The 144179-nt window shown below is 39.8% G+C and overlaps 6 protein-coding genes and 1 long non-coding RNA gene across 12 annotated transcripts; 6 read left to right on the top strand and 1 right to left on the bottom strand.

The window, feature by feature from the left end:
* The first annotated feature begins 23829 nt into the window (after positions 1 to 23829).
* On the top strand, positions 23830 to 34956 carry pld3 (phospholipase D family, member 3). Of its 3 annotated transcripts, none has more exons than XM_041995529.1 (12): positions 23830 to 24011; positions 25527 to 25594; positions 27240 to 27290; positions 27815 to 27972; positions 28319 to 28499; positions 28809 to 28926; positions 30999 to 31126; positions 31381 to 31578; positions 31689 to 31828; positions 33206 to 33371; positions 33642 to 33741; positions 33923 to 34956. In XM_041995529.1, the coding sequence occupies exons 2-12, from the start codon at positions 25562 to 25564 to the stop codon at positions 34108 to 34110; spliced, it is 1461 nt and encodes a 486-aa protein (XP_041851463.1). In that variant the 5' UTR covers positions 23830 to 24011; positions 25527 to 25561; the 3' UTR covers positions 34111 to 34956. The 3 variants fall into 3 exon arrangements, with proteins under 3 accessions (XP_041851463.1, XP_041851462.1, XP_041851461.1); XM_041995528.1 differs by having other exon boundaries at positions 23830 to 24104; XM_041995527.1 differs by lacking the exon at positions 23830 to 24011 and adding an exon at positions 24996 to 25350.
* A 2821-nt stretch (positions 34957 to 37777) lies between these two features.
* Positions 37778 to 47110, top strand: LOC121645576. Of its 3 annotated transcripts, XR_006011452.1 has the most exons (5): positions 37778 to 38024; positions 38340 to 38412; positions 44920 to 45040; positions 45153 to 45287; positions 46909 to 47110. It is a non-coding gene; the product is annotated as an uncharacterized LOC121645576 (long non-coding RNA). The 3 variants fall into 3 exon arrangements; XR_006011451.1 differs by lacking the exon at positions 46909 to 47110 and having other exon boundaries at positions 45153 to 46399; XR_006011453.1 differs by lacking the exon at positions 46909 to 47110 and having other exon boundaries at positions 45150 to 46399.
* Positions 47111 to 58868: 11758 nt separating this feature from the next.
* Positions 58869 to 89729, top strand: prx (periaxin). The gene is made up of 9 exons (XM_041994825.1): positions 58869 to 58898; positions 70660 to 70715; positions 71601 to 71708; positions 72579 to 72704; positions 73991 to 74150; positions 74957 to 75150; positions 75831 to 76072; positions 76223 to 87531; positions 87725 to 89729. The coding sequence occupies exons 4-9, from the start codon at positions 72675 to 72677 to the stop codon at positions 88009 to 88011; spliced, it is 12222 nt and encodes a 4073-aa protein (XP_041850759.1). The 5' UTR covers positions 58869 to 58898; positions 70660 to 70715; positions 71601 to 71708; positions 72579 to 72674; the 3' UTR covers positions 88012 to 89729.
* A 5188-nt stretch (positions 89730 to 94917) lies between these two features.
* si:ch211-14c7.2 lies at positions 94918 to 105890 on the top strand. The gene is made up of 5 exons (XM_041995371.1): positions 94918 to 97426; positions 100965 to 101137; positions 103439 to 103560; positions 104297 to 104411; positions 104829 to 105890. Exons 1-5 carry the CDS (start codon positions 95131 to 95133, stop codon positions 104958 to 104960), a joined length of 2838 nt encoding a protein of 945 aa, XP_041851305.1. The 5' UTR covers positions 94918 to 95130; the 3' UTR covers positions 104961 to 105890.
* An 8878-nt stretch (positions 105891 to 114768) lies between these two features.
* Positions 114769 to 124796, top strand: kcnk6 (potassium channel, subfamily K, member 6). The gene is made up of 3 exons (XM_041995539.1): positions 114769 to 115341; positions 118800 to 119192; positions 124536 to 124796. The coding sequence occupies exons 1-3, from the start codon at positions 114822 to 114824 to the stop codon at positions 124775 to 124777; spliced, it is 1155 nt and encodes a 384-aa protein (XP_041851473.1). The 5' UTR covers positions 114769 to 114821; the 3' UTR covers positions 124778 to 124796.
* Positions 124797 to 127542: 2746 nt separating this feature from the next.
* Positions 127543 to 134025, bottom strand: sertad3 (SERTA domain containing 3). 2 transcript variants are annotated; one of them, XM_041995727.1, is made up of 2 exons: positions 133906 to 134025; positions 127543 to 130419 (listed from the first exon to the last, which is right to left on the bottom strand). In XM_041995727.1, the coding sequence occupies exon 2, from the start codon at positions 130417 to 130419 to the stop codon at positions 129394 to 129396; it is 1026 nt and encodes a 341-aa protein (XP_041851661.1). In that variant the 5' UTR covers positions 133906 to 134025; the 3' UTR covers positions 127543 to 129393. The 2 variants fall into 2 exon arrangements, with proteins under 2 accessions (XP_041851661.1, XP_041851660.1); XM_041995726.1 differs by lacking the exon at positions 133906 to 134025 and adding an exon at positions 133042 to 133343.
* Positions 134026 to 137706: 3681 nt separating this feature from the next.
* LOC121646260 (C-reactive protein-like) lies at positions 137707 to 139177 on the top strand. The gene is made up of 5 exons (XM_041995157.1): positions 137707 to 137856; positions 137970 to 138027; positions 138215 to 138317; positions 138436 to 138727; positions 138845 to 139177. The coding sequence occupies exons 2-5, from the start codon at positions 137970 to 137972 to the stop codon at positions 139133 to 139135; spliced, it is 744 nt and encodes a 247-aa protein (XP_041851091.1). The 5' UTR covers positions 137707 to 137856; the 3' UTR covers positions 139136 to 139177.
* Positions 139178 to 144179: the final 5002 nt, after the last annotated feature.

The raw sequence follows: 144179 nt of genomic DNA, 5'->3' as shown, positions 1-144179 counted from the left end.
GCATGGATGGAAAAGCTATGAGTAGCTTTCTTCCAAGTTTTGTATCCAGATGTTGCATCATCTGTGTCTGAGGTTTTAGGAGGGCTAAAAGAGTTGTGAATTTCAACTGGCAGGTCCTCTCTGGTCCTGCTGATATCTAAAGGAAATAATCAGAAAAAGAGGGAGGGAAAAGAAAAAAAAAAACACTAAATTACCTACAGTAGTTTTTGGTGTATCTGGATCATGTCTGTGATTAAGCACCTACATCCCCAAATTCAAGTTTTCTCTCCAAGATAATGCCATATTCAGGTTTTTAATACAGAATAACTTCTGTTGTTTATATGTCAAACAAAATGAACTCATTAATATAACAGATTAATCTCTTTGCATGAACAAATTAATTTCGACAGCCCTTTTTTTTATGCTGATAACGCTGCTACATATGTCTACGAACTACAGATAAACCCATTGGCCACTAGTGGTGCATCTTTTATTGGGTCAGACTGGAAAACTGAGCCATGCTTGAAATTATCACAAGAAATAAATGCCTCCAGCTCTGTCCTCAGCAGGGGGTGCCACAGGGGTGCTCCAAGCCTGCTGCCAGGCTGGCACTGGCCCAGGCTGGATTGCTCAGAGAGCGCCAATCTGGTTCGAAGCAGATTATTAATACTGCTCCACGGTCCTTAGTGAATAAACTAAACTAAACATAAAACTAACTGTACTTTCTTGATTTTAATCTTTGCTTGCACTTTTAAAATTCCAAACACCAAAGTGCTGCACAATTTTAAGCAAACGATAAAGAGTAAAATTTATTTTTAAAAAAAATTTAACATTCACGGTAAGAGATAAATAACAATAAGACTATTGCACACCTACAGAATAAAAATTACATACAAAACAATAAAGTCATATTTTAGAAAAAGCCAATAAAGTGGGTTTGATGAGAGATTTAAAAACAGTTAGCAAAGACATTTAGCGGTAACTCTGTCTGGTGCCACCACTGCAGAAGCCCGATCACCTCTAAACTAAGGCTTTGTCACTGGTACAACTAGAGTGAGCTGCTGAGCAGACCTAGATTCGGAATGTCTTCCTCAGTCCTTGCCTATGGTGTCCCACAAGGATCTGTTTTGAACCCTTTTGCTATTTCTTTTATATCTGCTCCCTCTTCAGCATATTTTAAACTCTTTTAATAAAGTTTCTTAATATTGCCACACTGATGATATTCAGTCATACATTTCTTTTAAACCTCATTTTAAGGATCAGGTGCTTGAACTGTTGGAAATTGGATGGTTGACCATTGTCTTCAGCTTAACGATGAAAAAACTTAAGTCCTTGTCTGTGCCCCTGATAGGTTTATGCCTAAGATAGTCTCTTGAAGCACTTGCCTCTTGATTCAGCAATTACTCTTGATGCTCATGTTAAATCACTGGTTTGCTCTTGTTTTTATAAGTTAAAAAATGTTGCCAAGCAGTCCCTTTGTATCTCGCCCTGAGATGGATCCTACATGCTTTTACTCAATCACGCCTAGATGTCACCCCGTTCTTAACTCAGCTGCCCTGCTTCCTCATCCACTGTGGAGTTCATTTCAAAACATATTGAGCTTTACATGGTCAAGCCTCAACTTATATCAGAGAACTTCTTTAGCCATACATCCCCAAAGGTCATGGGACCATGGTCTGCTGGTCATGCAGCAAACATGGCCATAAAGTAAAGGTCCATGGACAATTTTGTCTATCTTCTGCGTCCTTTACATACATCATTTTGTCCTCTTTTGGGGCCCTTGTGGGTGTGTAGGGGTGGTCTGTGCAGCGGTGCAGCTCAAATCCATCTTTAAAAACCTGCTTTTGCTTAACTTTTGTTTATATTTTTCTCTTTTTTTGCATCTCTTTGTGAAGCTCTTTGTGATTTCTATCTTGATAGGCATTACATAAATAAAATTTTACTTACCTACTTACTTACTTACCACGGAGTCCTTCGGGAAGAACTGCAGGAAAATAATAAATATATTCAAGAGACCCCATCAGGACACACCAGACTGCTTGAGCCTGTCTTTCTGCCACAGTTAAACACACTGCTAACAGGCAGACAGACTCAAGGTGGTGACTGACACTAAAGATCGTTCCCCATCTTTCAATGGTAAATGATATTTTTGCTTTACAGAAGCCAAAACCACCCACAGCTCTGAGTCTGGAGGCAGCGTGGGAGGAATGAGTGGGACATGTTGGAAGTCAGCTCGCTGCCCTGCCAGTGAGGTTTGCATGAGACAGAGCGAAATGAACTGTATCAATGGAGAAAGTGTACTGCTCCTGGTACAGGTGAGGTTCCAGAGCAGGGCAAACAGAACAGGTCCAGTTCAGTTCATTCCTCAGTAAAAACAGAAGGAGGGACCCAGAGGGTACAGTTAGTGCAACTACATCCTCAGCGTGTTTCCTTCAAAACATCCGCTCCATGAATTAGACATCTTATTTACCAAGTGCTCCCTCCTCCTCCTGCACCTCCATCGCACTCCCTCTACTCCTCCCCTTCTCCCCTGGCTGAACACCACTGCCCCACCCAGCTCCTACCTCTCCTCTGCAACCCCACCCAAAATATTTCTACTCATCCACCCAGAAAGAGGAAGGTTCATTAAAGAGTTTTGGTTACCAAAGTGGTTCTCTAGAAAACCGCCGTGACTCAAAGAGCCCCTCTGATGTCTGAACCTGGAAAATCAACAGATCAAAATAAACAACTGAAGGTTTTAGAAACTTATTTTTAGTCCATTTCAGTGGTTTTTGGAAGAGTCGGAGAACAGTTTGTAAATTCATTATTGATATTATTGGTACTATTTTTTATGTATACACTTATTTATTTGCTATGTGGCACAACAATCTCACTGGTTGTATCAATCATTAATCAATCAGTCAGAGTTTATTTATACAGCACTTTACAATTTCACAACTAAAACATGCTTTAAAGAAATATTGGGAAAAAAATGGAAAAAGAAAAAAAATGTCTGTTAGTCTCTCTCACATACAAACACACACACACACACACACACACACATTAGAAAAGACTAAATAGGATTATAAAAATCCGACTAAACATGAGAAAATAACATATAAAAAGCTTTCTGGGAGCAGACTTTCAGAGAGTTTAAATGCTTACTTTAAAGGGGCAGCACTGCTGGTGTATGAATGAGTATGAATGTTCGTGGTGGCTGTAGGCACATATTGGCTGCCATGTTTCCGTCAGGCAGCCCCAGTGCAGCTGAGGCCCCACATATAGCTACCATCACCGAGTATGAATGAGGACTGAATGAATAATGAATACAATGTAAAGCTCTATATAAATTTAACCCACTAATTAGCATCATTACAAACATACTTGTCTTAACAAAGCTTTAAGAAAACAAGGATTTTGATTAATGGTCATCAGACACATATGAGTCATTTTGGACTCTGAGCTAAATTTTAACATCTTTATTAAAGCAGAAACCAAATCAGCCGCACAAAGAATACATCTAGAATGAGGAGTCTGATGGACCAGCGTGATTCAGAAAAACCTCTTCGTGCATTTTATTTCAGTAGTCTTGACTACTGTAATTACTAAGACAACTGCAACTAATGCTGCTTTCCAGAATCCTGTTGCTCGTGTCCTCAGAAAGACCAAAGGAAGGAAACATATTACTCCGCTTCTCACATCTTTACACTGGCTCCCCGTCAGCCGCCTGAGCCACCGAGACTTCTAAGATCATCTGGGTGAAGTTTTGCTTTCCAGACTCACAATCATGGAACAACTGATACTGATTCACCTGACTTCATGTCCTCAGTTTAGGCCAACCTTTAGCAGACCAGTAGCTCTGTTGCCCTGAAATGAGTTTGTCAACTCCCATAACCCGTCAGCACAAGTTGTGACTCCATATAGTTGCGCCTGATCTCACAGAAATACTTAAAATGGACACATTAATGTGGCAGAGGCATAAAAGCTGTTTGCAGCATGATCTTTCAGCCAGATCAGCCTGTGAGATCCACTTTCCAAAGTCTGCATTTTGGTGATGGGAAGTTCAGCTCTTTTTAAAGATTCAGCTCTTTTGACTCGACTTAGAAGAAGAGTCAGCTCTGTTGGCTCCTAAAAGGCTTTTCATTTAGTTTCACTCAGAGCTTCTATTTTAGTCTAATTTCGCAATTATGACTGGTTTTTGTGAAGGTACTTGTTAATCATAAGAGCCTTATATTTGTGCATTTTTATTAGAAAATATCCAAAAGTCCAAAATCAGAATATTGACACTTTAAATTTGCTAATTTTTCAATTTTTTCTGATACACTTATTACTTAATTTAAATCTGGCTTCCAGCTCTCTCTGTGTACCTGGTCTGTACCACTGCACTCCCTGTCTTATAAGAGGCCCATCCCTCTTTACATAGTGGTATGATCCTAGTATTTCCTCGTGGGTAATTGACTGCATGGTATGCCCATCAAAATAAAGTCCTGCCCCTTCAAAAGTTTCATCTCTCTTAGGAAATGATTCTTCTCGTTCATTACAAAGAAAACCAACTAGTTCATGAATAAGACATCACTACTGAGCCTCAGAGCCACATCTTTTGCGTGTGACACATCACTACTGCGTCCATCATCTCTGGACTAGCTTTATTCTCAGGCTGAAGTACGTACTGTTTTAGAAATCCTTACAGAGGTGGTACACCTTGCATTTACATTTAGCATGTTTACAGGAAATTATATCCAAAAAAGTCACAGATTTATTATGATTTGCAGTAAGACAGTGGGATTGCAGTGTAATGAGCCTTTCATTCATGAATAAGGCCTCCTTTCTCACAAATAACTACCATTATATCAACATTCAGCTACACGTAAAATTACTCTGCACTTTCATGTTTTCAGTAACATTCTCACATTGCTCTGCACACAGACTCCTTTCTAAAGTTCACAGTGGATTGATTGGTTGAAATGTCTCTCATTATCTTTTCTTCTGTCCATACAACAAACAAGTCATCATCACTGAATCACTGCCTAAAATCATGTCCACCTCCCACACATGCCAGAGCACATGCTGCAATTAAAACTTGTTTAATTTTAGTGTCATCTGGCATTTTGGTCATACAAAGGTACCAGTGTTAGCTCGAGGCCTGACAGAGAAACAGAAAGGGAACATGTTGAGGTGAATGAATATAGTGAATTCAGCAGGTAGCGGAGGTGGAGAAAGGACTCAGCATCTGATGGAGAAACAGGGTAGAATTAAGAGTTTAATATTAGTTTTCTTAGTGCTCAGTGACAAGTAATACATTTTTATGGGTATGGTTTACTTAAGACGTTAGGTAAGGTAAGATCCTGAAAAATCCAAAGTTTTGTAGAAACTCTGACTCTTCAAAAATTGTCCCAACAGTCCACAGCTATTAGCTCTTCTAAGCAGCTGCCTATAGCACCCCAAGTAAAAAAGCTGAGTTGACAGCATTTCTAGTTTATTACTGGAAACAATGGTTTGCCTGAAAATGAATTAATCTTTAAATGGTCCAAAGATTGCTAGAAAGCTAAATAGTCTCATTTTAAAAGACTCTCAGGAAGGTTTAGCAGCAAGTGGTGTTGCACTGCTCTGCTGTTAATCATGAGAGGAAAACAGCTTTTTACATCCTCACCACAAATTCAGTCTCAGGAGCTGAAAACCTAAACAAGTCTGATGCATATCATTTCAAGAAGCAAGTCCTATGCACTAATAAAGAAAACCCTCCAGCTGTCAAACATGAGGTAGCAGTCGTCACACTTCTAACCAGGCTAAATTAAATATTAGCAACTGGAAGAAAATATCACTTTAAATATGTTCACATGCACAAAATTACATGAACCCTGAAAATGTCATTCCAGCGTGTGTTCACATCCATCATGTTTTAACAGAATAAATCATTTTGACTTGCGTAGAGTTCAGAAACGGTTCAATCTGATGTAAACAAACACCAACAAAACTCACCGATTTCAGTCTCCTCACTTAAAAATTCTAAAATCTTTTCAAATCTCAAGCTGTGTACTTGTATCATGTAACTTAATTAAACTTCAGTGAGTAAAACAAACATTGCAATACAAACCATAATAAGTGTGAGATTATGTTATGTTGACGTATAGCTGACATAACAGGCGTGTGCTGTAAATATACTTTCTACTCAAATTTCAGAATATATGTTTTTATTAGGGGTGGGACTCAATTAAAAAGAATAATCTAAACAATTAGAGGCTTTGAGAAGAGTGAACTATTCTTGCTTTGAAATCAGTCTCCATTCACACCAGAAAAAGATGCTAGACCTGCCGCTATCACTTTATTGCAATAGCAGGGCTGCCAACTTCATGATGTTCATCTTTGCCAATACTGATGCTACCATGTTAAAGTGATGCTAAAAGATTCAATCTATATGATTGTTATGCAATAAGCCATTTGCTAGGATTCATCAACAAGTCATGTTTTGTATTGTGCCTCTTGTCTTACTGTAAACTTATTCTATTCTATATTTTAGAAGATGCAGGCTGGTCAACTTTCTGATTCAACCATCCATCTATTTTCTATAGACCAGGGGTGCCCAGCTCCGGTCCTCAAGGGCCACAACCCTGCAGGTTTTTGATGTGTCCCTGATCCAAAACCACCTGACTCAAATTGATGAGTCATCATGCAAAGCCTAAAAGGCTGTTGGATCTATTTAAGTCAGGTGTATTGAAGCAGGAAACATTGGAAAATCTGCAGGACAGCGGCCCTCAGAGACCAACTTTGGGCACCCCTGCTATAGACCATTGTCACTAACTTTACACTGTTTGTTTACGGAGTGGCTAATATTTATTACTGCACATTTAGACAAAACAGGAAGCCTTAAGGCAGATTTATACTCGCGCAGGTCCTGTGTCACCGCCGTAGGCTCTGCGTAGCTCTACGCAGGCTCGATGCACACCTCTTCCAGACCTGACGTGCACCCCTGCTATGCAGACGGTTGCACAGAAGTATTCCCATGTGATTGGTCAATTTGGGATTACAAGTTTCCAGATTTCTGGATCTTCTCACTGAATTTGTGCAATAATTTTTTAAAAACAACACCCTGAGGATCAAGTTGATGAGAGGCTGATCAAATTGATAATCTGGTTTTTAGATTCACTCCACATATCAGACACTAGCCAAGCCCATATTCAGAGTATCCTAACACTACAAATATTCTGTCATTCCAAAATTTTACTCCAGTCAAATTTGTTTTCTGTTGCTGGTAGACCCATCATATCCGAGGTCAGGACTCTGAACATATGGCCTGCAGCCATATTTAAAGTCCTAACAGGCTGATAGTGGTCAGGACATTACTCATTGTAATTTACAGTTTCAGGATACTGTAAATTCTTATCATAAAATATGATGCAAGGACCTTCATATGTTTTTTCTAAGAAGTATTTAAGACACGGCCTAAACATCATTTAGCTTGTTACAGTCGGGGTTTATAATGGAAAATTTGAAGTTGGGGAGTTTTTTTCCCCCCATCTTTTTTAACAGTTTCCTATGTAAGATTTTTGTCACATTAGGCAAAAACATCACCTTACATTATTAGAAATGTCATTATGACAGAAACCTTTGGGTTACATGTCATTACAAGTTAAAGGCTGTGTGTTCTTGTAAAAAAACAAAACATATTCTTCCTCTCCGCTTCTACCTTTCCTCTGTAGTTCTGTCTTTCTGTTCATTGTTCCAGGTTCAGGTGCTGGTTAATGGTTAACCTTGGGCTCGGCTCTGGCGGGGAGTGAGGGGAGGAGGTGGCAGCCATGAAGAAATGGCGACATTTCACTACCATTATTCATCCGTGCTTTGTCTCACAGCACTGAGGAGTGTTTGCATTGGGATGGAGCGCAGGGCGGAGGGATGACGAGATGGTGGGATGAATGGGAAAGGGTGTGTAGAGAGGAGGTGGGTGGTTGATTGGGGGTTTGAGAGGTGAAGAAGTCATGGGGTTAAAGTGTGAGACACCTATGAGGAAAGGATAAGAAAGACAAAGGCTTCTGTGATTCAGCCTCACTATCTCTAACTTTTAATCCTCAGGACTTTTTTTTTCTTTTTACATCTTTTGTGATTTCTTTTTCCTGGATAGTTTTACTCCTAGTCTTTTTGTTGTCCCTAATACAGACACGCATATATATTTCTATATGGCCCACACACACGCATACACATGCTCCTCTCAGCTGTTTACATGGCGTGTTTGCACAATATGGTGGATGGGAGGAGGGAGAACAGCTAAGGAGGAGGTGGGGATGTTAAGCTCAGTCAGGGATACTCTTTAAACTGCCACAAAAGCCTCCTCAACTGCTCTCATTCCAGTTTCAGGATCACTATAGTCCTCTTCAATCATCAAAATACCCCTGATGAGCCATGAGCTGATATGTAAGGAGGACCTTTCATAAACATAACAAGTTAAACCTAAATGGTAAATGAAAATACTAAGTACTGACTATGTTTGAATGGGCAACAACCTTAATAATCTAAGAGAGTACATACGACATTAAGATGTACACAGCATGTTGAGCTAAACAGGACTGAGATCATACTCTGTATGTAATAGCTATTTGAATTAAGCCATGTGTAGTAGTTTTAGATACATTAAGCAGACATGCTTTGTTTTACTTTTCTCCCTGTCAGAATTTTTGCAGGTTTTTGATACGCTGACCACATGTAGGCTAAATGTAGGATAACAACATGTAAGCAACCTGAAAGCTAAGAACGTGTGTGCAACATATGAACTAATAAGATGCAAGCCAGGGGTGTCTAAGTCCTGTCCCTGAGGGCCACAATCCTGCAGGCTTTCAATGGCTGTGTCCCAAGTCAGGGTCTACGCACTTTGCAGCGCAGGTTGAGTCCTATGATATGCAAAACTTAGGAATTTCAGAGGTCTAAGTGATTGAAAAATTATTTAACAATAATAAATCATGTTAATTTAATAGTAAATGAATATAACAATAATAATAATAATAATAAGAAGAAGAAGAAGAAGAAGAAGAATACAGTATAATTGTACTAAAATTAATTCAATTTAATGTAATAATTATAATAATTATAAATTTGCATAATTACAACATTCTACAATAATATATTATATGAAAGTTTTATCATATAAATGTACAGACTACGTAGGACTCTAGCCTACATAGTCTGTGCACTCCAAAGTGCGAAGACCCTGAATTGGGACACAGCTACAATGTAGCCTAAACTAAATGTGAGCTAACAACATGTAAGCAACATGTGAGCTAAGAACATGCAAACAATATGTAAACTAAATGTAATCTTACAAAAGCAATAAGTTAAATGTAAGCTAACAACATAAAACTTTAGGCTAAAACCTTTGCAAACGAGGAAACAGAGGAATGATTGTTGCTATCTTAAATAATCTACAAAAGTTATTCTACTTTAATTATGTTTTAGCAAACACTATAAAATAATTTCTACACTGCTTCATTTGTAAACAAGTCATTTAACTACTACTTTATCACTTTTTTCTCAACCAAAGAAGGTCAGTGTTGCTAGGTATCATTTAATGTGCAGAGGCTGCTCAATATGTCTTCTTGCTCAAAGCATAATTACATCTTTGAGGTTTGAGTTGTTGCAGATGGAAAAAATTTCATTTTTTTGCATCTGTTCTGAGTACCTGATTATTTAGTTTTTCAACCAGAATTCTTCTCTGGTTCTCCAGACTAAAAGTACATAAGTAAGATAGCCTAAATATTACAATATATTTTATTTATATTTAGTCTTATTGCATCTTTTACGTTTTTGTCTATGGAATTATGTAACTTGAAACTCATTTAATGGACTGATGCTGAAAAACAGCTGCACCTGAACACGTCTGTATGTACCTGTATACAGTAGAGTATATTCTCAGTTGGATTGCACACACACGCACATACACACACACACAAATACACTGTGCATGCAGAACAATGGCTGGCTTTGAGAGAGCTGGGTTGTCAGGAGGAGATGGGCTGGATCTATTGTCTGCTCTGTTTACTCACAGACTCACCTGGCACTGAGCTAATAGCACCGGCTCTATCTGTCATTGCAGGAGACGAGGGTCTGAGCCCACACACAGTCGCAGAGTGGGTTGCACTTTCCAATATGTCTGCATTCAGAATTAAAACATACATAACCATAAATACTGCTTGATGACAAATAGATGTCTGAAGCTTCTGTCTCTAAAATGGGTGTGTTTATGAGTTGTGCATAGTTGCACCTATGTGTCCGGAGAGATTCTGAGTAAAAGAGGATTTGCGGAGGAGAAATAGGGGAAGGACAAAGGGGGTGGGGTTCTTTCAGGTTTTTACTACTGTGCAAACACATACACACCAGCCACAGTTGATGGGTTTTGATGGGATCAATGGGAAGCCTCAGAGTGACCCTGCCCTAGCCCCTCCCTTGTTTGATCGACAAGGCTGAGAGAAGATGAGCATGGCAGTGTGTATCGTCTTACACGGACGACACACATGCTGTGATAGACACTATAAACACTCATGTTTATATAATTGAAAATAAGAGAGTTTTTGCATTGTGATTATTTCTTACAAAAACTAACAAGCACATCCCCCCAATTTCCTCTTTCTGCTTTTCGTCCAGTTCCATACAGATCAGATTTGAAGATTCGCAGTCATGAGTATGAGTTTTTTCTTTTGATGTTCATGTGAACATTGCTGAGCCAAGCATTAAGCTCCCCTTTAAGTTTGTAATTTGCATAAATAACAGCAAATGGATTATTTGTGAGACCACATAGATTAGATTTAGACATGATTCAGAACTGCATGAGGCTTTTCACACAACATATTGTACATTGTCATTTATGTCTGAGTCTCCCGAGTTCAATCTTAGGTCTCAGCGCCTGGCCAGTCAAGAGTTGGCTCGACTTCGCCTGATAAGCTTTTTTTGTTGTTATTTTTCAGCTTGGGCCTTGGCTCTCTGCCAGCTGATAACAACGCGAGGCATACCTGCTGCATTAATGATTGGTAAACCCTGCCTGCTGCCCTCTCCTTGGTCTTTCATTTTAACATATTTTTTTTCATTCTGGCAATGAGCATACACACAAACCTGCTAAGTACAGATATGAGTTCTGATTTCTCCCTTATACCTTCTGCAAAAGAGCGCAAAGGAGCAAAAGTCATTACCTGTGAGCAAACATATTTCCTCTAAATGCAGCAAAACAATGCTGTGGAGAATATACTATGGCAAGAGTGTACAGTAGTACCAAGTTTAGTCATGCATGTCCTCATTAAGATCAAAAAGAGTTCAGTCGACAGTCCCAATGACAAGCAGTAATGGAGGGAGGGCCTTTATCCACAGCAGCATCTGTTCACAGCACATTGCACTTCACTGCACACTGAACTACCTTCAGCAGCAGTTGATGCATTTCAAGGCGCACAGTGGCGGCGGTTGAGATTTTCAGGTCTCAAACGAGTTCTGTCGAACTGTTGATCGTGTGTTTGAACAAGATGAAAAGAAATCACTCTCCTCCACATTCTCTGCATTCATGTTTTTGGTCTTGTCTTAAATTGAAAAGTGTTTTCTATTAAAAAAGGAAAATCTACATTCAAGCCATCATTCCCAAATACGTTTTCAGAGATTTTTGGCATCTTTCTTACACTAACCAAGATGTTGCTACAAGAAAGACATTAGCCATTACAACCAGAAACTGATCATGCTTGACTGGTAGCTTACCTGAAAGGGTTTTTTTTTTTTTTTTTTTTTTTAATCTAAAGCTTGAAGCATAAAAGCAAAGAGAGGTCTGACTTTAAAGTCTTTCTCTGCTTTTCCTGTTTGGCTGTTTCCCTTAGGGGTCACCACAGTCAATCATCAGCATCCATCTAATCCTGTCATCTGCATCTTCTTCTCTTATACCAACTAACTTTGTGCCCTCTTTCACTGCATCCATTGATCTCCTCTTTGGTCTTCTCTAGGCCTCCTGGCTGGTAGTTCCAAGCCAAGCATCTGTATTCCCATAAATTCCCTATCTCTCCTCTGTTCATGCCCAAACCACTGTGTAGTTACCTTTGAGTCCTTCTTGAACACAAAGGAAAAGTTTAGCTGTCCAGGATGGACAAGTATATGATCCTTTCTGTAAATAACTTCTCAAGATGCTACTGGAGTCAGGTGTTCTAGAAAAGCTCACCTACAGGGTAACAGCATAACACCTGTACTATTCTCTACTTACGTTAAATATTTTTAAAGAAATAATGGAATAATTTCATTTGAGACTAATTAATTAAACTAATTAATATGTCTTATAAATACAGAAAGTCTATCTGGGTTCCATGTGCTGAGAAAAAATGGGGATGATTTATTAATCTGAAAATAAAGCCTACAACTCTAAGAAGTAAAGAGTACTGCAAACCAACATTAAAACCCACTGTGAAGCATGGTGGGAGGAACATAATGTTTTGAGGCTAATTTGCAATCACTGAGGAAACACTGAATTGAAACCATGTCTAGAAACATATGGAGAAGGTCAGGGCAGCAATCCATGACCTGAAAGCAACAAGAGGTTGAATCAACAAGAAAATGATCAAAATCAGTCGAGAAACACTGTAAGTAAGTCACAAAGACCTGTTAGCTGATAACTTGGCATATCTCAGCATGGTGTCCAGTGTCCTTTAAACATTTATTGAAAATGGACAAGTCAAGGACTAAAGAAGTGGCAGGCCCAAAAAACTATCTGTCAATCACCAGAATGAGATAAATTCATCAGGGCTGTCAGATCCATCAGCCAATAAGAAAAATGATTGTTTCCTTACTAGAAATAAGGAAGATAAAATCAAAGTGGTTGTATAAAATAGTAAAAAGAATGGGCATGTTGCTTTATTTAGAATATTATCAGCAGTACAGAGCAGAACCTGAAACTGAGCACTGTGGGTCGGGCAGTAACCTCGGGGTTGTCTGGCCTGGATAAAAGGAAGTCCTGGTTAATGAGTAACCATAGCGATGTGGCCTGGCTACAGGTGGGTGGGTGGGGGCTGGCACACTGATAAGAGAGTGGGTGGGGGCAGTGAAAGAGAGACGACAGCTTTGTTGTCTACACTTTGATATATTCAGAGTAATATCTGTGTTAATTTTAGGGTTTATGCCATTGAACTAAAAGAAGGAATCATAAATGGAGAGAATCAGTAAAACAGGACCGCAGCTGTAGGTGGAGCAAAAAGACCTCTGAGATAGTCCAGGACATAGTAGGAAGATGTAAGATGCAGGCAAGTGTGGCATACAGTACCAGTTTTGCCTGGAAGAATTGGTTGGAATCATGCAGGAACATCTGTACACAGCTCCGGCTGAAAGTTAAGGGGTCAAGGGAAACACAAGAGGCTTGAAAAATGCCAGGGGCTGAAGGAGAAAGTTGAAAAGATGTGGAAGGCAACAGTGGTGCCAGTGGTCATCAAAATGGTAGAGTCCTCCAGATTTAAGGAATACCATGAGAGATCTCCATTCAAAAGTGTACGGTTCAGGGAACAGCTGAGAGACTAGGCAAAACCATTAAACTCCCAGCACTATATCAATATTAAACACACAAAATTGCTCGCTGTCACTCAGCTGTTGATGTTTTGGAGCATGCACTGGGCCAGCCCACCTTTTGACTCTGGCCTCCCTGTGGTCAGTTAGCGAGCACCTTATTAACATTAGTCAAAAGCTTGCATGAACTCTCACAAGACAAAGTTGTGGTATGCACAAAGGGTCAGAACAAGCTCTATGTTTAAATTTTTTTTTTTTTCAAAAACATATTAAAAGACACTTGGATGATAAAAAAGATCAGGTGATGACACCTTTAAATCCAACTTTACCAGAAATGTGGTAGTAGTCATCTCTGTACCGGAAGTAAAAATGCCATTTTCATGAGTAACAGCAGCAGTAGTGATGTTTTCCTTTGTGTGTGTGTGTGTGGTTTAAATAGTAACACTGAAAGCAGCAGCAGTTGTTGAGTTGTGTTTTATTGATCTCAAATTGGGAAATTCCTTCCTCTGCTAAATACTGTAAATGACGTCCTGCAGCAGATCGACCAATGGGAGCGCTGAGCCTGCTGCTGAAGCCTTACATTCAGACTTAAGAGCAGAAATGAGAGCGTAGTTATATGTGAACTGCACGGGTGCTCGTATTAAACTGCTCAGTTGGTTATTTGGATGAGTTGTGATACCTGAATGCTCCAGTAGAGACAGCTGGAATGTGAGGTTGATTTAAATTGATCTCTGTCAGGCAGACAAGTTAAGAGAGTACTGATAAGACCTCTGATACTGACCTAAAAAAGGTTGCCATGACAACCAGTGTCACCTTTAACCTGAGCACTTTAGCCTCATGTCCTCATTTTAGCGGAGATGGGGGGGTTGACATCAGAATTTATTCAGGCAGTCGAAGCATCAAGAGAATAGTTTGTCTGAAACTGATATTAGATATGCCAGGCTAATGATTGACAGAGGTGCACTCAACAAATGTACAGTCCACCATGTTCACATTGCAGAATTTCCCCTTAATTTAACGGTTTACTCATAAAGAAATAACATCTACGATGGAATGAGCTTAAATTTGTGCTGTTGGTTTAAAAAACATTTTAAAAGTCCTCTTCATCAGTCTTTTTTCCTTTGCTCATCCTTTACATGGAATAGAAGATTTTCATTAGAACCCTCACACCATTGCTGCATGTCATTTGAAACCTTCAGTAGTCAAATCTTGTTTGTCCAAACTGCCAAATATTCCCCCTCTTAAAGAGCTTGACTCCCAGAGTCTGTTTTTCTTTTGCCTTAGCTGAACAAAAGCACGCTTTAAACACAACAACTCAGAGGAAATCCTTCACATTCATGCTCAGGGTGTGAAGTTTGGGGATAAAAGCTTTAAGAGTCGGACTAATGAGGATATAAAGATATACCTCTGGATGCACCACCTCCCTCTTCTTCTTCTCCTCTCCCCTCCTCTTCCCGTACACAAACCTGGTTCGACCGGACCTGGGTAATCAGTTACCTGCTCTGTCTGACCTGTGCTACCCACGTAGCATGCTAGCACACAAACATATCAACAACCCCCAGAGGCCACTTAAAACACCAAGGCCACATCCACATTAAAGTCAGTTTAAGCTGCTTTTAAGATAATTCTGCCACAGTTTAAGAGTTTCAGTCGTTACAACTTTCTGATTTTTGTTTTAAGGCAACACCACCCCACCCCCCTTTTTTTGTAGAGATTTTTTGCTCATTTGTTTCTGTAACAGTCCTTTCAAAATGCTAGAAACCTGTACAATAGAAAGGATCTGTTAGTAAGAGTAAAAATGAGAACGTGATCCTGCAAGGATCTAACCATCAGACATCTTACTACATGGAAATGTTTTTTTTTGTTGTTGTTGTTGTTGTTTATTTGTTTGTTTGTTTTTTGTCAGTGTCACCTGTGATTGTGAAGCTCATTGGATGCAGTCCTTGTTATCTAGTCCCTTGCTGCAAATGTTCTCCTAAGCTGACTCTTCTCACATGCACTGATGCAGATGCAATCTTATAGCTGCAAATACTCTGGAGTGGTGACCATGAACAGCAAACAGGAAGTGGGACATGGCAAAAAACATGAGCTGGAACAGGTCAAAGATGAGGCATAAATCGCCTTCATCTGTTTTTGCACTAATATCAGAACAGCCTCTTTCGGGCATGTTGTTGGTATGGACTAGCATGTGGGAAGCAACATACCAGCCAGCAGAGAAGAGCATGGTTTTGTCAGTGCTCTTGTTCAGCTTATATCTTGCAGAGTATTTGCTGCTGCCCCTTCAGAATGCCTCTGGAAGTTGTCTGAGTACTGCAAGTTTATTCAATAAAAAAAACCTAACTTTTTATGCATTTGCAGGTTTCTAAAAACTAAAGAATGGAATGAGTAGCCTCATTTGTTCTTGATAAATAATGCCATCGAGGTTGCATGTTAAGCTTCCTTTTACATATAACATGCTGACTCGAGCAGGTGAGTTTCAGTGTGCAGATGAGAGTAAACAAAAATGTTTTATGTGAATGAATCTAGGTGTGATGCATTGCACAACCAAATACACGCACTGAAATGAACCCAAACAAAACAAAACACTAATATTTACAGGAATAAAGATTCTGATTCTCTTCCTTGTTTAAATCCCAATCTTAACTCCCACACACCCTATACCCCCCAGCTCCCTCCCCAGCCATTGAACTGGTCCTAAAATCAGCTGACAGTGACCAGTCCACACTGAAAAGTAGTTCAGAATGTCAAAAACTAGATCCAAGGAATAGTAGAACATCTCCCATTTTCATCATTTCAAGAGTGAACCTGCCCCCTACAGCTCACGGCTTGGTGTCTGCAGCTTGGATTGGCCTTCACCTGTGGCTGAACAGCCTGTTCTTCAGCCCTCCTCATCCTCCCCCTCCACACGCTCTGACCATTGTCACCCACATCTCCCCCACGCCTGGTCACTGGTCATGGAGTCCAGCTCAGCCAGACGTAGGTGGAGGGTGAACAGAATGAACTGGCTTCCTGTCAAAATCAATTTGTTGTCATGTTGTTTGCTCTCTAATTCCCCCTCTTGTACATGCTGTTATAGGATCTGAGCCTTAAGCAAACCAAACTCAAAAGAAAATGTCAGGATGAGGAATGAAAAGACTGAAACAAGAGTTTTACGGCCCATTAGGTTTAGAAGTTTGGATTTCCATCAGTGTATGCTGGAAAATTTCTTCGTCTGCAGATATAAGTTGGCAAATCTGTGGCTGTAGTTTTTAACTTGGTTATAAAACGTCATATTGAGAAGCTCCAGGAATGATTTATTGCAGTAATCTGCTCATCTAGAGCTACAGTAGGTGTGGTCTTAGTAGTATGTGCACACTTCCACTTCTATGTTTGTGAGGGCATTTTAAATTTTTTTGAATGAAGTGTTTATTAGAGGGTTTGGTTAGAGTTGAATTGAAGATGAGGTTTGGGTAAAACCTAAACAGGTGTCAAAGAGGTGCAGTGGGCACAAGCTGACTTTCCGCAGAGGCTGTTATCTGTTGCCTGAAGCTCCTTGTCAGACTGTCAGTTGGGTGGCGACTAGTTTATATGAGCGTGAGCAGTCGTTCCACTTCCTTTTCAACATCCTTTAACTGCACAGATGACTGACTTTCCTAAGATCCTGGAAGCTGTGTGTGCGTGTGGCAGAGAGGGACAGAAAACACACAAAGGAACAACAGATCAATAGTAAATGACTAATGGAGCACATTGCAGAGAAGGACTCCATGAGTCAGGATTGTACATCAGGTACCCTGTGGGTGTGAACCTGCGTTACTTAGGTTTTCCCATTTAAAGTGTTGTTTGGTCAGCAGCAGCGTTTCTGCAGCTGTCAGCCTGTCCTCACTCTGGGTTTTATGTCATTTGCAACATCGTACTGATCCTGTATGTTTTTCGCTTTGTTGGCTGTTAAATGCAGATTAAAAATCAAAAATAAAAATAAAAAAAGTTAAATGTGCAAAAAGTGCACAGTTCTGAATACCTTCTGTAATAAATTCAATCAAATTTTTGCTTTTTGTGTCATATATCCACCAGCAGGATGGTTTCCAAAAAACTGTTGAGCAAATTTAAAGAAATGTTTTAAATGCAGAAAATAAAGAAAGGATGCAACATAGGAGCATTTGCATTTGTTGGTGCTTTGATCGGTGACTCAACTGGGCCAGTTTTAATTATTCTGGTTCTTCTTTACAGGCAGAAACAGCTGATCATTCAGGTTGAACGTTTCCAAACAAAAGCAAAGTCCACCTGAAACGTCACAGTTTTCACTAAAACTCAGAACCAGAATTGAAACACAGCTAGAAATGTTTTATAGAGGAAAAATATTCATGTAAGCTGATGCTGTTTACTGAAATACAAGATGTAAATAAAATCAGAGAAAAGTCATATTAATTCAGTGATTTTGGACTTTTGAAAGTCTAAAGTTGAACATGACACTGAAGGCATCTGCTGGAGTGAAAAATACTCAGGGTTATAAACAGGAAATTAAATCTTTCTACCTCCAAAACTTAAAAAACTTCTGAGAGGCTACAGTGAAATTCATCGTAGAAGATGCAGTGACATTTATCCAAACAAGTGGTTAATTATAACCATCTGAATATCTTGATTATATTTGTGGCTTCAAATAACACAAAAGGCCTTTTCCATAAACGCTGGTTTGTATTTGACAGATCAACAAGAGGGACAACAACTTGCTGTGTCTTTCATTGTCATTTGTTTACATGATAAAAATACAAATACTATCATTTTCTATGTGACATTAAACTGAGGAAACATTCACAGTTCCCAGAAAACAGAATAAACGCGTCAGCTAACAACAACAAAAATTAACCTGTTAGAAATCAGTCACACTGGCTTTTATCCATCCTTAACAAACAAAATTTACATTTATTTAAATCAGGAACAGTTTCCTGAGAAAACATTTTTTTCCTGTGTTACTGTAGGGAAAACAAGTATTTGTACAGAAATCAAGTTGCAGTCTGGTCACTTCTAATAGAAACTCCCCATCACTGGTGCTTTGGGTTTAGTTTTTTGTTTTTTAATTTAATGAACAATTCAGGGTAAAAATGCTGGACATTTTCTATTTGATCAATGTTCACAATACGTAGGGGAATAAAAGCTTTACAGGAGATCGTGTGCCGTTGATCGTTGGCCTTGCTACTGGCAAGCTTTGTAAGTTTTAATACCTCATTTTTAATCATTTATCTATTTATTATATGACATAAAAATCTTTATTGGTTTTTAGTTTAATCTGATATGATTGTATTAGGAATGAGGAAGCCATCCAGTTTGGAAGAAAGTTTTATTTCTACTTTTATTTTCATTATAAAATTGAATCAACCCTCAGAATGACAAACAATGAGTTTTCAAAGCCAAAGCTAGAATGAAGAAGAAAAATTGTTAAGTTAAACCTATCTTTAATTAAATATATCAACAGTGTTGGTTTAATTGTGGTGACCTTTAGTAAAAAAGAAATAGGAGAAAAAAAGGAAGACAGAAAACTGGTGAGGAAGATAAACATCACCCGGTTAAGATTCTGTCTAAATGAAAAGCTACTATAAAAAGATGACAGCATCGCAGGCTGTTACCATCCTGCTTCGGTGATGTCAGAGTGTTTTTATGACCTGAGCAGCCATAAATAGCTGCTTCAGTCCTCACACAGAGTCCGTGTCCAATGTGGGAGGGGTAAATAAAAATAAAAACTGGAATGTTTGTTATTTGCTGAATTTGATATGTTTCCAGACTGGCAAAATTTTGGTTTATTCAGAAGGAGCTATAATGGGTTTTTCATACGGTTTTAGAAGTCAGAAGTTGTTCTCTTTGACAGGGAACACATGCAGAAGAACATTTGGAGTCAGACACAATGAGATGAACTCATGTCCATTAAGAGGCTGAACATATGGCAGAGTGAAGATACCGCGGAAGCTCCCACGTGATCACACATTCACCTTCCGTATACCTTCATGATGGGTAGCCTTTCTGTTGAGAAGTAGGGATATCAAACAACTGGAGAGTTAAAAAGTTACACGTTGGGGGAAAAAAATAAACAAAAATAAAGAAAAACAGGAAGTGTTGTTAGTAATAAAAGTAGGACAACAGTTAAACTAAGGCAGCTGCTCGATGACTCACCTGGATTGATGTGGTTGCAGGGATGCAAACAGGCCTACAATGAAAAAGCAACTTTCCACAAGGAAAAAAAAACCTTCAAAGAACACCAATGCTGGCAGACAGGAAGATGATCAGAAAAGATAATGAATAAAAGAGGCTATGATTAACTGTCAACAGACTCAGGAGTAAAGTGGCATCAAACAAGCTGGTACATGTTGCAAACTGACTAGTTTTACAGCATCTTGCTCACAAAGTAACCGATCACATACATCGCATACAGTTTGTGCCATCTAAACGGGTAAATCAGACTTAAATGGAAATTGTCCTTTAAAGTGTGTTGAGTTTATTATATGTTTATGAAAAATTATTTACATTTGAACTGAATGTGAAAAATGATTTTTTATTTTATGAAATGGCAACAACAAAAAAAGGATTAATGCTACTAACATGTTTAATTTAGCATGTTGTTCTGCTGCATTAGTCTTTGTCTTTACTTTTATTTATACATTGTTTAAAGAGAAAGTTAATATAGCTACCAGAGATATTAGAGGATAGAGGCAGCTGCAAATGAACCATCACTTGCTAGCCCTGTCTAGCTAGCCATGTTTTGCTAACCATTTCTTGCTAGCCATCTTTTGTTACCCATCTCTGCTGCGGAAGTAAAGGCCATCAGCCTTTTACTGCCTTGCTGTAAGTCTGCCTTTGTTGTTGTAAAATAATAAAACTGTCTAGGATTTTTTTAGATGGATTTCCATGGTTACATACAAGCACAGTTACACATAACACAGCAAAACAAACACTTACATGCTAAACAACAGCAGTTAAGCTTGAAAGCAGTTAAGTTAAAAACTCTGTAGAGATGAGGGAAATGGTATGTGTGTGTAATACGTTGTTGGAATTTCTCTAATATGGCTTTTTCTCTCTTATCAAACTGAAGGTTTCGCCTCCAACAAAAGGAGTGGTGTATCCACCACACCTTTTCATGAAACCACATTCCACTGTGTTTTAATGGGAATTCTTCATCACAATTTTCTTCTCACTGTGATACGAGTTGTTGGAGGAAATAAAATGCATCCTGTTTTCTCTTCTTTTATCATCAGCACTGTCTCCATTTCCAACCATCACTCTGGTTGCAGAATCTCAGTCTGTTCTTACCCTCTGGCGCCCCCTCCTGGAATGGTACCCAAATACAGTCTTACATGTGAGTTCTGAGATGATCATGACAAAATGATGTTTTTCTGCACAACTAATGTATTTGTAGATAAGAATTAATTGCATGGAGACAGCAATATTCTATATTTCATGTCTTCCTTTATTTTTACAAGCAAAACTGTATCTCTAACACAGAATTATAACGAAATGTCTTTATTTCTTTCTATTTGGCTTCAGAAATTGGTGATTTTACTTCAAACAGCCAAATACCCATTTGAGCTTCAGGAGAAAGAAACTACTCCAAACATACAAAATTGCTGATGTGTTGGGTAGTTTATCTATAACAGTCAGAAAAAAGATGGGTCGGTATGTGAAGTTTAAGAAGAAAATCAAAACTAAATCCATTGACTCATATGTTGACTTATATTTCTTCATTTTTCTAAAGACTCAAACCCAAACTTTTTTTTCTCATCAGCTTCATTTCATGTTTATATCTTTAGTTGGACCCCAGGCTTCCAACACACTGGGAAGAGGAAAATCTCTGGTAGATTATGAGGTTTTAAAAAGAAGTTATTCCAAACAGGTGACGTCCTCTTGGTGATTGTAATCAGAAATTGGGTCCAAAATCATCCATCAACAAAATGTTAATTTTTTGAGGAACAAAGACAAGCAGAATATGTGTAATTGCCCAATCAATGAGTAAGACAATCAATCTTAAAAAATCTTCAAAGAAAGATTGAAAGGGATTGCACATTTCTCCAGAATATTGTATATTTAAACCATTCAAGTAATCTGTAAGGATTTAATTGTATAATGGAGAATGTTGCAAGTATTTGAGATAGACGGAGATCACGGTGTCTATTTGGACATCGTGATCTCTGATCCCTCAGACGGACCTGCATCATCAACAGTCATCCATCAACAGCTGACAGAACTACATGGATTTTTGTGGGATACCTCAAGCTCTACAATACAGTCACATTCACAAATTTCACTTCAAACTTTACTGAGTAAAAAAGAAGCCACCTGTTAACCTGATCCAGAGATCCAGAGGCGGCGCTAACTCCTGTGGACTCTGAGGCATCTGGACTGGACCATCACACAGGGGAGACCTGAACTGTGGTCAGGTTAACTGGGGCGGCAGTGGCTCAGGCGGTAGAGCAGGTCGTCCAATGATCGGAAGGTCGGCGGTTCGATTCCCGCTCCCGCAGTCATCTGTCGTTGTGTCCTTGGGCAAGACACTTAACCCTCCTTGCCTCCAGTGTTGGGATTGCTGGTGTATGAATGTGTGGATGAATGTTCGGTGATGGTCGGAGAGGCCGTAGGCGCAGACTGGCAGCCACGTTTCCATCAGCTTGCCCCAGGGCAGCTGTGGCTACACAAGTAGCTTACCATCACCAGGTATGAGTGAGGAGTGGATGAATAATGGATTCACACAATGTAAAGCGCTTTGGGTGCCTTGAAAAGCGCTATATAAATCTAATCCATTATTATTATTATTATTATTATTAACCAGTATCCCAGGTTTTTGTCAGAAGAAATAAAGCAAAGAGCAAAAACAGCACCCAGACTGTTGTCAGCAAGCAGCAAGTCCAGGAGGCTGGTTGTGTAAAAGTATGGGGTCAGATCAGAGTCTGTGGTGGTATGGGTTCGGATCAGGGCTCTGTGGTGGTATGGGTTCGGATCAGGGCTCTGTGGTGGTATGGGTTCGGATCAGGGCTCTGTGGTGGTATGGGTTCGGATCAGGGTTCTGTGGTGGCATGGGTTCGGATCAGGGATCTGTGGTGGTATGGGTTCGGATCAGGGCTCTGTGGTGGTATGGGTTCGGATCAGGGATCTGTGGTGGTATGGGTTCGGATCAGGGCTCTGTGGTGGTATGGGTTCGGATCAGGGATCTGTGGTGGTATGGGTTCGGATCAGGGATCTGTGGTGGTATGGGTTCGGATCAGGGCTCTGTGGTGGTATGGGTTCGGATCAGGGATCTGTGGTGGTATGGGTTCTGATCAGGGTTCTATGTAAAGCTCATTTTCACATCTGTGATGGCAGAAACAAGTTCACAGAGATTTTACAGCAGCTTATGCTGGCTTCAGGACCACATCTTTCTCCTGGAAGTCCATGCATTTTTCAACACGTCAGTGCAAATCTACATTCTGCACATATTACAGCAGCATGGTGGAGGAAGAAGGGAGTACTGGTACTGGATTGGCCTGCTTGTAACTCTGACCTGTTCCTGTTCCCACCTGATAATGTTGGAGAATTTTTAACCACCGATAACAATCCCATGTTATTTCTTTTAAGACATGATTTCAAGCAAAATGGGATGAAATATAACCCTTAATCATTCACCTCTAGTTACCTTCAATGCTAGAAGATCTTATCACCTTAACATTAAATGCACTTGTAAACATTAAACCTAAAAGTTTATAATATGTCATATTTTTTTGCCATTTTTAAGTACTGGGAATTAAATGAGTACCACATTAAACCAATTAGTTAGACAAATCCAGCAGATGCACAGACACATTGATGCAACATCTGTACAAAGATTGATTTGAGGTTTTAAGAAAGTTCATACCATGACTTGCTGATGAGAAAAGAACTTGTGAACTGGATTTAGTAGGCAGATCAAGCTGTGCAAAGATACGATGTCTAGGCTTTTTCACTGGTTTGTTTGTTTTAATAAATACAAAATTGTGTGGTTTCTTCTCTACAAATGTGTTCTCTAACTTCACAGTGGTGTTAAATGTTGCTCTGTGTTTATTCTAATTGTCCTTATTCAGTGATGCTAAGATGAGTATATGGAGGAAAACAACAATAAACTGTTTTGTTGTTGTTGTTTTAGAAATGTTTGCTCGGTAGAGACTGAGACTAAGGCTGACTAAGTTAAAGTCTAGTCTCCAGCTCTCAGATGTCTGTTCCACACTGGGACAAATGTAGTCTGAACTCGTTTGTTGCTTATTAGGTGGACAGAGCACTACCATGTGTATCAGTCATCATCAGCGCCCTCTGGTGGTAAAACACAAGAACTACATAACTGTAGTTTCCTATGTTTACGTCAGTGCTGTGGCTCAACTCCGATTGGCTGCCTTTGCTGATCACATGACCATTTCCCACTCTGAAGCCAGTTCGTTACAGCAGCTCACTACCGTAGTGTTTGTTTGGTTTTATTATTTTATTTCCCCTCTGTTTTACATTGAAACTAAACTAAATATTATTCTGTGGGAAGAACAGACGTAGACGCAGTAATAGGAAGGATTTGAACTAACCTGTGTGGATTTTAACAGGTGGGTTAACATTTTTCTTAACTAGAAGTGACTTGTTTTTGTTGTTTTGCTCAGTCAGCGACTCTGCTCCCAAAACCCAAAGCCACCAACAAGGTAAGAAATTGATATTGCGGCACCTTTATTCACAAAGTAACCACGTATTAGCATCCTCCTTACTCGAGATAAATTGTTTTTATATTTAATGCCAACTTTAAACATTTTTAGTAGCCTGAATGATCTACATTGGACATTATGTGTCAATCCTGTAGTTGAGATAGAAAATGTTATTTATTTTGGCCCTCATATAATTAGTTTTTTACTTAATAAAGGCATTTGTCTTCCTGGGATCATGTGATTGGTTATTAGCATTTATAGACACATTTTAGTCAAATTACTTTGATGTCATGACTAAAACACGACACACTATGATGAAAAATACAGAACTGTTTTCTTTTTCTTTAATGAATGAATCTAAAATTACTGGGATGAATTTTTGCTGCTCTAGTGATTGATTGCTGGGGATTTTATGATTTATATGAATTTTCTATTCAAGATAATGATCAGTGTTGGTGTCTGAAAAATGTTCATACAACTGGTGATGATTTTCTGCACTTTTTGCTCATTTTGCAAACATTTTTCTTCACCAACTCCACAGTGTTCATGGGAGCGCTTCAATGGGAACACACGGTGGCCTACAGAGACTTCCCCTCAATCCTCCTTTTGATTCAAGCCCAAAAATGTCACAATTGAACAAAAACATGTTTGGATTCATTAGTCTTTCTCTGCATTTTAGTAAAAAGAAGAATAATAAAGTACATGGAGTTGTCATGTATATGCAGGTCTAACTGGGAGAATTCTTTTTCCTTCTTTAAATAAGCAAAAACTTCAGAGTTGTGCGCGTCTTCCAAACATTGCCGTGTGATCCTGAACCAAATTACTTTCATTATGTCCCAGCAGCAGTCACATGATTCTTTGATACATAAACACTCGTGACTTCCAGCTCAGAGGTGTTGCAGCTTTAGGCCACAAGTCCCGGTGTCAGCATTCAGGCCTCCATACTTCCTCTCCATAACTTCTCAAACTCACTTATTTTAAGGAAAGAAATCCAACAACATGCAACCAGAAGTCCTGTGATCTGATTGGTTTTTAGGTGTGGGGTTGTTGTGGTGGTTGTCAGTTCCTGTCCTGCATGCAGCTCACCAGCAGCTGCATGTCTTTGTGCTGGAGACGTGTTGTGCATCTCTTTGTCTTTATATTATATGAAAACACCTGGAAGCTTCTCTTTGTCATGTCTATAAAGGTTAAGCAGGGATGTGTGTGCAGAGAGACGGTTGTGATTCAGATGAGTGTTGTTTCAAAGGTTCGCAGCTATAAGTTGAACTCTTGAGTTTCTTCTGATCTGCAGATCTGGACGTTTTGAATAGACTGAATGAAAATATTCTTTTATCTTTGGATTTTCTTTTGGTGCAACTTTATTCATGAAGTGTTCAGTCCACAAACATGAAGAGTTGATGTAACGTTGTGTTTTCTTCTCAGAGAAACATCCGACAGGACGGAGGTCATTAAATGAGATGAAAATGAAAACAGATGTCACTTATAACCAGGTAGAGTTATTTTTCATTATTATTATTACTATTAGTAGTAGTAGTAGTAGTAGTAGTAGTAGTAGTAGTAGTAGTAGTATAATGATTATTATTTCCTAGGTAAATCAAGTCAGGTTTGAACAATTTCAAAACCTAATTTGTTTGGTTTGTTTTGGGTTATCAAGTAAAAATACCAGAGGTTTACAAGTTTACTCCTGTATCTGTAATAATAATCTGTATTAAACATTTTACTTCCTCATAGTGTTTGTTTGCTTCCATTGTTGGAAAATAAATCAGCCATGACGCTGGTCATCACTTTACACACGTCTTTATTTGAACCTTTTTTTGCACTAAATGATAAACCACCGACTGAAACTCAGAGTGTGTTTTATGTCTGTGTGTAAATCATTTCAGGAGGTTTATAATACAGACTAAGACCCCGCAAACAGGGTTTAAATCTTTCATTTCAGACTTGCCTACAGATCTTCTTCTGGACGTAGATGTGTTGCTCTGTACGCTTTGGTCCAGGCATCAGAATCACAACTATTCTGCGACTGTTTTATTCTGCTTATATATTTGCAAAAATGGCTGCTGGTCGAAATACTAAAGCACATAAAGCCTGTTTGAGCAAATTCGTAAAAGACATCACAGGAAACCAGGAGGAAATTTTAATACTGAATTATAAACTTAGCAGAAAAAGTAAGGAAATTGATACTTGGTAGAGTATTTCTTCTCTTTAATAATACCTGGAAAGCCTGATTAATCACCTTTACAGCCAGGTAGAACCTGACAGGATGGTGCTTCTGTGGAATTAGCATCATGTGGGTAGTGTTCCCTCCTAAAATATGCCAAAATCCCCGTCAATATTCTCCTGTTGGTGTTCACTCTGGTTCTTGGTGGATTGGATTATTACCCTCTGCCACAGTAAGAAGAAAAACACTAGACGTTTTGTTCATTTTTACACTTAATTTGTTTTATACCGTCATGGACCTCAGTTGTGTAGAAGATCCATAAACAGCCACATCAGCTTGGTACATCCTCCTCATGCTGGTCACCAGGCTGGTCACATGGAGTCCCCATTCATCCAACAGGAGTTGTTAAATGTCAACTATTTTGGTTGTGTTGGTCACTCTGGCACAAACGGCACACCCCAGCTGATCCCAGTTAGTTTGAGGTCTGGACTCACTGCTGGTCGATCCCTGCTCTCCACTCTTGATTGTGGAGATATGGGATCACTCCTGGCTCCAATGTGTCCGTCTATCGATCATACCAGTCATACATCTGTGCCCGACACACACCAACAGGAGAATATTGCAGGGGATTAGCCGTGTTGCTCATTCCACAGAAGCACGATCCTTACTAGTTTTACCTGGTTGTAAAGGTGAGTAATCAGGCTTTCCAGGCATGTATTATACTACACTGATTGCTATTATTAAAGGAGAGAAATAATCTACTAAACTCACGCATTAAAATCTACTTCTTGTTAGTTTTGTTCTTGTCTTGTTTCCTGAGGTCATTGTATTTCTGTGAAGTCATGGACCTTTAGTAAGAATTTATGCAACAACAGGAAATCACAGGATCTAACGAATAACACGAGGAAGTAATGTGACATGAAAGAATCCCCTCCCATCATTATTGTGTTGATGTGTTATTCTGGTGTGTTTAGCTGGTGGATGTGGAGTGGAGGAGGCAAGAATCCAGCAAGAAAGCACAAGTGGTAAGTTCCAGAGTTGTGTGTAAAACTGATTTTATAATAAATGTCTGATTTATTAGTTTTAGGAAACAGAAAAGAAGCTGAATGTTGCTCAAGTTTTATAAGATGGTAAAGTAAAACTTGCCACGTTCTCTAAAATTTGGCTCTTTATGGCACAAAAAGAAACGATTTTGTGTAATGAGGAAGTGAAACTGTCATCCTAAGGATAAATATACTGTATAGACATTAAACCTAAAAGTTTAGACATAAGCAGTTTAAATCCTGAAAATTTGTAGTGAAAAGGGCTTTAGAAAGAAAGACTGCAGCACAAATTCAATCCAGCTCATATTCTGCCTCCTGTATTAATAGAAGACAGCTGAATGATAGCTGAATGTCTCCAGCTTTATAAAATATACATAAAAAGAGCTTTTTGCCGTTAAATAAATGGCTGAATGAACATCATCCGAGGGTGTAGAATCCATAGTTTTTCCAGGAGTTGTAGGACAGAGTAGATCCATTTCTGGGTTTAATCATCCCATTTCTGCCAGTACGCCAGGTGTTTGATCGTTCTGGCCTCCATGGCCTGCATGCTCATGGCTGCCATGGCCCTCTACAGCCTCCTGACCCCGGTGGCCTCCCCGTCTGGTCCTGCTCCGATCATCTGCCGCCTTGAGGAGAAGGCCAGGTCCTGCTCAGACCCCTGCAAGTAAGCAAACATCTGTCTAACAGTTCAGACGCCAGCACTCGCTCTCAGCTGATCATTATTCAGATTACAGATACAAACATTGACTTCTCAGCCTCAATTTCATGCTTTCAGTGAGAGAACTGGCTCAAAAAGCTGTTTTGTGGACAAGTTTGAAGTTTGCGAGCTGCTCATGATCTGAATGTCCTCTTATTTTTTCCATCTAAAACCCAAATACAAGGAAGCAAAACATCTTTACATTTCAGAGCCGTAATGATCTGATGTTAATTACCTGCATCGATCATGTTTGTCATGTAAAATAACATCTGCTGTGAGCTGATCATGTCTCTGGACTCTTTTCTCTGGTCAGGATCGTGTTGGTGGAGAGCATCCCTGAAGGGCTGGAGTTTAACTCCAGCTCTGTTAACCCCTCCATCTTCCAGGCGTGGATCAATCTGATGGAAGAGGCGCGCAGCAGCGTCGACATTGCCTCCTTCTACTGGACGCTCACTAACAATGACACCAAGACTCATGAGCCAACGGCGTATCAGGTCAGCAGACCCAGACGCCTGCAAGATGTCGCAGGTCCAACGTATCCAGGTTATCTTTAGCTGATCTGGTTTAACCCTTGCTAGGCTAAACCTCTGTAGGAAGTAAAGCAGCCAGGTGAAACTGAAAACCCTGAGCTGAACCTGGAAGAAGGGCCTTGATGGTTCTAGCAGCAAGTTCTAAATGATGGAGTGGGGAACATTTTCTTTTACTGTTCTGTTGAATTATTTTCTAATTGCTCTTGAACTAAGCACGATTAGCTGTTTAACTTCAGGATGCAACATTCCAGATGTTTTGGTATGTTTTTCCAGGGTGAGGCCGTTCTGACGAGGCTGGCTGAGCTCTCAGGGAAGTTACATGTTCGTATTGCAGTGAACACACCACAGCAGCGTCAACCACAAGACGACCTCCGACTGCTCAACGACTCAGGTGTGTTTTTCCTTCCTTTAGATCAGCAGGTGTCGGACTGATGCAGAGAGTGTCTGATGTTCGGGCCGATCTTAGCTTGATGTTAAGCAGGTGGGGTGAGGGCAGAGGTGTAAATAAAATCACAGATGTTATGCTGAAAATGGTAAATGTAAAGAAAATAAAGCTTAGTGTTGGGTTACAGTCTGCTGGCAGAAAAGCTTCTCTGCTCTCTTCACCTGATGCTAACGTCCACCTATGACTGCATCAGTCTCTCGTAATGAATCTCACTTCTCCACTTTGTTTGCAAATAAACACACAAGCTACATCTGACACACAGTTGTCATCAGATTATAATCTGCTTCCTGAAAACATTCTGATGTCAAACCTGTTTGACATTAGTCACCTTTTACCTACAACGTGAGTTAACTCTTTTGCTCCCAGTGCATCACTAAGACCCACAAACTCTGCAGTGTTTACTCTCTGCCGGTCTCTTCACAAACACTGAAAATAGTTTGAGTTTTTATGAGGTTGTAACACAAAATAATCTGTAGTATTATCTCTTTTTAAAAAGTATTTTCTCTTAGTTGGATTTCAGCTCATTTATCATTTACCCTACCATTTTATTTCTAAAGCACTTTAAAAGCAACATAACAGCTGACCAAAGGGCTGTACAATAAATTAAGAAGAAAAAAACATAAAAACCACACAGATCAAGAACCAGGATAAAAAGGCAAATAAGACTAGAAGAATGGGATTTCCATAAGTGTCAGCAAAAAGCTGCAGCTCTTCTTCCTGGGGTCCGTCACAAAACTACATTCCTAATAATCATTCATACAATAAATATTCAAGTTCCAAAAGATGGTGTCAGTCAGCCACAACAGGGTAATATAAATACCCGCAAATTACTACCAATACAGGTGATGCTCCGTGTAGGAGCCAAATCCATTATTTTACACTAGATGATCATTTTATTACAGTTTTAAAATAATCGATTTGATAAAATACATAATTTAGTAACGTTTAGTTTAAAACAGGTTTGAGTTTGGGCTTTTAATTAAATAATGCTGTGATGCCGTAGATAAGGCTTAACTAGTCGAATTGAAGCCAGAGACGTTGAAAGGGATATTGTTCTTTGAAAGTGTGATTTTGTTCCTTTTTTTATTTCTTATTAAACCTTGTAAAGAAGAACTCGTCTCACTCGTGTTTCAAATACTAGTTGCTAGACTGACTTCAGACGGTGGTACAGAAGGCAAACCAGAATGCCACAACACCCTGAAATACAGACATACATGCACACTACTGGTGCATCTTCTTTCCTTTTGGCTTTTTTCCCGCAGGAGTCGCCGCAGCGAATCATCTGTTTCCATCTGACGCGGTATGGAAGTCGTAGGATGCATTTGCACGTACATTTGGCACATGTTTTTACGCTGGATGCCCTTCCTGACGCAACCCTCTGCATTTATCCGGGCTTGGGACCGGCCCTCAGAGAACACTGGCTCATGCCCCCTTTAGGGCAGCAGATGCCGGGGGTTGAACCCGGGAGGACATACCCCGAACACAACATTCTTAGCATTTAAACTGAAGTCTGTTTAATGAAATGAAAACAAATGCAATGCATTGATTTGTCTTGTTTTTAAACCTTCATTCTGAGTCTGTCCACCAATCACAGACTGCGTTCATGATGTGTGGACCAATCAGACTCTGCTGTTCTCAGACTAGTTAGTGGCTGATTTAAGCTTAAAAACTTTAACCAAAAGGCCACTAAAACTAACCAGAAAGAAAAAGGCATCATGATGTGATAATGAAATATAAGGGAAGAAAATTAAATACAGAGTTGGTTTAAAAATCGTTTTTCAGGATCTGCAACTGCACGTTCAGTTTTACGGTATGTGCTGCAGCATTAAAGCATGAAGTCACTGCAGCTGTTTGAGAGTTTAGCTCAATAACTAAAACTTTAGCTTTTAGCAACATGCAGAGCAGGTTAACAGCAGCTTTCCTAAGACACGTTGATAATCTTTAACCAATCATCGGAGCCACGTGATGTTTTGTACGTTTTGTTCTGGAGAAACGATTTGTGGTGTTTTCTGTTTCAGGAGCCGATATCAGGACGGTTAACATGAGAGCTCTCACATCGGGCGTCCTTCACACCAAGTTCTGGGTTGTAGATAAGAAGCACCTTTATATCGGGAGCGCCAACATGGACTGGAGGTCCCTCACACAGGTACACACACAAAGGTCCACACTCCTAACCAGTGAGCTGTAATGGGATTTATTGGTACTCATATCAGTACTTGGTATCAGCAAGTACAAGTACTGTGTAGTATCATGCATCCCTATTTAAAATATCACATTTTGTTCAAGTTAAGATGGATTTTTTACCATCAATGTTTCAAACATTTGAAGCTATTCATTCTTAAATCAAGCTAGTTTCTGCTTAAAAGAAGGAAATAGACGCTGAAGTGTGTTGGTCTGCAGGTGAAGGAGCTGGGCGCGGTGGTCTACAACTGCAGCTGTTTGGCTGCAGACCTCGGTAAGATCTTTGAAGCATATTGGTTCCTGGGGGAGAGTCAATCGATCCCGTCACCATGGCCGTCCAGCTTCTCCACTCTGTACAACAAGGACACGCCCCTGCAGCTGCCACTCAACGGCACACCGTCCAGGGTCTATCTGTCGGTGAGATTCTTCTCTTCATCACAGGAAACCAGACTGGTCCTCTTTAGATCCTCACCTCTGACTACAACGTTGTAGAAATTTTCACCACATGTCCCCTGTCTCATCCTCAGAGCTCCCCTCCATCCTTCTGTGCAGCTGGCAGAACTCCAGACCTTCAGTCCGTCCTCAGCGTGATGGAAGACGCCCAGAGCTTCATCTACATCGCTGTCATGAACTACCTGCCAACCATGGAGTTTTCACATCCTAAAAGGTAGCTCCGTTCAAACCACCAGGAAAAAAAGCTCAGAGATGAGGGTGTAGCTTTCTAAGAAATCAGCAGTGTATGCTGGGGCTTGACCGGGTATGAGCTAAGATTTTAAAATGTAAGATGCAGCGGTGGCCAGTGCAGAGAGGCCATGATGGGAGTTACATGGTGTCGGTTAAAAGCTTAGCAGCAGCGCTCTGGTCTGTCTGAAAACAACCAAGCTCCATACGGCTGTTACAGTAGTCTTAACAAGATGAAATAAAATCATGGCTGATCTTCTCCAGCTCTGTTCTAGACAGAAGTCTTACAGATATTTCTCCATTTAAAGAAGCATTTGCTAATTAATTCTTTTGAATGGTGCTGAGGAGATGGAGAAGAGCATGTCTGGGATGCAGCTGTCAGGGGCAACTATTAGGATTTCACTGGGGTGAACTTAAGTAATCAGGTCTGGGTTTGACTGCAGCAGAAAAGGAAAACAAAAGATGTGGACATCATGATCAGAAATCAGATCAGAAATCAGAAATACTTTATTAATCCCTTGCAGGGAAATTCATGATCTGCTGCTTTAGTCTTTTAACTGATTAATAAATGGACTATGAAGAATGTGTGAGTGTAAACTTTTTTTAAAGTCTGTGTCTCAGGAAAAACCAAACAGGCTCTCCTGCAAAAAAGATCATTATTATATGAAAGTTTATTTCCCATACAGTGAGATGTACAAAAATATATGGAATCAGATTTTTTTCAGGTCTGTTTTCAAAATAGAATATTATAAATAATATGAAATAATAAAACATTAATCAAATTAGTCAGTTTAGTCGAGATGTTACATACAGCATTAAATTTCCAAGATTTCAGATTACAAAAGGTAGAAAGACCCCACCAGCCCCAAACCTAAAATTCAACATGGCTGCCCTGCATGTAAGAAGTGGTGACAGAAATAAACTGATTATCAGTTCCAGTCAAGCATGCCAACGTCCTCCCGTTAGCATGTCTCTGTGGTGTTTTAGGTGCAAAATTCAGATAAAAATAAACTGGATTTCCAACCTGAAACCAGAGCTTTGGGATGATTTCCAGATCAGAGTTACCACTTCTGAATCAGATGGATTTAATAGCCCGGATGGGCATTTGGGGCCGGTTCCAAATGTTTCCAACGCATCCAAATCTGAGCTCATTATAAAAAATGTGAATCTGTTATTTTAGTTGGTAAAATGATAGTTTAGTCGTGTAAGGAGTAAGATTTAGAAATTTATTTACATGATAAAACATTTTTTATAGTAAAAACTCTACTAATATGTTTAGAGTTATTCATTTGATCCAGTGGGTCTAGAAAATGATGATAACTTCTGCTGCTCGGTTCCATACTTTGCTTGTGGCGCTCTGCAGGTACTGGGCCGACATCGACACCCAGCTGAGACGAGCGGCGTACGAGAAGCGGGTCAAAGTGCGGCTGTTGATCAGCTGCTGGGCCAGCACTCAGCCAGTCATGTTCCCGTTCCTGAAGTCTCTGGCATCGGTTCACGATCCCAAGAGCAAACTGGACATCCAGGTGGTGAGTGGCTCTTCCACCAGGAATAACATGCACGTGTTTTTTTAGCGTTGCAACTCCGATATGAGGTTGAAACGGAAAAAAGGTCACATGATTTACCACAATGTGTTGTATATAAATGGCATTTAGGGGGATGTCTGCATCCGTTCATGGTTGAAAAAAATAATTGTGAAAAAAATCATGTTTGTGCATGAAATCAGGTCATGTGATCTCCCACTGAGAGAGTTATTGCAATGCATATAAGACTATGAGGATGTCATGTTTTGTTTGCAGAGGTTGTTTGTGGTGCCTGCCAACCCCAGACAGAAAGAGATTCCCTTTGCAAGAGTTAACCACAACAAGTACATGGTGACGGATAAGGTTGCATACATAGGTAAGGCTGCACATGTCGCATGGACACGCTCAGATTCCCTTTACATGTCTCATTTTGTTCAGATGAATATGTTTAATCATCAAGACACAAATCAACCAGGAGATGTAAAACCAAGATAAATTCATTACTGATCGTTCTTCCAGCTGAAACGCGGATATGATCTGTTTGTTTCTGTCTACAGGTACATCGAACTGGTCAGGGGACTACTTTGTGAGCACAGCTGGCTCAGCGCTGGTCGTCAACCAGACGGCGTCTGAGTCCCCGGAGCCAAGCGTCCAATCGCAGCTGAAGGCCGTCTTTGAGCGGGACTGGGAGTCAGAATACAGCACTCCTCTCACACCGGGTTCAGACCACAAAGACCTCTGTTAGCTCGCATATCAGTGCTGGATTTGCACATGTTGCACATGTTAGCTGAGACAGCTGCTCACACAGGGGATATGGAAACTCCAGATTTAAAAAAAAAAAAAAAAGGCGACGTCTCAGCTAAGTAGAATCCTGTTTGCCAAGTATCAGTCTGCTTTCCTGCTCACCTCCTTCATCAGAGAATAAAGTGCTGCCAGCCCCTTTCGGACAGACCTCAGAGGATGGTCCGGCGGTACGATGCTCTGATGGATTGTCATATGAGAACAAAACTAAAGTTAGCAGTCGGGATGTGCAGCAACATCCTGTCAGCGCTGATGAATCAGCACGTCACAGACGTGTATGTTTAACCTTGAATTGATTTCATTGTGTGGTTTCTGTCACATACTGCCAGTGACTGAAGTTGCTGCTCCAGCCCTGCAGTAGGGTCGGTACAGGCTGTAGTAGCTGGTTCCCATACTCACTCATCACATCTTCAGCCTCAAAGGGAGATTGTTTTTATCCCCGTTCATCTCAGGGACAAAGTTTTGACTCTTTTCATTCTTCAAGTTTGCTAAAATTTGACATACTTGATGCTCAGACCGTGCTTGTATTTCTGGACTGTTTTCTAATAAATTCATGTAGTCTGTAGGGCAAACAGTGTATTCAAAGTTTGCAGGCACTAAGTAATCATTAACTATTATTCCACTGTGTGGAAGTGATTTAAGATGCAAATACAGTTGTCATGGCGACTGCCCAGAGAAGCCAGACTAGCAGCAGCATGCTTCTAAAACTGCTTTGCAGCAGTTGTGCACATCTTCCTCCTCTCATGGAAAATGGAAATGTCATGTTTAATAAAAAGGGTTTTGAATCAAACATGGTCCTGCTTGTTTATAGAAGACTGCATGAGTCCATCTCTTTACCGTCTCTTTTTCTTTTACCTCCAACAAAAACATTTTGTATGTTGCAACATGCATGTGAGTGTAGTTCAGATTAAAGCTGCTGCTTTTCTGCATCGTAAGCTGGGAGGATCGAAATCAGGATGCCTCCTGATCACCTAAAGACTACTAAATATTAGGGGTGGGTTGTGCTGAGTGATCATGCAAATGCAACCTCGTTCCCTCCACGGATCAGAGGGAGACGGAGAGGGCCCTAAAGCCCAGGCAACCAGCAGCCACCACAGAGAACAGAACTGAGTCAGCCCACCGCAGGAACGGCCATGCGTCCAGACAGAAGGAGGCAGAGGAAAGCTGCAGCCAGAGCCCCCAGCAGTGATTCCAGCCTGGACCTCAAGCCAGCAGAACAAACCCTTCCCCACCTCGGGCAGTCCCCAGGAAACCGGGGTGTAGGAAGACCTTCTGCCCAAAACCCCACCTGTCCTTCCACCCACCCAACTGACCCCACCTATCAACCCTCTTGCCCAACAACCCTACCCAGCCACCTGCCCTACACCCTCACCCGTTCAATGCCCCCACCCAGCCAATTCCCTCCCACATCCTCAACCTGCCCCTCCCTACCCAAACCCCCACCCACTTGGGAGACACTGTGGGCCCCAGAGCACCTACCAGACACCAGGCCACACACTGACCTGCCCCTGCAGCAGTATGCCCAAACCAGCCCAAATTACATTTGCATATTACACTTAATATTTAATATTTCCCTTAAACCATGTTGAAAGGTCCTCACATACCTGAGGCCACAACTTCTGAACAGGTGTGTAAGACCACAAAGCGAGCAAATAATGTTATTACTGCAATATGAGCAGATGTTTGATTGTGCTAGACCCATCTTGAACTTCCTTTGTCCTGTATAGTGGGTTCTATCGAGAATTTTATATTTTACAAGTTGTAAATTTGAGTTTTTAGTCATTTTAAAGGTATTTAAACACATTTCTGACCAAAGGTTTTCATCGAAACTACTAGATATGCCTGTTTCCCACTTTACAGTCCACAGTAATATAGAATCTTCTGTTTTGGCCAGTAATCTATATTTTTGATAACTTTTTGGGGGCAATAAGATTTACAAATTCTGCCACCATGGTAGGAAATTGTAAGTCTATTTGGCTGAAAGTGCATTTCTTACTTATTAGCGACTTAATTTGTTGATATTCTCAAAATTTGGCACTATTACAATGGTCTGTCCAAATTGTCTCGGTTTCTGATGTAGAAATGTTGCGATCTAATCCAGACTTTCTGAAATATGTCAGATTTATGTTGTGATATATATTTTTCAAAACATGTTGTTGACCTGTTACCATAATGATTCTCAGCTTGTTGGAGGAAGTAATGCAGGCTTGAAAAATTCTTTTACTTAACCATCGGCGTCGCCAGATCCTATTTACTGGGGCACGTGACCCAGTATAAATGCTACGATTAATTTTCGACAATAAATATTTATCATACATTAATTCAGACGGAAAAATATACATAACTGATACAGCTCAGGGGCTCATTCTGTCTCTGCACGTCACGGTGCACGAGCAGGTGAACCATGCACAACTCACGCAGCTCTTCGATGTCCCGGGTGAGCGGTGAGCAGTTTGAGGTCTCGCAACGTGTCACAAAAACAGTCAATTTTAGATTAATTTTTAAAATGAAACCAAATGAGATGAGAAAGAGGGAGGTAAGACCGCGGTGAAATCAGTTTTAGGTTGGATATTCAACAGATATTTGGACTTGAGCACATAACACATATTTTTTGGTTTTCATGCAGGGTGCCAAATCTTTTGAATTGCTTAAAATTTTAATTGAGATTTTAATAATTTCTTAAGAGAGAAAAAAAATCCAATAGCTTCTAAACCAAGTGACCGAGTCACTTCAAACCAAAGCTGAATTAAAGCAGATAACCATCCAAACAAGACACAACTCTTCCTGACTTTCTTAAAGCTGAAGTGATTGACCACTTTGTGGAACTGAAAAATAGGCAGTACACTTTAATGCTCAAAAATTAAACAAACTGTTCAGAATGAGTTGAACTAACACCCTGAAAACCAGGTAATAACCATGACTGTGGAATGTGTATGAAGAGAGTTCTGACTTGCCGTCCTTTGTTATGGCATTTATGCCTTTGCTGCCATGTTGAAAGTGTTCATGTTTGTTAAATATGTTCTTACCACTCATTAATAACCATTATAGGTTATTTCTATAGGAATGTGGCTGTGACACAGAGCAGTGTGTGTGTGTGTGTGGGTATGGGAGACGGGGGATATGTGGTAGGGGGCTTGTGCCCCAGTAGAGCTTTATGCCCTACATAGTTAACCAGCATCCAAAGAGCTTTGGAAAGTCCTTCAAAAAGTCTGGAAAACTATTCCTGGAGACAAGAGATAAAAGAGAGAGAGAGAGAGAGAGAGAGAGAAGAAAGCTTCTCAAGGAGGGCTCAGACTGTTAAAGGATAAAGCTGCTCAGACCAAATGATGAATTTCAAGCCTGTTTTGTTATAAAGAAATAAAAGCTCAAGACTTTTGCTTGACAGGCTACCAGGGGCAAAGACTAAACCTTTCATTTTTGCTCTCTTCAATCCCTGAAGAATACAGACTGCTGTACTCTACAAGTCTAAAAATAATATTACAGGAATAGCCACATGACAGGCTGTGCCCGGATCTGCTGCTGTGTTATGTGTGCTATGCAACAGACCTTCTGGGGTTTTCTGTCGCCAAACATTCCCGCTCTGTCTGCGTAAAGAGGCGCAGAGGAGGAGCGGTCAGCTGGGCGGACGTGGCGACGCACCGCCCTGACCGCTGGACAGCTGGGCTGTGGAGGCTGTTTGCTAATCTGCCTGCAGCAGAATAATCTGATAAAACAGATGGAAACATGGAGGGAGCCGCTGTTGTTGTCGCTTCACCACCGCGGAGATGCAGCATGGTCTGTGCGCACAGCTGCGACTTTCTGTCTGCAAAGTTTTCTGGTACACCTCCAAACCAGGTCGGGCATGTCACAGGAATGAAGGTGAGAATAATAAACTAAACCGTTAATTTCCCCATTTCCCCATACATTTGGTATTAATTCATGGAGTTTAACACAAAGTTTACCTTGACATTTAACAGTTTGTCTTGGAGTTAAGTGCATGCAGCGCTGGTGTTACAAACTTTCCTAAAAGAAAAAAGAAAATCTCAAACTTACAGAATTTTCTCGCTTTCAAGCTTTTACACTAAATCACCACATAGGCTACCTCGTAATCTGTTTTATACCGTGGAAAAGAAAATATCATGTCAAGCGTTTAGTGAACGCATCATTTCATCTCTCAAAGTGCTGTGTCCGCAGATCAAGCGCCTCCACCCGGATTAAGGCCCCGCTGATGTCCCGCTGCTCAGCCCGCTGTCAGCCGTCTCTAAAGGTACAACATGTTCGTTTCGTCCTGCACGCCCCCAAACGCAACTTTCCCCTCTGCAGGCTGCTCATTCACTTCTTCACGTCGAGGATCTCCTCCTCCAAGGTTTCAAACAAATTACGAGTTTGTTTCAGAATCATAAATTCTTCATTATTATAACACAGTTAAACCTGCGTGTCAGAAAAGCTATATTATAAACTATTCTTTTAATCTATTCTTCTAACTATTATTACATATACATTTAAATATTTTGTTGGATATTTAGATTTTCTGACCTCTATCATTTCCAGTATGAGGTCACGATGCAGTGGCAGATTTCTAACACTTGGGGGCAGCATTGGTGCAGGTTTAAGTTGACTGGTAAAATTATTACTACACTAAAATAAAATAATAATAATAAAGAAATAAGCAGAGGCAAATCTGGACAGAAAATAAATAAAATCACCAGAAAAGCTCAACCAAATGACAACACAGAAATGTGTTTTCAGCTGAATCAGAGTCCAGTGGTGGTCCACTGGTTCTGGCTGTTTATGGGTGTGTCTGAATGAAAGACTCAAACCCACCCAGTCTCTGCTGACCGGAGACAGGGCTGATACGTGCGGTTAGATGAATGCATCAACTGCAAATTGATGTTTAAACATCCTGTATCTATGATAAAATGAACTACTGAGGACACACCTCTTTTTATTTGACCAGCAAAGTTTTAGACACAACTTCTTTCTTCAATAATCGCCAGGAATCAGGAAATTGATGCTGACTTTTACTGAATCATGTGCAAACGTGAATGTGAACACATTATATAAAACAAAAGCAGAGTTTGTACAATTCATCGATCTTGAAAGTGAATATCTGGTCTGAGCAGGTTCTTTCTTCATCATGGTCTGAACCGTCTCAAAGACGTTCTCCAGACTTCTTAAAGGACTTTCCAAAGCTCTTCTTTGGATATTTTTGCCTTCTGTTCTCTTTCCAGATGATCCCACACAGCTATTTCAATCCTATTTTCTGTTTGTCAAACTGTGTTATGGGGAACAAATTCCATGTCTTCGTGCCCAGCTATGATTTAAAATTGGTTCTTTGCTAAGTTGTCTGATATGTGTTGACACAGTACTGGTTCATCCCTTGAGTTAGGAGCCTTTTTTATGCTTAAAACGATTCATAAGTCAGTGTTAAATAACAGTTAAGTAACAGATAAACATGTTCCTCTGAAAATGGTCATGTACAAGGACAAATGAGTGAAACAGCAACAAATGTTTAAAGAAAAACTTTAGAAAACTGATGAACTATTGATGAAGACCATTCTAAAAGAACACAACAAACTTTTTCTGTTTGGAACAAAATATAAAGAAATGATGAGTCAATGATTTTGCACAATTCTGTATTCAAGCATATTTCATTTGTTAAAAAAAGAAGAGACCAAACGGAACCAACTAAATGAAGGGTTAAGTATGCAGGATTTAGCGACATCTGGTGGTGATGTTTTAAACTGCATCAACTCATGTTCTCCTGCAGGTTTATAGGTAGAAACGAAGGCAGCAGATGAAAACTGAATAAAACTAAAGGGACAATCTGGAGCCAGGTGTCTGTAAAAACCTTCCAATCTGACCTGGTGGCTTGTGAGCTGGAGTTTATGGACCTCATTGTAAGGCGAAAACACATTCAGTCTCATTTTCACATTATTAATAGAGTCCTATAGATCAGGGATCCCTAACTCCGGTCCTCATGCCCTATCCTGCAGACTTTCAATATTTCTCTCCTTACAATACGCCTGACTCAAATGAATGTCTCGTTAGCAGACTTGTGCAGAGTTGTTCGAGATCCATATAGTCTTAACCAGGTGTGTTGCAGCAGGGAAGCATCTAATACAGAGGTGCACAAATCCAGTCCCTTAGAGCTACTATCCTGCAACTTTCGGGTGCATCCCTTCTCTAACACACCTAAATCAAATGAATGGCTCGTTACCAGGCCTCTGCACAGCTGAATGTCATGCAGATGAAGGAATTCAGCCTTCATCTAATACCTGCAGGATAATGGGCCTTGAGGACCAGGGTTGGGGATCACTGCATTAGTAGTTCCCAGCCTGGGGTCCTTGATCCCCTAAGGGGGTCCCTCAAACAGCACAGGGGGTCCCCAAGGCTTTGACTGTTCAGAGCCAGTAAAATTAAGGCCGTGTTGAGTTGAAGTGCATCCGTGTGAGTTTTTTATCATTTGGGCATTTTGTTCATATAGAACCTGTAAACATTAACGTTTAAAACCAGGTCCAAAATGAATAAATGAGGTCATCAAAGTCTGCTATACAACAATATTTTAAAATTTAAACCCTTACTCAAAAAAAAAAAAAAAAAAAAGGTACTTAGTAGGCAGCACAGCTTCTTAGTAGTTGCATGAAGGGAGTCTTTGAGGAAAATAGTTTGGGAACCACTGCTCTAGATGTTTGATACTGGAACCTTTTTACTTTTTTTTCTCTATGGACCACAATAATTGAATTACGATTAGTTTTTTTAGGTTCTGGTGTTGGCAAAATCTTAAATTGTGACAGAACTAAAGTACAGATTGAAAATAAAAATTCTATAAAAATAAAATTTTTGGGGTATTTTCTGATATCATAAAGCAGATTTAGCTGGAATTATTTGATTAAAGAAGCTTTATTGCACCAAACACTGGATCCTAATTCAAGTTGTACTTCAACATATTTCAACATGAAGCTCTAACCCACTGCACTGGGTTAGTTTGTGTGTGTGAGGGGCACAATTACAAATCCCTGTGCAGTGGTTTAAAGACTGTCTGGGCTTCAGGGATTTATTTCTTTATTTCACCTGAAACAAATGTCCTATATTAACAAACTAAAGCTTAAACCCAAGACTGTCTGAAGCACAAGGTTCACCACCATAACTAACAGCAACAGTGGTGCAGCAAATAAACCTCAAACACCCACACACACACACACACACCCTCTGAGGAATCTCTGACATGTTGTTTCCTGGTGTTTAAACTATTTGGTGTCATCGGTGGTCACGGAAAGCTGCAGAGCCCAACCCTGAAGGTTATTTCTGTCTCGCTGTTAAATGTCCAAAAGCATCCAGTCTCCACCCATCCCGTGACCCGTGAACTACGACTGTGGTGGGAGAGGCAGCATGGGTTTAATCGATTTTACCGGACCTGACAGAGTTCACAATATTTTGTTTGTCATCTCAGCTTTATGTTTTTATAAATTAATGTTTCTGCCTGCAGACCTCCTCATTATGACTTACAAACTGAATTATGCAAGCTGTGATAGAAAAACCTCCTTCAGGTCTAGGGCGTGGTCCGGTTGTGTCACCTGAGCTTCTTACAACAAGCAGTTTTTGGGCCACTGGATCAAGCTGCCAGCAGCTGCAGCTCCTTACAGGTGGAACGCAGCCAATCATCTCCTGCTCACTGCTGCACATCCTGACTCATCATACATATCATACATACATATCTTTCACTTATGCCCAAGTTGATATTGTTCGATGAAATCATGATCTTGTAGTTAAACAAAATCACTTACAAAAAAAATAAACACATGCACCGCCTCTAGCACTACATGACAGCACCTGGGTCCAACTGGACTCACAGCAGTCTGACTATCACTTAATGATGACGTCCCATCTTGTTTGAATTCTTGCTTGTGTTGTTCTTACTCTCAAATGTAAGTCGCTTTAGATAAAAGCATCTGCTAAATGACTGTAGAATAAAATAGAATAGAATACAGCTAAGGCCTTTGGCGTAAACAAAATTTATGGAACAACTTTATACCTGCAGGTACTTTTTGTTCCTTGTTTTGTTGTAAGAAAGTTTAAATTGATTGGAGCAGTTATCACTGCAGCATCAAGCTGCACCACCCAGTCATGGACCAGACCTCGCTGTTTGTTTGTGTGCCATGCAGAGGACCACCCTGGAAATCTGCACACACAATAATTTATTTACTATGCAGTGTTGTGGTAGATTTATATCTTTTCTTTTAGTTTATGTTAGTCCTCGTGAGGATGTGCTTTGTGCCAAAATGCTGAGACATGCAGGCAGGATCAAAGCATCCCCCACTGTGTGAACAAGTCCAGAATATGTGAGTCTTTGTGTGTTTTAGTCACTTTATTTTACTGCAGACAATATGAAACCGAAAAATTTTATATCTTGTCTCATAAATATAAATATAGATATCTATCTATATATATATATATGTATATATATATATATATATATATATATATATATATATATATATAAATATCAAATAAAATTGATAAAAATAATTTTTTTTCAATAAATTAAAAGAAATTGTATAATTGTGTATCTAAACATTGTAGAAACTGCAAAAAATTTTCTCTAGAGTTTGTGTGTGTGTTTTCTGAAAGGAGAGTCTTCATCATTTGTTATTTTCCATGCTTAAACATCTGTGACGTGTGAGAGTGAATGCAACCTTTAGCTTTACTGTTCTAACCTTTGTCAGACCTAAAATCCCAGAACTGACAGAATGAAACTGATAAAATACATTAAGTCCAATACAATAGTCCAAAACTGTCCTGATTTTATGCAGATTTTTTCTGGCCTTTCCTTTTTGAGGAAACTGAATGAAAGGATGGCTTGGAATATTTCAGGAAAATATGTCTTAGATCCATTTATTGAAGATGAGATCGAAATTCAGTCATGGAATCACACACATGCAGAAAATGCAGCTGAAAGTCTTTAAAAGAGAAAATCTTCTCTAACACAGTCCAAACGTCTGGATTGAAGTTGACCTGAACAAGAGAAATGGGTGCAGCAATAAGCAGGAGAAATTCAGGATGTGGGTGGGGGTCAGCTGAGGATAAAATGAGGTCATTTGCACTTTAATTACCACTTTGTTCTCCCAGTGGACAGATGTGGTGACGAGGGTGCGAACAGTAAAGGGTGGGCTCCTCTCCTCTGACAGGGCAGGTTCAGATCGTATCTGCCTGATGTGTGGGGGTGTGTGGGCTCCACTACATTGTCCAAACAATTGGCTGGATGAAGGGATTTTTGGTAAAAACAAAAAAAACGAGGCCAATCCTTCCATTAATGTTGTTGAGTCAAAGCGAGTCATTTTCTATAAATGTAGCTGGTTTATGTTTCGATTTGAGCGGTAGGAGTGAGGAATAATCTGATTTAGAGAGAAAAGCTGTCTCAGAGTTTCAGATCTAAGGGCTGAGGCATGCCACATGACACAAAAACCGGTCTTAAAATTGGTGGCAACAGGTCTGATGGAGGAATGAGTCCTCCCCAGAACCCGGACCTCAACAGTTCTGATGGAGGAATGAGTCCTCCCCAGAACCCGGACCTCAACAGGTCTGATGGAGGAATGAGTCCTCCCCAGAACCCGGACCTCAACAGTTCTGATGGAAGAATGAGTCCTCCCCAGAACCCGGACCTCAACAGTTCTGATGGAGGAATGAGTCCTCCCCAGAACCCGGACCTCAACATTATTGAAGCAGTGTGGTATCATCTGGACAGAGAACAGAACAAGAGGAAGAGACGTCTAAAGAAGAACTTTTTCCTTTTTTCCATTTATGTTTACACACATTTCAACAAATAACTGTAACAACATGCATTTCTCATTTTCCTGGTAATATATACACGGCTGGCGACTCAGGACCGTTTCATATTATTATACAGTATTTGAAAGTTTTTGTCTATACATCTATCCTGAACAGATAACCAGTGTTAAGATGGGTGAAGTATGGTCATCTTTATGTTGAGTGCATCTGGCCACGGCATTTGCTCCATTTCATTGCAGTAAAAATTTTAATTTGATTTAATTTAATCTTTGCATAAAGGTGCTAAAAAGGCTAGATAAGATGGAATATGGAATATAGTTAAATGTTATTGTTACCTGAGGGGGGTGGGGGGTGTTGTGTTGACAGGATCAGGCTGCTGCTGTGTCTGTTATTTGAACAACACTGCAGGAAGACGTCCAACTCCTCAGAGAGCTGGCTGATGGGGCCTGGAGGAGGATCAGTGACACTGATGACAAGAACTTGTAATGAAGAGACAGCAAGCTGTGGTAGCAGAGGAGGAGAATGTGCCCATGGGGGCCGAGGGGGAGGGCAGCATGTCAGGAGGTGAGAGGATGGGTGGATGTCAGATGAAGCAGCAGGGATGCCAGCTTTCTGGTCTTTTCCACATCTCGGAGGGGTTTTCACAGCCTCTCACCACATGAGTGGACATGAGGCCGTAGAAGGGTTCCTTTCTTTGTCTTGTCACTCATGATGGTGGAAGTCATGCTGCCTTCATGTCTCGTAGGAGAAACTATTATTAACCCTTTCCCATGTTTAGAGACTTTTTCTCTAGCTTCACCAGTGTCTCATGTTTCTCCGACTCAGGTTCAAACTTGTAGGCTTGTTGATTGTTTTAAAGCAGCTAAATGAAACATTTTTACTCTGTTTTCTTAGTTTATTTTACAACCACGTTTTGGTACTTACCTTTACATTTTTTTTCTCATAAACTCAAATATGTCCTGAAATTTGCTTTTGAATTTTACAGTAAAATAACTGCCTACGACGCTCTGCTGAAGAACCTGTCAGGGTGATCCTGCAGCAGGGAGCTGATTGGCATCACAAGGCCTTCTGGAGCTGGGAAATCCTCTTCAAAGATAATCCATCAGGTGATCCCTTGATTTGCATGGTGTTTTTGCAAATCCCTGAAAAGAATACCTTCTTTTATGTCTTTGTGTATAACTGGATTTTTCTCTCTTGCATTTATATTTGCATTAGCAGGCCCCTGTTAAAACATGACTATTTGGAAACAGGAAACAAGGGATACAGCCCTTCTAAATATTCATCAGAGACACTGCAGGACCTTCAGGGCGGCGTCATGCTGCCACAGCTCACTGGAGGAGGAAGGCCATGACGGTGAGGTCATAAAAAATATTCTCCCAACGATTCACTGATTCCCAACATAAGTCTATAAAATCAAAGTGGGAAAAACTAAAGAAAGATGAACAGGATCAGGTTGATTTACAGGAAACGTGGACACGTGTAGACCAGTGTTTAGCAATTTAACAAACTTTATAAGCTCCAAAACATTGTTAGTTTGACCTCGTTTTACTCTCCAGAAGCTGGATGAAGATGAGATAAAGTCAAACAATAAAAACTTTTAAAAAACTCAAAATAACAGAATCAATCACACGAAGACACACAACTGTTTAAATCTGGAAAACATCTGGAATGACTAAAACAACAAAGTAAATAATCACAAATAAATTATTTTAGAGCACGTTTATAAAATGTTCTGTAGTTTCTGAAATGTTGCTGTAAAATTTAATAAAAAGGGATGTTAATAAAGCTTAATGTCTAATGATGTATTTATTTAAATGATGGCTTTGTTGATTTTTGTCTTATGATGTGAAGGGAGATGTTAAAATAATCATCCTATAAATGATTCCAGCTCAAAATGATAAAACCTAGCTTCACAGTTCACATGAAGAAAAATCTTTCATTTCTTTTTTTTCTTTGTGATCACACGAAAAAATATGTTTAACCAATGGCTGAGATGATCGAAGTGAAATGGTGGAAATCTGAAACAGTAATGGGATAACAGTAACTTAACCAGGTATTAACCTTACAGAAAAAACATGCTTTGTGTGTACATGCACATTTTCATGTGATCCAAATGTGTTTTATATGTGCACCACATGTTCTGCACATATAAACCACATGTGGTCCACATGTGCACCACATGTTCTGCACATATAAACCACATGTGGTCCACATGTCTAAACGTGGTTTTAGAACATTTTCTTATGATCTACGTGTGGGGGAACATGTCAAACACATGTGTAAACCAAGTCTTAGAGATGGCTCAAGTTTGTTTATTTCCATAAATTTGTAATAAAAGTCATTTAAAAAATCTGTCTACCAAACAGTAGAACAGGCCCTTAAAGGGTTAAATTATGTCAGAAAACGAAACCCAGTTCACTCTTTGTGTTGGTGTCAGAGACAGATGTTTAAGGTGTATGGATTTTTGTTCTTTCCTAGAGTATCGTGAGGATAACACCTGACTCTTGAGTCTACCATTGGTGGGTTTTTTCTATATTTTTAGCTTCCATCGTAGTTTCTGTTATGCGATTGATGAGATAAAGGGATTTCACTTGGCTGCAACCTGTTATATCACCACCAGAAGTCACTACATCCCATTAGCTGATCCTTTCTCTTGGACTATGTCTTTAGTCCAGGGCTGCCCAAGTCTGGTCCTCGAGATCTACCATCCTGCAGCTTTTAGATGCAACCCTTCTCCAACACACCTGAATCAAATGACTGGCTCGTTACCAGGCCTCTGCAGAGCTGAATGACATGCAGATGACATTTGATTCAAGCGTGTTGGTTAAGGGTTGCATCTAAAAGTTGCAGGGTGGTAGATCTCGAGGACCGAACTTAGGCATCCCTGCTTTAGTCAAACAAACAGGTATAAATGACTGATCTCTTCTGCTGTAATAACTGGACATTAAATACAAATTTGTTATTTCATCTACAGCTGGATGTGGACATGAAACACAAAATCTGCAACTGATAGAAGAGAATTAATAAAAGAAGTTTCACACAACCGGCTGTCTGGCTCTTATTGTCCTTTACACCGATCATTTATATATTCTATACATATTTATGAGGTTAAAGCTGCTCTTTGTGCTGAAAGAGAAGATGAGAAGCCATCCTGAGAGGCTGAAACCAGTCTGTTTCACAGGTCATTCATTTGGGGTCTTTAAATCATTAAATGCTTTCCTGAAGCACCTGAGAGGATTAGCAAATCCCACATGCTGATGCACGAACTGTGTCAGCAACATTACGTTCATTTAGTGGTAAGGGACACTTAAGAACCTGCTCAGGGTGTACCCTGCCTCTCACCTTCTAAAATTAAGGGTTAGGCTCCAGCTTCCCCGTGACGCTTAATAGACGAAGCGCTAGATAATGGAAGAATGGAACACTTAGGAGAGGGAGGTCAGTGTTTCAATGTGTGGTCGGAGGGTGACCACTCCTTATGCTTCATCAGTCACAACTGATTCCTGTGTGTGTGTACATATATATATATATATATATATATATATATAATACTATGTATTATTGTCTATATATTGTTCTGTATTATATTATTATATTCTATGTGTTATACTTTAGTCTGTAATGCTTGTTTTTAATAGTTTATAGTCTGGAACCCGGGAAGACTAGCTGACATCTTTGATCATTTTAATAAAACAAATAAACAATTAAACAAACTCCTTTATATATTGTTGTTTATTACTATACAAAATTAAAGGAAACTCTTTGCCTTGTGAGGTTTTTTTTTCCAATTTTTTGTTAAATCCAATGGTTTTATGCAGAAAATGTGCATAAAGCTTATGAAAATGCAGCATGTCAGTATTTATTCCCTTAAAAAAACATTACAGCTGAGGCTGATCTGGACAAGACAAACAGAAACTGATGACCTGATGATAATGGAACCATAAATCAAAATGATTCAAGGATTTCTGTGTAATTCCCCGAGATAATGGGGGCATTTACAAAAGGTTCATCAAAGTGCTCCACATGTTTGTCTTCTGTCTCTCCTTTCACCATCAGAAGGGGAAAAAAGTAAGAATTCATGGCTCGTAGTAAATTATTCATCTTTCTGAACGGTGGGAAAGAAGAAGAGAGCTGCAGATTTAAGCTTGAAGATTTGAGCTGTTTGATCTTTCTGAGTCACTTTCTGTTAAACCCAAAGGATTCTCAGGGCCTCAGCTTTATGTGAAATAAAAATGTGTTTGTGCACACTCACCGGCTCCATCCTCGATGATTCAGCTCCCAACTACTCTGCACTTTGGAGGGATTAACTGAGGCATGTGGCAGACAAACACTGTCTGTACGAGCAGAGAATCCACATTTATCACCCTGAAGGACGACATCACGTGTTCTGTGAGTCTGTGGTTAGAAATAACAATTTATGTTTTTTTCTCTCTTTCAAGGTTGAAATGTACCTCTTTAAAAAGAAGTACATAATCATCAAAATGTTAATCCTCAGTTATGATGAATGCCACTTTTCAATATAATGTAATTGAGTGGAGAGGACTTGTGAACAAGCAGAAGTTCATAATGCAAAATGTTCTGTTAAAATTGTTTTGGTGGCCTTAATGCATCTTATTAGGCTGAAGAGTTGAGGTCGCTTTTGCTCCCATTTTATACACAATCCTCCTGCACCATGACTTTGTGGTTTTAACTGCACCCAATAAACCTTGAGGAAAAATAATCAAAGAAAAACATTTTCTTAGCCCATTTCCACATTTCAAGTTCTCAGCATTTAACATGTTTTAATAAACTACTGTCTAACACATGCAGTATGTTTTCATGAAAATCTTAGACTTATTTACTCAGAGTTTGAAGTTATGGGTAAGAATGTGGATCTGCATTATATCAACATGCTACTGCACCCCATGCTACAGCTGTGGCAGGGTGTGTTACACATCTACTTTCAGATGATGCTGAGCTTCAAATGCAGCTCAGAGGTCAGTAACTCGATCCGGTCTATGAACAAAACCTGTTTTCAGTTAAATTTTCTTTTATTTATTTTCTTATCTTTGCTAATGTTTTCAAAAGATTAGAAACAATAATGAATCACTACAACTATGACGTTGCTAAATCTTCTTTAACATGATGGGATGTAAATGAGGACACAAATGCAAAATTCACCGGCAAGAGGAAGGCAGTCAAAACCAAATGACTTTGTTTTACAAAGAACCTGGTGAACCAACAGCTTAGCAAAACCCAAACATATGCAGTTGACTTCATCCAGAAAACAGAAGTTTAGATGAGGATCTGTCATGATTCCCTAGAAAGGAAGTCATCCAGAACATGAAATCTTCTAAAACAACGAGTATCTCAAGAACAACAGAACAAAATAAAATCATGAACACAGCAATTCCAACCTGAACATAAGAAAAGTTAAGGAAAACAAACTGAAAAACAAGGGTGAAACAGGAATTTTACAAGAACAAAACCAGAATCTGTAAAAATTTATAAGAAAAAGACTAAATCCTGATCAGTTATCATTTAATAAGCTGTTGGATCCACCTAAAACAAAGTGTTCAGACTCACTCAACCTTAGCTTATTAGAAATACTTCCCAATAAATAACAATCAATTATTTCCTTCATTATCTCTTAACTAGCAGAATTTAGTTATAGAATAACCATTAATTGATAGCACTGAGTTCCTCATTTGTTCTCACAATGTTACACCCTTTATTGTGAATCATTATTAATAATAAATAAATAGATAGAATAAACAGCCATAAGTTTTGAATAAATTCTCTGATCAGTCAGTCATGCTGCCATGTCTAGGGCGTGTTGTCCGTCGGACTGATGTCCAGAGTCCACTCCCTTCAACCCAGGAAGAAAGAAAATCCCTGCTGGGCCACAGCTAAAGCCTCCAGCACCATAGACAATGGAGCAGGGCTTTGCAGAGGGTCGCTGCAAACTGCTGACTGTCCACTACAGCTAATACGCTCCCATTCTGTCTTATCTCATGGGTGTTGCCCTTCTCTCACAAACACACAGTCACGAACACACACACATGTATTAATATCATCTTGGTTTTCCAGTCTGTGTTGGTTTACAGAGGAAAAGAAACTGCATTTGTCAATGTGCAAAAAAACTAATGAGACCTGCACGTCTCTGTCAATGTTCTGACTCTTTTCAATCCGTCCGTCCATCCATCCATCCATCCATCCATCCATCCATCCATCCATCCATCCATCCATCTCTCAACCCCAGGAGCTCCCCTCCCTCTTTTTCTCTTACTATCCATCTATCTGGTATCCATGCTGACAGTGTAGCTCACAGTCTCTGTCGGGCCTAAACAGTCAAAGCGACCCCCGGATCGCCTCCAACACCCACCTGCCTCCCCCAGCTCTGCTGCAGAGCTCTCCCAGCCCCACAGCCTGCGTGTTGGCAGCCCCATTGGTGCGTTTCCTCCTTTGGCTTCCTGCTGTGGACCATGTGTGAGTGTCTGCGTGGGATATTCAGAGTCACCTGGACGCCTTCCTCCAATGCAGGTCAGGATGAATCACTATTACTCTGCTGTATTTCTCCCTCAAATATCTTTGGCACTCTGTGATCTACCACTGGTTAAACTTCAAGAGTGACTGGGTTCAGATTTAGATAATTTTATTTAGAGGTTTATGGAGCACAAGTGGATTAAAAGCTTTGTTAATCAAGACTTTTAAGCTTAAACTGCTGTTTTTCTCTGAATCTAATTAATAGATAGAGCAATATATGAAAAAGAACAGCTTCAACCTCCTGCTGTACCAACATTTCAAACTTTTTGAATTCACTCCCACATGTAGCTGTTTCCATGTAAGGATCAAAATTCCATGATTAGGCTTAGATGTGAAAGATACAGCCCCAGTTCTAAAAGACTGGGACATTAAATGTTAATAGAAAAACGCAAAGATTTGCAAATCTCATAAACTAATATTTTATTAACTATATACAGAGAACAACATCATGCTGAATGTGATCCTTTTTACTGTTTTAAGAAAGAAATTGGCTGAGCTTGAGTTGAATGGAATTTAGGATGCTAGCTTCCTGGCAGTCCTGGGTCTTCTTTGTCATATTTTGTGTTTTACAATGCGTCAAATGTTTTTGGCTGATGAAATGTCTCGGCTGCAGGCAGGCCAGTGCTCCACCTAGACTCTTCTGCTTTAAAGCCACGTTATATTGTAGTAGAAGGATTTTGTGGTTTAGCACCCTGAGAAAGACGCCATCTGGATGGGAGCAGATGTTGCATTTGGTAAAAGATGCAGGGTTTTGAACTGAGGTGATATTAATGCAGCACCATTTCTGAATCTCCCTCCACATGAAAACACAGAGAAATAGTTTGTACAACTTTTTAACAGGTGACGTCACAGTTTGTTGCCCTTCGATGTAACATGAAGAACTTGGTCAACTTGGTCAAATGCCACATTAATTTCTTAAACATACACATTTCTCTCACCATTTTTCAGTGAAAACAGTTTTGTTGTCCATCTTTTCCCATTAACATCCGTCTGGTTCAAAACTGGTAATATTGGCATCAGGGGTGGGAATCTTTCTGCACATCATGATTTGATTTGATTACAATTCAAATGGCCGCAATGTGATTATAAAGAGGCAGAGAGAGGTACATTTGTAGGTGGACCAAAGCTTCAGAGTTCATTTGTGCATTCACACCTCCCCAAATGCACCAAACTTTCCAAGCAAACCAAGTAGCCAATAGAAGCAGAAGAAATACAACATGCTAACTTTTCATGCAGAGGTTGCCAGTCAGATTTCATGCTCATCCGTCATCTCTGTTGTGTGCACATAGACGGTCCGGACGCCACACTTCCACAGTTTTGAGTTCTGCCTTTTGTGTTCCTCAACATTATGTTATTAATTAAAAGTTAAATAAAACTTTTATTGAAACTTTTTTGTAACATTTGGATATTGAGCCAAAAATCTTCCACATCCGCATGTGATGCATCCAAAAAAAACGAATGTTTCTCCGCCTCTAGTTCGCATCAAGTTCTGTGTTGCTGGAGGACTGTTTTATGTTGCAGTGTACTCTGTAACATGTTCCAGTATGACCATCATAGTTGGCTTGTTACTGTACTTTATGTGAAAAGATGGCTGCTAGCAAGATTAGCACCAGAACTATCTCTGCTAAGTTACAGTTTGGTGCATGTTTTTGATGAGAAACCAAGGCAATGGAAGCACATTCTATGATGCTGCAGCCCAAAACAGCTGAATCGTGTGAAAATCTTTTCTTGGAACTGTGTTTTCCAAAATGCTCAGTGTCAATGCCCAAAACGATATTTGCATTAGGAGCTCACATAGAAAAATCCCTGCTTATACCTGAGCATTGATAAGCTGAAGGGTGCATCTCCTCATTTGTCAGGAGGAGTTCAAATTTTGGGTCATCTGACCTCAGAACATTATTCATTTTGCCTCAGACCATTTTGCAGTAGCTTTGGCTCAGAGAAGATGGCAATGTTTCTGGATCATACTCACATCTGGCTTCTTCTTTGTATGATAGAGCTTTAACCTGCATTTCAGTGCTTTCAGTGATTTCTGGAAGTGTTCGTGAGACCATGCAGTGATTTCCAGTAGAGAATTATGTTTGCTTTAAATTAGTGCTGTCTGAAGACTCAAAGGTCAAAATTATCCCGTAATCCTTTTGGACCGTAGATGCAGCTTCTCTTTTACAGATATCATGTTCTGTAGATCATGGGCTAAAGTCTGAAACTTTATGTTGAGATTTGGCTGTCAAAACTAACAAGTCAATGGTAATAACAAATTTATGTAACTAATTGCGTTAAAATTTTTAAAGCATTTAACACATGCGCAGCATCCATCATTTATGAAAGCAAGACACAGAGATTTCTAAAGGTGAGCTGGCTCACTCTATGGATGGATTTGAGGGTGTCACACATGTGGGGGAAGAGATGTTTTTACATCCACACTTTTCCTGTATTTAAAAAGAAAAAACTTTTGACATAGTTTGCACAAATGTTACTTTTCCAGTGTCGTGCCATAAAGTGACCTTCTGCCAGAAACTGATTAGATGGTACTAGTATGGTACCAGCTGGTCAGTAAACTTTATGATAAAGCTCTTGAATAGCACGCAACCGATCGTCTCTGTAGCTGTACAGCGCATCGTGGCAGCCTCCTCCTCTCCCTCCTCTTCTGTTATGAATCATGACGGCTGTCGTTGATCAGCTGATCGGCTTTTCTGTCGCTAGTACCTTTTCTCTTGTTGTGTTTGTTAATCATTCAGCTGAGAAGGAGGAAACTAGTGGTTCATGGTTCACACCGGCACATATTTACCCAAAAGTAATGGTTTTGGACGCACTAGCAAAAGTAGGCTAAATTTATCAGTCTCATGTTAATCAGACCCAAATCACTGTCACATGAAGCTGAAGAAATAAACGTGTTGATAACAGCCTGTTTCAGTTAGATATTGTTTGCCTTTATTTTCTATAACTTTTCATTATTAATGGTGTCTGCTCGTGACACAGCTGTAAAATCTACTAGTCTTCGGACAGTCATGCACACATCTACGAAGATAGATCAAGTTCAGATATCTAGTGAGAGTGAAACAGCAAAAAGAAGCAAGGAGATGTCTTCTCTAAATCATTGCTGTATTCCAGATGTTGGAAACATGGGTATGCTCATTTAGGGACGATAAATGTGGTGACAAATTATGAGCAGGTTCTGATATATAAATCAGAGCAGGACCCTTCTCTGATAAAGTAGCTGACAGGTGGTAGGAAGGATTAATACTTCTGTTGTGCAGGGGCGGGTCTGGAAAGGTTTAGACGGGGGGCCAGGCAGGGGCGCTGACCAGGAAAAGGTTGGCACAAATGAGATATATTTTAAAAAGTCTTGATTTTTATGTAATATTGAACTGATTATTACAACTAAAGTGACCATCTAATGTAAAAATATGAAGAAAAACCCAAGTGAGCTTTGGTTCTTTCTGTTGATACACTGCAGTAAAAATAGGCAGATTTCAGTCATAGAATGTTGATTAATGATTAATCATGTTTAATTTGTAAGCTGTGATTAATCTAATTAAATATTTTAATAATTTAACAGCCCTAGTTGAGATATATTGCTCAACATAGAATTATAAATTATAAAATTACTCCACAGTTTGTAAACGTTGGTTTAACAGACTGATGAGTCATTTTTGATTCAAGGGATTTTGCCTCTCCAAGGTGCTCTTTTCATACCCACTCACGTTACTAACCTGTTGTAAAAGAACCTGCTTAGTTCAAAATGTCCCTTCACCATTTAAAAAAAATAAGAAATACATAGCTTACATTGGGTAACTGAGCCTATCACTTCCATCCTCAGGTCAGTCTGGTTTGTGGAAGGAAGTCTGCGCTGTGGCACTGATAAGGAATTTTAGTTCATGTTCAGTTGATCTACTGTTGCGGATGACTGTACTTCTCTGAATGAGAGTGGGATGAAAATCTGCTTCCACTGTGAGTGTGAGTGTGTGTGTGCAAGACAGCATTTTACATAATGTTGCTCTCTCTGCAGCCAAGTGTAATAAAACAAAGCTTTATCAGATCTGGTGGGTATTTTATGCTATGCTATTTTAAAACTCTTCTGAGTCTGCTTTGTGACGCTTACTGTTAGCATTGCCCATTCAAAAATCAAGTCCATAGATTCCTTTGTCACCTTCAATTATACCTGTACCTCCCAGAGGACACATGTCACTGCACCAAGAAAAGGAATGGTGATGCACTATGTTCTACATTCAGACTAGTTCACTGCTTTGGTATCACCCCACATGGAAGGACAGAGGATAAGTAGCATGTACACCCAGGTGTTGTGTTTCCGTTGAAGCCAAGCCAAGCTGGAGCTGATTAAAGCCTCCATCTGAGGCATTTTACAGGGATTTTAATGTCATTTAAACACTGTCCCATTGATCTGAAGAGCCAGATGTTAGCACGGTTTTTGACCAGATAAAAAAACGGCTATGATTTGGGTTTTTGGCTTTATGCTCAAGTGTAGAATGCAGGTTTCCAGCTCTGTCAGATGGCAGCAAAGCAACGATCATGTTTTGACTTATGGTTATGGTGGTTATACTGTTGATTGGAATCACTTGAAGCAATATGATGTATAATTTTGGATGACCATCTCTAGCCAATTAGAAATGAACATTTTCTGTACCCATAGTAGGTATAAAACTGGAGTTTATAACCTCTGGAGAATTGGAGCAATTTCAGTTTTAGGAATGTTTTACTTTAATACACACTCACAGTTGGGTTTCCATCACTGCAGAGGACCTTGCTTTCACTTCTGTAGCTTCCTACACTAATACACTACACTTTTTTCTCTTTTTATTGGATAATCTGAACCTTAATTGCAATGTCCTTTGCTCGTAAACTAAACAAGCTGTTAAGAGTTTTTTGTTTTGTTTCTTCTGTATTTTAAAGAAAGTTGTCACAAAATGTGATTGTGTAAACAGATTCAGGTTCCCACAACATGAGCAACACCTGCTCTGCACACTCATACACACACACAGTCTGCTCCAGTTTCCTGGCCTATTTAAGTGCTGACCAGGGGCATAGCTGTGGTCTGGTGAGACCTCATGCCTTCTGCCACGCCTAACTCCTCCTCACCCCTCCTCACCCCTCCCTCCTCAGCCCTCTGTTTGCTCTCCAGCATCTTTCTCCTGTGCATCTTGTCTTCTAAAATAAATCAGAATTCTTTAAGACAAGACAACAAAAAAGTCACCAAAAGAAATTTGTTACCACTGAGGTGACGTGACTCCCCAGCCTGCCTCCTCCTCCATCCCTCCCCTGTCTGGCCCAGCCCTTGTTTCAGGTCCCAGGCCTCCCCCGTTTCTAAATCCTGGCTTTGTGTATGAGCTGGAATAAACAATGACCGTGATAGCTGACACAGTGTTGGCTGCCTGATCTGCGTTGACAGCATCTCCAACAGCCCCACCTCCGCCAGAGCTGTTGGCTGGATGATGCTAGCTGGGTCAGTAGGAGGGGGTTTAAAAAGCCTCTAGATCTGAATAGAGCCTTAAAGATCCCACACGCTGGAAAATGGAAAACCTCATGAGGTTTTCTAGTAATTTGGTTAATTAGCTTGTGCTCACTTGTGCTCAGGTTGGTGATGAGAGCGGGAAACATGGAAATGAACGTATGGAAGAGACACGGGGATGGAGATCCAATTAATTAAAATACTTGTTTATTTTTGTCTTTTTGTCAGAGGTCAAAGTATGTGTTGCATGTGGAGGATCTACACGTCATGCTACTTGATAAAAAAAACAGGATACACCTGTGTTTCCTTGCTCTGAGCTCTTACAGGCCCCTCCTCTCTCCTCACTTAGGCCTGGTACATACATAACGATTTTTTTAATCTTATGAGATTTTTTATCTGATCGAGACCTCACATGTGAAGATAAAAAAATCAGTTTTGATCGTATTGTGTGTGGTGTGCTGCAATAATGTGATCACAGAACAACACACACATGACGAAGCTGTCCCGCAACTCATCTACCATCTAGTCCTCCAAGCCGGACAAACATTGAAATGTAGAAGAAGAAACATAGTAACAATCGGAAAACACACAGCCTGGAAGGGGATACATAGGACGAGGGAATGATGGTGGTCTTGGGACTATTGTTAACAGAAAAAGCCAGAAGTGAAAAAAATAACAGACTGGAGACGGCGTGAGCACGGACTTTATTTACTTCCTTGTTCCCCAGCCAGCTCGCTCCTCAGAAATCGACTCTGAAATATTGAACATGTTCAATATTCCCGATTGTTGGCTACGACCCATTTCCGAGCGAAATATCGGCACAAATCTGCTCATAACACACCACAGACCAAATGATGATTGTACAGGGAAATCTCACATTGATCAGGCGCTTGCCGTCCGAGGTCGGGAAGAAGCAAAATAAGGACAAAAACAGTCCAACAATCATTATGTGTGTACCAGGCTTTACTGTCCCTTCTGCCATTAAGGGATCAGAAGGTCCTCTTTGATGGGGAAGAGGAACAGTTTCTTGGTCATAGGACAAGAGAGGGTGCAAGGTAAGTACCATTTAGCCTGATGAAATGGTGCAGAGAGGAGGTAGAGAGTAAGTAAAAAGCAGTTGCACCACAATTGAGTCTATGCAGTAGATTTTAAATATCAGTTTGTTAAAAAAAAAAAAAAAAAGACTTTTTTTATTTTATCATTTTAACATGCTTCAATTAATAATTAGTATTTAATTAATTAGTAATTAATAACTGACTCACCCGAAGGTGAAGCCTGTATTCTAAGTAGATTTTTTTAATATACAAATAAAAATAAATTCTAAACTTAATCCGTCTATCCATCCATCCATCCATCCATCCATCCATCCATCCATCCATCCATCCATCCATCCATCCATCCATCCATCCATCCATTTTCTATATCACTTGGTCTAATTCGGGTCACGGGGAAGCTGGAGTCTTTGTTTGCCATTATTTCTGCAGCAAATCAGACTCACCAAACTGTATAAAACAAAGTCTGAATATTCATTTTCATGTCATATACTTTTAAATTTGGCTAACTGATGTCAATGGAGAAATAATACCCTGTGGAATAAATCATTTTAGAGTCTGGATGACAAAAAAAAAAAAAAAAAAAGAAGAAGCAGCATATATATTTAGTAAAATCCTCGATCTGTCATCCTTTGTCATCCTCCCTGTTTTGGCTGCAGCAGCTTGAAGTGTGTAACTGATTGATGAGGTTTGTCCGTCTGTTTTACATAAACAGGGACATACTCAGCATAGGAAAATCTAGGAGGGAAATATGTACAGGCTTAAACATACGCAGGCAGGTACACACTGCCATGCTCAAGAAAACATGCATTCATGAGCAAACACGCACACATAACAGCTGCTACCCTTAAAATACACTGAACTATTTTAAATCAAGATCAAAGGTCTGCTGTTCCTATTTTCAGCTACTTGAGATAAAAATAGCTTCTCTGCAACATCAGTTGATTGAAAATTCATCCAGACATTTACTGGAAGATGGCCGCATAACATTAGATCCTGTTATCTCTTTTATTTTGGCTCCACTGGAACATCGTAATCAAAACACAGCATGCACCTGCACATTTCTATCAGACTGAATACACTTCGCATTTTTGGAAATGGTCCCACAGGCCCACTTGCACATTAAGAGGTCAGAACAGCAGCACAATGTGCAAGCTCAGGAGTTGGATGGTAGATGAAGAGGAGCATTATCCAAAGTAGGACTGACCTTTGATCCGTGATTTTAAAGCCTGCATGTTTTATAAATGATATATCATTAACTCAGTATTGCTGATGTAGCAAAACTGGTCAGAATCAGTTTAAGATCCAGCTGATAATTTTGCTGGTTAGCTGCAAAAGATCTCAAATAAATAAAAATTAGTTCCCATTTCTAGGTTTTATTGTTAGGAAACTGTTTTTATTTTGTTTAATTTTGGGTTTTTATAGAAACAAGCAGGAATACTTCACAGTTTGTGTTGAGATCTTCAGCAGGTGCTGGTTGGACAGAGATCCAGAAGTTCCTGCTTATACTGACTGCTTACTATGTCACAAACTTTCTTATCTTCTTCTCCTCCCTTCTTTATTGTAGTAGTGCAGCTCCGCCTCTTACTGCCCTAATATGGGGGCATCTGTCTGCCCTCTGACCAATCAGGAAGCTGGATACGTCCCTCCTAGAGATGCCATGATCCTGGGCCAGGCCTGAGGTTTCAGTGAGGGGAGCAACAGGCTGGCTGGTGACAGAGGGCAAAGGCTTCAGACAGACAGAGGGGGAAGAAATCTTTTTTTTTTTTTTAAGAAATACCAACAACAAGTAACAGAAAGCAGCTTAGTGACAGGAGGTGAATGTGAGACACGGGAAAAGAGAAATTGAAGTTGTGCTGCTGCAGGTGGAGGTCTGTCACCTTTGAGCTGCTGGAGGAGCTCCGCTGAGGCTGAAAGTTAAAGGTAGGCTGGCTGGAAGTGGTTTAATAAAGTCTCTTTGCTGATGGCACAGAGCTGCCTGAGAGCTTTCTGCTGCTGCTTCTGGAAAATTAGCTGTAGGTGGTGAAATGTTCATGACTGGTGCAGAGTAGAGACAGTAGGTGGCCTTTTTTATGACAGATTAAGGCAACTGATAGCTCACTTAATGCAGCAGCATTAAAGCATCTTCTGAGGCAGCACTATTGATGCTTTGCATCTGTGTTTTGTGTCTGAATAAATTCTCTTTAAATCAGTCAGAAAACTTGTTTAATTTTCTGAAATGATGCTTTAAGTGCTGGCAGCTGAGGCGTTACTGAGAGCTGTGCAAGATAGTTTATGGAGTAGCCTGCAGACTCCACATTGCTGACTTTGGAGAGTGTAACAATAGAGCGCTGTTAAAACGCAAAGACAGTTTTAGTAAGACAGCTGCAGCTTGTGTTTATTCCAGCATGCCAGTTGCTGGTTGCAAACACTTGAGTATTCACTGAGGTTTATGGCAGCTACTTGAGGCCTGACATGTTTCTATGCTGCAAGTTTATTGGAGCGGTTTGTAGTGATGCCTGTGTCAAATAAACCTTGAAAATAAACTGCAGTATTTATCAGAACTGAGCCAGATGGATGGTGTCTCTGGACATCATGTAAATAAAAGTTACTTAATTTTATATATTTTTAAAGTGTAAATGAGCCACAAATAATCCACTACCAGTAAACCACACAATCATTTTTTTTCTTTCTGAATCACGACTTGGGCCAGCTCTGAAACCATTGATAGGTGTTTCTGCTGCCTTTCTGGGCTGCTGGTGGCTGGACGCGCTCATTTCAAATAGCCCCTGTCTTAATGTTACACACCAGCGACAGCTGCAGTGTGATGGTCACAGGATCCAGCTCTTCCCTCGGCCTGGTATGTATGATGACCCAAAGTGGGTACAGAGGTACTGGAGCTAAAACGCACCCTCTCTGTGATGGAAGATGACTAACACATGCATGGCACTTACATAATGAATGCAGTAGTAATTTCTGGGAAGCAGAGATTCAGAATAATCTGAAAGAAAGTTTGCAGAAAGACAGCACTTCATGCTTCATGAAACAGCAATTTCCACTTATGAGGTGAAATGATTTCAACATTGACTTGATTGTTTAGTTTTGTTTGTTTTTTTTCTTTCATATTATTTGTGTGTTTTGATGCAGGATTGTTAAAATGTGCTGAGGCCACCTCTCATTTATTTATCTTGCCAAAACAACAGGAAATAGGTGCAGTGATTTATTAAAAAGTGTAAAAACATGTATGGGAATAAAGGTGTATAAAACAAAAACTGAGTTTACATAATTCTAAGTTTAAAGTGAATATTTGGACTGAACTGGAGTCCAAAACCCTCTTACACAAGTTTTCTTGTCATTACCTTCAGGGACAGTTCTCCAGGCTTCGTTAAGGACTTTCCAAAGCTCTTCTTTGGATGTTTCTGCCTTTTGTTCTGTTCTCTGTCCAGATGATCCCACACTGCTTCAGTTATGTTGAGGTTCCGTGGAGGAATCATCACTCCATCAGACCTTGTGTCATCTGGCATACATCAGCCTTTTTCTCCCTGTTTCTTAAAAATAGCTTCTTAATAGCCTCCCTTCCATTTCTGATGAGGCTTTGACGAATCAACTGAAGCACCAGATGCATCTTTTAGCAAAGACCTGGTTCAGTTCTTTGCTGGAGACACTGCTTCAGATCTGTTGTAGATCATGTTTTCGTCCTGAAACTTTTTCTCTTGTCCTTAACTTTTCCAGTTTCCTCAAATTTTGAAGGACACACTTGTTCATCGCTTGAGTTGGGGACCTTTTTTGTGCTTGAGTGACTCATAGTTCAGTGTTAATTTATTTAACACAGAACAGAGCTGGACTGAAATGAGGGAAAAAACACTCGGATTCTGAGCCAACAGTTCCTAATTATATAAACTCATCTTACAGTGAGACCCTGAAGAGGCCAAACATTTCCTGTAATGTGTTTTTTAGAGCATATTTCTTATATTTCATGGAGTGTTTCAAGAATATATTGTGAGTTTATAGAAAAATTAATCTTGTCTGCAGATTATCATATGTGTCTTTTTGAAGTTGCTTGTTGTTTGGGGACATGATAGGAAAAAGATAAAGAATCAGGTATAATTTGTGTATCTATGAACGAAGAGTAAATTCCACAAAAAATAAGATGATGGATGACGATGGTATCAGTTTCCTGGCGACATATGTGGTGGTGGTACTGGGTGAGGTCAGTTTTAGTCCACAATTTACAGGGTCAAGTGGTGTCAAGAGTTGATTGGGCGGTTTAGGAGGGAGACCTCATGAGGAAACACCGCCTGACGTAGGTCAGAGCATCAACTTCCCTCAGAGAGCTGAGAGGTTTCTAAAGGAAGGAACAGTCATGTAAACCAGCAGTTTAGATGCAAATGCTATTAAATATTTAACAAACTGTTAAATTGGTTTATTTCCTTGTTGAATTGTTAGATATATTTTACACCCTGTGGCTGTATCTTATCAAATCAAATGACAAATGTTGTGTGTGTCTCTCAGTGAGATGTGAATCTGTCAAATATATCTCTGTTTCCTGTTTACATTGAAGCATTTCCTGGCCAGAGGCAAACGCCTGCGGGTGTGTCTTGTTTTGTCCATCTGATGTCTCAGATAGGAAAGGAAACACCCTGGGATCTATCTCAGTAATCTTGAATCGTTTGGAAATTATGAGGCTTATGGCTGCTTTTATCTGAACAGCCTCACAGCGGCAACGCCTTCAAAATGTGGAGCTCCGCCGGGCCTGGAGGGGTCGGAGCCCTGCAGCATCAGCGCTGGTACCACGGAGCTCATCCAGCTTCCTTGATTCACACAGTGATAAATTACAGTGAGATGTGAGATGCAAATGTAAAGTGCTTGAACATGCAGACTCTGAAAGGGCAAATGATCTTTTCCTTAACTTAAGATGTGGTTTAGAGAAACGTTGCTGTTGTTTATGCCTACTTAGCAGATGAGAGACAAAAGGATGGAAGACAGCCATGTTCAACTTTCAGGGGGTCACTAAGTACAAGATTTTCCTCCAGATTTACCCCGACTCGTCTAATTGTCAGGCAGACAGTTTTTATTTATGTTATTTATGATCCGAGTGATTCATCAAAGGAGAACAGGTGTCATGTTTTTACCAAATTCTCTTAGTTTCCTGAATCCAAGCATTTCCATCATGCTTGTATTCCTCTTCTAAGGTCATGCCTTGTCTTAATGTTTGTTTGTTTGTTTGTTTGTTTGTTTGTTTGTTTGTTTGTTTGATGCAAACAATAAAAACAGGACATGATACATAGGAGGGAAAACATGTAGAAAATAAGGACAACACCACTAGCAGAGCAGTGTGTTGTGGTGTGCATGTAAATATGTTGTCTGATGTGTGCATAACTCCATTCAAAGTTAAATATAACAGCGAGAAGAAAGAAAAAGAGATATATACAATAATCGTGAAATTACTTGGCTGCAACCTTGCATTCACTATGATAATATTAGCAATGTTATCAATGGCAATTTTAAGATAATATTAGCCGTTTATTTATTCATTTATTTATTTTCCCGCTATGCCATCTCCTGATCTCTTATTGACTGTAATTCCTCAACTCTCTGCAACAGATTATCTAACATGTTAGATATCTGGACTGACCCTCGGACTTGTTCATGAGCTTCAGAGATAACATCTTTAAATTGTTCTGATCTGAATCCAGTGTCTGCAGCATGAAAACAAAGTTTACAAATCCTGCATTTAGACACTCGGAGGAATTCTGAAATACAATAATTATTATTCTTATTAACAGACTACAGATTAACAACAGAGATTTACATCCCTACCTTCTCTTAATGAAAACTGTAAGAGTATAAGCCTTTAACAGTGAGTAAATGATACTGATGTTACTGTAGCTGTTCTAAAAGCTCTCAGCAGCAGGTGTACCACAGAAATAAAGCACAATATATTCTCTAACCACTGTAGTGGAAGTACGAGGAAGTACGAGGCCACCGCTGTAGTAAATTATGATTATCAGTGCAGGGGTTCAGGAAAGCAGACGTTCATCCAGAGGCACCATTTTAACCTCCTACTTAAGACCTCGTTGCTTGTCGGTAAGGCGTGTGCTCGTGATGCAGCAGCTGGTGCATCATCTTCACCACCAGTCACTTTGTAAGAAAGTATTCAGAATTTCTGAAATTATATGTAAAAAAAATAGCTTTTTGCTACTGACTGAGTTGGATAACCTCACTTACCGAAAAAGAAAAAAATAGTCTTTTTCATTCAATTAATCCAACCACCTTTATCTGATATGTTAAGTTTGGGTAAACTGACTCTACTCGACTCTTTACTTAGATAAATATATGTTAGTGTCAGGCTGAATCTTTGGTGCATTTTTATTTAAAGTTTATTTCCCTGCAGCAGCCCTCTGCTTCAAGTTGTAAATCAGGCCTGACTCCAGATCCCCTAAAAAGGAACCAGAGATGCTGATTTTAAAGATCTGCTGTTTTTCTGGATGTGTTTACAGTAATCCTCATGTCTGGAATAGAAACAGTCCTAAAATTAGATCTAAAAACTTGTGTTATCTGCTCCGGCTGCCACCAATTGTGAAAAAGTGCTGCGGTATTTCCTGCGTGTGAAGTCTTACGCAAGCGCGAGAGGAGAAAACATATTTTTGTCTGCATCTGGCCTCCGCTGATAATACTCGAGTCTAGAAATAAATCCCAAACACATCCTCAGCTGTCCGTCATGTGCTGCAAGGTGTTATGTTAGAGAAATGTTATCGGCTTTTTAAAGCACAGATTGGTGCTTGTTTTCTTTGGGTGGACACCTCATGTCCAGCCAGCACTGAGCCAACTATAACATCATTAGCTGGTACATCTCTAGTGGACTTACAGCGGCTTCAGGACAGGATCAGAGCGGCTGAGTCGCTTTCATTGTGCTCTAAAAACGGGACAACAACTAGTGTTCAACTCTCATCACGGCATCACATTCCCCAAACCAGTCGGTCACAGGTTGACATGACAACCTGCACAAGACAAAATGATGCTGCCTTCATTGACTGCACTTTTGTATATGTGTTCATTATGATGAATAAAGATATAGATGCTGTACTGCCACAGAACGCAAAAAGACAGCTTTATGTATGTTTTGTACTTATTTTCTGTGGCGTGGTCTAAGGTAAACTGAAATTTACGAGAGCAGAGGATGCAGAAGTGTCCTGCAGAAAGTCAACTGCCTATTGTGTGTGGAATTAAAGTTAGTGGAGAAAGTTATGAGGAAGAGTAGCTGAGTAAAATCATATATAACATGTTAGCTGTGTTTTTTTGTTTTTTTGTCATTTCAAAATGTGTTAAACTTCTAGCCAGACAAAGTAAGACTGACATTACTCAGAAATTCCCACAACACTGGTTTCAGGAACTGATGTAAAGGGCATTTTTATTGTATTTTGCTACCCAGACCAGTGAACTGCACTGCATGGTTTGTTTTCCTGATCCAAGGTATTTGATTCTAATGATGGATAAATCCTGCAGCCTGTCAAACTCGCCAGAAACCATTTAATGATGCATTAATTTGAACAAAGATTTTTAAGCAGGAAGATATATAAACATACAGAGCAGTGGGTCCACGGGATGTGTTGCAGAAAGGTTAAGATATGTTAATTTTTTTATAAATAAACTTGGTTACTTTGCTAATATCATTCTATGTCTGTATCTGTACCCCTGCATTCTTCTTTTCATTTTCAGCACCGAGCCAGAACATAGTTTAGCTGACCCTCACCGGCAAAAATGCATCACTATTCAGTTCAATTCAGGTTTCTTTGTATAGCCCAGCACTAATTCATAACAATAATTTCAAGACACTTTACTGACACAATACAGTTCAATACAAGTCATTCAAGTCCAAACTGTTACCCATTTAACATGATACGAAAACCATGATATTAAAGTCCCACTTTGTATTGGCCTTTTCATTTGTAACTTTATGAAATTTTCACATCGACAGATTACACACACCTTTTTATGCCTTAATTAAAACATCTAAGCCATAGCCATTTTACAGTTATGAGCAGCCTCAAAATGTCCAAAACGTTTTAAAATGTACAATTATTTAGTAAAATAGATGTGTTTTAATGGGCTTTATAACAGTTGGGGTGAGACTTTGAACTTAACCCAATCCTACATCTACACTCATCTGCCCTTGAGACAATCTTTGTGGTGTTTTCCTACATTCAGATCAAGATTGTGGGTAGGGCTGGGCGATATGGCCTAAAAATCAAATCTCAGATTTTTCTTTTTTTTTAACCAAATCCGATTTCGGAGCTAAGTCTGCTGCTAACTAACTATGTAAAAAAAATCCAGATTTTCTTAAAAATAAATCTCCAGAAATGGAAAATTCAATTTATCGATTTTATCGATTAATCACCCAGCCCTAATTGTGGGACACTTTTTATTGTTTGGCTGTGAGGCAAGTGGAAGCACAGCAACTACAACTCCTCTAAAAAAGAAAAGGCACAACAACTGATCATTGGCACAAAAAGCTGGAAACAAAACTAAATGCTGCAGAGGAGGCAGAGAAGTTTCTGAAAACTGGCAGCAGTGGAGTTGAGTTCTGTTGTACGTAGACAGCCAAATATTTACAAGGACGTCTATTTAAAGAGACAAGTTAGAGACATTTGTGAGTCATTCTTTGCATTGTCAGATGGATTGTTTTAGAAAGTAATGATAAACATTGTTCAGTCAGGTTATGTATGAAGACTCAGAGCTGCAGACAGAAAGCAGGGTTCACTAACTGACACATCTAAAGAGAAATCCTGCAGGGATGATGTCTCCTGGTGTACGTACATCAACATTTCTTGAAAAAAAAAATAAGAAAGAAAAATCTGCATGATGATGAAACTGGAAAAAAGCTTTTTTGGGGAAAAGAAGCTGTCAGGCTCTGTTTAAGCTGCCTTTCTGCTCTGAGGCTTCACTAACAATCCCACACACCATAAGAAACCTACTGGAGACGACTTAATCCAGCTCCTGTTAGGCAGCCTACAGATGTCTGACAGCACCAGCTCGTCTTCAGGTTCAGAGCTAATTAGACTTTAAAGCATTGTGCACCAAGAGGAAGGAGGATTAATCCTATTCTAGGAATGTGTAAAAACACCTGATGCCTTTTATTTTTTTGTTGTTTGGCACTTTGGAACACAGCATAGCATGGTGTGTGTTCATCAGTGCAGTCAGAATGTAAACAAGCAAAAACACCACACACTCTTCTGGCCGATTATGTGAGAAAATTCACTTTTCTGCTGATCTGTGTCACTGCAGAAACACACACATCTTGAGACACACACACAGACTTCTGTAGAGTCTCTACAGAGCTGCATCCTGGTTCACAGTCCTGCCACGTTTAAATTAAACCTGGACTATTAGATAAGGCAAAAATATATGACAGAAACTCATGGGTGACAAATTTTCAGGTCCTTTTTTAATTTCTTTTCCTCTCTTTGCATCAGTGTGGTATCAGAGTGAAAACAGCAGACGGGAGAGGAAGAGAGGAAGAGGAGGGTTGTATATGCATGCTCACTAGAGTAATAATAAGGGAGCTTACAATAAATTACCAGAGAGCTCACAGTAGCACACACAAACTGATTTCTGGACAAGCAATTTAATTGTCAAATATCTAAATTCCTCCTGCATCTACTGCTACTGATTCATCTTTTAGGTTCAGTAAGCTCAACAGTCATGCATTGAACTGTTGTTAAAACGGAGGGAAAAGGCAGCAGTAAGTCCTGGGTGGCAGACCGGCTCGATTAACCCTGGACTTTAGTCGGTCCTGTCCCATGTCGCAGTTTTAGCATGCTAACATTAAGGTCAGGTTTCTTGTTTATACTGTATGGGTGATGTTTTTCCAGCCTTACAGGTTTATTTTAACAATAGTGGCTTTCGGTGCTGAGCTACTAACAGGTGTATTCAAATATGTTAAGAAAATCAGACAATCCAACATCTGAATTAAATGTCTAAATAGACTTATTAACTCTGGTGTACAGCAAATGCAGCATGAGTTGAACTTGCAGTTTTTGAATTTCTAGTGACTTTAGACATAAAAATGTAGGTTTAAGAGCACATAAAAGAGGTTTTTTTTTACTTCACATCTCCTTCTAAAATAGCTCATTTGGATGTTTCCACCTTTTTGTTCTGTTCTCTGTCCAGATGATCCCACACTGCTTCAGTAATGTTGAGGTCTGAGTTCTGGGGAGGATTCATCCCTCCATCTGACCTGTTGCCACTGATCTTCAGTCCAGTTCTTGAGTCATATGACATACCTCGGCTTTTTCTCCCTGTTTTCCTTAAGAGTGGCTTCTTGACAGCCATCCCTTCATGGAGACCATTTCTGCTGAGGCTTATCTCTGGTCTTGTGTCAAGTCTTTGATTGATTTATTCCTATTTCTTCAGAAATCACTATTCAGTGCATCCGAAAGGGCCCTCAGAAAGCCTGGAGGACTTTTCCTTAAGCCCATTTTAAAATTAAAGTCTGGTAAAACTGAGGGTTGTCTCAGGACTTTTGCTCAGCTCTGTAACTAAAAACTCGTTTAACCAGCATGCACTCATACTTCACTACTCTGCACCTGTATGGAGTATGCCGGAGGTTGAAGGTCCATGCTGTTTGGAGCAGCCATCAGGCTTGTGGAGGCCTGCAGATGTGACTTTGGTCTATAAAAGGACTGGTCTGTGTGGCATTTCAAATCTTCACCTCCTCCTTTGCCATCACTCCATTCCCCAGCTCCGCCCAGGGAGTGCCACCTCCTCCACCTGCTGCTGCCCGTCTGCAGCACGGAGCTGCAGTTTAGAGCTGCAGTCAGGTGCAAACCTATCTAAACGTAACCACAACTGATAATTATTAACTCTGAGTTTGACTTCACAACTCAAAACTGAGATTAAAAGAAATTGTACTTTTTTATGCTTTGATAATGAACCATGTTCAGATATAAACTGAGCAGGATCATCCACCACATTCCTGTCACTGTTGTTTCTGCTCCAGCTTCATGAAACACGGCAGTAACTGCAGCTTACAGGCCAGCAGTGCAGCTCTGGGAAGGCTGCACCTGTTTCTGCTGCTCTACCTGATAAAATGTCAGTCACTCAGCACGAAAATAATAATCAGAGAGCCTGTACGTCAACACAATCAGTTGGACATCTCTGTTTAATGAGTACAGTACGTCTGCTCTTACTCCACATCTGAAGGCACAAATATGCTATTAATGAAATAAAAACAAACATTTCAGGAGGTTAAAAAACATCTTGATCAGATGGTTTTTGTGTCTCTGTTCATGTCACGTAATCACGCTTCATAAAGTTTTATTTTCTGAAACTTGCTCTGTTCGCTCCTCTTTGAGCGACACACTGACGAGGAGGCAGCCGTGAATGTCTGCTATGTGTTCCTGTGACCTGCCGGACACCAGATACCTCCAGCCCACCCAAACAGGAACGGCATCCACACTGACCAAACACGCCTGAATACTCACACACAGATTGCTTTTCTCATTTGCACATACACAACGTGAAGCTCAGGCAGCTAAAAAAGCGATCACACGAAGAAGGCAGGACTGCTGGGAATGAGACTGCAGTGGGTTGGGAGTTTATGGAGCGCCAAGTGATTCCTGAGCGAATGTGGTGGAGCAGTGCTGCTAATGGATTGAAGGCAAACTACTGGGAAAGAGAAGCTTCTATACATTTATTAAACTCTAGTTAATTCACGGCTGCTCTGCTTTGTAAAATGTTAATAAAAAAGTTGCAGCTGTAACTAAATCAAAGGCGTTTGATAGAAAAATACGAAACATCGTTAAAAACTGTTTCTGTTGGTATCTAATCACTTTGCTGTTTTTTTTTCTATTAGAATGAGGCATTTGTATTTATTTGACGTGGATCCACATACATGGCAGCAGCCATATTTATGACGCACCATTTATCCTACAGTGTCTCTGAATGGACAAACAGCTCAGCCTTTGAAGTGAGAACCCTCAGCACCAGTTTTGTTTGAGAGGAGCTAGAGCACCGTTTGGGATACGAAACGCCTTAAAATGGCCAAAGAGGATGTTGAAGTATCTGCAGTGCAGTCATTGCTGCACCTGAGGCCACTGGATCCACGCACAGATGAAAATGTGTTTTTCTGGAAGAATTTTGGCCAGTGACGGCCACCGTCCCTTCACAGCTGTGCTTAGCATTTAAACTCATTTCTCATCTTTACCACTAGATGTCATTCATTTTTTTACACACTATACCTTCAAACTTTAGATCCAGACTGTGCTGTTTAATCTTTGCATCCAGTTTGCATAATTTCTGAGTTTGAAGCTCTCTGTGGGGACTAAATGATGGCGGCAGGATATCTGATTTGTGTGAAGATGGTGGTCAGCCTGGCAGCCTCACAAGTCTGAATGAAAGCATCTGGAAGAGAACCATAAAACCTGGTCAGCAGTCTAAAGTGCTTCACAGTGTCTGGTTGCATCAGTTACTGCACATAACTCAAGCTGGCCAAAACACAGCATGAAATTAGTATCGATGTTTACTGTGCTCATTAATACATGTGTAAAGGATCATAATGTTTACATTATTATTTTCTACGTTTTCTGAGTGGTTTTATTCTGAATGCATTTAGGCATCTGTATCTCTGCAGCATCTTCTACATCTTTTAAATCTCCTATTACAAATTCTGATGCATTTTTTTCCTGCATCACTTACTTTGTCACGATATCGACGCAACAGAAGAGCATCCATGTTGTATCACTGAAAGGTGGCTGCACAAGGCATCCTGCAGCTGATCAGCTGTGATGAACAATTCAACCAAAACATCTATAAAATGGCAAAAAAAAAAAAAGAGCAATCAGCATCATACATATTTTTTAGACCATATAAATGTAAACCTTTCTGTTTTCAGGTAGAATAAATGTATTGATATATATTCATGTAGGATTTACAAACAGATTAACATAAAATATAGACTTTGTTGATAAGTCTCTGTTTGTCTATACAAACAATTTCATTATTTATTAACAGTCTGAAGGGCTCTTTCCATGGCTGTTGGCACCATTAAAGAAAAGCGCTCTAAAGGTTTATTCTGCTTGTTAGGACCTTCAGTTGTATATGAGTGAGGGGAGAAGTTATGGAGATGGTTCAGGTTCGGGTAGCCGGTGCAGAGAAATGACTGAGACCACGGAAAGAATGTTAAGACTGCCAGAAGCTTCACGCTGACGGCCATGTCACTATATTAGACCCTTTAACTTCACAAGCTGAAGCCTGACATGAATACCTCATGTTACATCTTCTTAAGAATGTTGCTGGAGCTGATTACTGTCATATGACTCTGTTATGGTTTGATGGCATGTAAGTAGTGGCTGCTGTCCTCCATCATACGGACAGTTTTAAGTGGAATCAGATGTCGACAGAAAGGAAAAGCGGTGAGATTGTTTGATTTCCAAAAGGTGTGCTCATAGACGGATGATGCAAATTTAACTCTCCTTCCTTTAGCCACTAAAATGTAACATGGGGGTAAATCAGTCTTCATTGTCCTGTTTTTAAAGGAATATGGAGTTATTTCACAGTTGTATTTAACCAATATTTATATACTTTAGTCTGCAGGACATGGCTTTTCACTCCAGTTCTTTAAGATTCTTATATTTACCAAACTTAATTATGAACAAACTAAAACTGTCCCATAATCTTGTTAAAGTGAGTCTTTTTTCTGTTTTAGACTCTGACAGAGACCAAGAGGACAGCCATGTTTTCAGCCAGACCAGAGATCCATCTGTAAGTAAACTTGTTTTACTGATACAGATACGCAACCTCATGAGATTCAATGATAATAACTGTCACTACTCAAGGAGAGCTAATCATAACATCACCACTATTTTAGGCTGTGAGCTCAACATTTGTACCAGAAATATGTGACTGGTGCCCGAGGTCACACGTGTTGGGACAGAATGTTTTTACAAGATTTACTATGCAGGAGTTCATGAAACAAATAAGGGAAGGAGATATGGGAGGCTGGAGTATGACATGCTTCCTGCAGAAAGAGGACAAGAGGTAAAACAACCTCCATTCAGTTTAGGTTAAAGAAAGAAAAGAGTCATTCGAAATGCAAGTGGGTTCATATTTAAACAAAAAAAAGTTTAAGGAAAAATAAATTGCTCCAACAAGATCTGCAGATACTGAACAAGTTAAAATTGTGAATATATATATATATATTATATAGATAGATAGATAGATAGATAGATAGATAGATAGATCGATATGCTTCATCGTTTTTTTTTTGTTTGTTTTATCCTTTTTTTAATCCTTTATGGATGGCTGCATCCAGATTTAGTGGAACATAGAGGAAGCTTGACTAGCATACATAGTTAGAGGCTCACTACCTCCACATTGTTTTATTTATGCAAAGAATCATCTCTTGGCTTTACGCTCACATACAGTGTGTTCAAACACTGGACTTGAAAGATTCCTATAATTTTCCTCTGCAGAGCAGCTTCCAGCACAACATCAAAAACAACCAGCAAAATATTCACATCACGGTGCAGATGTACTTTAGATTTTCACGCTGGAGTCTCTGATGGCAGAGCTGCTCTGCATGCAGATCAGAGTATTAATGGTCCAGTTTAAGGGTAAAACACTGAAAACCTTATGTCTTGTGGGCAGGTGAAAGACAAAAGGCGGTCGCCCCCCTCTGCCAGATCCCCCTCTGCCCCACAGCACAACCTTCACCACAGCGGCACCACAGACGAACAGGAGAGCCCCGAGAGAGTGGTGAGACACAGCAACGACTGGAGGAACCCAGTCATACCTCCAAGGATGTTAAAGTGATGCTTTTGATTATAACTGCATGTGCAGCCAATTTCCTTCACTGTATTTGGACCATAAAGAGTAATTTTTTTTTTATGAAAATGGATCTCAACTATCTGGTTGCATTCATGCAAAGTTTACATTCTTTTATAAGCTTCATTGTCTATCAGATATATTTGGAAACCTGGGACTATGACTGACCCCTGAGCCACCAGGCCCGGACAAACTGCAGCACAATAGCCCCGGTCTGATCTGCTGAGGTCACTGTCCGCCACATAAACAAGCCCTCATTTCTCCCGGCTCAGCAGAAATGTCAGTCGTGGCCTTTTCATGAAGCAGCAGGTGACCTGCCTGCTGCTCAATGCAAAGTCCTCAACAAAATGTCTGAATGAGGCAGATCTGAAACCAGCTGCAGGTGTCGGGACTGTTGTAAACATATTTTCCCTCATTCACGGACAGCTATGTCAGGGGATTTTATGGGGTGGGAAAAAAACTATTGGCTGCTGGTTAAAGTAAAACGGGGACCTCTGCTGGTTTTAAACAGTTTTAAATTATTTTTAACAGGCTTCCTGCTGCAGCAAGGTTATTATAATACTCCAGTTTAATATTCTCATGTGGCTAAATAGTTTTAAGTAATGAACATTAAACTAATTTACATCAGAACGTCACAAGGTGAGTTTATTTCTTCTCTGAAAATGATGCAGTTTCACTCCTAAATTGTTCTTTGTCAAATTTAGCCAAGTAGTTGATCATAAATCTTTCTGACAGAATCAGCAATAAAAATAAGCTTCTTTTATTTGATTGTTTTTACCCATAATTCAACAACACTTACAGGTACAGAAGAAGAAGCTCCATGCAGAGCTGAAGCAGGTGCTGAGTCAGAAGAGAAGTCATCTGAAAGAGTCGACCTGCCAACTGGCCCAACCAGAGATGGACTCGGAGCTGACGGATGAACAGACGGTAAGCAGGAACCCGACTCATCGTGTTGGTCATTTTTCAGGATCAATGGGTGTGAAAGGAGCTGCATACATGATACACCATGCAGCACTAAATTAACATTTTTTTCTTTATGAGGCATGTGGGAGTTATTTCTGTGATCAGTCGCTGTAAAGTCAATCTCACCCAAGAGTAGGTGACCTTCTGTCCAACCTACATGATAGACTGGATTTAGAAGTAAAGTGTAAATAACTTGTGCTCTTATTCAAGCAACTGGAAAAAGAAAGTACTGGGAAAACAAGCTCTTCATAGTTGGGGAAAAACTTCAGACTAAAATCAAGTTAAATAATCTGCACATTCAGTCAGATCATTGAACTTGGTAAGATTTTCTGAAATATGAAAACATCTTTTAGACAAGTGAGAAATATATTAAGACAACTCGAAAACACTTGTTTCAAGTTCTTTTATTAAGTAAAAAGAAACTCAAAATGATCCTGTTAATGCTTCTTTCAATGTTTCTTCCTCGTTTTGAAAGAAAATATCTTAAAACAAGAGCAACTAAACAAGACGATTCTTCTGAATTCAAGAAGCAACCCTGTGAACAGCCTCTCCAACCACCAAACATCCATATACCTGAACGGAGAAAAGATCTTTCCAAAAGCCAGACTGATCATGATGGACGAAGGTTGAACCAAGTGTACATGCCTTTTATTTCTTACTAAATCCTAAAATTGGTTACTCTACATGCATATCTTTCAACCCAATTTTAGCTCTGAGAACTTTTTCCAAGACCTCCCAGTAACACACAGTGCAAAAATGAGCCCTCTCATGACAAGGTAAAAACACTAAACTTTAGGAGACTCAGACTAAAATGAAATGAAATAATCTGCCAGTGCAGTGAAATAACCGAACTTGGTAAGTTTTAATGAAATAGGAAAAAATATCTAGACTTTAGACAAGTGAGACATATATTAAAACAAGTGGTGAAACACTCATTCAAAGTATTCTATTAACTAAAGAAAACCCTTGAAACTAGCCTGGTAATGCTTCTTTCAGAGTTTGAAGAAAAGATCTCCAAACGAGAGCAATTATACAAGAATTGAGGATGATACTGGGTCAGTGGTTTAGGTGGTAGAGCAGGCTGTCCAGTAACTGGATGGTTGGTGGTGATTAATAATCTGCCAGACTCTGTTCTTTCCTCGTATATCACTCTCAAAACATGATCAAAATTTAGTTGTAAGACTTGTTTAGCCAATTTTTGCAGTGAGTGTGACAAAACGTTGCAGTAGTTGTGTGTTTGTGTGCGTCAGAGTGTGGATGAAGGCTCTAAGTTGGTGGAAATTGTGGTGGAGACGGAAGCTGAGGCTGGAGCCAGCGGCTACAGTGTGACCGGTGGAGGACAGCGAGGGATCTTCGTTAAAGACGTCCTCAAAGACTCTCCAGCTGCTAAACACCTCAGTCTTCAACAAGGTAGATTCATTTAGGATTCACCTCTAGCAAGATGCTCTGTCCAGTATAGGTGGATTAGTTGGTAAAAACCCAAATTTTTACACATCTTTTTCTCAAGAGCTACACACATTATATGTTTCTTTAATAAACCTTCAATTCCTAAAATGAAAGGAAGTGGATGATCCTACTTTCAGTCAAGGGGGGCCCTTTACCAAGACAAACCCTGTTTGTCATCACTTCCTGTTTGAGTTTAGGTAATAACATTACAGAAGACCAAAAAACATGCATGCCAGGTGTTATTAAATTGACTTAAGGAGTGTAAGCATGCACGCTCGTTAATCTTGTTTTTGCCCGAGTTTGCCCTGTGATGGACTGGTCCTCCATCCAGGGTGTACCCCACCACTTGCCTAATGGCCAGGGGTAATATAGGCTCCTGCTTCCTTTGAAAATGATTAGATGATTGTGTTTACAAGTTTACAAGTTGTTGTTTTAAATGTAAAACGTACAATGAAAGAGCTGGACTATAACAAGCAAATACAGTAATGTAAATGTACACATACATATTCACTTCCATTAGAAGCATTAGAAGAAAACCAATTCTTTAAGTGTTAAAAATGTAGTTATTTGATGACTACTTAGATTACGTTGATGATTACTTAAAATTGTCTTAAAATTACTTGAACATAGCTATTGGTTCTCAGAGTTTATGACATCATCCTCTCAGGATGAAGGTTACCACCCATATAAACTGAGTACATCCAGACTGAGGTTGATTTTTACAGGATTTACAGCTGCAAACCTTCATTTCTAATTTCCTCTGTGTGAAGGTGACCAGCTGCTGAGCGCTAAGGTCTACTTTGACAACGTGAGGTATGAAGACGCTCTGAAGATCCTTCAGTGTGCAGAGCCATATAAGGTCAGCTTCCAGCTGAAGAGGACCATCCCTGGAGCCGAGGTCAGCATGCGGCCTAGAGTCCCTAGTGCTGAGGTCAAAGGTCCCAAAGCAAAGGTGGCCAAAATGGTAATCCATCACTTCTGCATTTTTAGAATTATTAATACCTGAAAGCCAGATCTGTTTGACGATCACAGAATGACTCTAAGTTAAAGGTGATGGTTCCAGTTCCAGTCGCTTAAAAAAAATCCTTAAAGTTCCAGTAAACAATAATTTAAAACTGCAGCAATTATTTTCCATGTTAAAATAAAGCAGAGTATTGTTGTTCATGGTCCTATATGAACATCATACCTGCTCATAAACTCTTTGATTTGAGATATGAGATGCTCACACATATATGTTATGCATCTAGGTTTGACTGTGCAAAAACATGTTCCTTAGTTAAAAATACTCCTACATGAGTCCATATTGCCTTTTTTTAATTCAAATATAGGGGCTTATTAACCATTTCTTGGGCTCCAAGTAAGGTTTCAGTTTCAGTTTTGGATCCTGATTGTTTTCTAGTAAGACTCTGCTGCTCAAAGCTTTTGAATAGGGATAAATTAACCTGGTCTGTGTAAGTTGTAAGTGAATCTGTGCACTACAACACATCCTAAATTAAGATTAAAAGCCTTGATTGTCATTGTAAACTTAACTAAATTTTGTTGCCGACAGTCATTGTAGCAGCATCAGCAGTTAAAAGATAAGAAGAAGATAAAGAAATAAAAGTAATGTGACTAACTAAATGACTTTGCATGCATGTGTTGCAGAGTCTGAAAGGCACCAAGACGTTTAAGACCCAGAAGAGAAGAGGTGGTCGTTTTGGTCTGAAGAGGCTGAAAGAGAAGCGCAGAGAAGAGCTGGTGATGGAAGGCTCGCCCCCCAGGCTAGAGACGGGTGATGTGGACGTGGAGTTTTCACTCCCTAAATTCAAACAGAGAAAGGGTGGGAAGTTCGAAGTAGAAGGAGTCGGAGGAGCAGCAGCTGTGGGGAAGGTGAAGAGGAGGATCAGGTGGGGATTAATTGTGATTATTTTCGAGCTGATCCAAAAAGGTCAAATCCATCTAAGATGTGTACAAATTAGGATTTTTTTCTCCTTCCCAGAATATCCAACGTAACATGACATTTTTTGGTCTATAACTAATGTTTTTGTTTGTGCCAGGTTTCCACGCATGAAAACAAAGAGTTACACTGGAGCAGAAACGGGACAACGTGAGGAAGATCTGACTCCATCTGAATTATCCGGAGCTAAAGTGAAAACTAAAGGAAAAGGACACAAGTTTGGAATCATGTTTCCAAAGGCCAAACACTCAAAGCCAGGTTCTGCTTCAGAAACTGGATCTGCGGAGCTGAAGCCACCAGGAGTGAACATCCAGCCACCGTCTGTGGAGTTCAGTTTGTCTGGTGATAAAGACACAGATGTTGGGAAGAGAGGTTCAAAGTTTAGCCCTCCTGATGTGGAGTTTGCATTCCCTTCAGGAAAAGCAGAGGCATCTTTGCCCACCATGAAGGGAACAGCAGAAATCAAAGCTCCTAAAGTGGACATCAAAGGAGGAGGTGAAGGGAAAATTAATGTAGATGTAGGAAAAGGAGATGCCAAGCTCAGAATGCCAAAGCTGAAACTACCGAAGGTTCGACTTTCACGTCATTCAGATGAGATTGATGGTGACATCAAGGCAAAAGCTGAGGGAATGAAGATGCCTCATGCTGACATAAAAACTCCTGAAGCAGAAATGAGAGGAGATGTGGAGATTGGTCTTCCAAAAGCACACGTCACAACACCAAAAATGGAAAGTGATCTGTCCGGAAAAGCTCCATCTATTCAACTTCCATCAGTTGATATTTCTTTACCAAAAGTGAAAGGAAAGTTTAACACAGATTCCTCACGCCCAGAGTATGAAGGTGCTGCGAAGGCAGGAGTCAACATGCCTGCCATCGACATCTCCGGGCCAGATGTTGACTTGGATTTCAGCGTAGGACAGAGAATTCCAGATGAGGTGGAGGGCACTTTTAAAGGGCCCAAAATCACCATGCCAAAGGTTGATATCTCCTTACCAAAGATGGGAACTCCTGATGTGGATATTGAGAGTCCAGAAGGTGTAGGGAAATCCAGCCTTCCTTCTGTTTATATCTTGCTCCCAAAGGTGAAAAATGATGGTAGAGATGTGGATATGGACTACTATGTTGGTGGAGATGGAAAATTTAAAATGCCCGATTTTGACATAACTCTCCCAAAAATGAATACATCGGAGGGAGAAGTGAAAGGTGATTTCAAGTTGCCCAATGTAGACCTGCATCTTTCTAAAGGAGAAGCAGGAATGACGGATAAGGAAGGAGGAAGTTTTAAGTTACCATCATTTGACATTTCACTCCCAAAAATGAAGACAGGTGAAGTAGAAGTTGATACCAGAGGACTTGAAGTGAAAGGCGGTAAATTTGAAATGCCTGAAATTGATATTTCTCTACCCAAAGGCAAAATGAAGGGAGACATTGAAGTGGAAGGACATGCTGGGAAGGGAGGCAAATTCAAGTTGCCCACTTTTGATGTATCTCTGCCAAAGGTAAAACAACCGGAGGGTTACATAGAAGGCCCTGAGTTTGAGTGTGGAGGTGAAATCCATATGCCCTCTGCTGATATATCCCTGCCAAAAGTAAAGACAGAGGGCAAGATTGAAATAGAGGCTCCATCTGCAAAAGGAGGGAAGTTCAAAATGCCTTCACTTAACGTTAAACTCCCCAAAATAGAAACATCTGGAGCTGAAGCTGACTTCCAAGGACCTCAGATTAAAGGAGAGAAAATTGAACTACCATCAGCAGGCATTTCTGTGCCAATAACTCAGGGTGAAATTGCAGCTGAAGGTAAAGTAAAGAATGGCAAATCCTTTAGCATGCCCTCTGTAGACATCTCCCTCCCAAAAATGAAGCTTCCAGAAGGAAATGTTAAGCTAGAAGGCCCTGAACTCGAGGGAGCAAAATTCAACATGCCTTCTCTTGACATCTCTCTTCCTACAATGAAATCATCTGATGGGGAGGTAGAGATCGAAGGTCCTGAGGTCAAAGGAGGAAAGTTCCAGTTGCCTTCTTTAGACGTTTCACTACCACAAGTTAAAAGTCAGGGAGGAGACATTGATATCAAAGGTCCTGAGTTCAGAGTGAAATCCCCAGAGGCAAATTTAGACTTAAAAGGAAGTGAGATTAAAGGAGGGAAAATGAACATGCCCACGATTGACATCTCTCTTCCAAAAGGAAAATCAGAGGGCAAGATGGAAATTGAAGGACCCTCAGCAAAAGAGAGTAAGTTAAAGATGCCTTCGTTTGATGTGTCCCTTCCAAAGATGAAGATGCCAGGGGGAAATATTGGCTCTGGGGGACCTTCAGCTGACATCTCTCTTCCAAAGGGTAAAGCAGAGGTTGACATAGAAACTAAAAAGAAAGGAGGACATTTTCATATGCCCTCTGTTGATGTTTCTCTCCCAAAAATGAAGTCAAAGCATGTTGACATTAAGGTTGAAGGGCCTGAAATTAAAGGTGGGGGAATAAAACCGCCAAATATTGACATCTCACCTCCTCAAGGGACATTCAACGCTGATATCACAGTTGATGGTAAAGGAAAAGGAGGTGAATTTGATCTTCCATCTGTAGATATGAACTTACGTGGAGTAAAATTCCCAGAAAGAGAAGTGAATTTTCAAGGTCCCAAAGTCAAAGGTGGAAAGTTTGATATGCCAAAGATCAACCTTACATTTCCAAAAGGAAATGGAAAGGGAGATATTGATATTGACATACACTCTGGAAAAGATGGAAATATTGAAATACCATCAGGACAAGTCCAAGCTGGCGTCAATGTTGAAGGACCTGAGGGAAAAATGGGAAAATTCAAAATGCCCAAATTTGATATTGGTTTTCCAAAACTGAACCTGCCAGAGGGCGATGTCAAAGTTGATGGTCCAGAGATTAAAGGAAGAATGGAAATGCCAGCTGTTGCGATTTCCTCTCCAAAAGGAAAAATAGAGGCTGATGTTGATACTGATGGTCATGAGGTTAAAGGACCCAAATTCCACATGCCTGGAATCAACATTAATCTACCTAAAATAAAATCGAAGGAAGTGAGTGCTGATATTAAAGGACCAGAAGGGGAAAGGTTTGACATGCCATCAGTGGATGTTTCAGTGCCTAAAATAAAACCTCCTGTGGTAGATGTCAGTTTGGAGGGTCCAGATGTTAAAGGAGACATTGATATTTCACTTCCAAAAGCAAAAGGTGACTTTGGCATCAACATTGAAGGTCCTGAAGGAAAAGGAGGAAAGATAAAGATACCAAAATTTGACATTTCATTACCAAAAGTAAACTTTCCCGAAGGAGATGTTAAATTAAAAGGGCCTGACCTGAAGGGTAAAAAGATTGAGCTACCAGACATAGATCTTTCAGTTCCAAAAGGAAAAGTTGAGGGAGGGATTGAAATTGATGGGCATGGTAGTAGAGGAGGGAAGTTCCATATACCTTCTGTCGATTTCTCTCTACCTAAAATGAAAGCTAAAGGACCAGAGGTCAACATCAAGAGTCCTGAGCTCAAAGAAGCAAAAATCAACAGCCCAGACATTGACATTTCACTTCCCAAAGGAAAGGCAGAAGTTGACATCAATGTTGAAGGTCCCGAGATAAAAGGGGGAAAATTTAAAATGCCCAAATTTGATATTTCCCTGCCAAAGACAAAGATGCCAGAAGGCAATGTGGAAACACCAGATGTTGATATTTCACTATCAAAAGGAAAGCTAAAAGGAGAAGTTGATGTTGACAGTAGTACCAATACAGGAGGGAAGTTTCATGTGCCCTCCTTTGACATCTCTCTACCTAAGATGAAAACAAAGGGAGCTGATGTTGACATTGAAGGGCCAGAATTTAAAAGTGGCATTACTCTACCAGAAGGAAAAATTGAAGGTGACCTAAATATTTCTGGCCCTGCTCTTAAAGGAGGAAAGTTTAACCTTCCACCTTTTGACATTTCATTTCCAAAGGGAAAAGCTGAAGGTGACATTGACATTGAATCACCTGAGGTGAAGGGCAGTAAGCTTAAAATGCCAACATTTGATGTGTCTTTGCCCAAGGTGACTCTTCCAGAGGGTGGTCTGAAACTTAAAGGTCCAGACCTCAAAGGAGGGAAGATTGAGATGCCAGATACTGACATATCCTTACCCAAAGGAACAGCAGGGGGAGAGACTGAAACAGGACAAGCTGTCAGAGGAGGCAAGTTCCACGTCCCATCTATTGACATTAATCTCCCTAAAATGAAAGCAAAAGGACCAGAGATCAATGTTGAGGGTTCTGAAGTTAAAGGTGGAAAACTAAACATGCCATCCCTTGATGTTTCCCTGCCCAAAGTAAAAGCTCCTGACTTCAGCGTAAGTCTTGAGGGTCCTGAGGTTGACATCAATGTTGAAGGTCCTGAAGTGAAAGGAGGAAAATTCAAAATGCCTAAATTCAATGTTTCTTTACCAAAAGTATGTCTCCCAAAAATGGATACCAATGTGAAAGGGCCTGAAGTCAAAGGAAAGATTGAAATGCCAACTGCTGATATTTCCCTCCCAAAAGCAAAGACTGATGTGGATATTGAAGTGGACTGTGGTAAAGGAAGTAAGTTTCACATGCCCTCATTGGATATCTCTCTTCCTAAAATCAAAGCAAAGGGAGTGGATGTTGATATTCATGGGCCTGAACTCAGAGGTGATGTTTCCATCCCCAAAGTAAAGTCTCCAGAAGTAGATATCAGTCTCAAGGGCCCTGAGGTTGCAGGAGGGAATATTGACTTGCCAAATGTTGATATTTCACTTCCCAAGGGAAAAGTTGAGGGTGACTTAAATTTTAAGGGTCCTGAGCTGAAGGGTGAGAAGTTTAAATTACCAAAGTTTGATGTGTCTTTACCAAAGATGAGTCTCCCAGAAGGTGACATCAAAATACAAGGCCCAGACATCAAGGCAGGTAAGATTGAGATGCCAGATATTGATATTTCACTCCCAAAAGGAAAAGCTCAAGGAAACATTGAACTTGAAGGATATGCTGGGAAAGGAGGAAAATTCAATATGCCAACACTTGATATTTCTCTTTCTAAATTTAAAGCCAAGGGCTCAGAGATAGATATTAAAGGTCCTCAACTTCAGGGTGGCAAAATCAACATGCCTGGTGTTGATCTTTCACTTCCAAAAGGAAAAGTTGATGTTGACCTCAGCAATGAAGGCCCAGACGTCAAAGGTGGAAAATGTAAAATGCCCAACATAGATGTTTCTCTTCCAAAGTGGAGTCTACCAGAGGGCAATGTCAAAGTTGAAGGACCAGATGTTGGAGGAAAGATAGAAATACCAACCAGTGAGATCTCACTCCCAGAAGGAAAAGTAAAGATGGATGTTGATATTGAGGGACATATGGGTAAAAGAGGCAAATTTCACATGCCGTCAATTGATATTTCTCTTCCTAAAATGAAGGTGAAGGGAGCCGATGTTAATGTTGATAGACCTGAACTTGAAAGTGACATTTCAGTTCCAGAAGGAAAATTTGAGGGTGACATTCACGTTGAATCACCTGAGTTAAAAGGAAGCAAACTTAAAATGCCAACACTTGATGTGTCTTTGCCCAAAGTGAATCTTCCAGAGGGTGATCTCAAACTTAAAGGTCCAAACCTCAAAGGAGGGAAGATTGAGATGCCAGATATTGACCTATCCCTTCCCAAAGCAAAAGCAGGAGGAGACATTAAAACTGGCAAAGGAGGCAAGTTCCACATGCCATCTATTGACATTAATCTACCTAAAATGAAAGCGAAAGGACCAGAGATCAGTGTTGCGGATCCTGAAGTTAAAGGCGGAAAACTAAACATGCCATCCCTTGATGTTTCCCTGCCCAAAATAAAATCTCCAGACTTCAGCGCAAGTCTTGAGGATCCTGACCTGGAAGGAAAAAAGGTTAAAATCCCAACTGTTGATGTTTCTGTTCCCCAAGAAACTGCTGAGTTTGGCATCGATGTTGAAGGTCCTGAAGTGAAAGGAGGAAAATTCAAAATGCCTAAATTCAATGTTTCTTTACCAAAAGTGGATCTCCCAAAGATGGATACCAATGTGAAAGGGCCTGAAGTCAAAGGAAAGATTAAAATGCCAACTGCTGATATTTCCCTCCCAAAAGCAAAGACTGATGTGGATATTGAAGTGGACAGTGGTAAAGGAAGTAAGTTTCACATGCCCTCATTGGATATCTCTCTTCCTAAAATCAAAGCAAAGGGAGTGGATGTTGATATTCATGGGCCTGAACTCAGAGGTGATGTTTCCATCCCCAAAGTAAAGTCTCCAGAAGTAGATATCAGTCTTAAGGGCCCTGAGGTTGCAGGAGGGAATATTGACTTGCCAAATGTTGATATTTCACTTCCCAAGGGAAAAGTTGAGGGTGACTTAAATTTTGAGGGTCCTGAGCTGAAGGGTGAGAAGTTTAAATTACCAAAGTTTGATGTGTCTTTACCAAAGATGAGTCTCCCAGAAGGTGACATCAAAATACAAGGCCCAGACATCAAGGTGGGTAAGATTGAGATGCCAGATATTGATATTTCACTCCCAAAAGGAAAAGTTCAAGGAAACATTGAACTTGAAGGACATGCTGGGAAAGGAGGAAAATTCCATATGCCAGAAATATCTCTTCCAAAGATGAAAGCAAAAGGACCACAAGTTGAAGTAGAAGGTACTGAAACTGGAAGTGGGAAAATCAACATGCCTGATGTTGATGTTTCACTTCTTGGGGGAAAAGCAGTCGCTGACCTGGATACCAAGGGTCTAGAAGTAAAAGGAGGCAAATTCAAAATACCCAAAGTTGGTATTTCAATTCCAAAGATTAACCTTCCAGAAGGTGACATCTCATTGGAAGGACCAAAGATGAAGGGGGGAAAGGTCACCATACCAGCTGTTAATATTTCACTTCCAGAAGGAAAGGTGGAAGGGGATATTAATATTGAAGGGTCTTCCAGAAAGGGAAAGTTTGAAGTGCCGAAAGATAAAGTTGATAAAAAAAGTGGAGGACTTCACATGCCAAGTATTGACATAAATCTGCCCAAATTTGACCTCAGCCTCTCCTCTGGAGTGAAAGACAAAGACCTCCAAGTGGAGACCATTGGCCCTGATGCATCAGGTGACTTAAAAATGTCAGGTCTCAAAGGAGATATCAGACCTGCCACATTGAAAATTACAGGTAAAGACATAGAGACAGGTGATGTGGAAGGTCCAGGTTCATCCATCAAACTTCCCACAATCAAACTGCCAACAGTTGACATCTCAGCACCAAAAGTGGACTTTGGCCTTAACAAACCAAAAGTTGATGATGTGGAAGTAGAGCTTCTGAAAGCAGAAGGGGGTAGACCTTCTTCAGGGGGTAGCTTTGATCTACCTGAAGTCTCCCTTAAAGTCCCTAGTTTCACTCTCCCCAGGTTTGGTGGAAAGTCAAAGAGTGGTGAATTAGAGATATCAGGACCAAAAGGAGATGCCACCCTCAATCTTCCACACATGGAAGGGGAGATTAGGGCACCATCAGTAGAGTTTGATGGAGATGGAAAAGTGAAGGTGAAAAAACCTAAAATCAAAATACCTTCATTTAGAATATCTAGAAAGGACACAGATGTATCAGTGTCTTGTCCTGATGTCGATGTCAAAACAAAAAAGGGAAAAGCTGACATTCCTAAATTGGACTTAAATGCTGAGAGCTCAGGCGACAAGACAAAACCCAAACTGAAATTCCCCAAGTTCAAGATATCATCACCAAAGGTTCAACTCCCAGAGGGAGAGGTTGATGCTAAAGTGGAAGCAAATGTGGAGGGGAAAGGTGGCTTCCATGCACCTGATGTCACTGTCAAACTACCAAAGTTTTCCATTGGGTCTAAAGAAAAAGAGTTAAGTAAGCCAAGTAGTGAAGTGGAAGGTAAGGCTAAAGTCAAAATGCCATCTGTGGAGCTGTCACTACCAGCAGCGAAAACACCAGAGACTGAGGTCCTTCTCCCCAAAGCAGAAGTGGATGTTTCAGAGGCTGATATTAAAGGTTATGAAGGAAACCTTAAAATTCCCAAGATGCCAATAATTGATGTTTTCATTCCCAAAATAGACCTGGATGTGTCCATGCCAAAAGGAAAGTCCCAAAAGATTGAGGGACCAGATGTGGAGGTAAAAGGAGGTGAAGGGAAATTCAAGATTCCTCAAATAACAATGCCAACGATAGATGTGTCCCTTCCAAAAGGTAAATCTGGGGATCTTCATGCACCAGAAGTTGAAGCAGATGTTGATGGAGGCAAATTTAAAATGCCATATGTCAAAATGCCAACTGTTGATATAAGCTTACCAAAAGGAAAAACGGGAAAAGTTGATCTTCCAGGTCTTGATATAGAACAAGATGGTGGCAAAATAAAAATGGCTGGTATCAAAATGCCTGAAATTGACATTAAAGGAAAGTCTGGGAAATTAGAAGGACCAGATGTTGAAATTGAAAGTGGAGGAAAGATAAAGATGCCACACATCAAAATGCCACGCGTTGACATCAGTCTTCCAAAATTGAAAACTACAGAGGTTGAGACTCATGGGTTGGATGCAAATGTTGATGAAAAAGGAACTAAATTCATAAAGCCCCATTTCAATATGCCTTCCATTGACATCAATCTTCCAAAAGCAAAGAATGAAGCCCCAGAAGTTGAAATGGAGGGAAGTACAGAGAGAAGGTTCAAAATGCCCAATATTGACATCTCTCTTCCAAAAGGAAAAATCAAAGGCACTGAATTATCTGAAATAGAGATGGATGCACAAGGAGGAGGAAAACTCAAAATGCCTTACATAAAAATGCCAGGTATTGATACTTCTCTGCCCAAAGGAAATACTGAAGGTCCAGAGATCGAAATCAAGGGAGAAGGTGGAAAATTCAAGATGCCACATGTTGTCATGCCCTCTGTTGACATCTCACTTCCGAAAGGAACGATTAAAGGTCCAGATGTAGAGATGGAGGGATGCTCTGATGGGAAATTCAAAATGCCTTCTTGGAAAATGCCAGATGTTGATATTTCTCTTCCCAAGGGAAAGACTGAAGGTCCACAGGTGGAGATCAAAGGAGAAAGAGGAAACTTTAAGAAGCCACACATCAGTATGCCTTCTGTCGACATTTCACTACCCAAAGGAAGAGTTGAATGTCCCAGTGCTGAAATAGGAGATGGAGGAGAGGAATCCAAAGCACCATATATGAAAATGCCATCAGTTGACGTTTCAGTGACCAAAGGGAAGTTTGAAAGTCCTGGTTTTGAAATGAAGGGAGATGTGGAAGGAAATTTCAGAATGCCTCATTTGAAAATCCCAAATGTCGACTTCTCTTTGCCCAAAGGAAAAGATGGTGCAGAGGTTGAAAATAAAGGAGAAGGGGAGAGATTTAAGATGCCACACATCAGTATGCCTTCAGTTGACATTTCATTACCTAAAGGAAAAACTGAAGGTCCAGAGTTAGAGATGGGAGATGTGGGAGGGAAATTCAAAATGCCTCATATGAAAATGCCAAATGTTAACATATCTCTACCTAAAGGAAAATCTGGACAAATAGAAGGAACAGAGCTGGAGATTGAGGGAGGCAAATTCAAAATGCCACATGTAGACATTTCTCTCCCAAAAGGAAAGACTGAAAGTTCCAACCCTGATATTCAGATTGAGGGAGGAAAGTTTAAGATGCCAAAAGTTGACATCACTCTTCCAAAAGGAAAAACTTCCATCAAAGGTCCAGAGGTGGATGTAAAGGGAGACAGAGGACAAATCAAAATGCCAAATGTTGACATATCTATCCCTACAGAAAAAGTAAATATTGACTTACCTCCACAGAAAATGGAAGCAGAGGGAGGAGTCATCAAACCTCCACATATAAAGATGCCAAAAGTTGATATTTCACTTCCTAAAGGTAAAACTAAAGATAAAGAAACCCCTTCTGTAGAGATGGAAGTCACAGGTCCAGATGTTAAACTCGGAAAAGGAGAGATGAACTTACCGAGTGTTGAAGTGAAAGGTAGACTTAAAGGACCACAAGGAGGCACTTCAGATGTGGACGCAGAAGCTGATTTGCACAGTGAAGGAGAGCATAGAGTTCTGAAACTAAAAATGCCAACAATAGACATCAAAAGTCCAAAAGCAGATCTGGAGCTTGATATAGGACTTCCCAGAGGAGAGGGGAAAAGGGACAAGAAAAAGGAAGAGCTACCTGCCGTGGATCTGAACACATCAGGAGCCAGCGGTAAAGTAAAGGGTCTGAAAGTCAAAGGAAAAAAATTCAAGATTGGAAAAGGAAAGAAAAAAACTGGTGGAGATGGATCAACAGAAGCAAAACCAGGCAGCGAAGAAGAATCAGGTGGCCAAGTCAAACATAATGGACATACAGATGACAAAAATCGGGTTAACATCCCAACACCTGAGGTTATGCTACCAAGTGTTGGTTTGAAAACAGGAACAGGAGGAGAGGGAGGTCACTCATCTTCCAGTGCAGAGATCAAAGTCCCCAGGATACCAGACATAGAGTTTGACATCGGTACATCACAAGATGAAGATGATGACCAAACAGAAAAAGACAAGAAAATCAAAATCCCCAAGTTTGGTGTCGCATTACCCTCCATCTCTTCTCCTGAGAGAAGGATGAATGTCTACGGGCCAGAAATTCAGTATGAGGGCCCGAAAATGCCCAAAGTAAAGAAAGCTGTGTTTGTCCTGGTAAATCCTCCCGAAGCAGATGAAGCTGCTGCAAACAAAGGCAACCAGAAGGAGGAAGCAAAAGCTGAAGCTGAGACAGAGGATGTCAAAGTGAAGATACCCAAAATCAAAATGAAGCCAAGTTTTGGTAAATCCAAAGACAAATCAGCTGCAGTGAGTGGAGAAAAAGAAGGAGAGGATGAGGAGAAGTCAAAGGGAGGGAAGATAAAAATGCCCAAAGTCTCATTTTCTTCTGGAAAATCAGGGTCGTTTGATGTTAGTGTCAAAGGCGACAGTCCGAGTTCAAGTCTCAACGGAGAAAAATATGCAAGTCCAACCAAGGGCTCAAAGGATGATAAAGGGACATTCAGCAGTAAAATCAAATTTCCAAAGGTCGAGTTAACCAGTCCATACGGCAAGATGGCTGCAGAGGAGGAGGTCACAGGAACAAGCACAAAAACTGGAAAGGATTCATCACCGAGAGTGGAGAGAGGAGACGTCAAAATCAAACCAGGCAAAGTGCTGGTTGCAGGCTCCACGACAGATTCCTCCAAGCATGTGGTGTCGTCTCATGCCAGGACAGAAATGCTGGACAGGGACAGCTCAGAGTCCCCTGATGTTTTTAGCACCGAGTTCAGTTCAACAAAGGTTCAGATGTGGGGCGAGATGGAGAGCATGAGCAGAGAGACTGAAGAAAGAGAGTCTTCTCCCTGGTTCAAGGTCCCAAAGCTCACACTGAAGCCTCACTCCTCAGGTAATGAGATTTATCATTCATAGAATTGTCCTTGCTATTATTTTTTATGTAATTACTAACATGTCATCTCCTGTTTTGTCTTTGCTACATCAGACTAAGTTTCTTTTCTCTCTTGATTCCTCCTCTCATTGTCTTCTCCTTTTCATGTCCTTTCCTTTTCTGCTCTCTTTGTTTCGCCCCCTTCTCCCCCCAGGCTTTCTCCAGATAACCCCGGAGGGCTCTCCTCAGGCCCAGCGGCGGGGCGAGGTGGGAGGCGAGGTCGACGTCTCGGGGTCTTTCTGTCTTCACACCTCCGGGCTCGACTTCGCCACCCAGAAAATGTCTGAGGAGCACCACACCTCCTCCACGGAGGAGGGAACTGTCACCATGGTGACCAAGACTACCAGAATCACCCGTCACCTGGTTACCAGTGAAACGCGAACAGGTGAATCTTCAACTACTTCAACAACAACCCGCCAGGTTTTGGACTTCGACTACTGAGGATGCTGTACTGATAACTTTAATGTGTTTTGATTTGTTTGTTGTATTTTATTTTGTTTGTGTGTTTTTTTGTTTTCATTCTGCTGAGGTTGCAGTGTTCTTGTAAACTCAGCCTTCAGTGTGGCAAACCTCCATTTAATAAGTCTAATTTTATATTCTAACCGGCTGTATCAACCAGCATTACTGTCATTATTACAGCAACAGAGTAATATATATAAACTTTTTTTTTATTTTACATGTTTTTGTTACTGTATTTTGAGTTTTGTTTTATTCAAATTATTTATCCAGTTTGGTTTTAAGAATTTCTTTTTGAATGTGAACATGTCAGGTTGCTTTATCATCTATTTATTCGTTTGTTTATTCGAGATTTGCTGGAGTTAGTTGCTTACATCACTATAATGGACTAGTTTATGATTTATAACATAGTACAGGCCACAGTAATACTTATGTAAATATATCCATATTATTTTTGGAGAAGTTTCCCTTCAATCCAAAATGTAATTATTTTCATATTCATCCAAGTCAGGAGGAGAAATAATATTTTTGTGTGAGCTTTTTGATATTCTAGCATATTCTAATTTTCTGCCATAGATTTATATGAAAGGCATTTAGCTGCTGTTGTTTCCCAGCACTGACACAGTGACAAGTTCTTTTTTTTCTGCTGTGGGGATCAAACCTGTGACCTTCTGGATGCAGATTGCTCTCAAACATTTTGGCCGACATGCTGCTAATCCATTACATTTTCATGTATTTGCTGTCTGAAAAGTTCACCACTGTATATTTTGTGGATGAATAGCTTCAGTTTCCAGATACACCAGAGTGCTGCTGTTATTTTTAAAGCTTGATTGCAAACTTGTGAATTTTAAAATATATGAAACATCAGCATCTGCCAGAAATTTGGGGGATCAAAATTGGAAAGTCTGCCGATTCTAGAAATGAAACCGCCAAATTTAGTTTCTGTAAGGCTGCTGCAATGAGACTAGTAAAGGAGTGGCGAGCCTTCATCATGTTCAAAAGCCAGATGAGTTACAAAACATTGATTAAAAAGGGAGAATCAAGACTTGATATCTTTTGATTGAAGTGCATCACATAAGCTGATGTTAAGTTAAACTACTTTGAAAAATATACACAAAATAATAAAGTATTTACATTAAGTGCATACACCCTTTAATTTTTTAAAAGTTATGTGTTTTAAAGTAAAAATGTCTTTGAGATGGAAGGAAAGAAGCATTGTGCTGCTGATTAGATATGTGCCCCTTTATTGACACATTAAATTTTCAAATGTAGAACTCATCGAGAACAACTTGTAACACGTTTGGCATAAAATGAAAAATGACTGTCTTGATTTTTTTTTCTTCTTCTTTTTTCTTCAAGTGGTTGTAAAACATTTCAGAATGAGCATCTTCATTTTTATTTTACTTGGTTTACTTTGCTTGGTTTGTAGATTGAACGAAACTGTGTGATGAAAATGCACGAAGAAGTACAGATAAATCCCCTCCCTTTAACACTTTTACTGTTTTGCAGCTGGGAAATAGAAAAAATTGACAAAGTAACACACTGAGTGGTATCTACTGTATGTGTATAGAGATTTTTTTTCTTTCTGGTTTAAGTCTTTGCGTTTCTTTAGACTTTAAGGGTTTAAGTGCCAAGTATTTTGTCAGAGCTGCATTGGAAGGAATGTTGTTTAAGATGTTACATAAATAAAATAAGATCCACACAGAAAAGTGGATTTTTGTATTTTGTTTTGTTCTGGCCTGCACAATGACATTGATTAGTCATAAAAACTAAGAGCCACAATGAAGTGTTTTACTTTGTTACACTGAGTCAGGCATCGGTTTTCCAGGGATGGGAATAACCGCCAGCACAGTCTCAAAAGAAAACCTGGAACAAATGTGTCCAAAAGATAGTTTTACAATCCATGGTTAAATTGGCAGGCAGCCTCCATGTGACAGTAACAGAGAAAATCTCAGCATTACATACACCAACTGCAACGTGAGTTCGGCGCACGGCATTGTGGGTAAACACAACCAAAACATAAGCACATGTAGGACAATAGGCGGCTCTGGGTGTGAAAAATGTGTCGCAAACAGACATGGAACAACTCTAATATTATCCACTTAAGATAGATAGATAAAAAATCACTTAATGCCGCTAGTATCTGATGCAGGTCCATGTTTTACTCTGATTCTTGACACAGCGCCACCTCAGGTAGGGAATGGTACACATTATTTAAAAGGTCCAATTTAAATGGGTAGCGCAGAGTGAACGCAAACTTGGTCCAGAAGAGTGTTGCACTCCCCAAAATTAAACTGAGTCTTCAATCATACCGAGCCTAGGGGACTACCCCAGATGTGAATGCACCCTAAAACTCTGTACTTGACTCATTTTGATGGCACATTGACATTCATTATTTATGCTCCTGTAGCCGTTGTTGCCCTGCAGCATCCTGAAGCTAAGAAATCGCACTTCAAAACTTTCATTTCCCCCAGCTTTACAGTACCATGTCACATGCCAGCAACTGGATATCAACACACTGGCCATCATGGCTGATTTGGCAAAGAAACACAAAAGGACATTTTTGGAAGGAGAAAGGAGAAGAAAAAGAAGGTGAAAGGAAAAGATAAGAGTTAACACTGGACTTTTACTTGCTGGAGAGGTCTCAGAGAAGAGATGAGAATCCAAGCGGATGCTGAATTAGTCCTTGACACTGGTCGCAAAAAGTGCAAATATTTGTCAAAGTTCAGTAGTGCCGCATGAATATCAGATTTCAAAGCTTCCTATTGTTTGTACGAGACAGTCTTCCTCCCCAGAATGCATATATATTGTGCATATACTTTCATCTAATGAAAGGAACAAACAGAGAATCTATTTCTTGTCCAAAAGTATTATGAGATGATTTTGAGTTGTGATAGATAACTCCACCTCCTGCGATCATGTAAGTCTCCCACATACCTCTTGTTATTTCTAACCATCTTCTCATATTGACTTTATAATGCTATCTTTATGATTTTTAATATTATAACTTGCAGACAAATTTTAATTCAGGATTTAATATCTAGTATTTATGAATTCCTTATTCAGCTTATTTTCTGTTCCTGAATGAAAACCTTTCAAATACTGTAATGTAAAAGATCAGGAACAGATCAAAAAGTATAACAAATTCCACTTTTTTCATCTTAAAATGAGAATAAAAAAATCCATCAGAAGCACACTGCAGTTCCATATATTACTTCAAAACACAGCTAATAAACTTTTAGCAGGTTTTCTCACTAAGGCACTCTCTAACAAAGACTAATTTGGTATCTGTCTTGCATTCTGCTTCTTCTCTTAGCTCTCTCAAACCAGCAAAAGTCAGTCCAATGTTGACTCGTCTTTCTCACTTTATTTTCTTCCCTCTGATAATGTACACTTTGCATTTCTTTGATTAACCATGGTGCGCTTTCAAAATGGCCTGTGTGTTGATATCTAGTTGCTGGCGTGGGACACGGTGCCGTACACCAAAACTCACGTGATGCTTTGGGATGGAACATAAAGTTATGAAATGTGTTTTCTCAGCCTCAAGATGCTGCAGGGCAACAACGGCTCCAGGAATCTGCTTGATGAAGGTCAGTGTGCCATCAAAGCAAAGCAGAAGCACAGAGTTTTAAGATTGGAAACCTATTTAGTGTTGCTTTAAATTTTCAGTTACATGTTAGGTCTGCTCTAAAGGATACCCTGCTTCATGATCTCATTTACTCTTAATGCTGTATTGAAGAATATTTTCCTTTGAAACCATAACATCATTATAAAAATATTTACTAAAGTTAAAAACAGAGTTATTTAAAATCCAATTTCTTCTTATAACAGGAGTCACCCCCTGCTGGCCATTTCAAAGAAGGCACTAGTTGGCCACGTCCATCTTTTATTTACATTTTACAAGCACATCTTTCTCACCTTTTAAACATCACCAAGTAATTAATGCTTTCTCGCTTATTTGCTTCACAGAAATTTAAAAGGACACTGTAGGTATTAACTGCAGAGAGAAAAACAAATTAAATCTCTGCAAATCAGAGACATTTTCAGAAATATTTTAGTCTCCTTTTCATTAGATCAGAAAACAACCACAAAAACACATAAATTAGGATTAGTTAAAAATCTCAAGATCCTCTTGAGACCTTGAGATTCTTCACTAATCCTAATTTTCCTCTTGAGAAGAGAGAAAGAGTTTAGAGCAAATAGAGCTAAGCTGAACATGAGTACATGACGTCTTTCCACCATGTGTGATTTCCAATATTAATCTTGTGTGATGACGCTGTTAAACGTAAGCTCAAGGATGTGTGTATGTGAGGGAGGACGAATCCTGCGGTATGAGGGGTAAACAGTGCCACAGAGCAGCAGGAAGCTAGAAGCCGGACACTGCGGCATCACCACCAGTCTGTTTAATGATGGAAAGGTTCACACTCTGATCATTGCTGAATGTAAATGCCACACATTTACATTCATGAGAGGTCTGCAGCAACGTAACCACCAACTGAAAAGTTTTTCAGGTGGTAATTTCTGTCATTTTAATGATCAATGACATGAATTTGAATAAGCTGATTGCAACTGGAGGCGTTGGACTTTATTTAAACTGCTAATGCAGCTATTTGAATAAAGAAACCAAATACTAACAATCAGCTGGGACCTCTCTCTGTTCAGTTTTTATGTCTTCTGCCTGTGTACTGTAGGTATTTCTTTTTTTCTCTCTGAAACTCTGCTTTCATAAAACATGCACTTTACTTTATATTGTGACTAACAACCAAACCTTACTATAGATATACCTCAAACCTCCATATATATATATATATATATATATATATATATATATATATATATATATATATATGGAGGGTTGCTGCATATGGCCACCCTTCCTGGTTCTGGTTTGCTGGACGTTTTTCCTTCCTGTTAAAATGCAGCTTTTTGTTATTGATGTCGTTGCTATTCAGGTTTTTCTCAGGTTGTATTCTTATAGGTGCTCCTAATGATTATCTGCATTGCTTTCTTGCAGAAGCTGTTTAGTTTCTTTACAGGTGTAACAGCTGGTGAGGTTGTCTTTTGTGTCTTTATCTCCTTTCTCTTCTTCTCATGCTCACCTTTCCCTTGTTTCTCCTTGTGAGGTTTCGGTTAAAATGTTACACACAAATGTCCAAAATAAAGAACAATCATCAGGTGTCAAGGGGGGCCTTATATCCTCCCTTAAGCTCATCTTGGCAAAGAAGTTTTTCAGTAAAAGGCAACCAGGACTTCTTTCTGCCATGACGCTGGATAATAAGTAAAATAATTAAATAAATAAAATAAATGGTAGTGGAGACTTAAAATGACATTGGTTTGAATTGGTGTCATGGTGTCAAGTAAAGCTGAATTTAAATCATTTAAACTTATTTAAAACATAAGTTTAAGTGTTTTAGCATTTTAATTTATGAAGTTTTATTTTTAATCTACACCTGGTCTATTTGTAGTTAACACTAACATTTCCTGCATGACGGGCCTCCTCATACAGAAAAATGAAACATGCATCCAAAATGTTTCAGGGGGTTAAAATCTGGTAACTTAACCAGAAAAAATGGCTCAGATAAAGTATGGAGCTGAATGCTTATAACAAAACTGCAGTTTTTTTTTTCTCCTGAGTTCAGACTATTTTGTGCTCACTATTTAAACAAATGAATCCAAATCCGTCTCCACCCGCGTGGCACTAATAACCCCCCATGGCGCCGCTCGCCTCCCCCCTCCCTGCTTGTGTAGCACGAATCACGCCTCCTATCAGTGAGTGGGCTGCAAGTGAAATTAGATCTCCGTCATCCTGCTCGCTGAGCACACCGGAGGCTACTGCGGTAAGATGCGGCGAGGAGCGATGCCGATCCGGGGCGGATGAGAAGATGCGCAGCGGCCGCGAGTCGAAGGCGAGCCCGATGAAAGACGCACAGCTGTGTCGGTCTCCTTTCCAAAGGGACGATGACCAGACGCGTGTTTTGAATAGATTTGTAGCGTCACTGGTGCAGGCCGACTGGAATGATGTGGTGGCGCTGATCCCACTTTAAGAGGCTCTTCCGATGCTTCATCTGTAAACAATAAGGACGCAGAGGGACGTTAAGTAAAGGACACTTCATCCAAAGCCTGGACAGGCGACTCTGGGACATCCAGTCAGGTGAGGAGGATCCATCATCGATTAACTCTTCTTAGAGGGCATTTTGGCGGGGTATACTGGTTTTGCTGGTTGCTTCATCATCATTTTAGTGATACACTTCCTGCCGATATGTAGGCATACATGGTCCATTCCTGATTCTGCTGTATTCCAAGGATTCCTGGTTAGATCTTTTAAGTTAACAGGATACTATCCACGGGTTTATGGACATCTACATTTCTTTTTTGTGTTTCTTTTGATTTTTTGTGACAACTAATCTAACTGGCAATATGATGTGTAAAGTGTACATTTTTATATAACAAATAATGGCATGTTTTGTAGGAATTATATGGAAATAAACACTTTAATTTAAATATATGACATTTGAAAGACACACACTCCCAAAAAAATAAAAAAAATAACATGGTGTTAGCCAAAACAGAATGGAACAAAATCACAATTTTCAGTGTAATTTAGCATTTTTGAGTCTTTAAATTTCTTATTTTGTCCCATTCCTCTGCAGCTTATTATGTGACAGCTCAGTTGACAAGAGGCCAGTTGACAGGGATGATGCTAAGGCTCTGAAGACAGCATCCCTGAGCATTGGTGTGGAAGACAACAAACTTCTCATTACCTTTACTCTCATCACTGCTGACAGGACATCTGACCTCGATGTTTCTCCTCTTCATCCAGAAACTTCTGCAGCTGAGGAGCAGTAAATGAGAACAACTCTGGGTTTCTGTCAGGAAAACAACTGATTCCAATTCATCAGTGAGAACTTTTTGAGATAACTTCACCAACGTCATAATGCTGCAAGTATTTTGTCTAAACAATGATCTAATTTTTGAGCTGTCGGGCTCTGAATCAGTAATAAACTCTTGATCATGTAAGGAGTTTCCTCTCACAAACAAGAATTAAACTCAACCTGGCACGCTGCATTTTAATAAAATATAAGAGAACAAACCCATTAAACATAGATGAGGCCAACAACCAGCACCATGCTCCAGCAGAATAACAACAACAACTACCCCTGCCTGAACATGTCTGGCTCCACCCGGGAGATGCTGCAGAGGTGCTCCAGAGCCTCCCTGCCCTTCCCCAGTCGACTGGAACTGGGTCTGGGAGATCTGCCGCTGGTTCGGGGCCTCCGAGCCTGGGCCTTGTGTTCCAAGAATCGACGCAGGGCTAACGGTCTGATGGGAGGAGGACATGCCCCCACAGCTCCTCCTGCAGGCCGGGGGAACACCACATCCTGCCCAAGACCAGCAGATGTGTGCCTGAGCGGGGAGTGGGGTCGCATGGGTTACGGGCTGCCTCTGGGGCTGGATGCCAGGCAGGCTGGAATTGGAGCTTTGGTTACAGTTGCTACGTTGAAGACCTCGGAGGGCAGTGGGAAGACACAGACTCAATGCCTCTTTCTCCGGACCGAGAAGGGGAGCTGTTTGTACTCCACAGCTAAGCCCAGTTCTGGTGTGACAACCAGCGCAGCCTCCAGTATGGTTGGAGAATGGCTGAGAGGGAAGACCGTAGGAGGAGGAGGCAGAGACACTCCAACTGGGAGGAGGGACGGTGGCTCGGCTCCGCCTGCACAGACTGGAGCAAACCAGGTTAGAGTGCAATCTGGCCGGAGATGGAGGAAGTCCGGCAACGCAGCAGGCCGGGGGATGCAGCAGAGGAGCCGGGAGGATCCTGAACTAGCTGTGGAAGAAAGGCAGGAAGAGCAAGACAAAGGAGGCCAGGACAGGAAGCAGTTTCCCAGTCCACAGCGGGACAGCAGGAGAGCCAAATGCTGCCACAATATTTCTCCTAAGACCTGTGCTCAGTGTGGAAGGAGACCCCAAAGGACAGAGAGCCTGGATCAAGGTGAAAGTCCTGGAAGGGGAGTTCAAAACAGACTGAAGAGGGAGAGGCAAAAGAATGAAGAAGAGGAGGAGGAGAAGGGAGGCCACTGTTACCCTGATTTGGCTGTACCAAGCACTGACCTAGAACATTACAGAAACTCCCACAGCTGTGTTGATGATGAAGAAATGAGAGGAGCCAAGAGAAATGAGGGGCAGAGGAAGCAAACTTCCCACAGCCAGGACGACATCACAGACAGAGATGAGGATGCAGACACTGGCGTTATGAAGAAACACGGAAGCAATGATGATTTCGTGGTGACTGGTGACTTCGAATTAACACAAAACAGCAGAGCTAAAGGCAAAAAAGCAAAGGATGATGACTGTGAAGAAGTAACGCCGTATATTAATGGATTATCTAATCATCTTGAAGCAAATGAAGAGTCAGAGAAAGAGACGGAGTATATCTCATCCAGCTGTGCAGCCTCTGTAAGTAGGACCAGCGAGTCCTCCGTTCCTGTAGAGGGCAGCGTCTGCAATGTAGATCATGAAACGAGCTCTGTTCAGACATCACATGAAAGCAAACAAATCTACCTTGAAGTTCAGCATCTGGGGCCAAAAGGTCTAGAAGAGGCAGACTTTGGGCTCATGGATGAAGAAAAATTAGATGTTAGCAGATTTCAGCCCCAAGAACCAAACCTTTTAGCTGATGAAAGCAGCTCTGTGACTGAGTTAAACAACGAAGAACCTAGAGTTTTCTTTACAAGCAATGAAAACAACAGTCAAAAGGAAGTTTTATCATCCCCTCTCATACAGAAAATTCCTTGCATCTCTGAGTCAGATGGGGGGATTGTGAAACAGGAGGATGGAGACTTTTGGAGGAGGGAGAGCACCTGCAACAAGCTGGGTGATGGTGAAAGTGAAGCCTCAGACAAGGATCATTTTACAGAAGGAACGAGAAACTGTGCATCAGGAAGTGAGTGGAGGTTACAGTCACAGGAATCTGCAGACGGGTGGAATAAAGAGGACGGAGACGCCTCTGGTCAAACAGCCATCAGCATTGGAGTTTATAACGTTGCCTGTGCTGATCCCCCCACCTCCGTGGCCCTCTCTAATCCTGCCCCTTCTCTGCCCCCCCTGGCATCCATGGCAACAGGCCTGCCCTGTCTGGAGGCAGAGAAGGAGAAAGAGGAGGTGGTCAGAACGACAACAGAAGACAGTAGAGGCCAGGAAGAGGAAAGGAGGTACAGCAGAGAGCTGGAGGAGCAGGGCGAGGAGGAGAGGGGTTCCAACGTGGCCACTGAGGACGTGAGGAAAGAGGAGGAGGAGGAGGAGGATGAGTTTGGCGTGTTCATGCAGGCGGAGGGAGAGTCGGCCTGGAGCGAGGGGGTTAACATGTCTGCCTCAGTGCCTTGTGGGAGCACAGAGAGTGTTGGTAAGTCCCGTGGTTTTTAGTCATTCTGTGTTTGCCGGCAAGCCGCCTCATCATCTTTTAGCATCATTCACATCTTTTGATGCTAATTAAGTCTCCCCTTCTGTTTCCAGTAGCTGTGCGACATGAAGATCTTTTGGTTATTTTGCATAAAGTTGACGTAAAAAGTCTCCAGAGGCTAAAAAAAGCCTTTTTTATAAAAAGAAGTCAGGTGTTTACCTATTTGGTGCCCTGAAAACATCAGCAGTCTCTGTGTTGTGTTGGAGTTAACAGAATGTGAGCAGCAACACTCAGAGTATTAAAGCATTTTTAACCTTTTGTGCTCTTTCAGGAATGCAGTTAAGCACAGTGTGTTTTCAAGTTTCACCCCATTCTCTACATCCTAAAGGTCAGCCGGAGGATGATACAAAATTAAAGTACAAATTAAAGTAGTTACATTTTAGCCAGGGGATTTAGGATCGTATTTGAGCCTGTATGTTCTGCTTCTTCATGATCTTTACATTAGCTGTTAACCTCCATCCAGTTTTGTGAAAGCTCCAGCTTGACAAGACCTAGTTCAAAGTTCAGTTTACACAATCTCTAACTGAACTAGTTCATGCACATTTCTCACTTTTTTAAGTTTCCTTGAATTCTCCTATTTACCTGACGCATGGTACTGGAGGGCTTGAACATGGACAACACACCTATCTGAAGACATGCTTGTGCATCTCTTAACTAATCTGTTTTATTACTAATCATCAGGATAGTAGAAAAAAATTACCAACAAGCTGTAGTGTTTCAAGTTTAATAAAATGCATTTAAGACCTCATGGTCATTATTGCAGGTTTAACCTTTGAAGCCCGAGCAGCACGAAACAACAACAACAATGCATGAAAAAAAATAAAAAAAATATTGCTATTTAAGGAAAAAAAATCCCTATATGTCAATATCTTGCACACCACTTTCAGCCTTTTTTGACATCTTTAACATGCAGAACAAGGAAAATTACACATGTGGAACATGAAAATGCAAAGGTCAAAGAAATAACTATAGATGTATCTTCTTTATTTTTACTCCTAGAAACAAGCAGAAAAAAATCATAATAAGTTTTGAAACTGCTAATGCATCAATTCCTGCAGCTCCATGGACCACTCTGGATGGTGAGGAGCTACACAGCAAATGAAGAGAATATTTAGGAACAATTGCATATAAAAGGCACTCAGAGAGCAGATCTTCGCCTCTTCTCCAAGCCATTGTCTTTTTTTTTTTTTCGCCATTGCGCATTAGTTTTTAGTTAGAATCTCTAATGACAAAATTAGCCATATTTTCCCATAGTAAAAAATCCCTTTTAAAAAAATTCCTGGATCCAGACAGTGATCCAGATCACCCCCAAAATCTAATCACTCGTTCCTTATTCCATTTCTGAGATGTCCTGAAAATGTAATTAAAATCTGTCCACAACTTTGTGAGTTATGTTGCAAACAGACAGACAGACCAACACTGCTGAATGCATGGCCTCTGTCTTGGTGGAGGTAGAAATTAAGCAAAAATGGCCAACACAACTTTAGGCTACTAAGGATTACACACATGTAGTCAGACTTTTTTTTATATTTTTCATAATACCACTCTCATCTGCTTCTGCCACTTTAAACAAAACAAAGTTTAATCTTGTTCAGAAATCATTTTAAGATCTAGTAGCATGCAGGCTAACATCGATGCAGAGCTAGCAAGTTGCAGCAAGCTTGCATGAGTTTCAGGACAGCTAATTAAATCAACAGACTGAAAGGTGGAAGGTTTTTAATCACTAATCTTAAACATCTTAAGCCATGCAGCCAGTGTAACATGGCAGTGTGCTGTCACAGCGTATTTCAATGTCACAAATGTGCTATATCATTACATTTAGGTTAAATTGATCCACTTTTCTACCAGATTAAAGTAACAACCAACAAAATGGTCATATTAACTAACTTTCAGACTCTTTCACTTTGCATTTATCAACTAAGCAAAATGCATGAGTTAAAAATATGTCATCAAAAGTAATCCACACATTCATGCTGCAACCACATTCTGGTGTGTGTGAGATCTGTGAGTTCCTCTTTTGTTTTTCTGTAGCGGCCAGTGTTAATCAGTCCTTATGATTCCTCATTCTGCTTCGTTTAGTTAATCGCATAAGTCACTTAAGCCGAGTTTTCAACGCAGGGTCAGACGAGTTTAAACTGAGGTTCACACAACATGTGTACCTCAGTTTTCTTTTGTTATTGATTTCACATGTTGCTGAAGATTCATTGCTGGTTAAAAGGTAAAAGTAGCTTCTGCTGATTTAATGATGTTACAGACTTTTAAAACATCCTGACAGGACTGGACAAAAGTGTGGAGCCACACCTCATTTCTTTATATTTGGCATCAGAGCAGTTTGACTGTCTCATAATGGTTTAAGGTGGTCTTTAAAACCAGTCTGACTTTTTATTTAGCTGCTTTTTCACTTATCTTCAGTCCAGTTCTTGTACCTGATATTTTCAGAGGAATGTGTTTTATTGTTTGTTAAGCCTCTTCACACTGATTTTTGACTCATTCAAGCAGTAAAAATACAAAATCAAGTGAAGAACCCGTGTTGTGTCTGTGGATCACAGACTGCTTTGCAACAATACAGGTTTAAATAGTATCTCTGGCTCTTTGCAGTTAGCAGCCGCATGCAAAAGGGCATCATTGATTATCAGTTTTTATAGTTGCATTTATGAAAAACACGAAAAGTAACACAGTTTACAGAAAAAAATGTTGTTTTTTTTTTGCTTTGTTTTTTCATCAAGGTGATTCTCAAAGAGCAATTAGCTGAAAACTTGACAGCCTGTATTTCCCGTACGTGCAGACTAATGGGTCGTCTATAACTTGTCAGTAGGGAATATTTGTTTAAGCTAGTTTCAAGGATATGATGAATAATGCCTCTAATGTTGTGATGAATATCTGGAGGGTTTTCTGCTTTTACTCTTGCAGTAGAAATGTTTTTCTACTTTGTCCTGACCTAAATTCCGACCACTCACTCTCACTACAAGGTATTAATCTTTCAGAGTTGGGCTGATGGAGAGGGAGACTCTTAAGACTCTAAGCTCCTGTTAGCCTGGGGTTATGTGGCAATAAGAGAAGGAGACATTCACACAAATACAAGTGAGGTGTCACCTAAATTCATCAGGCAGCTTCTGAGCCGTGGAGGGATGTCAGGGCAGGAATCAAAGGGAAATGTAATATCCACTGAAATGTTTTTTATGCAGTGAGGGGTGATTAAAGTCGAGTGTGCAAACACAAAGCAACAGCACGAAGCATGCACAGCCAGAGATAACAGAATGAGACGACACGGCCATTAATAAAGCCGAATTGTGAAGAACTACAGAAAAGAAAGCTCCAGTTCTTTTTATACAGTATATTCATAAAAATCCAATAACATTCCTGACTCCCACAGCACTCCTTTAAAGCTTCTTTGTAGCAACAGTATACAAAATACCTCAAAGATATCTTAAAATATCTGCAAATACAATCAGATTAATCTTGTGTGTGTGTCTGAAAACAGCACTTGGAAACCAAACCACCACCTGCAGGTCAGGCTGGGCCGTCCACCAGTCAGATGATTCCTGGACGGCTTTTCCTCGGGACGTGTCTGATGCAGGTGGAGACGTGGAACAGTGGTGGCCAGCCAGGGCTGCAGAGGCGAGGAGAGACGGACTTTCAACCAATCACAATCTGGTACAGTTCTGTGCTCGGTGCATCCTTTTCCCATCAGTTTTTGTTACACTTTTCTACAAAAATAAGAATTTAGAGTTTCCTCGTGATCTGATTTTTAAAGAGCATGAGGTCTAGTTCTTCTGACATAAAGAAATACAAATTCAACTCTTTTTCCTGCCAGACTTTCTTTGTGCTCTCTGGGTCTGGTCAAAAGATATTTTTTCTCAGGAAGCTTCTTAACTGAGCAAAATTACTCCAGCATGAGAGATGATCGGAAAAGAAGATCGATTTTCTAAAAAGAAAAGTAGCTTCTATACATGCTCGGAAAAGCTGTCTGATGTTCTGCACTCAGGTCATCCATCACGTTCAGGAGTATTTGTGTAGTATTCAGTCCCCTGCAGTTCAGGTGGAAAACAAATGTACATGGAAATCTGTGTACAGTGACTGATAAAGCGAGCATGAATAAAACATGTGCAGGAGTTGATGAAGCATGGTCTCAGTTTGCTTGGGCGCCTGGATTTCCACATCAATTGTTTGTTGTCACATCCGTGTCTCTGTTTGTAAGTCAGAGTTATGACGGGCTGATCACAGTGTTGTGCTTCTGTTTAGTCAATTTGTCAAGTTCTTTTAGGCAGGATTTGTTCCTCGAGGGGAGTTTTTGGTGTGACTGTAATCCAGGCTGAAAATCAGAACCTTCCTGGTCCGGATTTCACATTTTTCATAACATCATTCTTGGAATGTGTTCGGGTGTTGGCTTGCACTACTGGTGATGAAGTATTACTGTGAGTTGGAATTTTCTGTTGTTCCTGAACTTCCTGAAGCTTCTGTCCCTAAACAATACCAATGTGCTTCATACCTTCTCATATGAATCTTGCTGCCCTGATGGTTGTAAATCCGTCGATACAATCTTTAATCTGGAGCTTATAGACTGTAATTCATTGAAAGCTGCTGCGTGTAACAAAATCAAAGATCAGTGACAGAAAAATTTAATATATCATTAAATATGGTGCTTCTATTGGTATCTAATCACTTTACTAAATTTACTGTTGTGTTTTTATTCTCTTCAGATGAGGCATTTATATCTACTTGTTGTGGGTCCACATACATGGCAGCTGCCATATTCGTGCTACTATTTTTATTTTATGGTGTCTCTGAATGGACAAACAGCTCGGTGTGTGAAGTGAGAACCTTCTGAGCTTTAAAACTGCAGTACCAGTTTTGATTGAGAGGGACTAGAGCAATGTTTGGGATACGAAATGCTTTAAAAATAGATGAAGACAGTGCAGAATGTTGAAGTAGTTACCTGTAGTGCAGTCATTGCTGCACCTGAGGCGCCTGGACCCACTCACAGATGAAAACATGTTTATGTCTGAAAGATTTTTGGCCACTGACGGCCACCATCCTTTGATGGCAGGATATCTGATTTGTGAGAGGACAGCTGTCAACCTGGCAGCCTCACATGTCTGAATGAAAGCATGTGGAAGAGAATCATGAAACCTGGTCAGCAGTCTAAAGTGCTTCACAGCATCAGTTACTGCACATAACTCAAGCTTGCCATCCACTCTCAGATGAAGACATGTTGATGTTTGGAAGGATTTTTGCCACTGATGCTACCCTCCATTCACAGCTGTGCTTGGTATTAGAAGTAATTTGTATGCCCATCTTTACCACTAGATGTCAGTAATTCTTACACACTGTACCTTTAACTAACAATCGTTTCTGACATTCAAAGATTCCCTGATGATTAGATTTGGAAGAAAAACTGTCAGCCCTTCTTCTTGATGGAAACATAGGAGCCACATGCGTCTTTTATATTCCATTTTCCTCAATCATTACCGTGGCAACACCTCTCGTCACATCATATTTCTGTGGAATGAGGGACTAAGTTTTGAGAATTGAAACTAATCAGTATTTTGTACAGCAGCATAACCCACACTGGAGCAGTCAAAGCTTTTTCATAAAAAATGAAGAAGAAGCCGACACTGCAAGGGAGAGTGTCCCATGGGACATCATGCACTGCGTAAAGATGCAGATGAAAGCTGAGTTCTGTCAAAAGCTGCAGCGGAGGAGAGTGAGGGGGAAGCTGTTTTTAGATTAGATGCTGCTTACTCTTGCAGTGCCACGGAAATCACGTCTTTACTTTAAATGAATGCAAAAGAGACGCAGTTTTTTTAATGCTGCGTGTCTCTTCACGTATTGTGTGTTTTCTTAAGTTACAGTCTGCAGAGCATTCTTTCCACTTATCCACCCAGTAGGCTTTCGGACATGCATCAATATTTTATCATTTCACGAACTACTGACATGTCTCCGTCTTTCCTGCAGGCGTCTCTCTTTGCCGAAGCCTTTCCATCCTTCTCCGACTCATCCTCAAGTGACTCCTGTGACCTCGATGCCGTTCCCACACTGACACAGCTCCTCAGGGGCAGAGCGGGCCGGGATCAGGGGTAGGTTTACTGCTTTACTGGATCTGCAGCACAGTTTACTGCTTGTGTGGACACATTTCTCCAATTTGTAACAGGAGCTATCAGACCACATGAAAATAATCCCACTTGAAGTGCTTGTTATCAGCTGTAGGACAATGACATGGGGAATATGTTTCTGAGGCTCATATTTAATGTACAGTTCACATGACGGCAAGCTAACCTGCTGCTGTACTGAAGAGGAAGTCAGTGAATATTACAAGAAGAGCTGTCATATTTCTTCAAAGTAAGACCTGACCACGCCCCTTAAAATCTGAATGGCACCACCTCAGAAATAGAAAATTAAATTCTAGCAAATGTAAACTGACCTTTACCTGGTAAATAAGGCAGCATTTAATGTACTTTTATATGATGCTCTGCATAATTGCTAACATTTTCTTAATACACCAAGTTTTGCACTTTTTATGCAGCAGTGAAAGCAGGATCCTCCTAAGTCAGGGGTCTGCAACGTTTATAAATAAAAGAGCCATTTTTAGTGCCTGTCCACCAAATAAACATGGTTTAGAGCCACAAAACATATTAAAAATCTTGTGAGTCTTGTGATTTTGGTATGCTACGTGTTAGGATTGGTTCCTATTAGTGTATGCTCAAATCTCATGCTCCCCCCTGTACAGCAGGCTCTAGTCAACACAGGGTAAAAGCAGAAATCTACATTTATCTCTACAACTGCTTCGTCTTTGTGTTGTTTGGGACTCTTCAGGCTTTTGGACAGTTTTCACGACTTGAACAAAATGATTGTCCAGAGATACAAGAAAGCCAACAGCGTGTCTCGTGGCCTGCTGCTGAAGACTTTACACCTGGAGCAGCCGCATGTTGTGAGTAAAACCATCTAGCATTCACGCAGACAGACGTGGGAATGTCAGCACAGCTCGGTCAAACACGCAGACATGTTTCAGTCTTCATTATTCAGCACTTCCTGACAATCCAACGATCCAGGCTTTCCGTCTTCCTCTACACACGTAATCACTGAGAACCTAATGGAGGACGCAGAGTTTCGCTTTCAGAGGCTTCAGGGTTGATTAACTGAATTTGTAAAATGAACTGATAGCAGTGTGACAGCTTTTATATGCAAACACACACTTCACAGCGGCTGATAAACGGACCGAGCTGAACCAATCAGCAATCATTTTGATTATCAGCTGGTAAAACTTAATGATGTTTGACTAAATTTGATGACTTTAAACTGAAAAGTGGGAAAATCTCATCTCTGATGTGTGTTGTGCTCTTTGCAGGAAAGCAGACCTGCTTCCTGGACAAGCACCCGCCGTCTCTCCCCCGGCCTCCCCTCAGCCAATCAGCACGCTCAGAACGCTGCCGCCAAGCGACGGCTGTCATACGACTACAACAGGAACATCATGGAGTAAAGCTGTGGGTGGACCAGCATGAGGAAGGCAGGTTTCTGAGCGCTCTGGATGCGTAGGGCCCGCTCATCAGACACTGACTCTTTGCACGCCGTGGTTATTTAAACCTGAGCCGATGAGACGACCGCGGCCATGAAAACAAAGCTTCTTCAGTTCTGTTGCAGAAAGACTGATGTACGCTGGTGAAGTGAGTCAATTTCACAAGATCACCACCTTGTCATCCATCACAAACCTCCCATCTTGAGTTTCTTTCATGAGCCCAGTAACCACAGTCTGTGTAGGGAATGATAACTTGAAGCTGCAGGTTCTTGCCACCATGTCGAGCCGTCCTGGTATTTTCCCTCCTCTACCTTTTATTATCTGAGAACCTTCAAGCTTCCCTCTGATAAAATCATTTCTCTGAAGTGGGGCTGTATTTTTTTGTCAAATTATTTTGCACTTTGTAGAAATGAAAAGATTAATCTGATTTTTGGAGGGTTAGCACATCAAACTGATCCCTGATGATGTGGGCTGTAACCAATCAATCAAGCTTATTACGTTATTGCTCGGATTGCAGGACATCTCACAAAACATCCTGTTTTAAAGAAAACAGAAGAGAATTATTTGCTAATTTAAACTGTATTTGATTGAAAACGGTGCAAAGACAACATATGAGAGGCTAGAAGTAAAATGATTTGTTTGCTGGAAAATTTGAATTTAATGCCAGTGAAACATTAAAAAGAAGCTGGAATATGTGTGTATGGCTCCGAAACTGTTGTTCAGCATTAATGGGACCAGATGTTACGTCTTTTAAACTCATGTCCACTAATACAGCCACATCCCATCATAGATACTTAGTTCTTTAGCCAAGACCCAAAACCATTGAACTTTTTAACTGGTCAGACACTTTTTCTACTCCACTGACATTTCTGGGCATGAATCTCTGGACTTTGTATAGTTGTTTTTTTTTTGTTTTTTTTTTCGCATTTAGAAGGTTTGAAAATAAAGAGGTAAATAAAAAGGTAAATGGAAGCAGTAAAAATCTAAATTAATAATAAATATTTTTATGCTGTCTTGAGTTTGTTTTTACCGTTTTCAAAGGTTCGAGGAGCATTAAGGAAAATGGAAACGAGAAATAAACTCACTTGACTCTTCCCAGAGTCTTTAAAGTTTGTCTCTTAGGATCACTACTTCTTCAGCTGAATTACACCAGTATAAATGCAGCCTATAGCGCCCCCGTCTGCTGACAGTATGCAAGCACTCATGTCAGCCTTGTTGGTTGTAAAATTTTTAACCTTTTTCTTTAACAGTGCACAACTTCGTGGAGATCTTGCTGATTCAAAATAATCTTTTATTCTTTTTATGTATCATTTCTTATAAGATATGTTATCTTTGTACCATTTTAATTTAATTGTGGGTAATAAATCATTTAAATAGTTTTTTTTTTTTAACATTTCACCAACTTTTTGAGAGATGAAAGTAAAAATTGAAAAAAAAAGTGTTTAAAAGACAATTTATCAAACACAGTATTGATAAATTAGTCATCTATTAATCGGAAGGTTGGCGGTTTAATTTCTACTCCCCCAGATGACACGTCACCCTCCTTACCTCCAGTGTCGGCATTGCTGGTGTGGATGAATGTTTGGTGGTGGTCAGGGGGGCCGTAGACACTGATTGGCTGCCATGTTTCCGTCAGGCTGCCCCAGGGCAGCTGTGGCTACACATGTTCCATCACCAAGTATGAATGAATAATGAATACAATGTAAAGCGCTTTATAAACCTAATCCATTCTTATTATTCAATGCTTTTTCCCCCCTTTTAATTTTTTTTTTTTCTGTCTTATGTTTAAATGGTGGCTTGAGCCTTCGTGACAACTGATGATTGTTTTGCAAACTCCTTCAGTGCTACAGATCCCAACAGCTGGATTCTGGTAGCAGAAATCATATCAAGCCACAGCATCCAGCGCTGAATGATCTTTTTTTTCATTTACATTTGAAAAAACTAATACATTTTTGTTTTGGTTGCTTTTTGTTGGTGTATTTGTTGCAGAAAAGTTGGTGGCAGGAGCAGAATTGTTGTGGTTGTTGTCTTAACGTTGCCAACCAGAGAAAGTGCCAATTCTCACCAGGTTGAAGTGGGCTCAAACAACAGCATGTGATGTTTCGGGTTTTTTTTCTCTCTGCGTGCTTCTCTTTCCGTTCAGCACCATTCTCTCGTTGGGTCCACTTCACCAGCAAAACTTGAATCTAGCTGCCAATCAAAAGAAGATTTTTTTGGAGTAATTTCCACATGAAGTCAGCGATGCACTGCGCTTTCACTTTCAACATGCTGATACATGTTATTTCTCTCTGTTGTATATTTCACAGATCCACTCCATCATTTGTGATGAAATTCAGAAACAATCCTGTGTGCAGTTTGTACAAACTTCTAATCCCTTAAAAAAGATGAATATTTTCTGATCTGTTCAAATAAGGACTTGTCGCCTTGGTAACAGGTGTGATAAAATGATACTGTGTGTTGGCTTCCTCATGACATTTAGTTTCATGTTCATGTTAAAAAGAGGAAACCACTAACTGACATGCAAAACAAGAAAAAAAACACCAACAATTGTAAGCTGCTTAAACTGAAGTCTAATTACATGTCTTTTGTAAATATTGTAAAATAAATGCTGAAACATTTCCTCTGATGTCTGATGTTTGACCCACGATGACAACTATCGCGTCAAATTTTTGTCAAAACCAGGGAGAGCAAAATAAACATGCTCGCGCGCAGATTACACTACCATCGCGCAGAAATTCATTTACCGAGAGGACAAAAGATCCTCTCGCGTGACAGACGACCAACTCCCGCGCGCGTGTGGAAGGCCTCGCGCGCGCATTTTACGTTCCGAGCGCGCGAAGCTGGATCAGACGCGCGCGCGTTTCTGTCATGCCGCCCCCGCTTGAGGATGGCTGCGCTCTCGCCAGCGTCTCTGCCCTCGCGGTGACGTTTTCCTCGCGCGGATCAAAATGTGTTTTGACACATGGGGCGGGACAAATCTCCATTCTATAAGCCTTCTCCTGATTGGTCCGCGTACACAGGAAGTTGTGTCAGGAAGACCTTGACTGACAAGACGGCTGGAGCCGGGACAGTTGCGGTGGTTTTGGCATTTTGGCAACGATACTTTGCTTGAGGTAAGTGGAATTCACAGCAGTTCTTCCCGAAAAGTACGGATACTCCTCAGTAAACTATGCCGTTTTCGAATTAACAATTCTACAAGGACAAAAATCAATTCGATAACTTAGAATTATCTAAAAAACCAGTCTGTTTTTGGTTTCTGCAAGTGCCTTTTATACCAGGAAAACAAACTGTCAAAAAGTACCTTGGTCTATTGACATATTTTACTCGTGCTAACTACATATTCCTAAGCAATTCTAAGTTATCGAATTGATTTTTGTCCTTGTAGAATTGTTAATTCGAAAACGGCATAGTTTACTGAGGAGTATCCGTACTTTTCGGGAAGAACTGCTGTGAATTCCACTTACCTCAAGCAAAGTATCGTTGCCAAAATGCCAAAACCACCGCAACTGTCCCGGCTCCAGCCGTCTTGTCAGTCAAGGTCTTCCTGACACAACTTCCTGTGTACGCGGACCAATCAGGAGAAGGCTTATAGAATGGAGATTTGTCCCGCCCCATGTGTCAAAACACATTTTGATCCGCGCGAGGAAAACGTCACCGCGAGGGCAGAGACGCTGGCGAGAGCGCAGCCATCCTCAAGCGGGGGCGGCATGACAGAAACGCGCGCGCGTCTGATCCAGCTTCGCGCGCTCGGAACGTAAAATGCGCGCGCGAGGCCTTCCACACGCGCGCGGGAGTTGGTCGTCTGTCACGCGAGAGGATCTTTTGTCCTCTCGGTAAATGAATTTCTGCGCGATGGTAGTGTAATCTGCGCGCGAGCATGTTTATTTTGCTCTCCCTGGTTTTGACAAAAATTTGACGCGATAGACAACACCTAACTTTTCTTGCTGCAGAAACATGAAGTAGCTTTTCAGTTCAACTAAAACAGGACACACGGTGGTAAAGTGAGGATCTTTTGTGTGGGAATGGTGTTATGTAAAATCCCTCTGCAAACTGAACCACTGAAACTTTTCAGTGATGTAGACTCTGGATGACCCCAATGACATCAGTAGTTTTTTACATAAATGTCGACTTTACTGAACAAATGAAGTAAGAGATCTCAGACTTTCTGGCCGGTTTACACCGGCAGGTTGAAGCATATCTGACCTTTGGTACAGTCTTAAGTTTAGAAGGAAGTAAAAAATCCTAGAATTTGAAAGAAAAGCTCCACCTTCTTCTCTCTTTGTTCTAAGCCTGTCCTATAAGAAAAAAACCCGAGAAAATACACTTTCTTCTTTTATGTTAAACATGGGCGGTCCTTACCTGTGTTTCTGCCCGGGGGGATGCTAGCAGAGTGAAAATAATTAGATGACCTAATGTCTCAGATTACAACAGTTTTAGCTCAGGGAGACTAAAAACTGAATACAAGTGTCATGTGAATAAGTGGAAACAAAGCAAGAAGCAAACAGAAAAACACCTTTAACTCACGTCTGGCTGTTTCATTACATGCTTGACACTGGTAGCGACGACATATCTGCAGATCGTTTCTCCTCTTCCTCTTTCCTTCTTCTTCATTTGCAGATCTCCTGATGGATTCTTCAACCTTTAAATGTCTACTTCTGTTTTTTTTTAAATCATTTAAATAAATTTAATTGAAAACGGTACAAAGACAACATACCAAAAGCTAGAAGTAAAATGATTTGTCTCAAGAATCAAAAACATAATGCTGACATTATGTAAGTTAATTTGCTGATTAATGGATGGACAGGTCTGTGTTTAATAATAAACACAGACCTGTCCATCCATTGGCTCAGGTGGTAGAGCAGGTCGTCCAATGACCGGAAGGTCGGCAGTTTGGTTCCCCCAGTCATCTGTCTTTGTGTCCTTGGCCTTGCCTCCAGTGTCGGCATCGCTGGTGAATGAACGTGGGTGAATGTTTGGTGATGGTCGGAGAGGCCGTAGGCGGATTGGCAGCCATGTTTCCGTCAGTCTGCCCCAGGTAGCTTAAACATGTAGCTCACCATCACAAGGTATGAGTGAGGAGTGGATGAATAATAGATATAATATCAAAGCGCTTTGGTTGCCTTGAAAAAGCACTATATAAATCTACATGACCTACAAAAAGTAGAAATAACACGTCGGCTTTGTGACACCGTTTATATAACCACAACTTCATGAGTGAAATGCAGTTTATTTGGAAGCATTTTGTGCTGTTATTGACTTTAGTGACATCAAGGCAAGTTTATTTGTATAGCACATTTCATGTACAAGACAATTTAAAGTGCTTTACATAAGACATTAAAAGCATTACAGCGGGTACAGGAAGCAATAAAAAGTGCATTAAAGACAAACTTTAAAAGAAATTATATAAAAACAGAAAGAAAAAAGCCAAAAAAATTTATCAAATGCAAGAAATAAGGTTCCAGTGTGGGGAATTAACAGTTGTTTTTATAAAAGGCAGCAAATAAATAAATTATTAAATAAAAAACTTTTTAACCACGATGTAAAACTGCTAAATCAGCAGACATGCAGCTTTCTGGGAGTTTGTTCCACATGTGAGGAGCATAAAAGCTGAATGCTGCCTCTCCATGTTTAGATCTGACTCTAGGAACAGAAAGTAGACCTGACCCTGATGAATTGAGGGATCTGATTGGTTCATAACGAACGTGAAGATCCTGAATGGTTTCTGGTCCTAAACCATTTAGTGCTTTGTAAACTAACAGCAGAATTTTAAGTTCGGTTCTTTGACAGACAGGAACCCAGAGTAAAGATCTGAGGACTGGAGTTCTTGGATCTACTTTCTTGGTCTTAGTGAGGACTCGAGCAGCAGCATTCTGGACTAACTGCAACTGTCTGATGGACTTTTTAGGGAGACCTTTAAGGACAGCATTACAGTAGTCCAGTCTACTAAAGATAAGTTTTTCTAAATTCTGCTGAGTCATCAGTCCTTTAATCCTCGATAATATTGTTCTTTAAGTGATAATAGGCTTACTTCTCAACTGTCTGAGTATAAGAACAGAGAGGGAGATCAGTGCGATCCAGGGGTTAATCTGATCCCTTCTCCCTCTCTGTTCTTCGAATACAACCTCTGTTTATGAGACTTTCTCAGCAGCACGATGACAGGGGAGCACACGCTCCACTAAAATTATGTGGTAATGAATGAGGGACTATTCATATAGGTTTCTTTTGTCTTATTTTAGTTATTTAGTCATGGCCAGTACGTCCACAGCGAAAACTGTCTCTGATGCTAAATGCAAAATGTATTAAAGACGGATACAGCCAGACGGTCTCAGAGGTGAAGCTGATGCTGAGGTACCTTCAGATGCAAGAGTACCAGAGGGAACTGGCTCCAAAACATCTGGGTCTAGATTTTCTAAACTGGGAGCTACAAAAGGTTTTGTTACAGCAGTTATATCATGGCCCATTAAAGTTCTCAGGCTGTCTCATATTCCTCCTGTTAGTTAAAGCTTTGAAGTTAGTCTTGAAGTTTATAAGGTTTTCTTCTGTATTACATTAAGATTGACTGTACATAAATGAATTGTGATAAATAATGGTAAAATTAACAGTAAACATCAAGTTTAAAATTTTTATTAAAGTACTTTTCTCCATGAATATTGTACTCTGTATCAGAATATATATATATGTTTCCATCCCACAGCGGCCAGGCAGAAGAATCTCTGTCTGTAACCCTCACAAGTGACCTGACACTGTGTCTCCTTAGTTACGGCCAATAGCAGCTTTACAAAAGAAAATCTGGGTTTGTGCCTTTAGCAAAGCAAAAGTACATCTGGACCCAAGCATCCAAGAAAATCCAATTAAAAAACAAACTACTGAAGTCCTGAAAGAAGCCTTTTCATCTCTTGAATATCACCCCCAGCTCCATCCAGGATTTTCTGCACAGTGATGCAAGAAATCGTTGCCCATCCAACACTTTAATACCGTCAGACCACAAGTCTGAGACTGACTAAGATAAAATCTTACAGGACACAGAACCAGGCCAAATTTAATGATGGAGATGAGACAACCAGTGCCACCACCAGAGCTCCCTCACAGCAGAAACAAGACATTTCTGGGATGTGATATGTCTGTGCTATTTCTGGGAAAAAACATTATGGTTTGTGCCTCCCTGGCTGTGATTGGCTGCTATGGGCTTGTCTCTTCATCTCTGTGGCCTCAGGCATTTAATCTGCTCATCTGCAGCAAGTCTTAATAAATTCTTCTTATCACCTGTAACACAGAACATAAATGTGTAAAACAGTATAATGCACCGCTTCATCCAGAGATAGTGAATTCTGAGCAGCTTACACATATTTATGACTGAAATAGGATCAGATGGCAGTAAAACTTTTATTATTCTGCATCTATAAAGCAATGAAACTCAGCAGGATTATTTAGACTTCATGTTGATACTGCATGAGTTTCATGTAAAATAATCAGTCAGAGCAAAAAGGAAAAATGGGACATCAGATATGTACCAAGCTAGAACTATCTACTATGAAATGTGGCTTTATTCTTAGAAATTATATAAATAACTTTTGTCACAAGTTAGAATTTTTAGCTCGTAGGCAAATCAGCAGCATGGCCTGATTGTCACAGACAGAGGTGGAGAAACCAACCGTGACTTCTTCAGCTGGGAAATCTTTTCCATCAACACAACATTTCAGATGTTTTTGACATGTGGTAATTCCTCCATGTTTGTGCAGACAGCGAGAAGATGATCATCTGATATCAGTGATGCTGCTACATACACCTTTTGTGGCATATTTACACCTTGCTGATTAAAGCTTCCAGCAAATACTCAATCCAGGGTTTGAACTCGCTGTTTTTAACATTTCAGTCCACTTAAAGCTGTTTTAGCTGCAGTGTTTCTCCTCAGAGGCTGAGCACACTGACTGGTTCTCATTTCTAACCCAATAATAGGTCAGTGTAAGTGTAATCATTAAGTGTAAGAAGTACCACTAACATCTCCCAGTGTTGAGATTAATGAGGCACTTTGTCCAAAGGGATTTAAGCACTTTAATTGCTGAGTCAGAGCAGCACGCTGTGCTGTGATAACAGAGCTTTGTCCTGCATGGTTGAAAACAGGCCTATGGGCAGCACACTGACCTGACCTCAGTGTTTGCACCACGAGTCAGCTGCCCCCTTTTTTTGCATCAACACCACAAACAAGACAGGATTTCTCCCAGGAGAAGCTAACAGAGCTTGATGAGGGTGTCTGGTTGTGCTTAGCAACCGCTGTGTGAGAAAAACAAGCAGCTGGTTACAGCGTGGAGCCTTAGGAATCCACATCTGAGCCTCCTGTGAACTGAAAAAAGTAGTTCAGCCTTTATTTTTATCAATAGTAGAGTTTTTAAATGTCATGAGGAATCAAGTTAATGGATAAAGCTGTGAAGTTGTGTGAACAGCTCTGAAGATCAAAAAAAAAAAAAAGCATTTAGATTCTTCTGAAAACAACCAGGCCTGAAATAAAACCTGCTGGCTCCCAACATACTGCCCTGAGTTCAAACTCCACACCAGACACCTACAAGTTCTGACATTTTCATACCAAATTCACAGCAGATCAGTGTCCCAGCTCCCAGCTATCAATGTGTTCATCAAGGACTGAAGGAAATCCTTTACATAAGTGGATTGGAACTAAGCAACAACCCCAACCAGGGCTCTTTTAAGTCAGTTGGAAGGACACACTGACAGATGCAGGTATTTTTTTACCAAAATGCTGAGAAGTAAATGGTTTAGCAAGTCGTACAAACTGTTTTCATGTTGTGCTCAGGTGCTGCCCTCATCTCCAACTTCCTTCTGATCTGAAGACTGTAAAGAAAAACTGACTGCAGACAGCAGAACTGGGTCACATGAAGGCCACATCTCAGGTGTGTGAGCTACACCTGGACCAGAAATATGTCTGAGAAAAGCTAAAAATCTGTCTTAGTGCTGACATTTACCTGAGACACAGTCTTACCATGTAAGCTACAGAGAATCTGCAACACAAACAGTTTATCATAGACAGGATCTGGTTCGCTGCTCTGAGAAAAGGAAGTGGCAACAGATGCACAGCGGAGAAAAAACACACACAAAAAAACAAGAGACTATAGTCGTAGTAGTAGCATTAAAACCTGGGATTTAAACTGATCTGGAGGATTTTCTTTTTTTACTTTAAATATACAAGAAATAATTAAATGGATTATTTATTCATTGGAAATAAAAAGTAAGAAACTATTTTTTTTTTTTAATTTCTAAAAAAGTGTTGAGTGCATATTGGTTTCCTCAAATGTTTTAAGGATACTGCACACAATGCTGAGATATGCCGAGTTTTTATCTAATAGCTGTTTGGAAATCACCTTTATTGCAAAAATACTGTTTTCTGTCTGTTGACCTGCTTTATCTTTGCTGTTTATCATAGATGCAACTAAAGAAAGATATGTGTTTGCGACAGTGCATCAAGGTCCAGTTCCAAATTGGATCTTTCCTAAGTTGGCTGTTATGTGTCAACAAAATATTGACCCATCCCTTTAGTTAGGGGTCTTTTTTATACTTGAATGAGTCATATATCAGTGTTAAGTGGCTTAAAGTAATAAAGACATTCCTCTAAAAATAGTGTGGATGGAAAATGAGTGAAAAAGGCAGTGAAGGTTGGATTAAAACTGCATTATTTCCTCAGATGAAACCCAAAACGTCTTCAGGTTAACAGTATAATTAGTCACAAAACTGTTTTCAAAGGTTAACTTGGATAAATAATTATCATAAAGTCCCCACTTGTAAGAATTGATTCAAAAACTGTTTGCGGGATCCAGGATGCACCTCCAGGACTCTGATCTGGACACACCCTCCTTTTTGTACAGTGGGAGGAGGATTCATAGACCAGGAGGAGTTCAAGTTCAATTAGGACAGCCCTCAAAAAAGTTCCCACACAGAGAAGAAAAGAAAGAAAACAGTCTCATAGGCGGAGAGGAAATGCCGGGCTGCTCCGCTCATGTTGGTCCAAAACTGGGAGAAGACATGCATTCTCTAGGAAAATCGTGGCTGCTGCTCACCGGCTTCGTGCTCTTTTATGTCATCTACCTGCTGTTCGGAGCCCTGGTTTTCTCCAGCATTGAGCGGCCGGTGGAGGAGAAGCTGCGACATGACATGGACATGCTGCGAGAAGAGTTTCTCAACCAAAGCTGCGTCAACGCTGCGTCCCTAGAACGCTTTTTAGACCGAGTTCTGAAGGCCAACAAGTACGGCGTTTCCGTCCTGAGAAACTCCTCAGAAGCGTCCAACTGGGACCTGGCATCCTCCATGTTCTTCGCCAACACTCTGGTCACCACTGTAGGTGAGTCCGAACATGAGCACAAAGAAAGTTTGGGCGAGGGAAAGTCCCCAGGTGGCGTTTTTACGCAGGACACAACGCCAACAAGAGGAAGGGACATTTTCTCGAAGTATATAAATATGTTAACATAACACACTATAACGTTTCAAACGATTAACTAAACAAAACAATGAGAAAACACACCAGCATTTCAGTAAGGGGGCTTATGATTATTATTTTTATTATTATTATTATTATAGTTTTGGGCTTTAGAGAAGGACCAGATGTTTCTTCCCCACACGTCCTGGATGCAGCTGGCAAGTTTCAGTTGTGTAGCCTAGTTTATTAGCTTGAGAAGGATCAGCATGGCGAATGTGTCTGTGTCCAGAATTGTGCATTTCTGGTAGATTTTTACATGAAAAATCCCCCAAATCTCTCTAGAAACTGTGCACTATGGAAAGCACTTTATTATAGACCCATTATTTCTCCTTTCTATGAAGTCATGAGTGACCTAAATACCTGCTAATCAGGATGTTAGAGGAAGTGAGTTGTGCAACTGGGTGAGACCACGACCCTCCTCTGTGTATGAGGCTTTTGTGGGAGAGTGAACCCTGAAATCGCACCTGCATCACACACAGCTTCATCAGTGGCTGATATTTGATAGAGAAGTTTTGTCTTATCTTTAAATAGTCTTCAGGAATAGCCCTTCTTGGGAAGTTTCTGTCTTTTGTTAAATTCTCTGTCCAGATGATCCCACACAACTTAAATTTTGTTGAGATACAGGTTCTGGGGCGGATTCATCCCTCCAGCAGACCTTTTGCCATAGATCCTCAGTCCAGTTCTTAGCCTCAGCCTTTTCTCCCTGTTTGACTTCCTTAAGAAAGCCTTCTTGACAGCCACGTTTCCATGGAGACAATTTCTGACCAGGCTTCGCTCCTCAGTAGATGGATCAACTGAAGGTCCAGATGCATCTCTCAGATCCTGGTTCGGGTCTTTGCTGAATTCGTTCCTATTTCTGAAGGACATCTTCTTCAGATATTGTCCTTAGACCTGTTTGAAGTTATTTTTCATCCACTTGTCCCGTTTCTGCATTTATTTTCTGTACCACTTAGTCCAATTCAGGGACACGGGGAAGGTGGAGTCTGTCCCAGCCATTAACAGGCAAGAGGCAGATACACCCTGAACAGGTCACCAGTCCATCGCAGGGCCAACATAAAGACAAACAACCGCTCACACTCACTCGTAGGGAGAATTTAGAATGCCCAATGAACCTGACATGCAGGCCTTTGGACGGTGGAAGGAAGCCGGAGAACCTGGAGAGAACTCATGCATACACAGGGAGAACATGCAAACTCCGCACAGAAAGGGTTATTTATTTGTTTATTCATTAATATGTTCATGGGGAAAAATGTATGTATGTGAGTGTGTGTGTTGGAGAAAACGGAAGACACCTTTATGACTATATTTATCATCTTCAGTCTGTTTTGAAGTTATAGTTGGTGACTAGCTGAATGCATTTCCTGTTTAAACAGGATGCAGAGGCAAACAGCTGAAATGTTCACTGTAACAGTGTCAGGAAGGGGAAAAAAAAACTCTCGGCTTAGATGAATATATGTAGTTTGAGCCACTAAGCAGCTAGGTTACGAGAGAAATAAAAGCTTTGCCTCATCAAGAAAAACAAGCCTGAGATTTTATCAACTGTTTCTGGGAGTCTGATGAAAGCGACAGTAATGTTCCCTGATGTAAAGAAGACGAGCGTTTCCCAGAGATTTAACTTAACGTGTAAAACATGACAGTGTTGATCCATATGCTAATGATGCACCAGAATCCAGTCCAACAATATTAAGTGGTTTGGTAGACAATCATAATAGCATTTGTTTATTACTTCATGAAAACGGTTTCAAACAGCCATTGCATTCCTCTGCAGAGCTCCTGGAGATTTTTATTCCAAGCTTCTCTTCTATCTTGCAAACCAGTGAGAAGATAGTCGCAGTTTCGGAGCTGCTGCAGTAAAACACATGGACACAGAGGAAATGCAAATTCATGCATGAAGCAGAAACAGAGATGGCCTTTGTGTTCAGGGCGAGTTTGTTTGCTCTATGGAACGTATGCATTTCTTCCACCATACTGCAGTTTTTTACTTATGTGCCACTTCCTTAAATATTTAATATTTCCTGTAGCATTTTACAATATGTCACTGCACCCAAGCTGCCATGCAGTCAGATGACGGAGATGGTTTTAAATGAATTAACAGTTTGTTTGAACTTTGAACCTGGAAGTTAAACAGGAAGGGAACACATTTGGTGGAACAGGTGCATCACGAAGTACTTGTTGTTGAAGTATTGTATTTTCAGGTTTGGAAGTAAATTAGATCTTTTTTACATTATTGTTCCTCATCTGTTGAATTATGCCTGTCACAGTTAAAGAACTGAAATATTTCCATGACAGGAGGGGAAATCATCTAATGCTTTGTACCGCTTGTCTGTAAGTATTGACGTCTTTGGGCCTGAGCAGCTGGAGGGAGTTGTACTTTTCTAAAACTGGGTGGTGCTAGCTGATGTGGAACTGTGTGGAAATTGTGATGACTGCTGAGGTTGAAACTGTTACAAAAGTCATCTTTAATCACCTTGAATTATATTTCATGTATTTATTTATTTTGTTAAATGTTATTAATGAAAAATTTTAGAAATAAAGTTAAAAAAAAAGAAAGAATTGGACTTGATAGGTGCTTCACTGCTAATCTGTTGAGGTCTGGTACTCAAAATTTTTATTTATGAAGCAATTTTTTGGTCAAAATAAATTGCAATACAAAGTGTTTTTTTAAAAAATAAAGTCCCCCAGTGCTCTCAACCAGTGCTGTCCCAACCCTCACCAGTTGCATTGATGAACTATAACACTGGGATTTAAAGTAGAAAAGGGGATCAAAACAAAATAAAATGTTTAAATAAAATAAACATTAAATAAATAAATAAAACACTGGAAAAATGGAAAGAAAGAAATGGTACAAAAGACTTTCTAATAAAACAAGTTAATTATTAATGTGAGGATTATTAAAACCAAGTTAAATACAGGACTAAAACCTTTAAGGGCTTTAAAATCTAATAAAAATATTTTAAAATTGACGAGTAAATACACAGGAAGCCAGTGCAGAGATTTTAAAAGTGGAGTAATATGAGCTCTTTCTCTGGTCAACATGATTATTGACTGAATTCAGTGTAGCATGAAGCGAAGTCTCTGCTTCTCTTCATTTCACATGAAGCAACAAAGGCAGCTCAGCCCCACATCAGTGTGTGGCCTTGTAGAATCAGCTGATCTACATGCAGCATAACTTTCATTGTGGATTATTAAATATTTATTAATAAAAAGGAAATGTCAGAAACTACCCTCTCTTTTTTTTTTTTTCTTGTGTTGCTACACTAGTAGTTTTTTCTGTGTCTCCTTGTCTCCTTCCTTCTCTGAAACGTGTCTCCTTGTAATTGCAGGTTATGGTCGCACCTCTCCCCTGTCTGATGCGGGGAAAGCTTTTTCCATCTTCTACGCCTTGGTAGGAGTTCCCTTCACCATGCTGGTGCTCACCGCCTGCGTGCAGAGGCTCATGTACCCTCTGGTCCTGGCTCCGGTCGGCCTCCTGCAGCGCTTGGGCTTGGAGCCTCGGCCGGCCACCATGGTGCACTTCTTCTTGCTGCTGCTTGTGGTGGTGCTTTGTTTCTTCGTGGCACCGGCAGCCGTGTTCAACGTGGTGGAGATGTCATGGACATTCTTGGATGGCATCTACTTCTGCTTTATCTCGCTGTGCACCATTGGGCTGGGGGACTTCGTACCAGCAACGCAGCCTGGGCAGAGGTACAGGGCGCTGTATCAGGTCAGCGTGATGGGTGAGTACTTGCTGCATGAATCTGTATTTGATAAGAAGGCGTCGTCCCATAATGAGCCTGGACATGCTGACAATGATGTCGATGTGTGTTTACTGAGCTCAGGTCAAACAAACAGGCATTAGTCTGGAAAACAAAAGCCAGACTTTAGTACACACTTAGTTAAAAATGCTTTTTCAAGATATGAGAAACCCAAAGCTACAACGTGCAGCCATATAAATGGGTGAAAGGTATGGTCATTCCTGCCTTCCTCCCTTATCTCTGTTGTTCAGGAACAAGCATCCATTTAGAGAAAATGGTCAGTGGTCAGAGGGCCAAACATCCCTTTCACATGAAGCTGTGATAACTCCAGGTGGTTTGTTACTTCGTGTTTGGGGGAAAATGTGAGTACTTTCTAAATCCCTCAGAAGGTGATTGGATAAATTATCTACAATTGTCGCAAGCAGACTAAAACATTTAAAGCAGTCATGATGCAGAAGATCCTCCTACAGCCAAAAATTGATAGTTTGGAGGTGCAGGATTGATTCTGTCTTGACTGATCTTGCCAGTCTTCCCTCCAGTCCAGCTGCATCTAATGCTGTGATCTTTTACGGATCCAGTACAATACCAAACTGACTTGGAAAAACATCCATGTCCTGTCACATGAAGCAAACATTTCTGAGTTTGTTTTCTAGCTCAAACCGGAAACAACCCGGGAGTCATGCCACTTGAATCTTTGTACTATTTTTTTGCCAGTTTTAAATGTGATATGCAAAGTTGTCTCCATTCACACTGATTTGCACCCAGTTTTCTGCTCAACGAGCAAAATCCACCTCAAGTGAGTGGACTTGTTTGATTTTTACTGCTTCCGTTTTTTGTTTCTTTTCCACATTTCTAAATTAAAATGAAATGGCATTAGTGACGTAAAAAGTACAAGGATGAAACTAAGTCTTACTGACTTACTCTTGTGTGCATGAAAACTCACCTGTGGATTGGTTTAAATCTGCAGCTATGCAGACATACAGAACATAAAACCTTGAAACCAACCATCTGTGGATCAAAATAAAAAGAATAAAAATATCAAATGTTTATGTTTGAACCAATAAATATTAATTTTTACATTTGAAAGAGGAAGAGGAAGTATTTCCATGAGGAGTCATGTTTATCTGGGTGGTTAAATATAACCAGTAAAAGTTTATAGTCACATGTTCTGAACTTGCAGTATTTCTGAGTCTGATCCATCCAGACGTTGTCATCAGTTTGAATTGTGGGGACTTTTTCACACATTGACTTGAGGTTTTGTGCTGTGAAGGTCACACAAAGCTGCAACATGCCTGCAGAGCAGAAGACCCTCTAAAGACACAGAGCCAATCAGACGAGACAGTCGCACCAAATTCAGTCTCAGGGTTGAAAATCCATCATTAGTCAAGGAAATATTTTATTGTTTTTATAGTGAGGCAGAATGGTGATGATGGAGAATAAAACAGGTTATTATAACTCGTATTTCCAGGATGACCGACTGTCCTGCTGCTCTGAGGGAAGGGGGAGGTCTTCATTCTCACCTCTGATGTGAGAAGTAGCACCTCACCACTTCTCCCTCAGCAGCCAGACGAGGCTGAGAGGTCAGCTCCTCATAAATGAAACTGCTCTTTGGACAGATCCTTTTCAGCTCTCTGGAAATTGAAGTTCACTCTTCCATGTGGCTCATTTCAAGTCGAGCTGATATTTCACCTGTTTCATAAAAAGGGAGCATTTGTGGAAAGTTGCAGCTGCAGTGTTGGAGATGGCGTGTCGGTCCCTTTTAAACATGGATTTTTATTTATTTATTTGTTAAATGCACATGTTGATATTGATGGAATGGGAAACTTGGGGTGGAAAAACCTCATGCAGTTTTAAAAGGGTACTTGAAGTGGTTTTTGCATTTTATTGCAAAAGTTTATTCAACTTCCGAGGAATCATTTTACCCACATGACTGATCACAAACGGTGGCATGAGCATCAGCTGTCTGTGCTGCTAGTGGGGGGAAACGTTTATTAAATAAATAAAGGGCCAGTGGTTGCTGAGGTTCCTGATGCCACTCTGTCCTTCCAACTCTTTGGTCCCCCCACTAAAACAAAAAAAAAAAAACCCTGGTTTTGTTCCAACACTGATTTTTAGAAGACTGAATGTATTGTATATAAATCCCACTGGATTCCTTCCTGTGATGCTCAACAGTCGATGTGCTTCATCACAGTTTGCCCTGAATCCCTGTTTAAGATAAAGAGACTTTGTCACATGACTGAGCTTCTTTTTATAGTTATGCTCTTCTTTCTGAGTATCTCCTCTAATTCAATCATAGTTGGAATGAGTCTTTTTTTATTTAGAAGTAGTCCGGCTGTTATCTCTTGTTTTGGAGCTCTACAGTGAATATCTGACTGTTTATTGTGGGAAACTAAAACTGGGACATGAATGCAGCATTTTATGTTCCTTCCTTGGATTGCTCATGAGAAAATTCCATGGTTGCACTTTTTCGTTGGGTTTCTGTAAAACATATTTATATATTTTATCTGCATCTGTTGTCCTACTAGTCTGTTACTTCTGAGGAACGCATGTTAGATTTTGTGGCAATGGCGACTGTGTCTGCAGCACATTTCATTACGTGTAAACTGTTTATGTAACATGGAAGATCAAGCTTGGCTACATAATGCATTCATATGTAAACATGCACACATTCAGTTCAATTCAGCTTTATTTGCATTGTTCCAATTCACAACAAGTCCAAACCAATTCAGTTCATTTCACTGTAAAGCAGTTATGATCCAGTTCATTATAATTCACATCCATTTAGTTCATAAAAATGTTTTTTAAGCCAGTTTTTAAAGATAAATGTGCATCCATGGACGTGTCTGTGTGCATCTGTAAACATTTACATCAGATTTTCTGCCCAGCAAGACTTTACAGAAATGCTTTTGGGCTTAAAAAAACATAAGGAGATTAATATACTTGTTAGTAAAACTGTGAAATAAGGCTCTTTAAAATCAGACTGAAATAGCAATAAAATAAACTGCATTTAGTATTAAATATCTTTTTTACCCAGCGCAGAAATTTAAGAGCAACAGCAGCAAAACAGTAAAGTAAAAATTTGTCAATTAAGTATAAAAGTGAAATGGAAACAATATTCTTAAACCTTTTAATACATACTGTTGACTACAGTGGACACCTGTCTGGTAGCTGTTTTCTTGTGTATTTATGGCTGGTGGTGGTGTATTTGTACATTTAGTGGACATCAGTGAGTCATCCAATAATCTTCCAGTGACTGCAGAATAAATAAATATATCTATACATGCATACGTTGTAATTACCGAATTTGCCCCAATGATGAACAGGAAAAGATAAAAATACAGCCACATATTTTTTAGAGAATATTCATATTATAGAAATGTGAAAAGATTATTTTATAAATATGTTTAATATATTCAAATAAATAAAATATTAAAAAATAAAGCATATCTGTAAATGTCCGAAGTAAATGTAAAAAAAAATTGAGCACTGTTTAATAATTCATGCATGAAAGGGTTAATAAATGAATGCTTTAAAGTTAAGAACAAAGACTGAAAAGGTGGGTTGAGTTTATTTTATATTTACATGCATGTAATAATAGGAAAGTGTGATAATAGGGTAGTTTAAACACCTGTTTCCACTGAGCGGTTCGGTTCGGGCCGGTGCGCCGTTTTATGTGTTTCCATTATTAAAGGGGAACGGAACCATGCCTCAACATTTATGGACCCCTTCAGTTGTAGATGCATAGGAAAATGCTACGGTACGGTTAAGGTGGAGCTACTGGCATCTAACGATAAAATCCATTGATTAGCAGACAGAAAAATGTCATCGCCCACGACAGTTCATGGCTTAGTTGGACGTTGGAAAGATGCCTGCAGCAGTACGGTTTGGTCGGACAACGCAGAGATCATTGTTCGCACAAAGAACCAAAAGCCAAGCAGAACCAGAGAAAAGCTGCTGATTGGTCTCCATTATTGTTTGTAGTGTCCTGTTTGTTGTCGTCACGCCAGGACCATTCTAAAACTTCAGAACCGTACCGGTCCGGACCGAACCGCTCAGTGGAAACGCGGCTTAAGTTAGGCCAGTTATAGATGAGGTCACTGGGTCACGGCATCCGAAAGCAGCCTTGGGAGACCGCTGTGAGACCTGATCTGGTTGTAGACGGAGAGCATACTGGTGATCTGAAGGTCTTTGAGGAACGTTGCTGTTTTCAGTCTGTTCAGGCCTGGCAGTTCACGTCCCACAAGCTGCATTATGTAATAAGTTTGTAGGTCGAGTCAGATTAACCTGAAACGGTTCCTGCAGATTCTGAGGAGGATTAGTGGTGACTGCAGAATGTGGGCCGTTGTTCTCACAGGTTCAAACTGGTGTTTCCCCACTTGACAGGCTATTGGCTAAAACTCCTTTTAACACATTAACGGTTGTCATGGTTGATAAATGAGTCACATTCAGCAGTTGTATCGCATTGCTTTTATCAAGACATTTAGGTGTTTTCTGTTTTTTTTAAGGTTCTACTTTCCTCAAACAGTATAAAAAGTTAAATTCAACATTGTTTGTGTAGTAAAAATGAGCATATTATGCTAAAGGGTTTTTTAAGGTTTCATATCTTGAGTAGAGAGTAATCTGAAGTTATAGTGCTGTGGCCTTACATGTTGAAAACCATCATTTATCATAGAGATTCATGTAGGAGAGACACCGAGCTGCTGTTTGCCTCACTGTGTTTCTCATACTGCTGCAGAGCAAATATTCTGGGCTGACACTTTGGAGTTTGAACAAAGTCCTTCAGCTCATCAGCTGCTGTTTTTCATGAAAACTCCACAGATGAGAAACAGAAGTTGGAAATCTCAGACTGCTGGCAGTAATTCACAAGGCTCCAGGCTACAAGACTTTTAGGAGCAGAGCTGTTTGGTGGTGATGATGAAGCTGTGGGTGGTGACGTGTCATTTGGACTCCCCCTTCACCACTTACTGTACGCGGTTCCAGTACAGTTATGGAGCAGAGGTGTCTGTAATCCTTCATTGTTTTCTGTGAAAACTTGGCCTATTTGAGCTGTAACAGACTATAGACCGGGACCTGAACTCTGCTGGAATGTAGGCCACTTCAGTCCAGGTTTTTTTTTTAAGCCAAACAAAGAAATGGAGCAGAAAAAGCGCATGTATGCTTTGTTTTGTTTTTTATTTACCTTTGCTGCAAACTTAAGAGCACTTTTGTCCTCTTGGCTGAACTTGGTCTACAAGTCAGCAGTGCATCTGTAAATATTCAGCCATCCAGTTGGTGGCGTTTCAGCCTCAGGTTTTTGTATGACCCATGTTTCTGTCTCCCCTCCAGTCTACCTGTTTCTCGGTTTGATGATGATGTATCTCCTCCTGCGCTCGTTCCACAAGATGGCCGACCTGCACGGCCTGACCACCTTCTTTCAGCTACCACGCTGTGAAGAATCCGACCTGGAAGAGGACAGGGAGCCCATCGTTGGCGACGAGCCAAGGCCACCTCATCCGAAAGGCCAAGACGCCAGCAAACCTCTGGATCCAGCATCTCAGCCGTCTTACAACACCATCAACAAAGGCTGAGCGGCCGGGAAGCAGAAAACAGAACATCTGGTGATTTTTATTTTCTTTTTTTTTTTTTTTTTCTCTTTAAGGCTCCCAGAGCAGCAAGAATATGGTGAAACAATGAATTACGAATCAGCCTGAAAGGAGGAACATGAAGGATTATCCTTAACAACCTGCCGGGCTGAAATGCACATATTGTTTCACCTCTTCGACACAGGTGTAATTGGGGTGTGCTTACAGCATCAGGAATGCACATGAAGGGTGTATGGACCAACATTTGGCACATTACTTTTAAATTACTTGTTTTGGTTGTTTGTTTTGTTTTTTTTTTTTTTCTGTTTTTTCACTTTTTTTGCCACATGTTTGTTACTAGTTAAGGACTAACAGGTACTGTCTTTTAACTAAATTAATTTTATGTGGGTGCATTGTTCAGCCTCATCCCAGTCCATCCAGTCACGTCTATAGCGAGAAAGGCCCTTACTTCCTTTTGCACTACTTTGATGCATTTCATCAGCAGTAGTAATGGCTGCAGAAAAGTTTCTTTAAATAAAGTTGAATGTAAATCATACCAAGCATTTCAAACAACAGGCCGTTAAATTGGCCATTTTATGAATCACATTTCCTGTGTGGAAGTTTACGTTCTTTCGCTGGGTCATTCTTGAGCAGAGAAAGCACAAAGGGGGACTGAGGAGGGTCTTCCTGCTGTGTGGTGCTGCCCCCTGCTGGCCATCTGTATGTAGTACATGTTCATGGTCTTAAACTGCAACAAACTGGGTTAAAGGGTGAACAGAGGACAGATGAAAATTAAAAGAATTTTAAAGGAAAACCAAATGTCAGTGCTTTGTCTGTGTTTTATGTTGGAAAAACACTTGAAATGCACTTTATTGGTAAAATTGGTGCAAAAATTAAAGTTGTAGTTGAATTGTTTGATACTATAAAATAAATTCAGCTTATTTTTTGTAATAATTTAACATGTATTCACGGCCAACGATCATATATTAAATAAAAGTTATATCTTATAATTAAGGTTGTTCTCGTGTCTTTAGTTTGTTCACATATAATTGATTTGTTGTGCACACTGACTCAAACTAAATAATCATGAAGGCATTTAGATAATTTCATCCGCTATCTGAAAGTAAATATAGGTTATCTTTTTAGGTAGTACATGAAACCCAACCTTGTTCCAAAACCTGCAAATAATAAAACCTAAAATGCACAAATTTACACGTAACTCACAGATAAATGTAAAAATATTTAAGCCTATCTTTATTACAGTCTCAAAGTCCAAGCTAAAATCAGTTGCTAACCTTCTTGATGCTTTTTTTTTTTTCTGCCTCTTGTCTGCAATGACGAACCCACAATAAATGAAGCTGCATGTATAATCCTGGTCTGAAAAGAAAACAGAGACGTCTGAAATTACTACAGAAGTATTGGAATGAAGATATGTGTGAATGTGTCTGAGTAAATATGCCTGGAACACAGTAGAAAATGTAAATATGATCGCCTATGAGAAATGAAAACCAGACGATCACAGTGCATTCATCTAGGAAAGAGGTGTGTCTGATGAGGAACACAGTGATGAGGCAGAAATCTTTTTGCTTTCATGTGACTCCTTGTTTGTGTGGAGAAATGAGCAGAAGCTGTAAAGTGGGCAGTGCTGTTCTCATGTTTTTCTTACATTCCCAACAAACACCCATTCATTTGCAGTATTTGTAGACTGGTGTCACTCTGGTTTTTAACCTCACAGGTGCTGCAGAATAAGATTTTTTTTTTACCGCAAACTTTTACAAATGCATGTAACATCCTGGACTTTTATTTGAAATAAACAGAAAACATCAGAAGACAAGGCGAGATACGATGTACAGAAAACCAGTAAATTGTTTTCAAAACTTGAAAAAGAGGTACAAAAGTGTGCAAAACAAACAATCTTCCCATACAAAAATAGATTAAAACTGTTGCACACAAAACTGCACATGCACGTACGGAGCCGGCAGCAGGAGCTGATTAAAATGGTGTTATTAGCTTATCAACTATTAAAATGCTCATGCTTGGCATGCAGCATTATTACAGTACTGTAGTACAAAATCACATTTTTGTGTGTATTATTATTATTTTAAAATCAAGATCTTTGTGGACTCAAGCGGACCTTGGACTGGCCAAACAAACGGCCAACTAGAAGGTCCAATCTGGCCCACCGGATGAATTTGGTAATTTTTTTGTTTTTATGAAGTAAATGGTAGGAGGGTATATATTCTATATCTTTTTTAAAAGATCTGACGTTTGTTTTAGGAGATGAGTCAGTTCAGCTGCTGAGGATTACTGCGTAGAGATGGAAATGTGCAGGTAAGTACTTACAAGTTACTCTGACCATAACGTGAAATGCTGCATTTTTCACTTCCTGTGGTTAAATCTTTTGTTATTTTGCAGTTCCATTGTAATTTAGAAGTTTTAATGCACATGTAAATGTTAAACTGAGATAAAATATTGTAAGAATTTTACTCTTTTCTTTTACTTTTTATTCTTTGTGATATTTTATTGTGAAACACTGTGAATTTTTCTGCAAAAAGTGCTAAATTAGTAAACCGTACTAAAGAAAACAGCTTTTCATTACACTGGATAAAAATATATTTCAGTTTTAATACCATAAAATGAAGTTTATATTCATTAATCCATGTTCAAACTATCTGCTGTCACATGCACGTTATGCTTCAACAGTTTTAATAAACCACATTAACTCATTTCAGTGGCTAAATGTTTTAAAATAAAAACAAAAACACATTTTCTTTTCATGTTTTATTGAAAACATCCATAAAGATCAACATACATTTTCCTTCTTTAAAAAAGTCCAAAAGCACAGTATGAGGGCAGTCTATTCAAGACGACTGTTAAAATATTTGTAATGAAATTAAAAGTGTAGAACTGCCACAGCAGTATATTAATCCACTATTATTTAATTAAGTTAATCATTTTGTTAACATATAAATAGTCTGAGACTGCAGTTCAGCTATTTAGAAAGAACCTCTGCACAGAAAGTAACTTTAATCCAGAAACTGGGTCTGATTGACAAAACCAGCCATCATGCGCTACCCCAAACTGCTTTTCTCTGCCTTTCTCCCACAATGCATTTCAACAATGTTGGTTTAAATGCTGGTTGTTGGCAAAGTAACAGATAAATACAGAACAAGTAGGCAACAGCTGAACATTTAATAGGAATCCACTTTGTGATTACAAGGGCTTTCTTATTCTTAACGTCACTACTTTATAGAGTAACACAAAGAATATTATATGACTGAGACTTACATGCATATCTTTGACAAAAGTGCAATAATTCAAATGTAAACATGTGAAATCCAACAAGTAGAAACTGAACAACTACTTAACAATGAAGTGTTGGAACCATCAGGATTTTATCAGCCATTGTGGCTAAAAAGCACTTTAAAAACACCAAAACCTATTCCACCATTTCGGGTAGTAAAGGTTTGTTTTCGCGTTAAAATTGTGGAAATGCTTCAGGAATTTGCACGTCATTTGCAGGGGCCATGCTATTATTTTGATACATAAATTCATGAAGCATTTACACATTTTTAAGGTTAAAAACAAGCATCTACTACCTAAAAACCTTGAAAGAAGAAACAGTGAAATAGCTAACTGATGGCACGGCTGTAGTGGCTCCATGCTGTCACAGTCAGGTTAATGAGGAGGTTTGGATATAATCTTGGATCTGTAACATCTCCTTGCATAAAATAATCTGTGCATGGAGCGGTGCAGAACCGTTTCACTCCGACTGAGCAAAGTTTTCAGACTAAATAACACATGGTTTGACAATAGTAAACTCAAATACAAAGATGTTCAACAATCTTATCAAAGCACCGTACACTTGACACTTTTGTAATGAAACAAATACTTTTTTCTAAACATTTCCTTGTGGTCAAACCATCGAGGATGGATATGCAAATATTCCTGATGATGTGAAACAGATCAAACACCTTTTCCTGGGTGCTCCTATGCTTCACATTCTGACCATGTAGCACCTGATTTCATGAGGTTCTGAAAATCTGTAAAATTAGTGTTTCAGACATCTTTCCCTTCAAAACAAATCCAATTACACTCAGATCTCAAATGAAACCTTGAGATCCCCAGATCGCCTGTTTCAGCGTGGGTCAGGATTATTTGAAGCTGTGATCATTCCTTACATCTAAATTCACACTTAATTATTAGCTGTAAATTTCTCTTTGCTCAGTGAATCAGAAGTACACGAAAGCCTGCGTTCCAAATAGCTGAGTCACATTTTAAGCTTTAATAAAATGCAGTTCATCTCTTCGTGAGCTACTGACTCAGTGCTGAGCAGGGGAAAAAGAACCGAGAGTCCATAATTACTACCCACACAGTTTTCACTGTGACCTGACTACCACTTTTCTGGGGATACAAAGACTCTTTATTTTCTCTAAAAGCTACCAGATCAATCCTGCTTGCTCTTTAAATGGCCTCTTTTCGTCTTGGACATCAACCATTCCTACGTTTCAAGAGATTTCTCACTACTTTCTAAATACCATAGTGCACTATTTTTTGCCGTTTATACATTTATATGAATTTAATTTGAGTAGAGTGATTATATGATAATGAAGCTAAGGTTTTCAGGACTCCACCAGAATCTCCATCAGATGATCTAGCTCAAGTCCCTCTCTTAATTGATTCTGACTTGAAAAGGAAGCAGATGCTGGCAAAGAAGAGATGGAAGGAGGAGGTAAGGGACTGAAGGACGAGAAGGATGGCAGACACTTTAGACTTGGGTTGAGAGAAAGGGAGAAGGGCTGTGAGGAGGAGGAAGAGGAGGGGGAGAAAGGTGGCAGGTACCGAAGAAGATCATCTCCAGCTGGGTATCCACCTCCACTGCTTATGAGCCCAAGCACTCCCATGTCCCTTTCCAGCAGAGATGTGTCTATATCCTGAAACAGATCCTCCACATTGATGTCACTCAGGTAGCTGGATCTTGCCTCCATGCTGCCTTCCTGTACCTTTCCCTCCCATTGCTGCTCCCAGTTGACCCCATGACCTTTGATTCCCTGTTTCAACCACGCTACACCTCCCTCAGAGGGGCCTGACAGGTTCTCCAAGGACCTGAGGGGTGTCCGTGAAGCTGCCTGAGGGCTGCCATCAATGGTAGAGTCCAGTGCTGTCAGAATGGAGGAAATAGCAGCTGAAAGGGAGAAATCAGAATCTGTGGACATGGATTCCCAGTTGTCGTCTACATCTTTTGCAGTCATGGGGGCATTTGATTCAGCTGAATGGCAGCTTGCTGAAGACCTAGCTGGAACACAATTTGAAAGATAGTCTGAAGAAACCACGGGGCAGCTGGTAAAAACTGGTGGAATACTTGTCTGTTCTCTCATCTGTTCATCTGCAGATGAACTACAAGGAGACTCTAACACCTCCATGTCTTCAGAGGACACGCTACTTGCTTCCAGGCTGATCTGCCGCAGAGTGTTGGCTATCAGGACGGACCGCCGCAGACTGGGCTCAGGTAGCTCTTGGCTACGTTGATACTTGTTCATGGAGACTGAGAAGACAAACTGCCGCTGGCTCTCCCAGGTGGGGCTGCTCCTCTCCGAAACCTCCATGTCTTCTGGTGGAAGTTTACGTTTCTGCCCCTTCAGAATCATCTATAGAGTGCAGAGAAAAGCAGAAAATGTCAAGTTATATTCTATAAACAATCTAAATGGTATTCTTGAAGTCACCAGTATCTTAGGTTTGCATTAGTGATGAAGATGAGAAACTGAATGATATCAACCTCTTCTTCACCAGAGCTCCCAGTACAAGGAACAGGTTGAGATCGTTTCATACACCAGGAAGCAGCAATCCTAGCATGTAGCATACCAAAATGAGCGTAAAGACTCTACCAAGCAATGCCAACTAATTAATAATTGCATTAAATTTTTTAATGCATACCCAATGAAATGTGCAGCATCCAGCAAAACATGGAGGTGTCGTGTCAAGAGGCAAGATGGAACATCCTCACCATCCTGGTGAGATGGTTCAACACCTGCACTTCTCCCGCATTAAAAACAAAAAAACTTCCCAAAGTTTTGCTGCACAAACTGTTGCTACGCTCGGACGGTTTCTGGTCTCTCTGCGTCCATGCAGCGCTGCTGTAAATAATGGCTGCTGTCTATGATCAGCTGATCGGCTTTTCTCTCTCTTGTTGCACATGATTATCATTCAGCTGAAAAGGCGGAATCTACCGGTAAATGGTTCATACCCACACTTATCTATTTACCCAAAAGGCTTGTTTTTGAAAGAACTAGCAAACGCAGGCAACATTTATCAGACCCATGTCACTGAAGCATGAAAAATGTTGATGACAGCAGCCTATTTAAATTAGATATTGTTTGCATTTATTTCATATAACTTTTCAGTATTACGGAGGTTTGCTAGTCAAACAGCTGTGAAATCTACTAGTTATTAGACAGCCATGCACATGACTATGGATCCGGGTCAGAAACAGCAAAAGGAAGCAAGGGGGCGTCTTCTCTAAATTTTTGTTGGAGACACAGCGTTGGTCATTTATATGGTGAGAGAAATTATGAACAGGTTCTGATTTATAAATCTGAGCAGGCCCTTCTCTAACAAAGTAGCTGACTGGTGGTTGAAAGGATTTATTCTTCATCTGTACAGGGGCGGGTCTAGAACGGTTTTTATTGTGGGGCCAGGCAGGGGTACTGGCCAGGAAAAGGTTTTATGAAATATTGAACGGATTATTACAACTAAAGTGATCAATGAATGTAAATATGTGAAGAAAATCCCAAGTAAAGGTCAGTAAACATAACAATAAATATCCGTAAGCATTTAATTGCTCTTTCTGTTGATACAATACAGTAAAAAGAGGCATGTTTCAAGCATAGTTGGGGATGGTGAATAATCATGATTAATCAGATAAATGAACTGGGCTGCGATCTTCTGTTTTTTTTTTTTACTGAAGGTAATGTATTTACATTTTCTCCTGTGTACCAGGTGAAGTCTTGATTCTGACACTTCTGTAGAAACTCACATGTCTGTTTTCTTTTTAAACCAAGACTATACATACAGCCCTTGTAATTATGAAGATGTCCTTAATTTATTTGGGGTGCATCATTTTGGACAGGAATCAGGGAAAACAGGCCTCATGAAGAAGAGATAAATAACCACAGTTAAAAAAACAACAGAATACCATGCCACAGACCAGATGAGATAAATCTAGTGTGAGCTCCAACTATTTATAGTTTTCTATGTGGTATTATGTGTTTCAGTTATTACCAAATTTAATTAAAATGCATGTTTGCACTGTCACACCGAGCTGTACATTGAGCTCAAATAAAGCTCTTTCTGAGGAACAGATAGAAAAAAAAGGAGCCACAATGAACAGTTTTACATTAATGTTTAAATAGGGAGCTGTTGTACTGGTTTTCTGTGATATTTGAACAAAGACATGTCCTGTTAATTTTACTGAGGCCTCAGGAAATATCATCAACTTGTACCACACAAAAAAAAAGCTTTTCTCTCCTGTAATATGAGATTAGTGCTAACCAGTTTCTGACACTAGATTCTGGAGACTTCTCTTGTGGTTTCATTTCAATGAGTACTTCTATGCTCCCATTCCTCAACAATACAACAAAATCTGAGACTGAAAATACATTTTACCATCAGAAAACCTTTTCCCACTTCTCAACAGTTAGTTGTAACAATATCTTCATCTGATGTTTCTATATTTAAAATGTGTATAACTTATTCTTCCTGCAGCAGCTATAATCCTGCTTATGACTCAGTATCTAATGATGTCAGTCTGGGGGTCAGACTCCTTCAGTAGCTTTACTTTATGGTATTCTTCATGTTGGACATTTCCTTGTGTATTTAGTTTCTTAGTATTTGTTCTACTGGCGTATACATTCCAATACTATTACTTAAACATTATGAAATGTAGTTATTATATACAGAACAAATGTTATAAAGAAGATACAATTAAGGAAGATCTGATATTGTAAAAGTATGGTGATCAGTTATTCTTTTATCGGGATTTTCTTTGCTCAGCCACCCGTGGAGTTGCTCTAAATGTGAGTTGGGGGTTATAACGCCATCATCATCATCACGTAGGAGGGAAAAAAACTTCTCAGTCGAGGCCTCTCACTTATCGTCAAGAATACTACTGATAGTAACATGAATTAACTTAATAAACTAGACGAAATTTTATATCTTAGTACAAATACCAAGGAACTTTAATGCCCGTTAGAAAGTTAGTGGATTAAACAGACCTGTTGATCGCTCTCCGCCTCTCTTCGGTGAATTTCGTCCAAACTGCTGTTGCTAGTTTAAACGTGTCGTTGTTTTCCGCCCCCTCTTCGCCAAAGACGACGATACAACGTCAAACGTTAAAGCCAGGTCAATAAGAATAAAATTAACGATTAAACAACTATTTCTGACAGTTATTAGCACCAAAAAGACCTCATTACAACTTCATGTGAACCTCGCTGGGTGAATCCCGCCCGTGATTTGAGTTATGTTTGAAGAGGTTTACGGTTGGGGGCTGGACGTAGAAAGGGATTATGGGTAATGGAGTTTAATGGCATAAAATTCCCATGGGCGTTCTGCTATTTCAAGAACTCGTCAGATAAACACCAAACTAGTACAGCTAACACTTGTTAGCTAACACTAATATAACAATATTTATCATTTAATAAAGTGGAAAATTTACCAGTATCTCGATTAAGAACTACCAAAATCGGGCTTTGAGTGTAGTTATTATGTAATTTGAATAGCAATAATTCCTTAGTGATTACATCACCGCCATAAGAGTCATACTTATTTAAATGCTGCTCTTTAATGAAAGTGCATACTAAACACCAACAGAAACGTTATAAAATTATATTAGATTGCATTTGTTCATGCATTACTTTCATATTAGCTTAAAAGAGTAAGTAAAGACACCAAAGCATTCACAAAACTATGACAGAGTTACAAATATGTGCATTATTCTTCTTCTTCTTTTGAAAGAGCACAAACAAACAAAAAAGTACGAATTCCTCACAAGTAGCCTACTCGTCCACTGGAAAATACGTTATAACTTAAGGGCAGCTGTGTAAATTATTCTTATCTGAGGCAGAGAAGACTGTCATTACCTGAAACCAGTTGTCTAGAAGAAAAACAGTCAGCAAACTTTAACAGACGTGACACACCATGTTAAGGTTTCGATTTTATTTCTAACATTCGTCATCAGCAGCACTGGGACCAGGGACAGGGAGTCAAAAACAGCCAGAGCTCCTCCTTTTTCTTTCTCAGCTTGTTTATTGGACAGAAAAGGAAAAACGTCATTTTAAAAAAAGAATAAAACATCCGGTTTATTATTTTAAAGTTAAAGAAAATCTCAATATACGGAGAATTATTGAATATTCTTTAAGAGAAGATAAGATCTTTTAGTTAAATAGGAGGACAGTGGTTATCTGTTGTGAAAAATTAAAAAAGAATAAATTGGAAGGCATGCACTCAGCAAATTAGGACGATCTTTGGCATCACTTTCAGACATCCACTTTTTATTTTTGTAGCCAGAAATGATAGACTTCCGTCGGGCTGAACTTCCTCTGTCTGCTTGGTGCAGTTAGTCTCAGGGTTGTGAAACAGTGAAGACTTGATTATTTATTACTTTTCCTCCAAAACTCACCGACATCTCTCCCCCAGACAATCACACTCATTAACGAATTCTCATCGATATCTTGACTTATCTATGACCTGGTCTAAGACTGTAGTTATGCCCTTTAACTGTGACTTACAGAACATATTACAATTCAGTCTGGAAACATTAAACATTTCCCCCAGGTTATCAGAACTAACAAAGCCAAATTATGTCCAGCTACTTGAGGATGATTTCTTACAGTGGAGGTGCTTACCCATATCACTCATGGGGAGGGGTGCCACCATTAAAATGATGGTTCTACATGAAGTCAACTACCTGTTTTCAATGATACCCACTAAACCATCCTCCAGCTTGTTTAAGTCACTGGACTCACATATAAATTTCTTTGAAAAACAAGCCATCACGTATCAGCCTAAAGACTTTACAACAGACTAAAGATAGAGGTGGATTGAAGCTACCCAACTTTAATCACTATCTCTTAGCTAACAAGCTGCAATATATCTCCAAATGGCTTAAACCTAGCAGTCTGGATGAACCATGGTTCGATGTAGAGCAAGCATTGTGTGAGGATCTGGTTATCTCTGACCTGCCATTCATCAGCCCAGCCATCAAAACACAAAGGTGTTTTAAAAGCATTAACATCAGTTTCTCTTTGATGCCTTGGTAGGAATTTATAAAGATAATCAAGTCTTCACTTATTCCATGTAAACTTACACCCATCTGGAACAACCCTGACATCCTGGAAAATAAAAAAATGATTAACTTCACTCAATGGAAAAATAAACATACAGAAAAACAAAACAGAACATATAATAGAAAACGGAAACTTCTTGTCATTCAGTATTCTCACTTCAATATGGAATCAGCAGCACAAAATTTTTAGAATATCACCAGCTTAAATCTGTTATGTTTAAAAAAAAATTATATATATATATATATATATATATATATCTATATATATATAGATATATATATATACCATTAACTAGTTAAACTTGCAGCTACCTGTCACGGTAGCAGAATTCTTGAATCTTGATGCCCCAAAGTTATTTTTGTTATTTTCAATAAGATATATGTAGACTATTATCTAAACTAGAATACTCAATCTCTCTTCCAACTTTAAAATGTGGGGCTGATTTATCCAGTAACTTTAATCAAAATGAATGGTCACAAATATGTTTAAACACCTTTACAATGACTGAGAATTCCAGTTATGCAACTATTACTATTCAAAATCCTGCATAGAACTCATTTGCTCACATTGCACTGACAACACAACTGACAGCTACTTCCTAGCTACAAGCTACAGCTACATGCCTTATGGTCCTGCATACCTGTCTGCAGGTTCTGGCTTCAGGTATATTCAGGGGCTCGGAGCCCTTTGTCCTGGCCATTTGCACAACCACACTGGTCTCTGATCGTTCCTCTTTCTCATACTCTGCATGCTGACACAGTCACTGAGCTGTCCAGTTTCTGTACAGGTGTAGTAGTTGGCTGTCTGGTGTTAGGTTGGATTGAAGGTTGTTGCCTCTATCTACTGTATCTTTGTCTCCTCGTCCTTTTTACTTCTCTTCATTACTCTCCTTTTTTTCTGTCCCCTATGCTCAGGTCCAGCAAGATTACATAAATCCCATAAATCAAAATAAATAAGACAAAACAAAAATCTATTTTAATAAATAAAGAAATAAAAAATTAGGTTATCAAGAGGAGCCTTATATCCATGAAGCTTCCCATGGCAAAGTAAATTTGTTCAGCTGGACAGGACAAGTTAGAAAAAATAAATAAAAAATAAGAGTTGTGAAACAGGCACTCATCATCATAATACCATAACCACACGTTTTACCTGCATACAAATTCAATTATAGTATAATTTTTTTTTATTCTATTTTTTATTCTTATTCTATTCCTTCATCACATCTGGTGGTTTTATGACAAAAATTTTCACCATGGAGACGATCAGTGAGATGATGATATTTGAATTCTGAATTATGATCTAGACCATGGCAGAGATGATTTAGAACAACATATAAAAGTAGATTACATGCTGCATTTACTCACCCTTGGATATCTGACGTTTACCCAGAGGAAGGTCAGCTAATGCTAAATATTTGTAGCATTGGCTTCTTCTGTTGATACAACACAGTAAAAACGAGCAAATTTCAGGCCTTATCCCAAATAGTGATTTATCATGATCAATTAATTTGACTGTGATTAATCTAATTCAGCCCTTATATATATGTGTGTGTGTGTGTGTGTGTGGGTGTGTGTGTGTGTGTGTGTGTGTGTGTGTGTGTGTGTGTGTGTGTGTGTGTGTGTCGTTCAGCTTAATATAACAGTGTTTGATAGTCATCTTTATCATTACTGTCAACTAACTAGCAGAGTGAGAGTGATAATATCATGAAAAAAGTGTTCATTGATGAAACTGAGGTCATCAGGACTCCACCAGTGTCTCCATCAGATGATACATCTCAAGTCCTTGTCTCCTTTGGTTTTGACTAGAAAGGAAGCAGATGCTGGCAAAACAAAAGAAAAAAAAAGATAGGCATGTGCATTAGAAGGGGCCAAAAATGGAGAAAGGGAGTTAGACATTTCAGACTTGGAAGAAAGGAAAATGGCTGGGAGGAGGAGGAGGAAGGGGAGAAAGATGGTAGGTACCAAAGCAGAGACAGGGAGTTCCTAGCTTCAGAGAGACAGAGAAGACAAGCTGCTGCTGGCTCTACTGCTCCTGTCTGAAACCTCCGTCTGTTCTGGTGGAAGTTGACACTTCTCCATTCAGAATCGTCTATAAAGTACGTGATTTTTATTATAATTATTACTGAAGGCCTCTGAGCTCCAAACCCTCCTGTGCTTCTTACAGAGAAGTAAGAACAGATGAGTGGAGCACCTGGAGACACACGGTGGACAGCCGGGATAAAAGTCAAGGTTAAAGTTCAGTAACAAAAGCCCCATCTTTTGATTCCAGCTCTCATGCTTTATTAAAAACTGTCTATGCTTTGTTTTTTCAATTTTTTTTATTTTCTATTTGTTTTCATGGTTCTTTTCTATTCATTTTCTCTTTTTTTTTATTTAATTAGAAAACATGTCAGCAGAAGGAAAGGAAAATATAGCAATAATTATATAAGAATAATCAGCAGGAAAGCGTGTTAAGGAAAGATGTTTTTCTTCATTTGACATTGTACCTGATGTTCCTCTGACTTAATCAGCGCCTTGCTGTAATCTTTGCTGTCTGCACAGCTGCTCCGAGATAAACTTGTCACATTAGCAGCAACATGCATCATGAAAGACGACTGCAGGCGCCACACGTGATAAGAAACTTTCTGAAAATGTAAAGAGAGTGGAACGATGTGATTATAAATCCCTGTCTGGACATCACTCAGCATCTCACACTCTGCAGACAGCTTGTAACTGCTGGACCTTTCCCTGAGAGAAACACACAAAGGTAATTATTTTTAATGTCTTCTAAAATTTTTCCGCATTAAACAGAAAATCACTATATTTACTGAATTAAAATAAGGAATTTATAATATGTTTGTTTGTTGGACTTTGTTTCAGATGGTGTGGTTTCTTCTCCTGTTGATGGTGACATGTGCTGCAAGTTCAGGTCCAACCAGTAAGACAAGATAATATTTTCTATATATAATAGGGGAAATTTAGTTTTTACACTGAAGTAAACTCCTTTTGAAACAAGTATTTGACTAAAAAATTTAATCATTATAAAATAAAGCTAAATGATTATTAAACATTTAATTTATTCACAAAATTTCTTCCTTTTTCATCTGTTTTTCTTTTTGTTTCAGATCTAGATTGCCGTTATTTGGTCTTTCCAGAAAAAACTGCAACAGACCATGCAAAGCTGCAGTCATGCATACATACTTTCAGTGCAATGACTGTCTGTCTCAGGTAGCGTTAGAAGTACAAAACACACATTATGTGAGCCTGTACATGACTGTACAGCAACATTTACTGTATGACAATCTGATATTTATAATAATTGTGTTTTTTGTGACATTTCCTACAGGGTAAAAGCTAACCTTTGCAGAGGTCACAGCCTTTTTTCTGTGGCTACATTCTCCGAAGGCAATGCTTTCCTGATATTTTGGGATGAAGAAGAAGATGAACTTGAGGTTTATGTCCAGGACCAAAAGGCTGAATTCAAAGGGCTGAAGTATGACCTGAATAAGTGGCACTCAATTTGTGTCACATGGGACTCTGCAACTGGACTAGTGCAGCTGTGGTTTGATGGACATTATGCTGTTCCAAAATATGTTGATGCAGGACTCATCAGTAGCCCATGTATCATCTTAGGACAGGTACAGCTCTGGTTTTCATTATTATTCTAAAACAATGCAGTTTCAAAAGTTTGTGTTTATGTAAATGTAAAGATTCATACGAAATATTTTAATCTCATCTCTGTGCATTCTTTACAGGAGCAGGATAATTACTGTGGTGGTTTTGAGAAACAACAGTCCTTTGTTGGTGAGATAACTGATGTACATGTGTGGGACTACGTCATAGAAATCTGTGAGATCGAGCACTACTTGGAAAATGAATATTTCTTCCCTGGAAATGCAGTGAACTGGAGGGAGCTGCTCTTCTCCACCACTGGAAAAGTGTCTGTTCACTGCAAACAGAACTGTCCAGATGACTCAAAAGACAAGATTCCCAAACTTTCTCACCATGAGGGTCATCAAGGTTTATCTGCTCATGCCTCACACTAATAAACAAATAAACTAAAAAGTAATAATTAATCAGCATTATCGAAAAAAAACTGTAATTTGCATTTAAATGGCTACATATCATTTTCAGAATAATATTAAAAATAACAGCTGCTCAGACCAAATATTGATTTTCAAGCTTGTTACAACTGTTTTTCTGGAAATATGTAAATAAATGAGGGTTTGAACATATGTTTGGATGTTGTGTGCATTTTAATTCAAGATGAATTTAGATTCAACATTATGGTTAACTGAATCATAAAACGTAGCTTTTCTCTGATGCACCTTTTTCTCCGTTCGGCTGAGCATCAGAGTTGAAGAGGACCGACCGGTTAAGATGGTTTACACTGATGTGCTTTATCAAATACAGAAACCAGTTCTTGCAGTTGTTTCTTACAGCTCTGAGATGCGAAAAATTTCCCGTTACTTAGGGCACATCTCAACAGGGAAATCCATCTGTTACAAGTCATTTTTTTAAATAATCAATTAAGTGAATCAAACTGTGCCATTGACTTTAACCTGCTCTCATTTTGTAACACACACATCTAATATAATCAAATGTCTGGAAAATGTTTCCTCTTGTTTAGTAGCCAGCAGCTAAACGCTGGCTCATTTAACACTTCACTTTTCAGCTAATAACGTAGCTTCTACTTCTAACAGCTATATTTAAAAAAATGATGAGAAGAAACTAACCATGTAATAAGAAGTAGCTGTTTGTAGGTGTCGTGGAAAATTCATAGAAACAAAGGATCACACACTGGGTGAGAATATAGCAATGATGTTTGATTAAGAGCTGCAGCAATGGGAAAGTGGGAAAGCAAAGTCACACCTTCATACATACACAGATATACCCGCTGATCGAGCATAGCAGACAGGGTTGTGGTTAAGCAAAACAGGAGAGTCTGGTCTCAATATCAACAACTTCTTGGAATAAAAGAAGTTGACCTTTATTGCTTCTGCTCAAGTAAAGGTGAGTGAGGATGCTATTCGCAGAAGTGAAGAGGTCTCAGTCCGGTTCAGACTGTTCAAACCATCTGCACAGGGTGTAAAAAACCCACATACGAGACGTGCAAAAACCAGTCATTATAAGATGTGCATACTTCTACAATTTTAAGCTTGCACTGACAAAATCAACTTTCATTATCACTCTTTACACAAGGACAAACCTTTTCCAGATGTCATAAGCACAGCAACATATACTCTGAAATAAAGATATGAACGTATATGAACTTATAGAATAAAAAAATAAAACATATGAACTTAGACTATATGTAATTTTTCATTACATACGATACTTTAAAAATCTCCTATGTGCAGCAGAAAATAACGTGAAAGTTCAAATGTGACAACTTCAGAAATAAGTTGATCATTTCTGTTGAAACAGTAACATGTTGGTTTTATAAAGAAAAATATTATTAATATGAATCTAGACAAAAACATATTTCCTTAATTTATCTAATGCTGTTAATTTCTTGCACAGATTGGTGGAGATAAAAGAGCCATAGTTACACCCCTGAATGACTATCACCCTGCAGCTTTAACACCCGCAATGATGAAGTACTTCATAAGTTGGATCAAGGATCACACCACCTCTGTCCTGGGTGGTGTGATCAGGAACAGTTTCTTTCCCACCGCCATCCATCTTTTAAACAGAAGAGCAATTAAGTGCAATTACTTCTGAAAAATTGTGCAATAACTGCTCATTTATTTTCTTGTTTTACACTTATTTATTTCATTCACTACCACAACAGTACTTTATAATTGTTTTATTTTGTGTTTTTATTTAATCTCAAGTGTGTTAATTATGTGTTTTGTTTTTTTATAATTGACCCTGCATCATCATTTCATTCTGCAGTGGATCTCTGATATAATTTGACTGAATGAAAGTGAAGGTGATCTGAGAAATAAAATGGCACTAAGTGACAAAATATTCAAACAGAGCATCTTGGGACTATTCACACTCTCCCTACACTCCCAAAGTCACAGTCTTTCCGTCCCACTCTGAGGTGGACAGACATTTGACAAAGAAATACCACAGGTCATGTTTACACACAGATTTTTCTCTGAGCAAATTATCCATTGCCATGTAACTCCCCATCAGAGAAACATCACCTGAAAACGTCCAGAATTTTTTTCCTTTGTTTTTTTAACTTGTCCTGTCCAGCATGGTGACAGCAGAACGATGGTGTGGCTCCTGCATTGTGCCGAACAAATTTGCTTTTCCAAGAGGAGCTTTATGGGTATAAGGCTCCTCTTGATGATCTGATTAATTTATATATTTATTTTAATCTTATTTCTTTATTTTGAATTATGGAATTTACATAATCTTGCTGTACCTGACGGGAGGGGACAGAAAAAAGGAGAATAGTGAAAAGAAGTAACAAGAAAAGTAGAAAGAAGGAAAAGAAGACAAAGATATAACAGATAGAAGGCAACGACCCTTCAAACCAAACTAACACCAGATAGCCAACTGCTACACCTGTACAGAAACACAGCAGAGAATTTCCTACAGCTTTTAAAAAAAACAAAGCTGACAATCATCAGGAGTTCCTAAAAAAAATAACCAAGACAACAACAACAGCAAAAATAAAAAATAAAAACAACAAATAACAAACATGTATCACAACAACAACCAAAGTACCAGAAACACATACACACAAAAACTAAACAAAAGTATCTCTTAGTGTATAAACCCACTGCACAACTCAGTGACTGTGTCAGCATGCAGAGTATGAGGAGTCATCAGGCACCCCCACCAATATCCAACCCCCAAAGCGACAAGGTAACAATCCTCCACCTGCACTAAGTGATGGAGCTAATCACAGGACACTAGAGGGAGTGAAATTCAGCTAACTGGTTCTTTGAGGAGACAGACATTGTCTCAGTATGTCATGGTCTAGTAAGAGATTCCTAAACTGCTGAATACACAGATTATTTTTGGTTTTCCAGTTCATGAGGATAGTTTTCTTTGCGTAGAACCATGAGGATCATGTGTGCAGAGTTAATTACTATGTTAATTTCCCCCAAGTCACCAAGTAGACACAGTGAGGGGTTTGAAGGAGTATTACATTTAAACCACGTTGACATGTCTTTATATCCCTGAAGACAGAACCTGCAGACAGGTGTGCCACCACACACCAGAACCACAAGGCATGGAAGTTGTGTTGTCAGTGGTAAATATGTGTGACCATTCTATTCTATTCTATTCTATTAATAAAGTTACTGGATAAGTCAGCCCCCAATTTCAAAGTTGGAAGATAGACTGAATCTCCTACATCGGATTATAGTCTATATTTTTCTAATAATAGTTTTGGGGCATCAAGATTAAAAAATTCTTAGGTAGCTGCAAGTTAATGATATATATTTTACACATAATAGATTTAAGCTGGTGCTATTCTACAAGTTTAGTGCTTCTGATTCCATATTGTGAAGAGAATATAAAAATGAATTTTCCTCTTTTCTATTATATGTTTTATTCCTTTATTTTTTCCATTGACTGAAGTTAATCATTTTTTTTATTTTCCAGGATGTCAGGGTTGTTCCAGATGGGTGTAAGCTTACACAGAATAAGTGAAGACTTGATTATCTTTATAAATTCCCACCAAGCCATCAAAGAGAAACTGATGTTAATGCTTTTAAAACACCTTTGTGTTTTGATGGCTGAGCTGATGAATGGCAGGTCAGAGATAACCAGATCCTCACACAATGCTTGCTCTACATCTAACCTTGGTTCATCCAGACTGCTAGGTTTAAGCCCTTTGGGGATATATTGTAGCTTGTTAGCTAAGAATAGTGATTAAAGTTGGGTAGCTCCAATCCACCTCTGTCTTTAGTCTGTTGTAAAGTTTTTAGACCAGGGGTGCCCAAGTTCAGTCCTCGAGATATACTATCCTTATAGATGCAACCTTTCTCCAATACACCTGAATCAAATGGCTCAGTTCCCTCATCCACATGTCATTCAGCTCTGGAGATTAATTTAATTTCATTCATATATATATATATATATATATATATATATATATATATTATGATGCACTTTTTTCCACTTATTTTCATAAAGGATTTTAGCTTATTTTCAGTACAATTTTACACTCTCATGCCACTGAGAGTGTGGCCTTCTATCAGTCCAAGCCTGAATTAGAGTTACTGGAATCATACCCTTTGCTAAAGCTAATTAGCATCAAGATAATTAGCATCATTTTCAATGCAAATTTGTTTAAAAAGAGGATGAAACTGAAACCAGATTTTACCAACTAGATATGACTCTCTTTAATGGATACAAGATAAGGAGCAAGTTGTTAGTGAGCTGTGTGTTAGCACTGTGTGTTAGCTAAACACATCAAATGCTTCCAAAAAGGCCTGTCCTTTGGTATTAGAATAGAATAGAATAGAATAGAATAGAATAGAATAGAATAGAATAGAAATACTTTATTAATCCCTTTGGAGAGTCCTCAGGGAAATTTGGGTACCAGCAGCAATACAACACCAACAGTAAAGCAGGACAAGCACAAGACACAATATATACAGGTACAAAGCAAAATAGAGGCAACAAGGTGCAAGAAAAGCACAAATAGAATGCAATAAATAACAATAAGATAAGTTAAATAAAACAATATAAACAAGCATTGCACACAGTAGAGGTGGTACAGATTCCCAGTTCACTATTGCACGTATAAGTTATTGCAACTGTTTGTATGGCTTATTGTGCATGTGTTGTATCAGTATTATGCCAAGCCTCCACATTGTACATGTCTGTCCCCCCTGGAATTTCTCAGAGCAAAGCCTAAAAATAAGTCAAACCCCCTTGATATTGGAAGACACAGACCCGAGTTTTATGATGCAACTGGCTAGCTTGCATTACCACCTATGCATAACACCTGTAACCAGAAAGATGCAGCCATGGACTGTAGCAAAATGGAAAATGTATAATAAATACAGCTACTAAACAGATTTTCACCATTACTACAGGACCCTGACTCCCCACCTGATGATCTGAACAAACTCCCACCTCCACAAAGTAGGCTAAAGACTAAATAAGAGTAAGAGC

Source organism: Melanotaenia boesemani, chromosome 9, assembly GCF_017639745.1.
Source record: "Melanotaenia boesemani isolate fMelBoe1 chromosome 9, fMelBoe1.pri, whole genome shotgun sequence".
NCBI classification, from domain to species: domain Eukaryota; kingdom Metazoa; phylum Chordata; class Actinopteri; order Atheriniformes; family Melanotaeniidae; genus Melanotaenia; species Melanotaenia boesemani.
This window is presented reverse-complemented; position numbering and strand designations above follow the sequence as displayed.

Excerpts from the sequence above, each read along its gene's own strand:
- prx (XM_041994825.1), top strand. The coding sequence starts at position 72,675 with ATGGACTCGGAGCTGACGGATGAACAGACG. Across the intron at positions 72,705-73,990 it reads AGCTGACGGATGAACAGACG|AGTGTGGATGAAGGCTCTAA; the intron begins GTAAGCAGGAAC and ends TGTGTGCGTCAG. Across the intron at positions 76,073-76,222 it reads AAGGTGAAGAGGAGGATCAG|GTTTCCACGCATGAAAACAA; the intron begins GTGGGGATTAAT and ends TGTTTGTGCCAG.
- LOC121646260 (XM_041995157.1), top strand. The coding sequence starts at position 137,970 with ATGGTGTGGTTTCTTCTCCTGTTGATGGTGACATGTGCTGCAAGTTCA. Across the intron at positions 138,028-138,214 it reads TGCAAGTTCAGGTCCAACCA|ATCTAGATTGCCGTTATTTG; the intron begins GTAAGACAAGAT and ends TTTTTGTTTCAG. Across the intron at positions 138,318-138,435 it reads GCAATGACTGTCTGTCTCAG|GGTAAAAGCTAACCTTTGCA; the intron begins GTAGCGTTAGAA and ends CATTTCCTACAG.
- sertad3 (XM_041995727.1), bottom strand. The coding sequence starts at position 130,419 with ATGATTCTGAAGGGGCAGAAACGTAAACTTCCACCAGAAGACATGGAG.
- si:ch211-14c7.2 (XM_041995371.1), top strand. The coding sequence starts at position 95,131 with ATGAGGCCAACAACCAGCACCATGCTCCAGCAGAATAACAACAACAAC. Across the intron at positions 103,561-104,296 it reads AGAGCGGGCCGGGATCAGGG|GCTTTTGGACAGTTTTCACG; the intron begins GTAGGTTTACTG and ends GGGACTCTTCAG. Across the intron at positions 104,412-104,828 it reads ACCTGGAGCAGCCGCATGTT|GAAAGCAGACCTGCTTCCTG; the intron begins GTGAGTAAAACC and ends TGCTCTTTGCAG.
- pld3 (XM_041995527.1), top strand. The coding sequence starts at position 25,302 with ATGTGTGTGCAGAGAGACGGTTGTGATTCAGATGAGTGTTGTTTCAAA. Across the intron at positions 27,973-28,318 it reads TCCTGCTCAGACCCCTGCAA|GATCGTGTTGGTGGAGAGCA; the intron begins GTAAGCAAACAT and ends TTCTCTGGTCAG. Across the intron at positions 33,372-33,641 it reads GCAAACTGGACATCCAGGTG|AGGTTGTTTGTGGTGCCTGC; the intron begins GTGAGTGGCTCT and ends TTTTGTTTGCAG.
- kcnk6 (XM_041995539.1), top strand. The coding sequence starts at position 114,822 with ATGCACCTCCAGGACTCTGATCTGGACACACCCTCCTTTTTGTACAGT. Across the intron at positions 115,342-118,799 it reads CACTCTGGTCACCACTGTAG|GTTATGGTCGCACCTCTCCC; the intron begins GTGAGTCCGAAC and ends TTGTAATTGCAG. Across the intron at positions 119,193-124,535 it reads GTATCAGGTCAGCGTGATGG|TCTACCTGTTTCTCGGTTTG; the intron begins GTGAGTACTTGC and ends TCTCCCCTCCAG.